The sequence below is a fragment of the Dryobates pubescens genome, chromosome 9, assembly GCF_014839835.1.
Source record: "Dryobates pubescens isolate bDryPub1 chromosome 9, bDryPub1.pri, whole genome shotgun sequence".
Taxonomy (NCBI): domain Eukaryota; kingdom Metazoa; phylum Chordata; class Aves; order Piciformes; family Picidae; genus Dryobates; species Dryobates pubescens.
The window spans coordinates 25,217,286-25,355,867 of record NC_071620.1 but is presented as its reverse complement, the minus strand read 5'-3'; the positions used below and the strand labels follow the sequence as shown (position 1 = coordinate 25,355,867).

The following is a 138,582-nucleotide window of genomic DNA, read 5'->3' as shown; positions in this document are numbered from 1 at the left end:
GGCTGGGGATACAGAATAGAAACATGACAACCAGCATCAAATTTATTCTTTTTGTTAACCATCATACAAACTGTTTACAAGCTTTCTGTCTCTCCTCACTGTCACTGAATGCTGACCTGTGTATGTCCTCTCTTCTTCCATTCAGCTCCTACACTTCCAGCCTTATATCAAGCACCCAAGTGGCAGTTTCTACAAGAAAAATATAGCAGTGGGGGTATTTTTCCATAACAAGGACACAAGCAGTACCAAGGACATACCTATAGCTCACAGTGGAGTAAGATTGCTGTTAGCCAAGCTCTTCTAGGGCTTGAGAATAACAGGCCTTCAAGAGACACCAGTGTATTCTCGCTTAATGGGTGCTAGAATACTCCAGAATATATTTAACTTTACAGTTTTTACCAGGATTTGCTATACAGACATAAAACTGGGACTGAATATCTGAGTCACCGTAGTGGCTTACGCAGTAAGTTCACCCAGTGCACTGGATTCAAAACAAACTGAGAAATGATGATGCCTTTGGTGCAGGCATCTCCCTTATTGCAGACAAACCGTACATTTGCTCCCACACATGTATACAGACAGGAAACTAAATATACAATTACCCAATTTGCAAGTGTGACACATGTGCACACATCTTTGAGAACACACCCTTCATCCTGTATTTTCCCAAATTTAACTCCTTTTCTTTCCTCCCACAGACACCTATCATGCTTGCCAAATAAAATTCTGGAAAAAAACAAGAAATGAGTAGTCTTGGTCATTCTGTTTGTTAACCAAAATGTTTTTCAGTCAGTTAGTGCTTTATGTAGGCCATGTCAGTACCACTAGAAAGTAGTAAAGATGAGTACATTGTTTCCTAAGTCTTATTAGTGGTAAATGGTAAATAACTTTTAAAAAGTACACAAGCAAGCTTCTCTTGGTTACCCTCCAATATATACATCAAGACTGAAGGAAGAGGGAAGCTACCTGTAGACTAAAACTACAATATTAAATTCAATACCAGACTATTGGACATTTTGGCTTTAAGCTACTCCAGTGCCTGCCAGCGGTAATGAGAGGCATACCAGTATCAGGCATACAGGATGGCATAACAAATGCAGAAGTAACACCAAACTGAAAGAAGTGTTTTTCAACAAAGTGGCCGAAGTGTGGGGCCTAAATGCAGAGAATGAAAAGAAAGGAAGGAAAAGGCTAGGACTAAAGATAAATGACAGAAGCATTAGTACAATACTTAAAACTACAAAAAACAACAAAAAAAAAAAGATAAAAGAGCTTAAAGTCTCTCTTTTTGTGTGTGTGTGTGTGTGTGTCCCTGGAAAAGGGATCATTACAAGGAGTAACTATTTCGTTCCTACTACCTTGGCTAATCTTGAGTGTAGCATTAAGAGAATTCCATAGGACACATTTAGGTAACCATCCCCTCTGAAGGCATGCAACAAGCCCAAGCCACAACTGCCTTCAGGCCAAGGTTACAAAAGCATGTCTGTAGCCAAAGCCTATTCCTGCCTCCCTGGGAAGTTATTGAACTACCTGCTGAAGTGGCCAGCCCTTACGAAAGATGGACGTCAGTGACACTCATATGGTGGTTCAAGTAAGTGTAAATAATGGTTGAGGTTACGTAGGAGAGGACAAACAATGCCAGGATGTTGTACCACTGCCTGGCTCCTTGCTGCATGCCACAAGCACCCCCAGTGAGCAGACAGGCTCTGATAATCCCCTTACATTTCATTTTAATTTCGGAAGGACACACTCGGCCACTTAGGCTGAACAAGAAGGCTGAAATATTTAAAGTATCTAGTAATTGATTAACCCTAACTTTACCTATAGCAGACTCATATTAAGACAAAATGCTACTAATGCTACTTATCCATCAAAAAGACCAAGTGAATCTAAGCTAGCTCACAAGCCAGTATAGACTCTGATCACTGCCACTGTCAGGGAAACCTTCTCAGTGCAACAACTGAGTAAATCTGAGTAAATCTGTAGATCTACATGCGCACATACATTTGCACCATGGGTTTATGAATACATAGCTGATGTCCCAGGGCACCAGCTTACATCTTGAAGAGATTCTGCTAACAAGCAGCCTCAAACTCTACCTTCAGTTGTCATGTGACATACTTTTTCAGATTACTACTCAGTTTTATGATACCATCTTGGGAGCAGAGACTGTGAAGTTGATGACTGCTTTCTAAATGGAGACTAGACTGCAATGCAAGAGTAGACTCTCCTCCAAAATGAAGGATCCATGCAGTGACAAACCTTAGCAATCAATGACAATACAACACTAGATTCTGGTCTGCAGGGATTATTTCTGGAGTACGAGAAAAATAAACATCAAATTTCTGAAGCCCCAAACTTCCAGGGGCCTGCCTTCTAAACAAAGTTATAGGCTCCAGGACCTATTCATAGAATCATGGAATTGTTAGGGTTGGAAAGGACCTCAAGGATCATCTAGTTCAAACCCTCTTGCCATGGGCAGGGACGCCTCACACTAGAGGTGTTAAAGGTGCTTTAACCTCCAAATAGACCTCTCATGATGAAATTCCAGAGCATGGCAGACATAACTCTCAGTCCAGCATTTACTGCAACCTGCACTCTAGATACTGTGTGATCTTTGCAGATCAATTGTCAAACTGACAGTCTAAAGAACCATGAGCCCCAAATAGCTATGATAACCTGCTGCCAAGCTTTTGTATCTTCATAGACACATATGTAACAGAGTGAATCTGAACTATGTGATCATTAGCAACCTCTCAGTTCCTGAGAATTAATACTTTTATGCTTTGTTTTGAGACTTTACCAGGGAGGTTATAGCAGCCTCACCCCCGTTTCAGCAGGCTAAACATACTTAGTAGTTCCCTTTCATCATGATACTAAACCAAATTACCGGTTCTTTTTGTCTATTGAATATATACTTAGCACTAGATTTTTTCAAGCTGTAAAAGGTTGACTAGCCTATACTTATCTTTCCAAAGAAAAACTTCCTTCAGGCAGCTCAAGATCTGGAAGTTTAGGATATGCCAGAAGAAGACAGAAATCATAGCTTCCAAGTACTATGATACATTAGCTGCAAGGAAGAGACAATCATCACATCAATTTTGTACAGAGCAGCTGGAAAAGCAGCAGTCATAGCACTCACTGTATGGCTATTTCAGGACTGTACATGGCTGGCTGTACTAGCCTCATGAACCAGCTGTATTTCTTTCTCTTTCCAGTGAGAAACTCTGCGACACAGAGACTTAGGAGCCATCAGAAATTTAATTGTGCTGTTCTGAAGAAAGATACTGGGTTTCTTAAACTTCAAAGAACTCTGGGGTTGTACTACACCAAAACCTGGATATTGCATTTACAGTATCCAGAATTTTAAACACAGAGTAGTGGGGTAGATTTTCTGTAAAAAAGGACTAAAGAGCACTAACCAAGCCTAAAGAGAGTGTACTAAAAGGCCCAGGTAACATCATGGCCAGGGCTATAAAAAGCTGCAGCCATATGTAGAAGGGTAAAGGAGAAATGTTTCAAGGTTTTGTTTTCCCTTTCCTGACTGCTAGGGAGTATTGGAAGGGAAGAAAAGAAGTTGGCCCTGGGTTATAAAAGAATACTTTGTTACTTCGTAATGCAGAAAACAAAGGCATAGAGATACTGCGAGAGAATTTACTAAAATCATATTAAAAATGAGGGATTTTGTGGATTATGGTAGTTACAATGCTCCATGTGGAGTGGGAAAATGAAAGAAATAAAAACAGAAAAAGGTGTGTGCCTAGAGTGCCTAAAAAAGTGGTGCAGTGGTGAAGAAAAGGGACCTAAACCTCTGGCCATTTCTCCAGAAGACAATTACACCTCTTTCCTTGAAGGTTGGTATCACCACCCTAGCAAGATCAGCTCCATATTTCTTTAACTTTCTCATTGCTCTGTAGTACCTTTTTACTGAGATAATGAAAAACTTGCCCTTCAAAGCTTTAGTACTATTTATGACAGATCATCACAAAAATGCAACCTCTAACTGGATTATTTCATTCACTTGATCACATGAGGGCATGACCACATTACTTACTGTATTTTAAAATGATAATCCAAGAAACAGAGTCACAGAATTGTCAGGGTTGGAAGGTACCTCAAGGATCATCTAGTTCTAACTCCCCTGCCATGGGCAGGGACATCTCACACTAGATCGGGTTGCCCAGAGCCACAACCAGCTTGGCCTTAAAAACTTCCAGGGATGGGTCTTCCACCACCTCTTTGGGCAACCTATTCCAGTGTCTCACCACCCTCATGGTGAAGAACATTTTCTCTAACATTCAATCTGAATTTACCCTCCTCTAGCTTGGATCCATCCTAGTCCTATAACTACCCAACACCCTAAAAAGTCTCTCCACTAATAATATCTAGAGTTTGGTTGGGATGTTCATCTAGACGTCAGTTCGGTTCAGGGCTGATTGCTCAGGCCACAGCACTTCAGGTCTACTCCTCATGAACTCTCTCCCTTGTAGCCTGAATAGTTGAAATCTTTGTATTATTTCTTACTCAGAAGTCATTACATACCTCTGACCGTTGTTCCTGTATTTTTATTATCCTTTTTGGAGGTAGACTTGGGGAAGCACTAAGTGGAAAAAAGAAGTACAGGAGGAGAAGCAGTATCATAAGAGTACTGGCCATTACTGACAATGATACAGGCAACTATAACAACACCTATATCCTGTCCCTCAGAAATATGGAAAGACAAACAGTATGTAAAACAGGAGTTGTTCCCTCTGCCTGCCCATTGAGCATCACTTCATACCTGTCTACACTGGTTTTTTATAGCTGTTCAGTACCATGAGGTTCTTATCATAGTATCATAGTATCAGTCAGGGTTGGAACCTTCTTTGGTTATTGCACTCTGAACACCACAATATCAGCAGCAAAACAACTAAAAGGGTGGTTCTTCTGGAATACTGGTGCTTCTCAATAGTCTGGGTGTCAAACTACTTACTACCAAATATACTCAACCCTAGACATTTACAGGAAGCCTAGTTACACAGTTGTGGTCTCCTGCTCATTTCTAAGTTTTTGACTACATTGAAGGATAAGAAATGCTGTGCCCACTTCTGCTCATGCTGGAATCTGAGTGTTCCTAAATACAGCAACAAAGACACTTTGATTCAAGGGCTTCTTTCCTCTTTTTATTTTTAAACTAAAAACCAAACCAACCAAACAAAAACCCACAAATAAACAAGAACCCACAAATAAACAAAAAACAAAGGCAGAACTTTAGCTGCTATTTTTTTTCCCAATAAAAACATCTTCTCTTGTATATATCACAGATACACGAATAGAAGCAGTGATTGTCAATACATTTAATTCTCCAAGTAGAGCTTATAAACTCACTGGTTTGTGATGATTGTATCACTGTACAGTGGCTAGTCCCGGTCCTGATATCTTAGAAAGTCGTAGAGGCAAGAAAAGGGGAATGGAAACATGTATTTTTTAACCAGTAATAAATGTTAGCTTTACAATTGCACCCTGAAAACCTAAACCTAACATAATGCACAGTGGAGTCCTGTTGGTATAAAATCAGCCCTGGAAAGCACTTGAAACACATACTGTAAAAACTCAAGAATTTTGTCTTTTCACCACAGGAAGAAATTACGTCTGTTAGATGTTCACCAGTTAATGAATTGATCTAAACTATATAATCTTCACATAGGAAACATATATTCTGGTATCTCAGTCCAACATGATTAGCCTTCACTGTTGTGTAGCAAGCTTTAAATCTGCAGGCAATTTTTTGACTGCTAGATAGTGCTACTCAATGACAAAAGCTTTAATCTTCACACACTGATTGCTTTGAAAAGGTTTTATTAAGCACCTTGATGGCAATATTCTCATGAACACCTCTTCTTCAGGAGTAAGACAAATAGTCTCATATGAGAGATATACACCAGAGAGGATGATCTTTCCTCTACCTATTCTGTTCCAGTTAAATAATGATGAATGATGCTGTCTACCCATGTATTTTCTGAAAAGCAGAGCATCATGTAGTATCAAATGATTCTTCATGCATACTCTGACTCTAATTCTGACTTTAGCAAAAGTGCAGCTGAAGTTGAGTACAATATTAGTACTTCAGTATGGTCTATATTAAAAAGTGTTTGCAAAAATGGGTATAATCAGCTGGGAAAGTCAACAATCCCACTGACATTGCGCTGCTTATTAGCTAGTGTGCTGTGGTTCCTCTATTTTTTTCCCCAGTCTGCTGTTAGTTTTGATCTTATTTCTCTGTACCATTGCAAAAACAAAGGTCCAGCAGAGTGTTATGCAGAAAATCCTGCTGAATGAATAAAACTGTTGTATGCAGGAAACAGGAGAAAATGGTGCTACCTACTTGATTTGAGACAGATGCAGCCATATGAGGCTTAGGTAACTTTATTGCCATGCGGCAAATACTGGAGATGGCTACACAAATGACTGTAAAATAAAGCAACATTGAGTCATGGGGGATTTGGACAGAAAATCTTCCAAAACCAAAACAAAACAGTATCATAACACATGTGGATACCATTAGGAAACACCAAGGAGCATGGGAGAAGTTTTAACTCTTCTTCATACCTCTTCTCTAGGAGGTTAGACATAAGGAGGTAAAGTTATTTCCTTTGTTAGACGTAAGTGAATAATCCATGATCAGAATTGAAGGCGATAGCTTTTTACCATACACCTGCATGATTTAAGTGGCATTGTGGAAGCCCCAATCTGAGATATAATGGACTGAAGAAATTTCTCAGCATCCTCAGCAGGGAAGATCCTGCGATAGAAATCTTGACCCTAGCTGGTGTATCATGGTGACCCCTGACCTTACAGGACAAACCATGTCTGGCTTTTCAAGTGAGAGCAGTAGAGACAACACTTAAAATTTGATTCCACAGTACAGATTACTTGTAATATAGAAGTCAAAGGTCAACCTTCTTAAGGAAACATGGTGAAAACATGCATTCCCCTTTATGCAGCACAACTAAGTGCACATCACTTGTCCTCCAGATCAAAATACAGATAAGCCAAGAACTGCCTTACCTACTGCAGTCACCACTGGAAAGTCCTCCTCCTCTTATGTCACAGTTATGCAAGCATTTGCCTAAAGGATCAATCACTACAGTCCATAGAAGTGAAGGGAAAAGCATTGTTTCCTTATTTCCCTCAGTCTCTGCAACAAACAGACTGCTACTGAGACTTTATCAATTATTTATGCAACTGCCATTCCTTCCACTCTTTATTTCCCAGATTCAAATACATCCCTCTCTGTACCAAACTACAGTTTAAATTATTCATTCAACTGGACAAGATTTTTCCTCTGTTCATCATTTAAGCTCTTGTTTATTTGTTTGTTTGACTTGAACCTTTGGAACAACGGTGATTTGTGGATTAGATAATACTGAGTTTGGAAGAAAGCAAAAACTATAGGTTGACCTAGCAAGGAGGATGGAGTACAGAATATTACAATGACTGTCACAGGCTTTGCATCATATCATAATTGTGCTAGCCTGATCCATGTGAATAATGGCACTCACAACAACTGGATAAGTAGCTGCACCAGCTGAAGTAGCTGTGAAGTTTGCATATTCTTAATTTACATTGACTTCTGTATATCCATTGCAGCACATAAATGCTAGGTAAGCACACAAACGAATAAAACACCCAAATAAATGTGCCAGTTAGCTCCTTGTGCTAACACTCCAAGTAACACATTTGGCTTGAGTTCAGAAGATATTTCTTAGTTTGCTAAGATATTTCTTAGTTTGCTAAGAAATATAATTAAAATAGAATCACCTTTTTAAAAACTGCCTCTACTGGCATGTCCCCATTGTCAAACACTATTATGTATGAAGGGTACCCTACCACAGAAGCTAAAGGAAAGGAGGGAGAGGGCTTTAAAGTTCATTTTAAAGCCACAAAAACTCCACAACCGCTCTAGAAATATCTCTCCTTGATTCTCTGAATTTTACACTGAACCTGTAAAGGTGTTAATCACTCCGAAACAGCATCTGTCCCTCTTTTTCAACTTTGTGCATGATGTCTTAAATATTATGAATGTTTAAATTCTCAGAAAATAACTTCTCACTCTTCCTTTCCCATTCTTTGCAGCTTGAAAAGTCTTGTTACTCATATAGAACCATTTTGTCTACTATTTCCTCTAAACAACACAGTAAGAAAATGCAGAACCTGAAAGTTCTGAAATGAGATGGGAAAGCCCCAATAAGGCTAATTACTGTCATTACACAGACAGTTACTGTGCAATGCTTAATTATGAAGATAACAGTTGTGGCACCATGCCTAAGACTGAATCAAGTATTTGGCTTCAAAAGTGTGAGGTTTTTACATAAAATTTCTAATTTATATTAATTTAATAAACAAGCAAGCCTTGCTTACATTGAAAAGAGAATGTGGAATCTGTGTTAGACGTCTCACCAACATTCTCAGACGTTCTTTGTGGGTTTTTTTAGACAGAAAACAAATTCTGTTTTTCTCTCTTCTGGTCCACTCTGCATCATGTTACTCTGCTAAGCAGTCTTCCCATCAGGCAGGCAAGAATGTCCTATGGTAAAGTACAAGAAAAGCTTAAACTCTTTCTTACGATGATGAACTGTATCTCTGCCTTCGATTAACAGCACTCTTCAAATATATATTTTCCAATGTTAAATAGTTAGATAAATCGAATGGATAATGTGTACTCACTATCAATATGAAACTGACTCACAGCTCATTGTTGACAGTGAATTGCTACTACATCCAGTGATACATGAAGGAAGGCTGGTTGAAATGAAAGCTGAATAAAAGCTGAATTAAAGGTAAAATTGTAGTCACACCACATCTCAGCAGCCTTATTTTAAAAGACCATCTGCAACTTCTGGCTGACAGCTGGAATAGGTCACTCTTCCTTTCTGACTTCATGGGTATCTCCTGGGGAGAGAAAGGATGGGGTCAAGGAGGAAGAATGCTGGCTGTGTTGGAGACAAGAAGTCTTACATTCAGTCTGTTAAATAAATATCCGTCCAACACAAACCACATCCCCACTTCTTTGCCTTGTCTCTTCTAGAGAACTGCATGTAATAATGAAAAATAAATGATTTAAAAAATGCCCACAGGGAAATCCACTGCATTTCCACCTCCACGAGTTGGGAGGAAAAAACATGACAGATGTTAGGAGGCCTTGCAGAAGGTGATATATAGACTGTAGCAATGTAGGGAGACATGCAAAGGCACAGAATACAGGAGAACAAGACAATCACTAAGTTGTCCAGATTGAAATGGAACTTTTTCAGTCATTAATTCTACAAAAAAGCATCATTATCCAGAAACTGAATGCAGAGGGACTTTTAGGTCAGTATCATTCTGTTGCAAATCCAGGTTTCACACAGGTTTGGTCGAAATGGATCTGTCTCTAGCTAGTATCCCAGACAGTTCTTCATAGATTTCAAGGTATTATTGTATTTTAGTTACTTCCGTCATTAATATCCCATTTAACAAAAACTAGGAAAAGTCTATGCTTCTACAAAAGATTCAATTGGGGCATCAGTTCTTATCAAATGCCACAAAGACTACAACTATTAGCCTTCATGCCCACATAGATTAGAGAAGTATTAAAAACATTTCAAATGAAAGCAGAATCACTTCAAACACCAGAGCACAGCAAGCCTCTGTACATCCTGTCAGGAGTGATGTATTTTGTGTAACTCTTTGACTGTAGCTTAGAGAGTAGATTAGACACTGTTACTTCGACACTTTTATTAGAGAGCTTCAAAATTCTTCCTCATGTAACTAGTACAGAGTCATAGAATTATGGAATTGTTTTGATTGGACAAGACCTCCAAGATCATTGAGTCCAACCATCAACCTAACAGCACCATGGCCATTAAACCATGTACTGAACACCTCCAGGGAAGCTGACTCCACCACCTCCCTGGGCAACCTATTCTAATGTCTGACCACTCTCCCATTAAAGAAATTTTCCTAATATCTCCCTAATATCTTCCTAATATCTCCCATTAAAGAAATTTTCCTAACACCCCTCCCACCCCACCCTCCCCAGCATAGTTTCAGGCCATATCCTCTCATTCTATCACCTGATACTAGGCAGAAGAATCCAACGCCCACCTCACTACAACCTTCTTTCAGGTTTACCCTCAGCCTCCTCTTCTCCAGAGTAAAAAATCACAATTCCTTCAGCTGCTTCTCCTGAGACTTAATCTCTAGACCCTTCACCAGCTTTGTTTCCCTTCTCTGTCCTCACTTCAGCAACTCAATGTTCTTATAGCAAGAGGGCCAAAACTGAACACCATATTCAAGGTGTGGCCTCACCGGTGCTAAGTACAGAGGCACAATCACTTTCCCACTCCTGCTGGCCATGCTATTCCTGATACAGGCCAAGATGCTGTTGACCTTGACTACCTGAGCACACTTGTGACTTGGTCAGATGACTGTCAACCAGCACCCCCAGGTCCTGTTCTGCCAGGCAACTTTACAGCCACTAATTCCCAAGCTGTAGCATTGCATGGGGATGTTGTGATCCAAGTGCAGGATCCAGTACTTCCCTTTGGTAAACCTCATAAACTCACCTCAGTCGACCAATTCAGCCTGTCCAAATCCCTTTGCAGAGCCTTCCTAACCTCAAGCAGATCAACACTCCCAACCAATTTAGTGTCATCTGCAAACTTATTGAGGGGGCATTCAGTTCCCTTGTCCAGATCATTAATAAAGATATTAAAAAGAACTGGCACCTGTACTGAGCCCTGGGGAACACCACTAGTGACCATCCACCAACTGGATTTAACTCCATTTACCACCACTCTTTGGGCCCAGCCATCCAACCAGTTCTTAACCCAGCAAAGCATCCACCCATCCAAGCCATAAGCAGTCTGTTTCTTCAGGAGTATGCTGTGGGGAATCATAGAATGGTTTGAGTTGGAAGGGACCTCTGAAGGTCATCTAGTCCAACTCCCCTGCAGTTAGCAGGGGCATCCTCCACCAGATCAAGTTGCTCAGAGCCTTGTCAAGCCTGACCTTGAATATCTCCAGGGGTGGGGCTTCAGCTACCTCCCTGGGCAACCTGTTCCAGTGTTCCAGCAATCTCATAATAAAGAACTTGTTCCTAATATCCAGTCTAAATGTACTGTTCTCTAAATGGTGTCAAAGATTTTGCTGAAGTCCAGATAAACAACATCTACAGCTTTTCCCTCATCCACTAGTGGGTCTTCTTTTCATAGAAGGAGACCAGGTTCATCAAGCAGGACCTGCCCTTCATGAACCCAGTATCCTTCAGACTTTACCCAGCTGCTCTGGGAAAACATTGGCAAAATGCAGTCTAACCTTATTTGATTATAGCTTTGATCAGCTTTCATAAATGAGAAGAGAGAAAAGGCAGAAATCATTAAACACTATGTGGGTATTTCTGAAATTGGCAGTGAAGGTGAAGTTGCTGTGCATCTATTCAGTTTCACTTGGTTTGGGATTCTGCCCTTTCTGCTTGCACAGAGGAAGTAGGAGCTCATGGACAAGCTTCTTGGAATTGCTGAGCATAAAGTAGGCAAGAATAACATCTCTGAATGCTCAGTCTCAAGGAAACCATCCACTGAATTTTGAGACTTTCTCCACAAGCAGTCTCACAGCATTTTGTACAACTGTTAGTACATCTCCCCCTCCCCAAAGAGTAAGAACCATGTCAGTCCTACTAGAACTTGGGTAGCTCCTTATTTCAAGCCTTCTACATATGACAACTTCACAAGACCATGATGATGTGAATTAGGAAGGTTCTCTCTCAGCTCCACTTTCCCAGTTATTCCCTCCTACAGAGAGAGAAGTGTGTTGGATGGAGCTAGCATGTCCATGAATCTTATACTGAAGGCAACATTTCAATTTCTGCATAGTCCTAAGATTACTGAGGGAAATTTTGCATTCCATGTTGAGGAAAGAATACTTTGTATTAACTATACTACCATCAATTAACCATTGCTATGTTTGCAGTCGATTTATGCTTAGGACCTATTTGTCTGTAAGACCTTTCAGTGCTGTGGCTTCAACTGCCCATTACAACAGCAGTCCCTTTTCATTTAATTATGTCATTATGTGCATTGAAAATAGTCCTTCTAAGCAATTTGTTCATAGAAAATGACATCATGCCCTTTGGAAAAAACAGAAGGAGGAATCTGTGAAAATAAATGTGCCATGGCAGGGGACCAGTTTGGACTAAGGCTCCTTCATACAGGGTGAGCAGCTATACAGGGAGCTCACTGAAGGATTGAGTCTTTTGCAACTGCAAACCACCAGCAGGAAGTAGCCTCTGTGTAAGGAAATGATTAGGTATTTATAGCCTTCACTGTGGCCAGTAAACAGAATTAGTGTGACTTGGACCAAGATATAATTATACAGGAGCTTAACGATCTAAGCTGTTGTGGGAGGAGAGTGTGGGGGAACAGAATGAAGGGTCAGCAAAGTGCATCTGTTTGTTTTCTCTCCTTCTGTCTTCAGAAATGGCATTCACAGAGCTATTTTTATTGGGGTTTTCAAGGAGGTTCTTCCCCCCCACCTTGTTCAGGGTGTGTTAGATTCATAACAGGCTCTTGAAGAAGTCAAGAGTAAGGAGGTGCTGGATTATATTTCTAAGTACAACTCCTCTTCAGGATGTAAGTCACTGAACTTAAACCACCATCAATCTCATTTCTCAGCAGACATCCTCAAACCTCCTAGACAGGTGCAAAAACGCTCTCTGAATGGCAACTGCCCACATGCTGTGAGCTGACAAAGTTACTCTGCTGCCCTGGCCAACAGCACAAATTGAAGGTCTTAGTGAAGAACAGCCACTGATTCTGTAACTGGCTGCTTTAATTAGAAATCTTGGGTAGAGTGGGTCAGTTCCCACCATCTTAAAGGAAATTAATCTCCAGCACACATAATTTCAGGAACTGTAATTGGATATGCATTTGATTCCTTATTTTTCCTACAGTCACCCAGATTGAAATCCACCCTGAGCAAATTGTGTTGAATGTTACTGTTTCATTCCAACTTCCAAAAATTCTGCAAGACGTGCAGGTTCAGCCTGTTGTTTTGAACACCTTGATCCTTTCTGACTGATCCTTTCTGGCCCTGGGATATGTTACTTTCATTAAAAATAAAAATTAAAAAAAAAATGCAAGCAGTTTGCAGTACCCTGGAAAAAAAGACAAAGGCAATTAATATCATTATCCCTCTAAGTGATGCTGAAAAGCCCCCTAATGTTAAAGGCGATTTGAAATGTGACTTTAAGACAAACGAGAACCCGTTTTGATTTACACATAGACTGTGTATTCAGATGACTTATAGACAGGAAAGTACAGCACAAGAAATTGTGATTTACTGCCATTCTCTTCATTCAGTGGAGCTCATTATGACTTTGACTAACAAGCCTCCCTATCAGCAGGAGTAACCCACTGCTTTGTCAACTCAATCATCTCTCACCTAACCAGAGCACAATTCCCTTAATCAATTAGCTCTGTCAGGACAGACACCAAGTTAAGAGGTGGAGAGGGATTCAAGTGGTATCCATTTGCTCCATGAATGCTCAATTAGAGAAATCTCAAATCAGAGCTAATTAAAAGCTCCTGCTTTGGTCAGCTGTGCTCTTGCTGAGCAGACACACAGTTAAGCACTTGCAAGCAATATACAAAGCACAGGTATGTAGGACAGGTGTTGCTGCATAGCTCAGGTAAAGGCTACACAGATTTGAACAGCTGCAGATTACAAAGCAGCTATTCAAGAATTTAAGTGCTCCTCGCCTTGTGCTGAGACAGCAGAACACAGCTTCATAGCTCCTGCACTGTTTTTGAAATCAGTTTATCAAAGGTTTGGTTTTCTTTACAAAATGGCAGCTGCCAGGTTTCAGCTTGACCAGTATTATCAGCCTACATAGTTAAAGCAACCTCAAAACTGAAGTTACCTTTTTTAGTGTAAAACTGTTGATAAGAAGAAAACCCATATTATCAAGCAGATAATATCAGCTGGATTCAAGTGACAAGTGAATTTAAAGAATCAGTACATCATAAAGATGAGTCAGCTACCATAGAAAACCATGCTTTGTTCAGTGTTATAAAGTTTGGCATAGCAAAAATCTGTTTCTCTGTGCCCAAAGATAAAAACTTGAAACATCCAAAATTAATCAGAGTGAGGTTTATTCCGCAAGAATCAGTCTATCATTTTGATCCAGACTTCTGCAGTTTGTCCTTCCAAACTAGGCATCTACTGCAATCACATTGGATTTTCTTTTTTCATAGGATGTATTGCCGATAAACATAACCATTTACACAAATTCCAGCATCTTTGCAGTCGCAGCAATTGAAGGCATCATCACTTATTCACCTGGAATAAACATCATGTCAAAAAGTAAGTCATCCTTTAGCTTTTCAATGAAAAGACATTCTTTAAATACCATACCACTTGCAGGATATATTTTTTTCATAACATATTTACACAGAAGACATACAACAGAAAAGTGGAGACCTTATTGCTCTCTACAACTACCTGAAGGGAGGTTGTAGCCAGGTGGGGGGGGCTGGTCTCTTCTCCCAAGCAACCAGCACCAGACCAAGAGGACACAGTCTCAAGCTGCACCAGGGGAGGTTTAGGCTGGATGTTAGGAAGAAAGAGTGACTGGCCATTGGAATGGGCTGCCCAGGGAGGTGGTGGAGTCACCATCACTGGAGGTGTTTAGGAAGAGACTGGATGGGGTGCTCGGTGTCATGGTTTAGTTGATTAGATAGTGTTGGATGATAGGTTGGAATTGATGATCTCGATGTTCTTTTCTAACCTGGTTAATTCTATTCTATTCAATCTATTCAAATGTCAATTATTCTCTAAACACTACAATAAAAAGAAAAAAAAAAATCAAACCCTGAAATTCTTTATTTCCCAACAAGCTCTGTCAATGACACTGCACGCTTCTTTGCATTGCGTGGGATTCACAGGATCAGGGAGGGTGCCCAGCGCATTGAGGGTAGGTTTGCAGGTTTTTTCCATTCCTTTTCCATTAAACTGGGGGAGTTTGGAAACTGCTAAAGTCAGGAGAACAGAAATCACCATGAGTACTACCCTTATAGTGCAGGTCTTTTGATGTCAATGGAACTGTATTTTCCAGAGAAGTTTCAGACAGTTAGTCATTGGTGACAGTGCAGGATAACAGGCTAATTACAGCACTATTTCTGGACAGCAACTTTTCGGCTCCATATAAAGTACTTTAATGAGACAGCTGCCATCATTCTTAAGGTACCCAGAGTGAGAGAAGATAGCTGTCATGTGCTGTCATTGCAAGCACTGCTAATATCGCAGGGTCCTTGGAAACCCCAGCTAAGAAATGAATAGAGTAAATTTCTGTTCAGAGAATAAATTGTAATCTTATAACATTTCACAGACAGTTTCACGATCAGTAGTCTATGTGTTCATCACAAACCCCTGCTTTGGAGAATTTCATGATATAAGGAGGAAAAACAAGAGAAGTCAGAAAAAAATTAACACAGTATGCTTCACAACCCATTGACAATTCATCCAACTGTAGTATTAACTCACTAAAAGGAATAAGAGAACAAAACTTCAGAGAGAAAAATAATCATTATATTTTATCACTTAGCAGCATGGGAAAGAGACCATTTTATTTTCATTCAGTCAAAGAATTAAAGATTCTCCATTGACCTCAAGGACATAAACTACCATACAAGGTACACACTGAAGTACTTCACTAAAGCTAACCCCTGACAAGCTAGTAAGATCTGTTTCTCTTTGCCAGGAGCTGCTCAGTACCTCTTGTAACCCCCTTTTAAATTTTCCCTGCACTCCATACTGATTTCTTACGCCAGTTCTCCACCAAGTGCTTACTCAAAGGTTTCGCTCAGGTTCATGGCTGTGCAGCATCCTGAAGGTAGAGTGTAAATCGAATTATTTGGGTATCATTCAAACATCAACATTATTTTAAACTCATTGTACAGCTATTACAACACAAGGATAAGCAGGTCAGCCATCAAAGCTGAGAAAATATCACAGGCATTTTCAAATAGAGCTTCAAATGAAAGATCCATAAAACTGCTTGGCTCACATCTACAGAAATGTGAACCTGTTTACAGAAAGCTTTGATCTTTTGATTCATGAAGAGCATTTATACAACAGTAAGTCCAGATTATTCCACTTCAACTGCTCTTCAGTCAACTAGAGAAACAGGAGTTTCTCCCATTCCCTTTGTGATGCATTTCGCCAGCAGCTCAGGTACACAGTTAATGTCATATCTTTATAGCAAAAAACACTCTCCCCTTCAGCCTTGCCAGGATATCATCAGAGTCAAGACCCTTCCTCTCCTTCCTCCCACCAAGCTCACTGTAAATTTGAGCAATTCTACTTTTTCCTCTGCACACACACACCTCCTTCATGTGTTTTAAGAGTTTTAGTCTTTGCTCTGTTACAGAATCACAGAATTCATCAGGTTGGAAAAAACCTTCAAGATCATCAAGTCCAACCTATAACCCAACACCATCTAATCAACTAAACCTGCCTCATCCAGGTTCTTTTTAAACACTTCCAGTGATGGTGACTCCAGCACCTCCCTGGGCAGCCCACTCCAATAGCCAATCTCTCTTTCTGTGAAGAATTTCATCCTAACTCCAGCCTAAACTGCAAAATTGTTTTAGAATCATAGAACCATAGAATTGTTTGGGTTGGAGGGGACCTCAAGGATCATCCAATTCCAACACCCCTGCCATGGCCAGAGACATCAGGTTGCCCAGAGCCACATCCTGGCTGGCCTTAAAAACTCACAGGGATGAGGGTTCCACCACTTCCTTGGGCAAACCTTTCCAGTGTCTCACCACCCTCATGAAGAATTTCTTCCTAACATCTAATCTGAATCTACACATTTTTTTTCCATTCCCCCTAGTCCTATCATTACCTGACACCCTAAAAGTCCTTCACCTGCCCCATTTTCCCCCTTTTTACTCTCAAATCCCAGAGCACCTGGGCTCTGTTGGAGTCTCCTCCCACCCCAGCTGTGGCCACTTGGCCCTCCCCACCCACTCCACTATTTAAACACCCCCAGGAAAGGCCGAAGTCCCAAGCTGAGCCCATCTGGGCTGAGGATCCTCCTCTCATCGCTGGTGAGTGCCCATGGTGCACACTGGGTGATGGTGGTGGTGACAACAAAGGCCGGGGGGCCTGGTGGCCCCCCGGTTAGGTAGGAAGAATGTTGATGATCACTCCATTGTCATCCATGGGTGCTGGCTGGGCTTCCTCACTGGGGCTGAGCTCCTCTGTGTGAGATCTTGGCTGGTGAGAGTCTTGCCTGTGGCTCTGGGATGTGTGCAAAAATGGTGGTGGTGGTGGAGTAGGAGCTGCTTAATCATATGATATTATGCTAATTACACTATTTTTATCTGAAGGCCCCTTGAGTCTGCTCTCATCATCCAGTAAATCTCTGCTTTTGTGCCTCATTTATAGACTATTTCTTCCCTTTCACTGCATCCTTTCAGAAATAAGGAAAGGAAGACACATTCACTTATCAATCAACTCTGAAGAGGGGCAGGTTGGAAAGTGAGAATCTCTTATGAATCACAAGACAGCATAAAGAACAGACAGGACAAGACTGCATCTTCTCCATTGCGGTTATGTTTCATGGTGGTAAATGCGGGGGGGGGGGGGGGGGGGGGGGTAGTTCAAGCTGGGTTGGAAATCTCAGTCACACTTCTCTACAGGAAGAATCACTGAGAAAGGGAGATCGTGACAAGTGAATACCCATCCTTCATACAGAAATACAGAATTAACCAGGTTGGAAAAGACCTTCAAAATTGAGTCCAACCTATCATCCAATCCCATCTAATCAACTAAACCATGGCACCAAGTGCCTCATCCAGTCTCCTCTTAAACACCTCTAGTGGTGGTGATTCCACCACCTCCCTGGGCAGCCCATTCCAATGGCCAATCACCCTTTCTGTGAAGAACTTCCTTCTAACATCCAGCCTAAACCTCCCCTGGTGCAGCTTGGGACTGTCCTCTTGGTCTGGTGCTGGTTGCCTGGGAGAAGGGACTGATTCCCACCTGGCTACAGCCTCCCTTCAGGTAGTTGATGCTCTGCAGACTGTGGAATTTGGCTTTTGTAAGTCAGCTTTAACTCATAATCAAACACCTTATCTGTATCTCATTTATCTATTTGTGATGTTTAAGGAATATGTTAGTAGCATGGCAAAAGGAGGCTTTAATGAAAATACACCACAAAAATCTCTGAAATGAAGCTTTATTAAGAATTCTGTATATTAAAAGATGATGAATGTTTTATCTGTATTACTTCCATATACTGGTAGATCCACTATAGAGGAAGGGGCACCCAGGATAACAAAAGGAATAATGCAAAGCAATTTCCTTTAAATATTCTTGAGGACATTACATAATAGCTCCAGTCTAGCAGGGCCCCAAATGCAGGGCCTCACCTGAGGCTGCTCCCACAAGATCGGGTCCATGAGCTTTATTCAAGCTCAGCCGTGAGCCTTCACTCTTTGCCTGGCCTATGGTAAAGAAGTATCTATGAATATATCTGGCCACAGGAAACCTATTGATCTAGGCACTAATTCACTGACTGGCTTTCTCACTTGACCTCAGTCAAGCCCTGTTGCTGTGAACCTACTGAGTGATCACTGCACCTAATCCTAATCTAAACGCTTATTTATAGATTGACCTTCAATCTGCCTCATGGCCAGAATACTGTCTCATGATTTAAACTCCTGTTAGGATGTGGTCACCATCTCCAGATTTGCCATGCTTAGCTTATGTGGGCAGTGAAAGATGGACTCTGGCTAGTGAAGTCTTCTTTCCTGCTAGTCCAAGGATCACCCTTGGCTTCCAGCTCTCCATCCCTCAGGGAGCACTCTGGATCTTGACACAGTCTGTATGCACAACATGGGATGATCAACAGGTTCAAAGCCTACTTCTAGAAAGGCAATCAAAAGATTACTTTATTTTTTAAGAGGAAAAAAATCAGACACTGAGAGGCTTTTGCCTGAACATTTACATTCTTTCTTTTGTCTTCTCCCCCTACCTAGAGAGAACATTTTCAAGTTTATCATTTCCTAGATTAATCATGTCTAATCTTTGTGCATATTAGACAAGTTTGGCTTACTTTTTTAAGATAGCAACCATCTGAAATGCTAAGTACAATGAACTTTAGAAGCTCATGGCACTGAAAGTCACATTTGTTCATTCTAAGTATAGTCAAAGACCATTTTAAACTGTGTAATAAAAGAAGCTTGCTATAGCTTGCCTAGCACAGCGTTGCCTGATCTATTCCTGGGATTAGATCTTTCTGCCCTGCACAAGGATTAGAATTAATTCTTTTACTAGCCACTCCACAAGAAAAGTTAGTGCATGAGGACTACCCAGAATTTAACCTAAACTAGAGAACTGAAGTAGTAGGTATGCAACTGTTTTTAGATGAAGCTATGGTAGGAGCTGGTTTTCACTTCTATTGTAGAAGTGAACAAAAGATTAGGGAAAGACATACTCCTTCACGAATAAAGAGAATGGAAATAAAACATATCCGTATGCAAATAACAGTTGTCTCATTCTAAAGGAGAAGTAGTGAACAAATTCTTCCAAAACACTGAATCAAAAGTTATGTCCATGCCACTTTAAGGATCACTTGTTATAACCAGAAAAAAAAATATTTAACTATTTCAGATCATCAGTCACTAATACAACCATCATAAGACCTTAACGTGTGCAAAATGTCAGTATGGGAGCTTCATGTGAGTTAAAGATCAGTTTAACCCTAAAATAATTAAAATGTATTTGTACATCTAGAGCTACAATGGATTCCTGAAAAAGAAAACAATAATCATCTTTGGATGTGCATTTCAGGTTGCATTCAAGAAGTAGACAGACTTGTGGGGCAGTCACGTGAAAGTAACTCAAACTTTTAAAATTGGTTTACCCTTTCTCAAGAGCAGATTGTAATGTAGAGAGTTTATAGTGGGCTTTGTTAGACAACTTAAAGTGCTTTCTAATGCTTGCATGAGAGTTAGACAAATGCAATTTATTGTTCAGTACAACTTTAAAGCAAAGGTCTTCTTTTCGAGCTAAAAAACCACCAACCAAAATCTTCTACCAAGATGAAGTATGCAAACATAAATCTGTTCACAACATACTTTGAACTATGCTGCAAGATAGTGAACATTTGTTTGCTCAACAAATGCTCTATGCAGCCAATCTACATACCAAACTATTAATTTTAAGGTAAGGACACTTCACTTCTTTAAAGAGAGACAAGTTTTGCCTGGTACTGTAAGGCAAATAGCCATGCAATGTAGCTAGTAAGTTAAGTTTCCTCATCCACCAAAACACTTATGATACATTTTCCATATTGGGATCTTTCTCAATCTGCATAGCTTTGCAGTTCAGGTTTAATCAGAATCAATTGTATCATTTCAAAGAAGCAGGAGGAGTCTTTCTTAATGTTTTAACAAGAAAAATCAAACTATTCCTGTTTTGAAAATCATACAAAGTGCTTTCCAAAGATTTGAGGTCTGCTGCGATGGGACTCGTGTCACAGGGGTAAAAGGAATGCACTGTTTACATTCACTGTGAAATCCAGGCAAAATAGAAACCTTTGTGTAAGTCATAATCGATGCATTCAGGGCAGGCCGCTCAACTGTAAAACTCCTGTCTTGCTGAAGATTTTATTTGTACTATGTACAATGAGCATTTCACAGACATATCCAATGATTATTCTTGTTCCCTGGAAATAAGAACAATGAGCAGTCAGAAGATGCAGTTGCAGGGAAAATCATGCTGAAGTTGAGTATTATGGCTTCAGGCAACTGAGTAATAGTTCTGGAAAAGGAAATTATATGTCCATCTGTGACACAGCCATCATGGGATGCAGCACATTCATCCAAGACAGATATTTTTAAAATGTTAATTCCAAGTACCCATAGGAGACCCTTCAGTCCAACATAAAAATGCTCAGCATACAGATGGTACAAATGAAGTTGCACAGGGGGAGACATATTGTTTAGTATAGACGGGTTCTTTAACATTCAAGTTTTAGGCATCTCAGACCAGGTGCTCCAAGTTACCAAAGAGTTTTGACTTTCATTTGTCTGTGTTTTGATTATTACCTTAAAAGTTAGGCCAATGCCCTTTGCAGAGCTCATTGAAGTATCTACACAAATTAATTTTTGTGGAGTAGACACTGTTCAAAGTGCACAACAGATGTGGCACTGGTCCAGCATTATGAAGGAAACAGGAATACAAGAACCTCGGGTAGATATGTAACAGCTTCCCGCAAGCCTTGAATTGCCCAAATGCACCTCAGCATCCTACCCTAGACTATCCTACCCTTATTGGACAATGGGAGGCACAGCTGTCTCCTCTCACTCCAGCATGGTAGCTTCTCACTTGGGCTCCACAAGAGCACAAGGAGAAGAGATTGCAAAGTCTGTCAATACACTTGGATACCTTACAGTCATGGCCTATAATTTGGTTAGTGAAGAATTGCCCATTTCCATGAGAGATTTTTTTTCTTTCTTTTTTTTTCCCCCTGACTTACTGGCATTTTTTTGTGTGAAAAGTGTTTTACTGTGGACATTATGTATCAATGTATATGAACAAAATATGTGATTCAGTCAATAATACAGAGTAAACATGCAGTTTTCATCAGTGCCTCACTTTAGGGTCACATCAGTCTTGAGAGGGCTGATCCTCAATCTTGCCTGAGAATGAAAAATAGGATATGTTGATCTAATTACAGAGTATGTTGATGCACACAATCAATGAATAAAACTGGAACTGCAGACTAATTGAAAAAGACTGTCTGAAGAGTCCTCACACCTCTATTCCTCCCTCAATGACTTCACTTCATATGATGTATCAAACAGTTTAATAACCATACACTTTTACATTAGAAAAATCACTGGGGCCAGAGGAGCCAAAAGTTACAAATAATACACTTTGTCATCACATAAGGTCTAGGCTATGAGGCTTCTCTTACTGATAATTTCCTCCTTTAATCATAGAATGGTTTGGGTTGGAAGGGTCCTCCAAAGGTCATCTAGTCCAACCCCCCTGCAGTGAGCAGGGGCATCCTCTATTAGATCAGGTTGCTCAGAGCCCCATTGAGCCTGACCTTGAATATCTCCAGGGATGGGGCCTCAACCAGCTCCCTGAGCAATCCATTCCAGTGTTCCATCACCCTTATGGCAAAGAATTTGTCCCTAATATCCAGTCTAAATCTGCACGTCTCCAGTTTGAAGCCATTGCCTCTTATCCTAGCACTACAGGCCTTTGTAAACAGTCCCTCTCCTGGCTTCCTGTAGGCTGGTCTTCAGGTACTGGAAGGTCTCTATTAGGTCTCCCTAGAACCATCTCAACTCCAGGCTGAACAATCCCAGTTCCTTCCACTTGTCCTCAAAGGAGAGGTGTTCAAGTTCCCTGATAGTTTTTGTGACCCTTCTTTGAACCTGCTCTACCAGGTCCATGCCCTTCCTGTGTTAAGGGCTCCAGAGTCTGATGCGGTACTCCAGGTGAGGTCTCACCAGAGCACAGTAAAGTGGCAGAATCACCTTTCTGTCTGCTGGCCATGCTTGTTTTGATGCAGCTTAGGATGAAATTTGCCCTCTGGGCTGCTAGTACGTGCTGTTGTCTCATGTCCAGTTTCTCATCCACCAGAATTCCCAAGTCCTTTTCTGAAGGGCTTCTTTCCATCACCTTATCCCTCAGCCTGTATTGATAATGAGGATTGTTCTGGCACAGCTGCAGGATCCTGTACTTGGTCTTGTTAAACCTCATGAGGTTCACCTGGGCCCACCTCTCAGTTTGACAATAAAGCAATGCATTTTTCAAACAGTTTTAAACTCATTCTAGGCTGCCTTAACTTTCTCTGTCAGTGTTTGACCCAGGAGACTCTTGAAGGAGCAGGACCCTGTCTCTTCTCCTGTTCAGAATAAGCATGCTATAAGACTAATCAGAAAACCACACTTCACTATCAGGCTTATGGCCAGGGTATGTCACAGAAAGAGCTTGTTTACTACAAGCATGCTCTTGGAGAGTATCTTCCCAAGGCAAGAAAGCCTAGCCTAGAAAAAAACAAGAGAGGGGAATTTTATTTGGTGAAGTTCCAGATTTAATCATTTCAGTCTCCCCTTCAAGTAAGGAAGCAGTTTCCTTTTGATAGATGTCTCCAGCTTTGAGGGAGGGCTCTCGGGTTGCTACACAATCATCAGGTTAAAAGCCAAGTATACACACCACTCAGGTGGAATGACAAGCAAAAACTTTTCTCAGACAGTCAACAACTTTCCCTAGCCAGTATTTTGATGCACTTTTAAATGGAGTTAATATAAATTCTTTAGTACAGTTGCAAATGCAAAACAAAAAAATTCTCAAAATAAGAAAAAAAAAGTAATAAAAGCACAAAGAGCCCAGTGTATTATGTTTCCACAGACTTGATGTGTATTACTCTCAAAATTTTCCCTTCATACAGGAGATTCCAGTCCCACAGTCTTACCACTGCTATTTGGATGGAAGCCCCAGTCTTACTCAGCATGAGCACTTTGGTTATGTTCGGAGGAATAAATCTAACAGCGCACTGTGTTCCTTGTCAATTCTTGTGATATTACTGTATATAAATACCTGTGTTTACTTTTCATTTTCAATAAAACTACACACTTTCTTTCAGATTTTTTAGACAGTAAAATACATGGAAAACAGAGCTCCAGGATCAAGCAGCTTTTGCTGTATTTTTGAATTATTATTTGAATACGAAATACCTCACTTTTCTTCCTTCCCTACCAACTACTTTGTTATACTTGTAATTTCTATGATGAACATAGGCAAAATCAAATTTTTATTTTTTTTTTGTTGTTATAAAGGAATATCAGATCTACAGGTTTTAAGCCTAAAGGCCTTTATTTTGAAGCCACGGGGAGGGCTCCACTCATTAAGGTGTATTAGTCATGTGCCCCAAGTCAGCAGTGAGGGGTCTGTAACATCTCTTTCTGATCTCTAAGTAAATACAGTTTCACTGCAGGCTAATGTAAAGAAGAGAAAGTAAGATGTTCAGAGCTTGTCACCTAGCTAGATAACAATATACAAGAAAGAGACTACAGAATTAACAATGGACCAGTTCTGGAAGCAAACGACAAATGGTGGTACAGTCTACTCAGTATTTCTGCTGTGACAGGTGAAATGGTAGATTTCTGTTTAATCTATCTATCCATCTGCAAGAAGCCCAAGAACAGCAACCTAGAAACAGGTATAGAATCAATCCTACTGCTATGTTACTTGTGAAAATGCCTATTTTGTGAAATTCTGTACCTGCACATACTCTGCTGTCCAGAAATCTCCACAGGGCCCAAGAAAACAGTTTCTGAACAATGTTTGCACACCATTCCCTATGTGTTGGGTAACATGAGTCTTTCAGTTTGATCAGGTTCATTCTTTTACAGATGGAGACGTTTATAATTTGTTATTGTTTTTGTTAAATCAACTGAGGTTTGAAGACAGGAAAAACCCTTATGGAATGAGGTTTCTGAAACATGACCAAGCCAAAACCACCAAAAATAAGTCTGGCCGGTCTGCAAAACAAAACTCTAAGTCTGTCTCAGGCCATTCCCTGTGTTGCAGCTTGCTTCTGGCAATACAAATTCACCTTGCCAGTTTATTACAAGAGGAAAAAACAACTTAACCAGCCTCAGGTCAGTGGCTGAAGCCCATGTCTTAATATCAGTTGTACAGCCAACTGAAAACCATTAGAAGAATAATGTTTTCTTCTCATTGTATTCCTCTTCAAAGTAAACATCCATAGAAAGGATACAGTTTAGAAACATAATCCGAACAGTACTACTGTACAAACATGAAGTGACTTTAGTAACTGTACTCCAGGTTTACGTCTGCAGAAAAAGACATCATGTGGCTGACACTGTCCAGATGTCCTCAGGAAACCAGAATGAGATCTTACTGAGATGGCTTCAAAAACTTTAGTGAAAGTTCAGACTGTTGTAGTTTCCTTCAAATATTTAACAGCAACCTTTCCTGGAAAACTCCTCTCTTCTTAATAACTACTGGCTAGAAATCTCATCAACAACTAATTGAATGGTTAACAAAAATCATTATCTTAGGGGACCTCAGAGTGGCACCTGAAAGTCATTTTGAATACAAAATATTGCCCACTTTTTGCTTTATGTCAAAACCACATAAAACAGCAGTTGTAGGGAAATCATGATAAAGAGAAAACTAAGACAGCTTGAGTTTTCCTGTGAAAGATTCCACAAAGGATATTTACCCAGCCAGTTGATGACTACAGAGAGAGAATTCCAGACATGTGGGTGTCAGCTAAGAAAGCCTTCCTTTCCGCTTCCACAGCCACATATATCTACTTCAGGATGGAAAAATAAGAATGATGGGTGAAATGTTTGACATGAATATATACTCCTTGTCCTATACAGGCCTCTTGATGGATTGTGTTGAGAGCAAATGTGTACCATACAATTTTACTTGGATAGAAAGAAATAACAAACATTTACACAGTGATCAAGTCACCACTAAACATTGCTGCCTCTACTGAAGACAGCTGTATAATTGAGCCCCCTAGAAGAGGTTTGGTTGTCAAAAAGGTCACAGATTTTGAGCTTCAGTACATTGTATGCTAGTAACCATTAAGATCTCAATGTTTATCTAGATCTTCTCATATGTACTGTCTTTATTTCTTATTCCAAACACTGGGAATTACTGAAGTACTATCATATATGAAGACTCCTTGATAGCCTTTTCATACTAGCGTACTGGTGTTGATTATGACTCTGTCATACTCTGCAAGGATACAAAATCTTGCTATTAGGCTTCCTCCATTTTTTTCCAAGTTAGGAATTTTGTTTGAAATTAAAAAACTAACCAGAACATAACTAAATGCATTATATCATTAAAATGTCTATATTAGTAAGCGAAAATTAAATATTGTTGTACTACTCACAGCTGATAAAATCTATCTGCATTCAAAGTATTAAGAGACCATGTGAGGCATATAGTTGTGCAAAGAGGCATAACCACAACAGTTTTTACTCTCTATTAAGCTTAACTGTCATGTGAACCTAGTGGCCTTTCACTTGAAAAGACTCAGTTTATTCTTTTCTAATGCAAGAATCCAACATTCATAGCAATTATCAAGTCATATGAGCTTCCAGAGCATAAAGAGCTGATATTTGCACTTCATCATAAGTCAAGAAGGATGACTCCACTTCCTGATTGCTGAATTTACTGTAAATCTCAAAAAGTGACTGAGCCCAGGTCTTCCCGAAAACTTATCACAACGGAAAAACAAAGTCGTTTACCCTTCTTCTTCCATGCCTACACCCCAAAGGAAAATAAGATTGTACCTACTCATTACAGAGCTCTACCAACTGCTCCAGCCACTCTATTGTTCTGGTCTGGATTGCTTTCCTTGCTGGTTTTTAGTCTCAGAGAAAATTAATCACTGAAAAAACACACCAAAAAAATCCTTCACCAATTTTCAGAGAATAGATATATTTAACACCAATGGTAAATTTAGAACCATTATCATCATTACAAAGGAAATAAACCCAACCTTCTCAGATGAAAGACTACCCTATCACATCTGGTTCCCCACTGTATACTGATATCCTTTCATTTATATTACAATTTATGGAGCACTTTGGTATAGAGCATGCATTCACAGGCACTACATAGATGAATATCTCACAGACTTGACAGGATGGATAATATTCCTAACTATTTTTAATAAAACAACAACAGCAACAACAAACCCCACACCATACCACACCAAAACCCAAAAAACCTATTGAACATACCAACAAAAAAACCCCCACACCTTACTTCCTCTGTTAAAAAACACATGCTTTGCTTTTTTTGTCTTAAATACTCCATTATTAGAGAGTCAGTGTCTTTGGGAATTCCTGTTTCTAGCCACTGTAGGACAGAAAGTGAAGCACTCATGTTTAGTGCTTGGCATGTTTAATCCACCACAAAAATTCTACAATTATGTGCAATCAGTTCAGACGCTATCAATTCAGATTCTCTCCCTACTTGAAGTTTCTTGAATTTGGTTGAAGCCACCTTTCAATTCTGACTAAATAAACAGCTAATTATGGCTGTATGTTGATGAGTGACAGATGTTTAAAGGACCATTTTTGTGAAGAAAAAAAAAACACAAAAGAAAAATTAATGAAGAAATAAATGCTTAACTTCATTGAGGAAGCATTCACTTTAACTGCAAACTGTTGACTCAGTATTTCAGTGCTAATGACATACATAAATAGCAATCATAACCAAAGAAACTGACGAGCTAGGATCTATAAATGCCTTATTTTTATTATTTTTTTTAAATACTGAAACTACAAAACAAAATTTGCAGCTTGTTTCAGACAAGCCCCATAATTTCTTACTAAATGTGAATTTTCATGACCTCACTGTCTTGGGGAAAACAGGAGGTTAGACTTGTATTGCATTTTGAAATTTGCTGCTACAGAAATCAAGCTTGTCAAGATGATAGCATCAGTCACCTAGATTTTAACCCTTGCCTGTTTCCATCCTAAAGAATGTAGTTAGCCAACAATGTAAGGACTTCCTGTGTTTTAAAATTAGCATTTGCACAATCTGAAGAAAACATAATGATGGGTCTGCTTCTGGTAATTGTGGGTTACACTGTCACAGCAGTTTGCAAGAGAGGAAGGTGGTGAAGGGTAAATGGGGAGGATGTGGCCACCCCATTATAAAACATAGTACTGTGAAGCCATCTGCTTGACTAAGGATAGTCCTCAGAGGAAAGGACATACCGCCGAGATTCACCATAGAGCCCAGTTTATTTCCCTCAACAAACTGGCAGTTATGCAGTGCCTTCATGACCCTCTCCCCAGTGAATTTGTCTCCTATGGTAAAGCAGGACTTTGATGATTAAGAATAGAAGTAAAAAGAAAGTCCAAATTTTTAATGCAGGTGTAATGCCCCACTACAAACAAAGGTGTGAATACATCCTTATGATTAACATGGCTAGACTCCCTTATCTCTAGATAATCATCAGGGTGAAGCATGAACATCAAAAAGGTGATTCAGCCATATCTTGGAAATGCTCATCACTTTCCACTGTCTGAAGAGAAAAGTGAAATAATTTTCATTAGATCATAGTCCTCTCAGGAGGATGGAAGCTGATCTACCATACTGACACCAGAGCTTTTAAATGTGAGTGCCAGTGATACACAAGATATTTTGGCACAGATGTCTTCTGGAACAGTGCTGTTTCAAAAAACACCTCAATAATGCTGACATTTTCTGACCAGAATATGTGAAGGATCCTGAGACAGCTACGGACTCAGGTTTCAATGAATTCCCATTATGCTAACAAGTCATTTATTCGCCCAGCTGTTTCCCGCCACCAGAGTAAAGGGAGAGAAGCTAAAACATACAAGAGATCCTAAAATGTATTATCATGTGATATTACTTCAACCAACATGATGCTGTTTTGTCAGGGAATAACCTCTTGTTTTTATAATTACTGTCATGTATTTGCCATCTTTTGCATTGTTCTTGAGTACTTCAATGAATGGTGTGTTAAGTCAGTACCTGAGGTAGAAAGTGCATTGATAATTATTTTCCTATAGACCTCTCTCCATCTCATTCATTGAGTGATAGGGTCCCCATCTCTAGAAAAATGGCCCAAAGTGTTATGCAGGTGTTTCTCTTGAGCCCCTTGCCAAGCAGTGCTGAAGCATGTACAAAGAAAAACAACTAAGCCAGTGAAGGGCTTTGAACACAAGTTCTGTGAGAGAACTGGGATTGTTTAGGCTTCAGAAAAGGCTGAGGAGAGTCTTCATCACCCTCTACAACTACCTCAGAGGAGGCTGGATTGAGGTGGAGGTCACTTTTCTCACATGCAAGAAGTGACAGGACAAGAGGAAATGGCCTCATGTTGTGCCAAGGGAGATTCCCTTCACAGAAAGGGTTATCAAGTATTGTAATGGGCTGCTCAGTGTCACCATTCCTGGAGGTGTTTGAAAGATATGTGGATGTAGTGCTTAGGATCAGGGTTTAGTGATAGCATCTTAACAGTAGTGGTGGGATTGAGAACTCTACGTAAGTGGTTGAACTTGATGATCTCAAAGGTCTCTTCCATCCTCAACAGTTCAATGATTCTATGAAATAAATGATTAACATGCTCTTTTTGTTAGAAATGGTATCTGAGAGATAGAAGAGCACCTTAACTTCATTCAGTGACATTGCTTCAGGTAAAATTTTTTATATAATTTCACAGAATAATAGATAAGAACTTTGGCATGCTTCACCAATTGTTTGAAGAACAAGTGGGAGACATTATTAAGTATAGACAGCTGACCGCCTCCTGAAACTTGCCAACTTGGTCAAAATCTCTAAAAGCTTTAAACAGCATTTATATTGTCATCACCAACCAATAAAGCAAAATCAAACATAAAGCCTTCATGCATCTTTTCTAAAAGTTCATTTTCATGTTTTCATAAAATCCATCCAAGAGAACACATTTATTAAGTTTGTTTTTTCTCCTGGGCACTTTTTATTACTGCAGGTGAGCTGCAAAGCAAAATGTGACTAATTAACTTTGACAGCATGTTTATTCGATGAAGTATCAGCTTGCAAAGCACAGAGTCAGTTACAGACACCTACTGCCAGACTGTAGAAAAGAAGTCACTGTTAATCTGCTTAACTGCAAGGATTCTCGAGCTCCCAGAAGCCTTCTGACGCAGGCCTGTGGGACCCCAGCAGTGATACCCCTACGCATAAACTATGCAGGCAGCAAATCCTTGCTTCTTTCCTAGGTAAACCAGCAAACGAGTGTATTGATTATTAAGAACTATTTCTGCTTAGAGTGTGGAAGTGTAAACAGGATGGATTAATAATAACATGCTAAAGATTAAAAATTACTATCACATTTAAATCACTATTCAGTTAATTGATATTCACAAAGCATGTGCAGTGAATTGGAGATTATTTACCTTTGATAACAGCGTGAAGGGGAGAGCTCTGTGCTAGGATGTCTCTTGTGGGGCTGGCTCCCCACATGCAGGGCCAGTGCAGCCATAGGCTGTTCATCAGTAAAGAATACATTACACTTCAAATTGCACCCAGAAGAATTAATATTTTCACTTATTCTGAAATGTGAAATAAAGAAATTACTCTCGGAAGACACCGTGTTGTGGGGGACATGCCAAACTACAACCAAGTGCCCCTGTGCCTGACAGGCTACTGGGGGTGAGCTGCCCAGCCACCTGCCCCCACAGGGGTGCCCCTCTGAAAAATGTCTCAGGCAGCCTAATATCCTTGCAGGTCAAATAAGAAGCCTAAAATGCTGCTGTTGGAACTGCAGCCAGCAGAGAAACATTATGCCTGATCAGCTGAAGCCCCCTGGGTTCAGGATGGATATCAGGCTGCAATAAAACTGTCAGCAATGTATGTGGCTGCAGTCATCCACTTATGACCTGAATTTATTTGCTTCAGTCCCTTCTCCATATACCTGAAGTTGCCTTGCATATATCTGCACTAAACCTGAGACGGGTATTGCATATTCTTCCCCAAATCCCATCCCTCTTTGCTCTGGAAGCATGACAGGCTTGTCCAGAGTAAGGGTGAGCAACTGAACTGATGGCTCTCTTTGTACAGTAGAAAATGGTTACAGACCTCATTCAGACCATGTTTCCACTTCTGTGACCATGAAGAAGGACACTTTCTCAGAAACTAGAGAGGGCCTTTCCTTAAGGGAGCACCTCTTCATCATATCCACTGGACTCCACTACCTTTAAACAAAAAGCATTGCCTGCTTTTCTGCAAAAGTGGATGGAAAAATACAGTCCTTTCTGACACTTTTCCAGCAACAATTAGAAAGACTGCTCCAGGTCTAATGAAGTTCTTCTCAAAGTACTTATTTATTGCTAAAAGATTCTTGTCTAGAAAAGAAAGGAAATGTGGTAACTGCTCAATACATTGGTGGGTCTGGCACTTGCCGAGATCAAGTTGTTTGAGGTTCATCACCAACTGAGACAACGTGCTTTTTAGAAAGTTTTAGTAAGGAATCTGTTCAGCACACAACTTTTACTTTTAACAGTAGCTGAGCAGCTCAATTCTGTTTTATTCCATTGTATGTGACATATCTTTCTTTCACTTTGAGATAAAAAAATATTAACCTGAAGTCATAAAGAGCCATAGTGCTTTTTAAGATACATGTCTTAGCACAATGTGTTTTAGCTATTAAAAATCTCATTCCACCTGTATGCACGAAACAATTATCTGATTATATCAAGATATGAATGCACCTGTTTCAGAGAATAGGCATAAGTGTGGAGTCTGAGTAGATTAGCAAACTGATTGCACTGCACACAAAAATAAGCAAGCTGTTGAAAATTTGAAAACCTAGCTCAAAAGAGTTTCCATGTCCTAGGAAGAATGTGAATCTTTTTAACAAAATCTCTACTGATTTGCAAATCCACATGAAAACAGTGTCTTCTGTCCCTTCAGAATACTCTTTTGAAACTAGAGAAAAAATTCCAGTGGTTAAGTTTTTCAGCATCCTTCAGGAAATAAAAGCAGGTTTCTACACTCCTTTAATAGGTTTACAAGTACGCTCCTGTCAGATTTGAATGTAAGTACAAGAAAGTACATGAGGGGTTTTTTTAATTATTTCAAGCTCGTCTTTATAGCTGGGAATGCATTTGATCAAAATAATAAAGTGTATCACTGAGAGACCTTCTGCTGGAATTTATCAGTCACTAGACAATTCCATTAATAAAGAGTTATGCAAATTGAATTATCTTTCATCTTTCCATCACTAATTTCTTTTCTTCAGAGCATCTAAACATCCTGCTTTTAGATTTTTATCATTTGTTTTTCATCATTCCACAAACTGCTTTTTTTTTTGATAGGACAATACTGACACTGTCTCTTTAACCTGGGAACTTTTTTTAAGCATCAAAAATATCCAATCCTTGAAGGAAATATATTCAACTTTGAGATGAAGTTGGTTTCTTTTTTCCTTCCTTTAGAACCATAGATTCAGTAAGTTTGGAAAAGACTTCTAAGACCATCAAATCCAACTCTCAACCCAACACTACCATGACCATTAAACTATATCCCAAAGAACCATGTCCACATCTTTCTTTAACATCTCCAGGGATAGTGACTACCACTGGGCAGCCTGTTCCAATGCCTGACCAGTCTTTCAGTAAATAATTTATTCTTTTTTCTCTTTGTTGCTCAACAGCAGTTCTTTGTAAGAGAATACAATGATTATAAATGAACAATAAATGTCTAAGACCTTGGATAAGGACAGTAGCCACACACAAATAACAGACTAGGCTTTAAAGTTCTGCTCATTCTCTAAACACTTACAAACTAACTAGACAGATTAGATTCCCTGTCTGTGAACCACTTCTTTTTCTTATTTTACTTTGCTTAATTCTAGCAGAAAACCTTGAATAAATCAGAAGATGCAAAAGTGTCAGTTACAGGCCTGGGACACAAGCTCTACTGCTTAACCTGCACAAACCATTTGTTACCCTCTGTTTTGCCCATCTGTAAAATAGGGGCATTTTCCACCTTTGATACTTCTGATATTGCAGCATTTCTCATGAGGACAACTCAGATTTCTAAAGCACTTTGGGTGTGGCAGGCAGCAAGGGCAACGAAAGTTCTAAAAAGTGGTTTTGCATAGTTTCATAAATTGGCTGTCCTGGCATCTTAAAGTTTCCCTGGATCCTCTTGAATAAAATCCTTAGCATAAAAGTACAGGATGCTCATTCCAAAAAGCAAATATTTCTCACAATCTCCCAGTGGGTACAAAGAAGTTAGGAACAAAATCACTCTTCTCTAAAATAAGCAAATTTTATCAAATATTATCATTTAAATGGCCAGATAATATGTCTTAAGACATCAAAAAACAATACTGTCCATTTTAAATAGAAAACTTTCTGCTTCTTTTAAGTTCTAGAGTCCTCTGGGAACAGTGGCATTAGGCATACGTACACTTTACCACTTCCAGTCAAACAAGTGCTAATAAGTAACGTGTATGCATCTGCACATTACTCTCTTTTCACAAATAAGCTACTCATTACTTTACTAGAAGCACTATAAGGAATCTATTTTTATGATTGTTGCAATTACACACAAGCCATATTTGGCTCACATTTAAGATCGACTGACCCCCTTTAGCAAACCAAAGAAGGTGAAGTATTACAGGCTCATACACACATATTTCTAAAACATTTAAACATACTTTCAACAATTGACATAATGATGGAGCTCAAGATCAAAAAAAGGACATTGAAGAGGTTGGAACACAAATTCACTACCTCCTACAAGTTTTAGTTAAATGGTGTTTGACTATACCAGTAATCTCCACAGGATTAGCCAAAGTTCAATACTGACTATTGTTTTAATGCTACACAAAGCCATAAAAGTACTGTGTCCAGTTCTGGGCCCCTCAGTTTAGGAAGGAGGTTGACTTGCTGGAGCGTGTCCAGAGAAGGGCAATGAAGTTGGTGAGGGGTTTGGAACACAAGCCCTATGAGGAGAGGCTGAGGGAGCTGGGATTGCTTAGCCTGGAGAAGAGGAGATTAAGGGGTGACCTTATTGCTCTCTGCAACTACCTGAAGGGAGGTTGTAGACAGGCGGATGTTGGTCTCTTCTCCCAGGCAACCAGCACCAGAACAAGAGCACACAGTCTCAAGCTGTGCCAGGGGAAGTTTAGACTGGATGTTAGGAAGAAATTCTAGACAGAGAGAGTGATTGCCCATTGGAATGGGCTGCCCAGGGAAGTGGTGGAGTCACCGGCATTGGCAGTGTTCAGGAGGAGACTTGACAGGGTGCTTGGTTGCATGGTTTAGTTGATTAGGTGGGTTGGATTAGTTGATAGGTTGGACATGATGATCTTTAAGGTCTCTTCCAACCTGGTCTATTCTATTCTATTCTATTCTAAAATTGATGTTTGCAATTTCACATCATTGGCAAGCTTGTGTACTTGTTATATTTCATATATAGCACAGCAGGTGATATTACATGTCAGTGTTCTAGTGAGAAGCATACAGGCTGCGGAAAGTCCTATTATGTCCTAACACCTGGAACAAATATCCCAAATGTATATAAAAATAATTGATTCTGGATTCCAGGCAAATTGAAGCTATTAAGAATGCAAATACATTTTAACTGAGTAACTAGAAATAAATTCTGGAAAATATTTGAAATTATGACTTGAATGACTTGAAATTATGGCTTACAAGATGTTTGAATTAATTTGTTATCATCAATAAATAAACTGTAATTTTAGAATTTCTAATTTAGAAATTAGAAATTTAAACACAAACCTCCCATGTTGTGTTTAAAGACTTCATTTCTCCCATGTTGAGGAAAAGCAACAGTTGTATATGTTTGCTTTGATGATGAGAAAGCTTCTCTTCTTCTGATGGTGAAACTGACAGAGTCTGAAACTGACAATGCAAATCCCTCTGCAGCACACAAGGTTCATAAACACTCAAGTCCCTCAGGATTGCAGATGCCACACTACAATCACTTGAAAGAGAGAAATCTTAATTCAGGCAATGCAACATTGGCACTTCTGCAGCTGCAACATTGAGAAAGGAACTCTTGGGATTAATCTAACAAATGACATGGCAACACTTAGTGAGTAGAGCTGCAGTTGGCATCACTACAGCACTCTGCAGTTTGAGATTAACACCTCTCACCTGCTCCTTTATTTTGGCGCTGCTGCAGAGTCACACACCCCAGGTTACCTCAGAAGAAAATACACTTTTGGACTTAGAACATAATCTCAGAAAACAAATAAGGCTAGGTCCAGTCATCAGTGAAGCAAACACTGCTGTGAAGAAGGGTTAAAATGCCAACTCTCCTGGATGACTTGTCAGGGAAGGCATGGTCTCAACTGGTCCCCTGCTGCAAATGACCAGAGATGGCACTTTGATTCTCATCTGAAAAACGTGTCACGCACTTCCTTGTGCCACTGAAAGCCAGCATTATTTTTATCTTGGTCTATTAAGCATTAATAAGGTGCTTTTTCTGATTCATCATCTGGGAAACAGTTTTTCTGTGTTACTGGTGCACTTGAGCCAGCCAAAAAAAGATGGATATGAGCTTCCTGCAGGGGCATTGTCCTTATCATTTAACTTGACACACCAGCTGTGGCTGAACCAGACTGTCCTCAGGGAGGGGACATAGGTTGATTGCAAAGAATGTTTTTATTCTTCACAGAGAGATGAAGCTAAATTGGAATTGGATTAGTTGGCTACTTGTCTAACTGACAACCCTTTGGCTGTTTTTGGATCCTTAGATGTACAGATTCACAGATTGCATCAGGTTGGATGGGACCTTCAAAGGTCATCTCGTCCAACCCCCATGTACTAAGCATGGACACCTCCAACTAGATCAGGCTGCCCAGGGCCACATTGAGTTGGATCTTAAATGTCTCCAGGGATAGGGCCTCAACCACACCCCTGGCCAATATGTTCTAGTATTGTATCACTCTCACTGTAAAGAAAATCCTCCTTATCATCAGCTGAAATCTACCCCACTCCAGCTTCAAACCATTGTCCCTCATCACGAAAAGCCCTTCTAAACATTCCTTCCCCTGCCTTCCTGTAGGTCCCCTTCAGGTATTGAAATGTAGCTATAAGGTCTCCCCAGAGCCTTCTCTTTGCCAGGCGGAACAACCCCAATTCTTCCAGCCTGTCTTAATAGGAGAGATACTCCAGCCATCTTTGTGGCCCTCCTCTGGGCCAAATTCAGCAGGTCCATGCCTCTCTTGTGTTGGGGGCCTCAGAGCTGAACACAGTACTCCAGTTGAGGTCTTACCAGAGGAGAGTGACAGAATCACCCCTCTTGACCTGTTGGCCACGCTTCTTTTGATGCAGCCCAGGATGCTATTTGCCTTTGTCCACCAGTACCCCCATGTCCTTTTCTGCAGGGCTGCTCTTCATTTCATCATCCCTCAGCCTGTATTGATATTGAGGACTGCCTCAACCTAGGTGCAGGACCTTGCACATTGCCTTACTGCTCATGAAATTCTCCTCAGACCACCTCTTGCTGCTTGTTCACAAGCCCTGGTCCTCACGGGTGACTTCAATCACCCCAACATCATCTGGAGAGACAGTGCTGCAGGGCATAAGCAATCCAGCAGATTGCTGGAATGCATTGATGATAAATTCCTCCTCCAAGCAACCACAGAGGAACCAATGAGGAGAGGTGATGTGCTGGACCTTGTCCTCACCAACACGGAGGGGCTGGTGGGGAATGTGAAGCTTGTGGACAGCCTTGGCTGCAGTGACCATGAGACAGGGTTGTGAAGAAGAGGGTGCTCAGCAAGCTTGAAACCCATGACTTCAGAAGAGCTGACTTTGATTTCCTCAGGAGCTTCCTTGGTAGAGCACCATGTGACTAAGCCCTGGAGGGATTTGGAGCCCAGGAAAGCTGGTCAATTTTCAAGGATCATTTCTTCCAAGCTCAAAGACAAGGCATCCCTAAATGGAAGAAACCAGGCAAAAATGCTAGGAGGCTTATGAAGACAGACCTCCTGGTCAAAATCAAATATAAGTGGGGAGCCCACAAAGGGTGGAAGCAAGGACAGGTAACCTGGGTCAAATACAGGGAAATTGTTTGGGAAACCAGAAACCGGGTTAGGAAAGCTGAAGCCCTGACAGAATTAAATCTGGCCAGGGACATTAAAGATAAGAGAAAAGGATTTTACAGGTATGTCAGGGAGAAAAGGAGGGCAAGAGAGAATGTAGAGCCCCCCTGCAGGGAATCAGATGACCTGGTTACTGACAATATAGAAAAAGCTGAAGTACTCAATGATTTCTTTGCTGGAGTGTTCACTGGTAACCACTGGTAACCACTTAAGCCACATCACTCAAGTCAGGGAGGGCAATGGCTGGGTCCAGAAAAATGAAGAACCACTCACAGTGAGTGCAGATCCAGGAACACCTGAAGAACCCGGAGGTGCACAAGTCCATGGAGTCTGACAAGATCTATCCACAGATCCTGAAAGAACTAGCAGCCAAGTTCACTAGATCACTAGCTATCATATCTGAGAAGTTGTGGCGGCTGGTGAAGTCCCCACAGATTGGAAAAGGGGAAGCATAATCTCCATTTTAAAAAAGGTGAGGAAAAAAACCCAAGGGAACTACAGACCAGTGAGTCTCACCTCTGTGCCAGGTAAGATCATGGAGCAGATCTTTACGGTAACTGTGCTGAGGCTCATGGAATATAACAAGGTGATCTGTGACAGCCAACATGGCTTCACAAAGGGCCTTCTACAACAGTTACAGGTCTGGTAGATATGGGAAGAGCAACTGAGGTCGCCAACATGAACTTGTGCAAGACATTCAACACCATCTTGTATGACATCCTTGTCTCTAAGATGGAGAGTCATGGACTTGATGAATGGACCACCTGATGGATAAGGAACTGGTTAGACAAACAGACTCAAAGGGTTGTGATGATTGACTCAATATCCAGGTGGAGAACACCCACAAGTGGGGTTCCTCAGGGATCTGTACTGGGTCCAGTGCTGTTTGACATCTTTGTCAGCAATATGGACAGTGGAATCAAGAGCACCCTCAGCAAGCTTGCTGACAACACCAACCCATGTGGTGTGGTGAACTCACTTGAGGGAAGGGATGCCATCCAGAAGGATCTTCACTGGCTTGAGAAGTGGGCCGTGACAACTGCATGAGGTTCGACAAGTCAAAGTGCAAGGTCCTGCATCTGGGTCAGGCCAATCCCAGGCACAAATACAGACTGGGTGTAGAGTGGGTTGAGAGTAGCTCTGAAGAAAGAGACTTGGGTGTATTGATTGATGAGAAACTCAACAACATGAGCCAGCAGTGCACTCATACATCCCAGAAGGCAGATCATATCCTATGCTGCATCAAGAGGTGTCAAGAGAGGTGATTCTGCCCCTTTACTCTGCTCTTGTGAGACCCCACCTTGAATGCTGTGTCTAGTTCTGGTGTCCCCATTAGAAGAGGGACACAGAGCTGTTGGAGCAAGTCCAGACGAGGGCCACAAAGATGATCCAAGGGCTGGAACACCTCTGCTGTGAGGATAGGCTGAGGGAGGTGGGGTTGTTCAGCCTAGAAAAGAGAAGACTTTGGGGGGACCTTATAGCTGCCTTCCAATACCTGAAGGGACCCTACAGGCAGGCCCTTCCAACCTAGGCCATTATATGGTTCTATGAAGTGTGACCACCACAATGAGGGAAATGATTCTCCCCCTCTACTTTGCTCTCGTGAGACCCACCTGGAGTACTGCATCCAGTTCTGGTTCCCTCCACATAAGAAGGGCATCTGACTGATTGAGTGAGTCCAGAGGAGTGCAACAAAGATGACCAGAGGGCTGGAGAATCTCCATTATGGGGACAGGCTAAGAGAGTTGGGACTTTTTTTCTACAGCTTTGTTGTGATAGGATGAGGAGGAAATGGATTGAAGCTTGAGGAGGGTAGATTTAGATTGGATATTAGAAAGAATTCTTTACAGTAAGGGTTGCCCAGGGAGGTTGTGGATGTCCCCTCCCTCCACATATCCAAGGGCAGGTTGGATGAGACCTTGAGCAACCTGGTCTAGTGGAAGGTGTCCCTGCCCATGCCTGAGGGGGGTTGAAACTAGATGATCTTCAAGGTCCCTTCCAACCCAAACCATTCTATGATTCCATCACCCTTAAAGAAGTTGTTCATGTTGAGGTGGAACTTCCTACATTCTAGCTTGTATCCATTACCCCTGGTCCTATCACAATGCACCACTAAAAAGTGACTAGAACCTTCTTCTTGACATCCTTTAGATATTTAAAAACATTAATAAGATCTCCTTTCAGTCTTCTCATTTCTAGGCTAAGATGACAGTCTTATTGTGTTCATCATTGTGTAAAGAACTAGAACTGCATCAGACTCAGTTCCAACTTAAAAGTTATGTCTGCAAGAGGCAGTTGCATGGAGAGGAATAATTCAAGATAGGAGGATAATACGGCTGTGGAGATATCCTTTCACTTTGTCAGACAACAAGAGTCTTAATTTGCTCTCTCTCAGCCCAAGGCCATTCAAGGGCCAGAATCACTGGCCATTCTGTAGGCTGGGAAATCCAGTTCATCTGTCCTCTTAAGAAATGACTGGGTCACAAATTTTGGTAGCCACTAGTTTGAATTCCTTGTACTTTTCGATCGCTACAACATTAAAACAAAACAAAACAAATAAACAAACAAACAAAACCTAGGTAGAAGATAAGGTTTGAAAGACAGACAGTAGGTCCAAAAAGCAGGGGTGACAGTTAAATAGCCAACTGGGAATGAAAAGACCACATGCATTATTAAAAAAAATTAAAAAAAAAAAATTAAAAAAAAAAAAAAAAAAAAAAAAAAAACCCAAACAACCCCCCAACATGTTTCCTCTAGTAAGTAATTCGCAATAGCCTCAATAAGGAAATACAGACGTCTTTCAGAAGCAAGGCAACAACACAGCAGGGTCTTCTCAAGATTCCCATCATGTAGTTGTGGTGAGGAGCCACCTTTAAGTTCATGAATGGACTGGAACTCTAACTCACATTAAAGCATATGCACTGATCTGCCTATTGGATTTCTGACTGCAGGAGTAAAGCTAATGTGTACTGCCCTGATACAATCTGCCACTGGGAACACCTTCAGACTTTGACCCTGTTACTTAAGCAGTAACTACAGACTCATTTTGTTACCAGGCATAGGGAAACTTTCTGATATGTTTCATCATTTACACTGTTACACATTACAGCACTGTACTTTATTCCTATGGAACTCTCTGGTGAGATACCTCCATTTGGGATACTCTTGGACTAGACAATTTTACCATCAAAAGTAGAGCTTTCTGGCTAATTATTTCCTGCTGTCCTCTCTGTGTCTCTTTTATTCCATTAAACAGACAGTGTTTGGTATATGACTAAGAAATGTAGTGTAACAGAAAATATGCTAGAAAGGAAATGATTACTAATCACTGACTTTTGCCCGACACAGCTAAAATGACCTATTTCCTCAGCTCATCAGCTGAGCAAACTTCAAGATGTGAGAAATCATCTTTGTGCTTTGGCTCCAAACACCATTTCATTTCTGTAATGAATTCAAGAAGCAAACAGGACCTGGGCTGAAAGAGAAGCATGAAAGAACTACATTCATTCCAAAAGCAGAAAACGTGAATGGGAATCAGACAAATATAAAACATAATCAAGAGTTTATTAAATAAGTTTAATATTTTTAATATACAGGACTCAAGAAAGGATCAGTTAGGTTAGCATTTGCCCAGGACATTCCAGATAGGAAGTAAATACATGTTAGGAAGTAAAAGGTAAACTGCTCTTAAAACAAAACTGCACTGTAGCTTTGGACAGCAAGAAGAAAAAAAGTTAATCAGAGCTCTCAAGTGACCATTCAGACTGGAAATTAATTACAGATGTAAGAGGACCGATTCATTATCTCCTGGAGTTTAAAAGTATCCAAATACCTTATGAACAGGTAGCAAACCCCCAAATGGATATGCTCTTCTTATACTCAAACTGCTCGAATGTCTCAGTATTGCCAGGGCTGGATATAGTTTTCTGACAAAGTAATTAATCATCACGCATGCTTTATAGTTAGCACCATGAGCCACATGCTTGGTGTTCAAATGTTTTGATTCAAGAAGCTATAATTTTGTGGTGGCCTGTTTTTGCCAGGAATTCTCAGAGGAGGTAGTCCTCAAATATCAGCTCATCCGAAAATTTCAAATAGCAAGTCAAAATCATACATTTACAAGGGCCTTTGGGACTTCCATTTCTCTGACTCAAGAATGGCACTAAAGGTTTCTTATCCTTGGAAAGTACATAAAAGTACTGAACTGTAAGAAATATTCCTCTGTAATTTCAGCTATAAGGTTTTCTCAGACCTCTGGCAAGGAGGTGTGACCTCACTCCCAATAAAAATTTGTCTTGTAAGGATGAAATTAGTTACTGGCAATACAGTTATCTAAAACCAAATAAAATCTCTGGAAGACAGAATTTAATATTGAATTAACACTTTGAAATATAACCAGCTTTGCCACAAGACTTGCTTCAAAGAAAGGGACCTACTATGCAGATCTACAACTTGCACATAAGCATACACACAGGCTATGTCTAAATTGGCAGGTAATTCAGCTCAGTGCAAGCAAGCAAGTAAAACAAGGCAGCCGCCATAAGGGCCCTGCATCTACATGAGAGTTTATACTCTGGTCCAACTTTAGTACGGTTAGTTGGAGACCAAATGTTCCCCATTACAGATACAGTTTGAAGCTCTCTGATGGACCAGCCACTGGTCCATCTGGAGATGATTAGATTCTTCCTTAGGATGATTGTTTAATGCTGCTAATTCAAACACATGACTCACTTAGGCAATCACAAACAACTCCTGCTTGTCTCTTCTCAGTTTATTGTCCTCTCCTGCTTTGCACTGCTCTGATCCATCATCCCCAGGACATTCCCAGGACACCATGCCCATGGCATTTTAACAGTTCTAAGGACAAAATCAGGCTTGCACTCTCTTGAGAGTTTGAGTTTGCTCCTGTGTGCCCACAAGGAACGATGTATCAGCTTAATGGCTGTTAGGTGAGACAAACTCCAACTGTAGGCCAGAAAAACCCTTCATCAACAGGTGGGGCTGACTTTGCTGAGACACTTCAGGAGCCAGGGGCTCTCCCATTCCAACCCCACCCAACAGCCTGCCACCTTCCTGTCAGGTTTTCACAGCTTACATCCCATTGATTCAAAAATATGTGGAATGCCTCATGGTCCCAGGAATTATTTTAATTCAGAAATCTTTGGGTGAGGAAGGCTGTCCACCACTCCTTTGCTGCCCACTGTTCCTCTGAGGATCAGATACAGGTGTGTGATTGCCTACAGGGTTTCCACCTTCCTGAAATATTTGCCAACCCTCCCTGAAGATGGCATGGTGAAGGTGACACCACAAACCTCAATGTCCCAGAGAAATGCAATTACAGAAAAACCGATGAAACTCTGCTCCGAGTTGGGAAACACCAAGAAACTTCCACAGCACATTCAGAAGGGGGTTGCTTTTTCTTCTTTCCCTCATCCTTCAGTGTGACAGAATCTTGCTGTTTGTGAAGGCCATGGGATAGAAAAAACAACAAACCTTCCTCTGGGGTTTAGAAAGCAAAGCTAGCGAGGACCATCGTGCGAGCTGCCTTGGGGCCACAAACGCATTCCTTTGTTCAGGCCTCGGGCAACGGCTTTAGAATATAGAGACGCTGTAATGGCAAATGTTCACCGTTTGTGATTTAATTTCAGGTGTTGGACCAGAAGACAAGCCGCGGGCGGGGGGCGCAGCGCGGCCGCTCCGGCGTCAGCAGGAGCCGCTCGGTGCCGCTCTTTCCCCTGCCGCCGCCCTGTCTTCCGAGCTTGTGTCAAACCCACGTGCTCCGACAGCTTGCACTGGGGAGCGGCGCCCAGCGGCTGGGCCCTTCAGCACCGCCGCCGGCCCCGCACTGCGCTTCGCCCACCCGCACAGGGACAGCCAGCAGCGGGATCCGCACAGCGGCCCCCGCGGCCTGTGCCGGCCCCGGAGCGGCGACGGGCAGGAGGGCGGCGTTTTCTGCGCAGCGCCGTGGCCGTCGCCCCGCCACCGGCGAGCGTCAGGCAGGGAGGAGGCCCCGACCCAGCCCTTCCCTTGGCCCCCGCGCCCCGAGGATGGCAGCGCTGCCCGCACGAGTAGCTAGCGGCGGTGTCCCTCCTCTTTTTTTTTCCGGCAACGGCGGCGGCGGCGGATCACTGTTGTGTGGGAGGAGGGCGGCGGGGATGGACTTGATCTCTCAGGTCTCCTGTTAAGGCGGCAGCAGAGCGCGCCCCATCGACCAGCCAGCACCCGCCAGGGCCGAGCCGCGCTGCGCCGGGCAGGGAAGGACCGGCCTCCCGCCCGCTCCCCGGCTGCTTTATTTTTAAGGGGGATCTGCTGTTCCTCGCCCTTTTACCCCCTCCCCTCCTGCTCGCACACACGCACGGGGACACGCACGCACCCTCCTCCGTTGCCCTTTCATTCTTTCCTCCCCCCCCCACCCCGCCGTCCTCCCGCGCCGTCTCTTGCCGTGGCAGATGCGCTGGGGGTCACCGCGCAGCTGGGACTATGGTGAAATTTCCAGCGCTCACTAACTACTGGCCCCTGATCCGGTTCCTGGTCCCTCTCGGCATCACTAACATCGCCATCGACTTTGGGGAGCAGGTAAGGCAGCGCCTCCCCCGAGGCGACCCCCGCCCTCCTGCAGGACGAGGAAGGAGAAGCGGGCCGGGCTCTGCCGAGCCGAGCTGGGCCTGGCCCGGCCCGGCCCGGCCCGGCCCCGCCGTTCTTTCGCTGCGGTCGGGCACGGTGGCCCCTGCGCCCTTGGAGGCGGCCGCCGGCCGGTGCGACGTGCATGCCCAAACCCACGGGCTGCTGCGCACCCCTGCCTGATGCATGGGGAAGGACGGGGGTTTCAGGTGGTTGGTTTGTTGGGGTTTTTTTGTTTGTTTGTTTTACTTCGGTTCACCCCCTTGTATCTCAGGATTATATAAGATGAAATTACATAATGCGTTCTTCGGGGGGTGGTTTTGGTTTATCTGCCCGCTGACAAGGCTACTCAGGTGCAGCAGCCTTAGCGCAGTGCAGCGCGGCTCGGCGGCCGAGACAGCAAGCCCGGTGGAGGTAGCAGCTGGCTCGGCCCGGGGACCTGGCATACTGGAGCGGGGCGCGGGAGGTAGGGTCGGCAGCCGCCGCCTCCCCGCCCCCGCTCGCCCAGCGGCGCTGCCCCTGCTGCATCGGCTTGGCCCTCGCCGCCCCGCAGCCGGCAGCCTCCGCCGCGGCATCTCGGCAAGGAGGCGGCTTCCCGGCGGGGCCCCCGATGAGTGAGTCTCAGGCTCCGTCCGTTCCCCCCCTGGTGTTTTGTGAGCCAGGTGTCCGCGGTGATGGGTACAGGACAGAAGCCTAATGTGACGGGCACAACGAGAGGAGCTGTTGCCACCAGATTTCTTCAGCCGTGAACATCAATGCACTTCAGCCTTGCTGAAATTCTGTAGTGATATTCGTGACCTAAGGCACCAGGAAAATACCCCGATGTCCCCTGATAGGTTGTCATTCTCTGTTATGTGCAGCTCTCCTGCTTCATCCTCCTGATCCTCATTTGCTGCGTTTTCTCTGAAAATGTGTTTTGTGCTTGACGTACCCACTTCTTTGACCAAGCTTTCTATGCAGGTTGCTGCTTTGCCATAGCACTGTGGTGTGAGGAAATCTCTGGTTTCAGTACTTGTGACCGGTAAGGCCCTGGTCATGTGTCAGGCTGCACTATATAGGGTCTGTCATTACATTTTGGTAGGATAGTGTGCACTAATAGTTATTCATGGATGTTTAAGCTGGGCAGGCACAGTAAATACTGCATCTCAAATAGCTTTTATCCTTGCCCGAAGTCAGTTTTGCTGAGAAGCTTTTGTTTTCTTAAATGTGTTCTGTGCTCCTTGAGCAAAGATACCAGAAACTTAGTGGGTGCCTTCATCAGTTTGTAAAGAAAGTGAAAGGAAAAATATTACAGTGGGAAAATGTAGCTAACATTAATCATAAGTTTGTCATGGCTGTGTTCATTGCATTTTGATTCCTGAAATAAGTCATGACACTAAAGAGTATAATTCCATCTTTGTCTAACAACTGCATACTTTCCTACTAAGTCAAACTTCTATAAATCGTACCCTCGGGAAGAAAAAAAGGGAAAACTAAAGATAGAAGTGACAAGGGGAAAAGTGTTTTAAATGCTACTATCTGTGCCACATTATTAACATATAGCAGACATTAAATTGGAAGTTCACTCAGCAAACTGAGTATGACAGGTGCATGTACAGTTTGCTTCATACAAGGTCAGCTTGATTCAAAATCCATGTGAGCCCATAAAAAACATCCCCTTGGCTTCAGTGTACTCCTGACCAGGATTTCAAAGATCAGCAAGCGAGACATTACATTTTATAAGTGAGGGGCCTTCTGTCTGGTTGAGTACCAGTGACACAGGAGAGATGTTCACATATGCTTGAAGTAGTGTTACCCACTCTGAACATTACCATAAAAAGACAGGAGGACAATAGATCAGAAATAAGAGATGACTGTAAAAATTAGAGACAGAGTGGACCTTGCCTGACCAGGGAAGAGGAGGTGTTTAAGAAATTGTGTAGGTCATAAATCTTTTTGGTGCCTCTTACTCATAGATTGCTCTCTCAAGTAGGGAGAGTATATGGAAGCAGTGTTCAAAGGAGAGGCCTTTTTAACAAAACCTAGTATTTCTATGTATGCGAGTTTGAAAAGTGAGAAACAATGAGGATCTCACCTTGTTTTTTACCTTGAGAGACTCTTAGGTGTGCTGAGTAGTTTTATTCAATAGGAAACATCACTGGGAAACTGGCAGATCTTTTGTATGTGGCTGTCTCTAGATTTCTTGCTACTTCAAGGGAAATTTACAGTAAGACTAGATAATATTTGTAGAACATAGAATAGAATAAACCAGGACTCTCACCATTGCCATTGCTCGTATGAGATGTTTTCTGTTGCAAGTCTGTTTAGTATGTAGGAACTAAAAAATGGTGGATCAGTGCTCATGACAACTAGAAAGCTCAGCTCCTGCAGTCATTCCAGAACTACTATAACCAGTTGAAGGGCCCCATGTTGACCCTTGGACCCAACCTCAGTAACCTGTTAGGTAAAAGCTGCATTACAGAGTTACTCAGATCTAATGAGCTAACCTCGTCTGTTCACCTCATAAAATCTTCTTGAACTGACATCTGACTTCCCCCCACCCCCTCCCACAAAAAGATTGTCCTGTTTCATGACCAGGAAAATTATCAGAAGGTTAGAGAAACTGATAATTCCTAACCTTTTTCCATGATTTCCTTCAGCAACTTATTTTCCTTACAAATGATTTATAGTACTGTGTAACTTGCATGGAATAAAATGCAATATAATTTTCTTCCTAGAGTAATACCTTCAGGAAAACAGACCTCACTATTTGGGCTCCACACAAATCTGTGTGAATGTGAATGTGTATGTGTGTGCCCATGAATTTACTTTTTTCTGTAGGTATGCACGCACACAGAGAAATACACACAATAGAGTGCTTTCATACCAAGAGCTTAATACTTAACACCAGAGAGAGATTCTCCTTTTCAGTCTTGCTGGTGACAGCATTTAGCTCTCAACATCTTATTCCAAGATTCACGGTAGTTAGTGTTTTATTTAGAGCTCAGCTTTTGGAGAGCAGAGTTTGCATTAAAAATCCCAACTTTGGTGAAAAATGTTGGATGGGCTTGCTTGGAAATAAATAAATAAACTGTATCCATGTGATGAATTACAACACCTCTAACAGCTCACCTAGCAAATAGTACTACCGTTACCCCATGCACTCAAAAATCCATCACCACTTATAGCAGTTTTCTTTTAGTACAGATTCAGAGCTGCCTGCATATATTATAGTGGTGTGATTTGCAATATATGGGAATATTTGCATTACCATTATTATAAAGGAGGAAAACTGAGGTGTGCATTAGGTCACTAACTTTCTCAGAAGTACAGAATCAGTCCTTAAATACAATTTGCTGATGTGGCTGATAGCTCTCTGATGCTTGCAGGATGGCAAAGACTAGGTGGAGAGCAACATTTTGCTTGAGCTCAGGACCTGTCTGCAGTAGTCCCTTAATTATCAGTGGAAACAGTTGAACTTTTCCTTTCATGCTATCATATAGACAAGCCCTGAATCATTAGTTTCAGTTGCTTGAAATTGCTTGGTTGGGCAGTTTTATTTGCTAACACAACTGGTAGGTATGCAGACACAACTTTGTTCAGTGGCTTGTGAGTCCTTGGAAACTGAAAACAAGCAAGCTTTCTCCTGAGGTCACTCAGGCGCTCTGGTCCTGCAGATAAATTGAACAGTGTAGTGGCTGAGATCAAACAGGTGAGCTGTAAAATAAATGCTAAATGTTTTTGATTCCAAATTATTTTACAGTAATTGCTGGAAAAACATTCCTGTTTTTCCTTGTATTTCAGTAGATTTTTTTTTATGTTGGTTTTTTTCCCTAAGCAAAAACACGTTGCCAGAAAAGGAGAACAAGTCATGAATAATGTATCAAAAAGAATTAGCGAGCTTATCTCCTGCCCATGCCGTTTGCAAACTTAGTAGGGGGTTAAACATTTTGATTAATGCTTTATGAAACTATTTTTTGGGGTAAGTGTTATTGTCTGGACGTTCAAAACAGGCAATGGGAGAGTTCACATTTCCAGCTGTTCCACAGGGATTTGGGCCAAGTTGTGTAACCTTTCTGTGGCACAGTTCCCCTGCCTTTGATGTGTGCCTGGACCTGTGTGTGTCACAGGGACGCAATGAAAATTCATGTGTCAGAAGTGCTCCAAGATGAAAGGTGCTGTATGAGTGCAAAGGACTCCTGTTATTGCTGCTGTAAGAGGTTAGAGATTCATTTAAGCTGCACAGGACTTTAGTGCCATATAAACAAGAAAGCTAACAAGGTCTTATAATTGGTGTAGAGCATGACTGTGTGTTATTATCACAGCCACATTATTAGTGGGTATGCTGATGGAAATACCTTGTTTATTTTTTAAAATAATGTGAAATGCACATCATTTAAAATTAAATTTAGATGAAATTGTGTTGAAGAAGCAAAGCTCTACAGAGTATATTATCAACAGATTATTTATTTATATTTTTTAATTTCCATGCTAATGTCTTGGATGACTTAATTTGTCCTGCAGGAATCACAAGCCAAGTAGGGAAGTGTCTAGTAAAGGTAGGTGAAATACATCTAACTTCCCTGGTGGGAGTGAGAAAATCCAAGTGAGACATTACATGAAGGAGCAGACACCAAACCACACACACTTGAAGTAGTAGTTTTCAGAATTTGTGCCTCAGTACTGACTCCACAGACTTTATTCTAAGCAGAGCAGCTTTACTTCCTTTTCATGCCAACATGTGCCATGCAGCCTGAACTCCTATGCCGTCCACTGAAGGTTTTCAAGCCAGTCCTAGGTGGGCTGTAGAACACACAGGCAACACTTGAGACTACACAAATAATTAATTAGCCTTCTATGTCTATTTTAGTTTTGTTGGGCATTAGATACTAGACATTGCATTCACCAATTGTGCAGAGCCTTAGCTGGAGTTTCACAGCAAGCAGTGCATGCTGAGACCTGTGAAGAAGTCAAAAGTCTCCTAAAACGTTTGCAAATCTCAAAAAACCTGCTGATATTCTTAAAGGTAACAAAGAAGCATATTCCCAGCAGCTAAACTAATATATACGTGTATTTTATAGCCCATAGGCATAAAATAAACAGGTTAAGAAGAGCAATGGAGCCATCATTGCTGAAGATTTCCTATTATACTAGAAATTATGAGAATGAGCCTACAAATGAGGAGTCCTATCTCCTGCAGTGTTCCACGTAGTGTAAAATACGTAATCTAGAGCTACAGTCTGTGCTATGCCTCATTTTTCACTACCATGTCTTTCTTTTCTTATTCTATCCTTCCTTCATAAAACCATCCAGTTCCTCATTTCCTGCTTCTGTTGCCTCCCACTCCCTATGGCTGTGTCAGCTGAGCTGTAAGGATTTCTCTGGACTTACACTTCACTGTTGAGAACTAAATTTAAAACGTGGATCCAGAACTGAAATTTTGAAGGGGGTTTGGACCATTGTATTCTGCATCGTGGAGAGAAATTGCCACAGGGAATTTTGAGTTGAACTGACCATTGGGATGGTTTCAGGGGTTTCCTTGTTTGTTACTTTTGGTTCAATTTTCATGAAACCAAGAAAGCTGATTTTAATTCCCATTTGATTTGGTCTGAACTGATTTTTATTTTTCACTCATTTTGCTTCTACATGAAGAACTTGGTTGTATACAAAGACTTATACAGCATGACCAATCTTACCACAGAAGTAGCTTTTAGTATGCATATAACACAAGGCTTCAGCTCAGAAAGTGCAGATTCTAGCTATTCCTATCTTGGTCTGAGATAAGGCATTTGTGTCTGTGTGACTATTGTTAGTTCTAAAATAGTAATGTTTCACAGGGCATGAAGTTCATTCCTTCATGTTGCTAAATGGATGCAAGTTGCTGTATAAATAGAGCATTTAAATATATCTGCCAGCTCATCCAGAAACCTCCGTGCATAAAACTGAGCAGTTCCAAACAGATTTTGCTTTGTAGCTACTTTCAGAAATCTGTGATGTCTTTAAATAACTTATATTACTGCTGAGCTCTATTCCAGTTTAAATGGCATATCAGAACATGTGTTTCTTAATTTACTTATTTTTTTAGTTTGTATTGACCTCAGATTTTATCAAGCTAATCTAACCTAGTTATCGGTACCTCATGCTGTTTTTCACAGAAACCTGTGGATTTGGGGGAGAAAGAAATAGGAGTGTTAATATGCAATTAGATCATCAGATCACGCTTTCTTCTGCTTGCTTGATTTTGTACCCACATGGTGTTGCGGTATCTATGGTCTTAAACACCACTGCTGCCTTTTGAGGTAACAATTAGCCAGAGAATTAAAAGAACATCACAGTCTGAAACAGCACAACGCTGCAGTTCCCTCATCTTTTATAACCTCTGTGGTACCATGTCCCTTTCAGATTTTCCAAAGAACATTACTTGCCTTGCTTCAGAGTTTTGTCTCCACATTCAGTTTTTCTTCATAGTTCTGTTCTGAGCTAGTGCAGAATAAAAGTGTCTGCATGAAACATTAACTAAGAATAATTCCAGGTGTAAACATGCATTTGGTTCCAAAGAGGGCTGAAATACAGCACTGTTATTTGCAAAACCATGATTTATTTCTGTAGCATTTTCAAGGGCATTCTGAACAAGGATAAAAGAAAAATACCGGAGAATTAGGAGAAGTTTGTTAAAAATAAGTGTGCTTCAATGGCATGAATTCTGAAGTGCCAGATGATGTAAGAAAACTCACCCAAGATGATGCAAAAAATTGATTTAGCAGAAGTGTTACTGCTGGAGAAAGGGTGGTACCTGTTGCCCAGTCTGCTTCACTGTTGTAAGATGGTTCAGTGAGAGGTCATCTTTTAGCATAGGAAGCAAATAAACTGCAGGATGCAACTTAAACTGCAGTTACTTGCTTTGTGTAGCCTTTTTGCATTGCTATAGGATTGCTAAGGCAATTGTTTCCAACTTTTTCCAATTTTCAGAGTCCAGAAATTTTTCCAGTGGAGATGCAGAAAAATTTTGCTTCCATGCAAGCTTGTAGAGCATCTTTGTGTTTACTCTTTTTTTTTTTTTTTTTCTCGACAAGGGGTGGGTGTCACCTGTCTCTGATTCCTTTTAAATATTCCCAGTGGTACAGGTTTCTGTGTGGCTGAAAGTTTACCACAGCAGAGCACATACTAGTATGTTTGCTGACAAATAACTTTGAAAGCCTTTTGGCTTGGAGGTGGTCTGTCTTCTGGCCTTCTTATCTATGTTCTGTACTTAAATTTTGGAATGAAGTTATATGTAGCCTGTACCTGAGCTTTTATGTGCTGACCTTTGATCTGTATAGCTGCATGGTTTTCACCTACCCTGGCCAAAGAAATCATTGACACATGCTAGCCAGGACTGATTTGTTACCCCTCATCAAGTCAGGTAGACAGCGTGTGTAGGTATAAGGGCTACAACCACATGGCACCAGCTGTTCCTCCTCCATTTTTTTTTAATAATGGGTGTTTGACTTCTACTTCCCTGAAAATACATGTTTATGTTTAGATTTTACTGGGCTCTTTTTCCTGCTCACTTCCTACACAGACCATGTTACCCTTTCTTCATTCTGCTGCATATCAGCAACCAGTATCTTATTTTTAAAACCTCAGTGAGGAGCAGCAGCTGTTTCTGCAGTGACAGCTAGCTAGGCTGGGGTACCTCTGATCCACCTCCATCAGCTCCCTCATTGCAAAGGCTTTTCCTGCCACAGCATACCAACATGCTCCAAGAACTTGGCAGGCTTTGATCTCAAATCTGCTGTCCTGCAGAGGAAAGACAGACTCTTGCACAAGTCCATCGTTACCATTTCCTCTGTCAGCATCTTACCAATTAAAAATAATTTAACTTGTTTGAAAAGAAAATGAATAGTTAGCGGCATTACAGGGCAGGAAGACACTTCACATTTTTTATTCTGGTGAGGGGAGGCAGAAGGTCAATTACCTAAGAGGAAGCATTATAGAAATGGAGCATTTGTAGTTGGATAAGTAAGAGATTTGATAACCATCTGCAGTTGTATGAACTGCAGTGTGGTCATGAAGGAAAGAAAACAGGATTAGTTAGGTCTCTGCCCTGGAGAACATGGCCAGGAGCAATGAGAGAGATTGGGGCAGTTAAAGACAGTTTAGACCAAAAAGGTTTCCAGATGATTTTCTGAGTAGAAGGCTGGAGTCGTTCCCTCTCACACATGCTTCCTTACAATATGTGGCATGGAGAGTGCCGTGCTTTAGATGGCATTGGGTGGTGATGGTGGCGTTTTATGTAGGCTCAAATTAATTGAGTCACCAAAGACAAAGTGCTGTGATCTCTGTAAACAGTCACCAAAATCAGAGTGTTGTGCTCACTTTAAAAAGTGTTGGGCGTAGTAGGTCAAACCTGAAGACTATGTCTTCTTGTTGAAGGAAACAAGCAGCTTGGGAGCCACATACTCCTCAAATGCACTCAGTGCAATCTAGAAGGATGATGTATGGGCTATTAGCATGACATTTTCCTATTAAATTGTACACACTAAGATAAAGTCTCCAAAACTTGCAACTCAGAGGTGCAGAGTTTCTGTTACTAATGACTAGTGGTTGTGATACAGTCTTCGTAACAGTGCTCTGTTTTTCACGAGAGCACTTGCTGAGGAGAGAACCTGGAGTTCCCTAGCTAATAGAAGTATTGACTATGAAACCCCTGTCTTGTTCCTTTTAGAAGAATGTTATGAAAGTGGCATGCCCTTTGCTGCGTGAGTGAACAATAGACAGCACTGCAGTCTCCCCAGCAGAGCTCCGGGGAAAAAAGTCCAAATAAAATGATCTTATTAAAATAAGGGGACCTTTCATTATGAGCGAAGTGGAGTGGTGAGACGTCCTCAGTGTGGAAGTCAAGATCTTAACTACTTTTAAACTGGGGTCTTGATTAATTTGTTTAAAGGGCTTTAAGGCATAGTTGCCATTAGACAAGACTTGGCAAGCACAGGGGACATTTCAAGTTCTGCTGTAACATAGAGTGAGCCCTGCACCCTTGCTGTCTTTCCATTTTGGTGAGAGTCCTTTTCTTTCCTTGGTTGTCCCATGGGTGCTGGAGCAGTTTAGCTACGCAGACGTCTGTGTGGCTTTGTCACCTGGCTGGAGCCTCCAGTGCATCTCCTCACCCTAACTGCTATGAAGGAGTCCATCCACTTCAAAGCAAATAGAATGAAAGTGGTAATATATTCCATCAGCTCATGCCCTTCCTCCCCCACCATGGCATTCTGGAGATAACTTTAAACCTTAGGATTATTTGCAACCCACTGAAGCTAAGAGTCCTGGCAGAAGTGAAAGTATCAAGTAATGTACTTGGAGGAGTAGATGGCTTTTGCCATTTGCATGGCCTATGGTGGTGGGAAATAAATCTTCTTCTGATCTGAGTATTTGGATCATCCTCTTCATTAAATTTTAACTTTTGCCCTCTCTTGCTCATAGCTTTTTGAAGCTCGTGAAAATAACCCCAGATGTCCACAGTTTTGTGCAGTCACAAAGGGCGTCTCTGGTCATTCTTCTCTGTACTTCAGTAGTACAAAGCAATTGGTGGTGTGAGACTGAATGTAATCTGGCAGCAACTTCTCTCGTGTTTATGTTAGGCATGGTTTTGCAATCTTAAGCATTTGCTTTAAAAGAGAGAGGAAGTCCAAACCACAAAACATTTTTCTGAAGGTAGCCATCCTCAAAACACTTTCTGTTTGCTATAGGTAAATACGTTTTTCAAGTGATGCACCCATACACATCCTCATGTATGTAGTGTGCCACGAGCAGGGGACTGCCTTTTTAGAAGAATTGTACGCTGAGTGGTGCTAAAGTACTGTCTTGATTAGTTACTAGCAAAATGGTTAAGAAAATAAGGACAAGAGTTGTACATGGAGCACATAGAACTTGTGTCCCTTACAGTTTCAGCCGCCTCTGTTTACATGATGTTATGGTGTTTGTATGTGCAAATGCTGGTTTATTTTTTAATCAGTCAGTGGCTTTGTACATGAATTTAATCCTCTCCAAATGTGACCTTGAGAGTACTCCTGATCACTGTGTGACTGTTCTTTATACACTTGTGGGTATTCATTTTGTTTCAGAGTGTTTTATTTCAAAGCATGAAAGCATGACGACCTTTCAGCATTCACCGTCTTGTTCTTATATGAGATTTCTGCGATGCAGTCAACGGTCTACTGGTTAGGACATGCTCCAGCACTGTAATAGTCTTGGGAAGAGCTTTTGTCAGCAGTGCCTTCTTGATCTAAGTAGTGTGCGTGGGGGTTTCTGTTAGTGCTGTGCAGAGGCTGTGAGAAATCAAAGCATTTTCTTCTTGTAGGTGTGACATGGTGAGCTTTGAATCGCTGTCCAAAAGAAGGCCAGTACAGTTGTGGGCTAGCTTTTCCAAATCATGACATGCCTTTTTTGTGATCTGCAAACTCCTACCACATTGTGGGTGGTTGCATCACTAAGGAGAAAATACCTAACAAAGGCACAATCATAGCCTCAGTACTTCATCAAGCAATTTGTGACTTGATTTCCAAGGGTTTGGTTGTGTTCACAGCCATCTGCAGAGGTGGAGTCTGTTGTATTCTGTGTGCATCCACTGATTTGAAATGGAAAATGAGAGGGGTTTAGATCAAGAGGGAAGCTGCCTAAAAAGGGCAAAGCCTGGCAACTTTGGCTTTGGAAGTACTGGCACGTCCCAGAAGTCCCAGTGTCCAGCAAATGCCTGTCTTGAGTTCCGAAAGCGTTACTGATATCTCGCTGAATAACAAACTAGATGTTTTCTCTTCCCTCTTCCTGCTGGAAGTGTAAAGTAGACAAAGGAGGCATGCTGTTGTAAATTTAGCTCAATGAAAAGGCAATCAGGCTTTCTACCACCAGCATGAAGAAGAACATTAAAGCAGTACTCATCCAGCTGACAAAGGATGACCTGTGCTGAACTGTAGAAATAATTGGAGGAAAAGCCATGACTCACAAATATCCTTGACCTTTTTTCAAGAGTACATAAGAATAGTATCAGCGCCTGGAACCACTGGATGTGAATACAGTGATTTCTAGATGACTTTGAGTTATATTTTGAATACTATGGAATACTATGGCAAGGAATAAGCAAATTGGTTGGACAAGGTACTGGTTTTGTCTGCAGCTCGAGGAACAAAGGCTATTTTGAATATTTTTTTTCACTCTTAAGCACACTTGCAGCATTAGGGACCCTAAGCACCGTTTTGCTTAGTTGTTGACATGGTGTAGGAGTAAGGGATGCACGGACAGCTTGCAACAGTTACAGAAAAGGAGTAGTAGCCATTTTGTAAGAAGTTATTGGTGCAGTTTCTAGGAGTTGGTTTCAAAGACAACTAAAAGCATGAGTGTCTCTGTGAAGAATATTGCTTCTGTAGTCTAATGACATTGAGCATCAAATTCCTCTACACTTTCCGTTTTGGACAGACAAATTCCTATAAGCTCAAATTTTCTGTGTATATCCCTTTGTTTGGTGAAAGAAAGAAAACAACCCTTTGAGAAAGAGAGAATCAGGATATAGAAATAGGGAGTAGTGCAGAATTTGATCCCTTTTTTCCCTTCCACTAAATGTCTATATAGCATCACACTGAAGCAGCACCATAAACAAGAGTTTGGTATCTGCAGCCTACTAAGCTGAATCAAGAAGAGTTGAGAGTCATCACTCTCACCTTTTGTTGTTGTTTTTTGGCTCTTTGTTTACATGTATTTATTTAAAATTTGGGATTTTTTTCTTTCAGCCCTGGGTTAGGGCCTCCCCTGTGCTCTGGTAGTTTACGGTCCTAGACAGCTCCTGACCCCTCCTCTTCTGACTCCTCCTTCTCACACTGCTACCCATTTACTGCCCTCTTTTAGAGTAGTCTATAATCTTCAATTATGTGCTTCCCTTCTGTCCTCTCTGCTTTTCCTTTTCTGTTCCTGTCCAAAGACTGCCTCCATAGTATGTCACTTTGCTGTTTGCAGGCAAATGGTTCATTGTAATTATGTCAGCAAGGTGCACACTGCCTGCCCCCCAAGAAATTCCTTCCTTGTCTACTAGAGGCCTGGTTCAGCAAGACAAGTACTTAACTTGAAATCTTTTTGATGTTCATGAGCTTTAAATTTAGGTCTAAGTTAAGCACATACACAGGTATTTATCTCATATGAGGCATCTAAGCTTTAAGTGAAGAATGCGACCTTTGTAAAGCTACAAGACTTTATCTAGCAAAGAATTCTTGTTTGCCTCTTCTTCTTCCTACAGACATGCAGTTGCAGTACCAGGGAACATGCTACTGAACTACCAGTATTCCTTCTTTCACATCCCACTGTGTCAGGCCCAGGTTTTGGTCAGTCTGGCCCAGATGCTTTTGCTCTAGGAGCAGGCACGTTGCAGTGCTGGTGGGATGTGGCTGTGACTGCTCTACCACTGACAGTCACCTGTGGGTTCTCTGATCCTCACCGCAGTTCCTTGTTTTGAATTCCTGCTCAGCGTAGTGCTGTGTAGCAGAAGCAATGAAAATTTTCTCCCTGCATTCTGGTGTCTGATCGCACATGGTAAAGGTCTGCTGTCCTCACTGGTGGGTTTTTTAAGACATTGCAAACAAAGGTCAGAGTGATTATTCTCTCACTGTATTAAACCCAGTTTCTGGTCCACAGGTATGAATGACACTGCCTGCATTCCTCACGTGCCTGTTCACCCCACCAGATAGGTCTCCTTGCTGTAGCTGACCAGGGATGTTTTCTTACCTGCCAGGTCATAGAGATAAAGGTTTTGAGGTGCTGAGAGAATCCAATCTCAGCAAAACCTCTTTTGGGTCAGGGAGTACTTCTGCTCTTTCATCCATTTTTTCAAAGGCAATCTTTTGAGGAAACTTGGGAGAAGCAAGTCAAGCTCAGTCATTTGTACGTGGGCACAAAAGCATTGCGTGGAGATGTCCAGATACTGTCAAGCACGTCTTCAGAGTGGACACAATGTGTCCACTGTGAACCCGTGCATCACTTGAAGGACTTTGGAGATGTTTATAACCATTCTTTACATTAAAAGTGCTTTTTTGAATGCTATATATAATTTGGCTTCAGACATTTCCAGGTCATAATTAAACTACTAGGCTTGTTCCAAATCAAGGATGGATAGCACAAATAGCACTGCATGAGTCAGATCCACCATGTGTTCTAAATTAAATTATGCTGAACCAACATTGATCTTAAGGATTTAAATAGATCTAAGACTTTTATCAGATATCAAGATCTTTAGGCAGAAAATGCATTTTTACAGAGCTTGATAGTGAAGGAAAATATTAGCAGAAGTGTTGAGGAGAGTAACAAAGCAGCAAGCTGACTGTATAATGGAAAGAAACAAAGCACGCAACCAGAAGAAAGTATTTTGAATAAACAAGTTAGTGAAATAACATCTTCAGTAGCAGATAGCTTTTGGCTTGCCTAGCAGTCTCTAGTGTTTAGATTGCAAATCTCTTCTAACTTTACTGAAACAAGGTCCTCTCCTAGTGAATACAGAGGGATGTTTCCCTACCTAGATACTGCAAGCTGGCTGAAGTATTACCACAAAAGCCTTGTGTTTTCTGGGGAAGGAAAGAGGAATAAGAAATACATGAGGATAACATAAAGATGAGAAGATAGGAGATCCTGGAGCATTTTTCTGATGACCTGTCTCCCAATAGAGTTAATATGTGCTTCAGGTGAGATTTCACCTGGGATACTTGGTACATTTCTGGCTGGACATGCTTAAGACACATCAGTTTAAGCTTGTTCAAAAGATCAGGCAAAAGAAACTCCAGCTATTAGCTTTGTGGTTTTGTCCCTCATCATATCTGAGAAGGAGAAACTGGAATGTTTTGTGGACTGAAACATTCTGTGATTCTACAATTTCTGTACCCTAGCAGAGATAGGTGGAGCATGAGTAAGGTTGTTCTCTGTAAGTAGATAAGGGAAGATGTTAGCCTACCTGCAAACAAAAGCAAATTGGGTAGTGACATCTGACTGTAAATAGGGAGTGTTTCTAAGCTATAAGTGAGGATGGCTTCAGGCTACCAGAAGAATGAGGTTCTGGAAAGAGTAGGGGTAGGTAAGCCAAACTACTTGTTTTTAAGATTGAGTCACATGCTTTGAGCACAGGAAAGGACCAAAGCCTACACCCTGAGAAGTTCTTTCCATTCCCTGTGTGATGGGAAGAAAAAGAGAAAACAGAACTTGGTACTTTGTTGTTTTGTATACCTAGAGATATGATATATGATCCATATATACACAAAAAGAAATGAGGGGCCCTGAGTAGAGATGCAGGAAAGCAAATGCTCAGGCTTCAGCTTATGCTGTCCAGTGAAAAACTAAGAGAACTTGTTGGTAAAACCCTAATTTTGAATGCCTTTCTCTTCTCAAAGTTATTTTTTAAATCTCTCTGAATATGTTGTTATGAAATACTTGGGTTTGAACCTCTCTTCCTTTTAAGTAAAGTACCATGGCTTACTTGAGGCCTTTCAAATCACTGTTCTCTTAGAGGGTTCATTGGGGTGCACAATCCCCCAAAACGCAAAGTGTGCCCTTACCCAGGGCATGTAGGCAGGGCAGTTGCTTATGCAGGGTTGACATTGCTGCTGCTGACAAACAAACAAAGCTCTGTTCATTCTGCTCTGCTCATGAGCAGGGGGTGGGGAACGGGACAGAAGAAGGATGAGCTTGTGGATGGAAACTGCTCAGTTAAATGAGAAAAAATATAAGAAGAAAATATTAAGGTTCATAAAGAAATGCTTTCAGTGTTGACATGTTAAACAAAACTTTGAAGGGTTTGGCAATGACATCTTTGTGCTGTTCACAGCATAGTTTATCTGTCATTTTTTCTGTTTCACATGTTAATGATAAATTGAAGCCAAGTGTCAGGGTTTGCTTTGTCATTGCCATTGAGCCTGATTTAGGACAATCTCAAAACATGAAATAGTTTCCCTTTTTTTTGCTGCTTGTGTCTATTTGTAGCATTTCAAGTAGCAGGCTCTCATTGTAATGCGAAAATCCTTTTAAACATTGCTTCTGTACTGTAGTCTTAGTAAAAAGACAAGTGCCAAAAGTACACCAGAGAGGGAAGCACCCAGACTGCACCAAGAGCAATAGGAGAGAAATGCTTAACTCTTGTTGGCCACTTTGAAAATACCAGTCTGTGTATTTCCATCCATTTGAATTAGGCTGTTCTGGTCCTTCAGGAAGCAAAGTGACCATTATTACAGTAATGAGATATTAAAACATCTCTCACCAGTTTTATAAGACATGGTACCTTCAGAAATGTGGCATTGTAGAAGTGTGGGCATTAAATTTGTTAGCCTCTGCATAAATGCAGCAACTAAGAAGCCATATTTGTGTTCCTCTAGTTCATTAAAAACATGTTTTTAAAATGTTTTCATTATATGGCTAGAGCTGTAAGGAGTGTTAACGCTGAAACATGAGAGGCTTGCTTCTGTTTCTGGGAGATTAAGTGTTTTCACCGGTCTGAGCTGAGATTGAGGGAGAAATTGTCTTGGAGGTTTCTGTATTCTTTCTGGTTACATGATGTACATGCCAGTGTCCAAACACTGACTGAGTATGGTCTTGACAGAGGATGGAAGCAAATGGCCAGACCATGAGGTGTGTCATACCTGCTTTGACATGTGACCATCATCTGGCCCTACAGGTTTGTCTCACTCTGCCACTGCCATACGTGCAGATAGGTGAATCCACTGGCCTTTATAAAAGTCTGTTGACCTTTACATGTTTTATTAGCCAGGGCAGAGGTCAGTCTTTGACAAATAAAGTAGCAGACCTATTTACTTTATATTTACATGCTAGACTCCTAAAGGTTGAACTCTTTCTGTGGCGAGGCTATTTCCTTTTCATCTCTAATGATCACTTTTCATTGCTGACTAGTGCAAAGGCAGATGAGTTATGATCTGGCATTTCCCTGAATGTGTTCAGTCTTTGAATATTCATTATGCTTCCCATTGCCATAGATAGATAGCAATGTCCTTAGAAAGTGGAAAACTGATTTTTTTTCTTCCCTAGTCTTTTTGAAAGGCTGATCTTTTTCATTCACTGTTGGTAGTGAATTAGCAAATTTGCACTATCATTGTTAACTAAGCAGAATAAAGACAGTCTGGAAATAGAAATTGCTGCAGCCTGTGCAGGGAAATGTCAGCTGTTGCTCAAAGTTATTATGAAACTGTGAAGTCATCAGAAATCATCCTCATGTGAATGTCAGACACAATGGTGGGTTAGCGGACTGAAAATAAAGAGACAGAAGTCTGGGAAAAAGAAAGAAAAGGAATATCACATGACATAAAAGCGGCTTCAGTTCTTTTTGGCTCACTGGAAGTTTTTGGCTGTCTTTAATAGCTGATATCCACAGAAAAAGATACATGAATATCCATGACCAGTAAGTGCATTCCTAATCCAAGATGGTCTGTAGAGTTTCCATACGCTCAGTGGGAACTGTCTGCACGTTAACATTGAAGCCATGCAAAAACATGACCCTTGAAAGTGAAGAGGAGGAGGAGAAGATTTAGGAAAGGATAACTTATCTTGTTAATGACACTGAGAAATAAGACACTCAAGAGAAACTCAATAGCATCAGTGGTAAAGGTCCCATTGCCCGTGCCAAGGATGAAAAGGAAAGCCTTTAAGAAAAGAGGCAATAAATTTACTTTCAAAGTCCTTTATCACCCATTACATAAAAAGCCTGAGGGAATGAGATCTTACAATTGGAAAGATTCTTAATGGTCCAAAATTCAGTCCAGGCCTTGGAACAAAACCTATAGTCATCACATTTCTTTGCTTCCTGGACAAAGAACTTATTATGTAAACAGCAAAATAAAATTCAAGATCCATGGGATATGCCAACAAGCAAATCTCCCTTTACTCGAACAATTAAAGAAGAGATCAGGAGAGAGAAACAAATGCAGGGCTTCAAACAACAGTCTGTTAATGCTTCAGACCAGTGTGGATTTAAGATGAAGTTCCTCAAGTTTTTCACTTCCAGGGAGTAACGCTGCCTGTGCCCTTGCAGTTACTTTTGTAACATCAAAGGTGGTGGTTCAAACAGTTCCACAGTTTGTCAAAAGTTAGTGCTGCTGTAATAGTGAGTGATATCTGTTTGTTTATATAACATGATTCAGCTTCTTTTTCTTCCACTAATGAGTGCTTTTTGTGTACTAGTGGTGTTCGAGAAGACAGAGGGAAGAATAGAAATGTTAGTTGAAACGCTTTATTGTATTATTGCATTGAACATACCTTTGTTTTGTATTGATTGTATAACCAGAACTCAGATGGAGCTCAAAGTCACAGACTAAATCAACTCAGTGGACATCTGCACGCATGATGGGACATTTTATGGACATGTTAAAGGGGTAGTCCATAGACTAAAGGAATTATTTCTGTGATATCACAGGATGGGAAGTGAGGTGCTGGTTATATTGAATAACGTGGTACCTGAGCATGACATAAATGGTATGATAAAAAGAGAATGTGCTTGTTCTGACTGGGATAGAGTTAATTTTCTTCATAGTGTCTAATATGGCATTATAGTTTGGATTTGTGCTGAAGACAGTGTTGATAACACAGATGTTTTCATTATTGCTGATAGGTGTTGCTATCTCTTTTTCTGTAAATGATGAATGACAACTACTTTCATTGCTGACTTTTTAGTCTATGGTAATGAGTTCTGTTTATACAGTTGATCACTGCTGCAGTGTAGACTTAATCTACAGCCACAGTCACTTTGAGATGCACCTCTTCCAGCCTGGCCTTATCAATGGGCCACAATGCCTTCAGAGATACACCTGCCCTAGTGTGGCCTTACAGTCACACTACAGTCTCTCCAGGGGAATACCTGCTCTGTTGTGGGCTTATTCATATCCACATGTTCTGCAGTGCTCCAGCATGACCTCATACACGGGTGTTTGAAGGCGCATCTGCTGCATCATGGACTTACACACAGCCACAGTTGCTTTGAGGTATACCTTCTTCAGCAGGGACTTACCCTTAAGCCAAAGTTCCTTCCGAGATACACTTTCTGTGGCATAGACATAACTACCACCACAGATGCTTTAAGATGTACCTGCTGTGGTGAGGACGTACTCACAGCCACAGATGCTCTGGGGTGTCTTGATTCCACATGGATTCATCCACAGGTCACAGTCCCTTTGACTCAAGTTCACACTGGAGTTTTCCAGCATGTTCAGTACAGCAGTACAGAAATGGCAGCTATGCCTTGGCCATCTGCCAGCCCAAGCACTTCACCACTGCTGTTACCAGAATGTTCTCAGGCACAACAGAGTAAGATGATAAGCAGTGCAGCAGCACAGCACACAGCGAAAGGAAAAAGCTAATGATCACTGGAATCTAATATATGGTAAGGCAAGCAAGCCCCATGGCAAGCACAGAAGCCTGACAGTTAATTGCTGAACAGCAATAACAGCTTTAAATTCAATACTGCACATTCCAATCAAATCTTTTGTTATCTTGAGCCCTCAATTGGGTGCCTAAAAGGACTGCTGTGGTTTAAGGCCAGCCAGAAAGCAAGCCCCATGTAGTCACTTTCTTTTGCCCCCCTGATGGAATGGAGGAGAGAACTGGAAGGGTAAAAGTGAGAAGACATACAGGTTGAGATAAATACAGTTTAATAGGTAGAACAAAAGCTGCATGCACAAGTAAAACAAGGAATTCATTCACCACTTCCCATTGGCAGGTGGGTGTTCAGCTATCTCTAGGGCTCCATTACTTGTAATGGTTATTTAGGAGGACAAATGTCATCACTTGGAAGTCCCCTCCTTCATTCTTCTTCCCCCAGCTTTTTATCTTGCTGAACATGATGTCATATCATATGGAATATTGCTTTAGTCAGTTGGGGTCAGCTATCCCAGATGTGTCCCCCTTCTTGTGTACCCCCAGCCTACCTGCTGGTGGGGAAGGAAGCAGAAAAGGCCTTGACTTTGTGTAAACACTGCTCAGCAATAGTGGTGATATCCCTGTGTCAACTCTTGTTTCCAACACGAATCCAAAGCATAGCCCTGTGCTAGCTACGGTAAAGAATGTTAACTCTACCCCAGTCAAACCCAGCACAATTGAGTACCTAAAAAGTGTTTTCTGCAATGTCTCCATTGGAAGTAATTTTTGCCTAATACCTGGTGATATTGTTGAGGGGCTTATTCAGACTCTAGAGAAAACTCACGAAGTACTGTGTGAAGTTAAAATACCTTCCCCATTTCCTCACCACAACCAGAAGGAAGATTGGCATTTGTGTTATTGAGGCTGACTGCAGCAGATAAAGATGATGTTGCACCATTGCTTTTTCTGTGATTTCCTCATGGGGAGTGTGAGTGCTGGCTGGTGTGGACAGGAGAAAGGGTTTCTCACTTGTAACTATTTGGGGACAGTGCAGCTTGTGAGCTGTATTTCAGAGACTGAGCTCTCTGTAAGCACCTTTATTGTACAGCAAGCTTCCATTGTGTTTATAAGCCCAGTCTCTCCTTCTGCAATCTTAATTACCTCCATAATCCACATGTGGCTGCAGTTGCAAGTCATGATGTTGCAAGGGTGTCCATAGAAAGTCATTAACCTCAATGACCTTTCCTTAGTTATCAGGAAGAACTTGCCATGCCAGCTTTTTTTGAGACAAGAAGAGGTGCAGAAAGTAAAGCTATGTCAGCCAAGGTCCCTGAATACTTTGAAGGCCCCCAAATTCCTTAGCAAAACAGTGATCAAAGGGAAAAATTTCCAAAGCTGGGAAATACAAACAGCAGGGTTTTGTTTTGTCTAATTGTGTTTATTTCTTGTGCAGCAAAATCTCTGTGCTATATCTTAGTCATACCCACTTCTGCATTTACAAACCTCCAACTGGCAAATGCAGAGAAAGTGGAAATCTAGTGCTTCAGCAAATGAGGATGGTTGTGCATGTGTGATTGTACAGGGACAGGAGTAGCTCTGACTGGGTACTTGGACCATGAAGTTCTACTTTCTTAGATGTTAACAGACTGTGTGAAGGAAGTATGTCTCAGGGTTACTGGGGAGAGGGAAAAGGTTCATCATAAGAGCTACCCCATTGCAAGGCAAAATACATACCAGGTCCAAATCCAAACTGAGTTTTCTGTGAGCGTAAAACTTGGAGAATTTTGTAAGTCTATGCCATCACTGCCACTGCCTGTGCCAGTAAGCAATTTTGATATGCTAAAGTTGACTGGACACACAGGAGCTCCAGAGTAACAGCAGTCAGATCTAGACTTAAAAGCTTATTCATTCATTTGTTCTCTCTTTCACATGCTGATGTTATCAGTGATGGTTGCTACTTCAGAGTCAGGTTTCAGGTTAGTATTTGTTGGCTTGTATGTTCAAATAACAAGTCATTTTCAAGAGTTAGCAAACTGCTTATTAGCATGACATGATCTGTGCATAAGGATGATCTTCTTTAGTCCCTCTTGGGAAATTTCATTTCAGGAGGTAGAGTTGTTATCTACAGCATTTCACCTTAATTCCTCTTCTATCTTGGCTTAAAGACCCTGGTTTCTCTTTGTCTCTTCGGACAGTCTGCAGCTGAATGTAAAATTGCATAACCTTGTTTGTAAGGCAAGGTTATGCAATTTTACATATTTTCTTAGGACTCTGAAAACTTGTAAGAGTTTCAGCTTCAAGAGTCTGGAAGCTTCCTCATTTGGGAGATGTTTGGATTCCTGGCTTAAAGCCAGCAGTAGATTTAATACCATTAGGCATCTCCATTCCAGTTAGTGAAACGACCTGCAATCAATAGGAATACAATAATATTCAGATAAAACCTTCTAATATTGCCAAGAAAGTATAATCCAATAAATTATATTATATTTCTCCCTTTAATTCCCAAGTATCAAGTCCATCCTGCTTCATGCTTCCTTCTGGAGTGTTTTTTGCTGCCTTCCTTATGGACAGTTTCCTGTGGTCTCACCTGTTTTTTGACCATTCTGTCCCTCCCTTCAGAAGGACTTGTAGATTTTACATTTACAAGCAGAAGAAAGCTCCTTTACTTCCTAACTCATAGTAGCTAAATTTGTAGACCTTGTCATATACCACATGGCCAGCTAAAGCTCTGAGAAAAACAGGAAAAGTGGTAAAGAAAGAATATGGTCTGCACCTCACTGCAGTTCTGGAGTGAGGCAGACACGGTTATTCTTTTTAGAGGACACCAAGTTCCTATTATTGGTGCTGTAAGGGAATGTGTGTAGAAATTATTGTATGACCAGCACACTTGGAAGTGTGCACCAGGATAAAAATGGATTTCTAGTCCTACCAAACATTTTGTACCTCTTCAGTTATTTAAATGAACAGTAGGTTAGGCAGACATGTGGAGTTACCTAACATAACAAGGGAAACACAAAGATCTTTTGCTTGTATGATTGCCAAACTGATTGTGAGTGACAGCACAAGTTGGGTTAAACTTTGGACTTTGTCGTTTATAGGCATTGATGTTTTGCAGTTAACTTTTTCACTTCCACAGTAGTTTGGAAAGGCATGGACATCACTTCACTTGGTGTTACTGCTTCTCAAATGGAGGAAAAGAGAAAAGCAAAATGTATAATTTCACAATGCAGGAATAAGCATTCTCTGCAATCTTAATTGTATTGTTATTTGTAAAAAAACACCTACAGAGCCCATTTTCTCTTTTACACTGTTGATTTCAGCAGCAGCCATGAAAGACAATAAAAGACACTCGATGATCCTCGAGGTCTCTTCCAACCTTGGTGATACTGTGATACTGTGAAATGAAAATGATAACATAAGTACTTTTTAAAAGAGAATCAAGTCCATCATGTTCACAACTTTCTCCACACAATGCAATAACCATAAACTTCATCAATTATTTAGATTTGCCAGTCTGCAAACTAAAACTGTCATGGCCAGTGTCAGTCTGGTCCTGGCACATGATGCATATGAGCAGATGCTCATAGTGTTCCACTGGCTTAGAAGCATCTTTCTGCATGCCTCAAGGGATTATTTTGTGGTTAGTCTCGAAGACACGTGGTACCAATCAAGTGTGATTGAATGTGGCTCAGATGTGGAATAGCAAAAGGCGTTTAGCATGGTTTACAGATCTAGCTTTAGATGACCGTGTTCTTATGTCACAGCCAGGGATGCCAAAATACATATTTTGCCCATTGTGGAATGAGTTTTACTACAGTAATCGTGCAGCCTTTCCCATAGTATTTCTATTCATCTATGATTCTGTTCACCTGTCTTTAGCACCTTCACCTACCTCGCTCCCATTTTTCTGAAGGCCCTTGGGTGCCAGCTGTTTGAGAAGCTGCTAGCATGCCAGTGCTCTGCACTACTCCTTTACAAGACCAGATTTGTCTAATGTCTTCAATTCACGAATAATCTCTTGAATTAACTATTTACATCCATTTCGGTTCAGTGAAATTAATTTCCTCTACAGTGACTACTCACTGGCAAAGTTTAAAGCCTTTTCCTGTCCTTTAATGTATATCACAGTTCACTGCATACCCTGTCCCTCGTTAGTTTCTTTCTCAGCTTTTATTTATTCATTTACTGTCTATTGTCTCAGACTCCAATTTTTGTGCTTTCCTTTGTAACTGTATCTGGTTTCACATGCTTTCTTATTGGTACTGACTGCAACTGACCTCTCAGCCTGCTATGCAAGAAACTTAAAATCTGCTTGTTTGAAGCTATGCCCATGATGTATTTATTATCTTCAAACCACAAATTCTTTCGTTGAAACAAGTACTGTCAAAGAAGTGGGACTGAGTGGGACAGTGTGTAGGAAAAACACATGCAAATGAACATATTTAATTTTTCATCACGCCCTGTATATCATTCAAATACTTTTTGGCATTTGCAAAACCTGCCCAAGACAGATGGCTCTGCCACCCTGTCTTCTGTCCAGCTGACTGCCTGCCTCTCTAGCCCTGATGGCTGTTCTCCTTCCCTTAGTGACAGTATTTGTGTTGACATTGCAGTGGCAGTGCCTGGTAACAGGATCCTGTACTTCCATGTGCAGTGGCCCATGGCTCTTTCCCTGGCCCTGTTCTAGGAGTAGGGTCTCTTGCTCCATATGCTGAGCCTCTGCATTTGTATATGATCACAGAAACACAGAAATATTCAGGTTGCAAAAGACCCTCAGAGTCACCAAGTCCAACCAATAACCCTACTTTACAAGGTTCACCCCTGAACTATATCCTCAAACACCACATCCAAATGACCTTTAAATACATCCAGGGTTGGCAACTCAATGACCTTCCTGGGCAGCACATTCCAATGCTTGAACACTTTCTGTGAAAAAGTTTTTCCTAATGTCCAGTCTAAACCTACCCAATCGCAGCTTGAGGCCATTCCTTCTTGTTCCATCACCTGTGAGAAGAGACCAGCATCAGCATCTCCACAACATCCTTTCAGGTAGTTGTAGAGAGCAATGAGGTCTCCCCTCAGCCTCCTCTTTCAAACTGAGCAGCCCCAGCTCCTTCAGTTGCTCTTCATAAGATTTGTTCTCCAGGCTCTTCACCAGCTTTGTTGCCCTCCTCTGCACTTGCTCCAGCACCTCAGAATCTCTCTTGTATTGAGGTGCCCAAAACTGAACACAATACTGGAGATGTACTGCGAGCTCATGAGGCTTTGTGTCCAGGGAGCTGCTAGTTCCCGTGCTAAAGACTGAGGCAAAGTAGGCATTGTGTACCTCAGCCTTCTCCTCATCCTTAGTCACTCTGTTTCCCTCTGCATCCAACAAAGGATGGAAATTTTCCCTATTCCTCCTTTTGTTGCTAATGAATTTATAGAAACATTTTTTATTATCCTTAATGGCTGTAGCTAGGTTGAGCTCTAGCTGTGCTTTGGCTCTCTTAATTTTCTCCCTGCATAGTTTCACTACTTCTTTCTAATCCTCATGAGAGACCTGTCTACTCTTCCAAAGGCCATAGACTCTCCTTTTGTTCTTGAGGTCCAGCCAAAGGTCCCTATTCAGCCAGGCCAGATGCCTTCCCTGCCGACTAATTTTTGGCACACAGGGACAGTCAAAACCTTGTTGGAAACTGTTGATTTTAATTTTTTAATCCTATGTTCAACTTTCTTTTCATTGGTAAAAAAACATTCACTCTACTAGTGTGGGTAAAATTCATGGCAATAATCTGCAATTACAAGCACATCATGATTATTAATTCACTGCAACATTCCTGGAACGTACTGTTTCCATTCCTGGATTGTTTCATTGGCATTGAAGGTATAAAAGCTGCATAATAACAAGTCATAAATTCCCCCTGGAGAACATTATGACATTCCTGTTAATGAAAATACTTCCAAAAGACTTAAAACAAGTTTTAATGATGTACCAGAGGAGCACACAACCATGCTGATAGGTTAACTGCATGTCCACTTAGCTCAGGAAAAGATGAGAAAATTTAAAGTAAAGAGAGGTTGTTGGGATGTCTTTGAGAGCATTTTTCATTCTTTCATTCAAATATGTATTATGTAGGCTTCTCAGATTTAGTCCTCCTGAATTACTGTTTTTAGGGAGTGTGTTAGGATCAATTTAGTACAAATTCTTTACAGCATAGCTCTGTAACGTCTTCCCAGTCTTGCTCTTCTACCGCCATACACATGACTCACTTGGGCCAAAATCAGTGGCAGCATCGGTGTTACAGGATTTCATCTCAGACCACTTCCATCCCTCCTCTGCCCTGGCTGTGTTGTTGTGCTTGACTGCCTTTTGCATGGACCAGGAGGTGCATCTGCCCTCCTTTTTTGTGCTGGTGCTGCCAGAGGTGGCAGCTTCCTGCAGCCCCATGACCTGATAGGGTTTGAGCACCATGCATGATTCGTATTATTTTTTCCACTCGAATTCAAGTTTATTGTAATCACTTTTTCAGCAAATGCAAAAGCCACTCAAAGGAAAACAAACATGATCTCTCAGTGATAGAGTACTTGGTCCAGTATCGACTGAAGCCAAAGAAATGTTTCTATTGACTTAAGTGGAGTGTGGGTGGGAGGAGGAATGCCAGGGAGGCTGACATGGTGGAGGCTGTGTCAGGTAGCTGCCTTGTCTTTGACCATGTGGCCCATTAGCCAGCCTGCTCAAAGGCAGCCTCTAGCATCTCTGCAGACAGCACTGGGAAGCTTAATCTGCATTTTAAAGAAAATAACATGGGTGCTTTATATATGATATTGCCAAAAATGCTTTTGAACAAAACATGACATTAATGCACTGTGAGATTTCTTGTCACACACTATCCCAACAGAGTACACATAATCCGCTGGTAAAGACCTCACTCCTGGGACACAGAGACTGTGGATTGCCTCTGATGAAGGAGAGTATAGTCCACTATGTTTGGGTTTAACAGCACAGCAATAAGGGGAAGGTACTAAATATCCTGACCTGACATCAGCTGAGGGATTTAGGCTGCCTCCTACTGCTGCTGAGAGCCCATAGCAGCTGGGTGCCTCATTCTCTGGGGGATTTTGGGGAGAAAATCTCTCCCCTAATTACAGTGAGGCAAAACACCAACCAAAGTGTCAGCTTAAATGTACATTAAAAAAATAGATTAATTAGTGTGATTTACTTGATGTCAGTTCATTAGTTTTTATATGTATATCTTACAAACTATTTGGTTGACCACCTCAGAAAGTATTTGAAGGTTTACAGGTGTAAGACCATGACTTACTGTCATTTTTACACTCCCCCCAAAAAATACTAACCTTCCAAGTGCTGAGTGATCTGGGCTTATTGGTTTTATTGTCACAATTGTTTTTAAGCAGATCACCAATGTGTATATTGTTTTTTGTCATTTAAATGCCTTCATAGAAGGCAGATTATGTTCTATAAACATAGGTGCATGTTTTGTGCACAGGACTTTTATCTCAGAGCACACTTCAAGTATCAATTAAGAATACTGCCTGAGGTATGTTACTAGTATTTCAAATGGTATGAATAAGGAGTAAATGTGTGTTACTAACAGTGGAGCAGCTACTGTGCCTCTCTTTGTCCATCCATGCCCACTCTGTTGTCCATCTAGTCCAGTGATTGCTTCTGACAGTTGCTAACATCTGGTGCAAGCTGGAGGGACATTTGTGAAATAACTTGTCCATTGGTGAAGTTTTGTCTGTCCTAAGCAGTGACATGTAGTGCAGTTGATATGAGGCCTCACACACACCCTGTATTGATACGGAGGATGAACCTCTTTGTGTAAAAGCTCTCATAACGCTTAGCATCAGTTTCCTTTTCTTCTGTGATGTATATGATGATTTTTAGGATTCAGATTTGGTGAACTCCAGTTAAAATTTTATTATGCAGAGGCTTGTACAGGAAAGACTTTGCTCAGTTGTCTTTTGTCATGAAGGTCACTTATGCCTCCTGCCAGAGTGCAAAGCCTCCTGCCATTCTCTGAATATCACAGCTTTTGCATATAGAAATCAGATATCCAAATCCACACAGTAAAGGTCGGCATGGAGTGTTCGTTATTACACTACTATTTATACTACTATTGCATTTTCCACTCAGTGGTTTCTACATATGTAAATTCTCAAAGCACTTTGCAAAGACACTATTAGAATGAAGGTCAGTAAGTCCGTGGCTGGACAGGAAACCTTTTTCACTTTGAAACACAGCCTTACAAATTCCAGGACATGTTTTCTTTCTGTTAAACTGTTTATTCTTCAGCACGGTATTGTGACTTGTTGATCTTTCTTTATAATATTCTTTGCTTCTTCCTGCTGCCATAGGGATGTGTGCATCCCTACAAATAGGCATGTCTTTGTCTACTGCTCCTCTGTTATCTGTGAGCCTCTGTTTGAGATATTTTTTTTCAGCAGTGAAAGAGGACTACAGAGTTCTTCACCTATCAAAATAGTATTTAACTTAAGAGAAGCAGATGTCACTTTCTGGTGGAGAACAGTCCTTAGATACAGAGCTCTTCTATTGCATGTGGGGCTCAATTCGGTTGATATGATGGTTTCCCTTGTCATATTCAGGATTCAGATCAGTAATTTGGGCACACATCATGCTAAAGCTTTTAGTTGTGACAAACACCATTAGCATCTTAGTCTGTGCATTTCATACAACATTATGCTTCTACGCCATTGTGGTGTATGCAGAAGTGATTTAAGATACTTGGCTGAAAGGTGCTTAAGAGGAGACTGGATGAGGCACTTTGTGCCATGGTTTAGTTGATTAGATGGTGTTGGGTGATAGATTGGACTTGATGATCTTGAAGCTCTTTTCCAACCTGGTTAATTTTGTATTCTGTATTCTCTTTCCTCCAGGAGAGCTATCACAGTTGTTATATTTTATTTTCTCTCTTTCTTTGCCATGTACCCACTTACAAGGCGTAGTTATTCCACAACCACAATCTGACTGCACAGAAATGCCAGACTGGGAAAAACTGATTCTTACCTCCACTGTTGTCAAAGGATATTCATGTTAAGCTAAATGTGACATAGTAACTTAGAGCAGTAGCTGTTTCTAGGTGAAGCTGTCTTTTGGTATAAACTCCAGAGTCTGAGCAGCTTTCATGGAAGATGCTGTTGTTTTTTACTATGGTAAGTTGTATTTCAGGTGCTGATGCAGGCAGATTGATTTTGGCTTTTTGGCTGATTTTCCTTTTTTTCCCCTTTTGCTGTGTCACTGCGCTGTTCTCTCTTTTTCAGACATCATTCCAGTGTCAGAGGAGAGCAGAATTACCCAGAAGGGAGGCCAGTGCAAGATACAGTCTCTGAATATTGGCAGAAGGAAGGAAATTCACTTTTTCTCCCACATGAATATAGAAAGTCTCCTGAGTGAATTATTCATGCTGTTTCCTACCCCAGGCTGTATTAGAAAAAATGTAGCAACAGCAGAGCCTTGCCTGAGAGTTGCTTTCTTCTCATAGCCTTTCACATGTGCTTCAAGGGATGGCTTCTTAAGACTGACCCTTTTTCAATACTGTGACCTCCTTCTATGCAGCTTAGTCCCTACAACTGCAACATAAATTGGACAGAATAACAACCATAATGATCATAGCTCAATTTCTGCTGTTACTGGTATATACAGTATTCCTTCCTTTTGTTCTCCCCCACCCCCCCTCAAAGGGAAAGCAGATGTTACAGACTAGCTGACTCTCATCATTTAATGTAATTTTTCTAATTAGCCCTCAGTATCCTTCCAGGAGTCTCCACAGGGCTGAGCCTTTCAAAAGCTGGAGATGCCATAGGGAAGCAGTGTGTTAATTCAGAGAGCCATGTTCCTTCTGACACTGCTGGTACTTCCTTTCAAGTCCTTCTAAATATCCTTTAAAGCCCCTTTCAAGTAATATTGCTGTCTTAACCACCCTGTTTTCTTGCTACTATCAAGCAGCAAAAGAAGTCTCAGCAGTTTCTTCAGAAATTGTCATATTAAGAGGGAAAGACTGAGAAATAACAGGACTTACAAAGAATCCTCCTTCAGCCCAAGGACGAAACATCTGCCCATTCAGCTTTAGAAACAGTCTCCAAAATGACAAGCCATTGTTCTATATATTTAGATTCAAGCTGTATCTTTTGAAGCATACATGTTCATTTTAATGCCAGTGGTACGTTACAGTAAAATAATTTTGCACAATTTTAACAACATATTTTTGGAGCATCACTGGTATGGAACAGCAGTAAAGCGAGGAAAGTTTCCTATTTTTCCTAGTATCCAATCTAAACCTCCCATTGTACAATTTTAGGCCATTTCATCTCACTAGGGAGAAGAGTCTGACCCCCATCTCACTATAACCTCCTTTAGGTAGTTGTTGAGAGCAGTGATGTATCTATGAGGAGAGACTGAGGAAGCTGGGGTTGCTTAGCCTGGAGAGGAGGAGACTAAGGGGTGACCTTATTGCTCTCTGCAACTACCTGAAGGGAGGTTGTAGACACGCGGATGTTGGTCTCTTCTCCCAGGCAGCCAGTACCAGAACGAGAGGACGTAGTCTCAGGCTGCACCAGGGGAGGTTTAGGTTGGATGCTAGGAAGAAGTTCTATACAGAGAAAGTGATTGCCCATTGGAATGGGCTGCCTGGGGAGGTGGTGGAGTCACCATCTTTGGAGGTGTTCAGGAGGAGACTTGATGGGGTGCTTGGTGCCATGGTTTAGTTGTTTAGGTGGGTTGGATTGGTTGATGGGTTGGACACGACGATCTTTAAGGTCTCTTCCAACCTGGTTTATTCTATTCTATTCTATGTATGCTATTAATTTTTTTAAAAAAATTACTAAAATGAAGGCTTATCCTCCTACAGAACCAGTCTGGGTCACTTCCTAGCATGCACTGCAAGTGAAATATGATTGAGCTGTCAGTCAATGAGCACAGTGTCTTTAAAAGTAGACACCACTTGCCAAACATCATCAGGAAAGAGTAATGCTCCTAAGCATCTAAGCAAGACAGTACTAGGTTTGGTGAAGAACCACCTAGAGGTGATTCTCATGCCAATTTAGTCATGAATTCAGAAAGAGATCTGTCCTTTCTTTAAAAAATAAATTTAAAAGTTTAGGTTTTCTAACTTAAAAAAAAAAAAAACCACTTCAGCTAAAAATCACTTCAGTTTCTTTTAGTAATAGAGGCTCAGTGACCATTCCTTGATCTAGTCTGTTCTCTACAAGCAATTTTCCTACTTTGGTTTCCATCCTGCTTGCCTTTTTTGCACTTTGTGACTTCATAGTGGCAATGTATAGGAGCAGAAGACCTTTTAATACTAGTCTTCTCTGACTTTGCACTTTTGTAGTACTGTTTTCTGAATTTAAGATGACTAATAAGAGCTTTGAAAGAAAGGAGGCAGCAGCGTGCACTGTAACTCTTTGCAGAAAATCGAGGTGATTTTGCACAGGAGAGACCTGTGCTTAGGGAATCTTTCCCTAGAGGCTATCATAGAATGGTTTGGGTTGGAAGGGTTCTTAAAGATCATCTAGTTCCAACCCCCCTGGGTAGGTATACCTCCCACTAGATCAGGTTGTATTTTCATCATTATGATCCTTATGACATGACTCGCTGGCATTCTTTAACTATTAATTTTGTCATTTCACTTCCTCTGAAAGTCTGCAGCCTGTGGGAACAATGTGACATAAGTCTTTCCTCTTCCAGAGCTTACCTTTTCCTAGGACAGTTGCAGGCTCTTCTGCAATAGGAGCCAAGTTTCTTTTAGCAAAAGTAACAATTCAGTTCTGCATTTTCCCCAAAGTTTGCTGCATCACAAATTTGTGTGCCAGTACTTAATTTATTTCTTCCTGCCTGTAACCTCAGTCCTGTCTCTGCTAGCCATTTCTGTTAGTAAGATGCTCCAATGTGCAGTTAGTGCCAGATCCCTTTTACTGCTGTCAGTTTGTTGTCTGAAAAACAGTGATTATTTCACCTGGTGTGTACCAGCCAAGATATACTGATTTACTAACAAAGTTGAGCAAATTTGAATACTCAGCAGTGTAAGGCTGCCACACCTCCCAAAAATTCCATGCACATTCCATGCAATGTCTTATCACCAGACTACCCAATTGTTTTACAGCTTCTTCACCTTCAATTAAAGCAAGAGCATCCAAAAAATTAATAGCACATGCTCTGTGACAGATGGTCTTGTAGGCAAGGGGCTTCTCAGCTCAAGGGGCTATGTGTTTTAGTATTGTAGCAATATGTTAAATGAGTAAAGTTCACTCATCATGAACACAGGTTGCAGCAGTTTTACGTCTTCACAGTTGCTGATAAAGTTTCCTTTGTTGGCAAGTTCTTGTTTCTTTATATCTTGACGTGTTTGGTGTTTTACAGTTTTTTACTTTGATGGGACATTCCAGTACAGGCTAGGCAGCATCGATCTGTTAGCTACTCTTGAAGGACATAGCTGGTAGCAGGGCATGCATTGTTTATTCAAAGTGAATGTCTTTATACTATAAAGCTCCCTGATCAGTGGTGCTCCTTCGAGGACCAATACAGTGTATTTAAACCTAACTTAAACAGTGTCTCTGTAATTTAAGCATTTACTCAGTTTCAGCTGGACAACCGACTTGCTGCAGGAGCCCTATTTAAGGTGTCTGCTTGCCTGAGGTGCAGCTTTTGTGCTGCTGAAAGACAGATTTGGTGTTATTACAGTTACTGGTTCAAATGCAATAATTTCCAAAAGAAATGATGACTTTATTTTTATATAACTCTGCTGTGCTTTGTCACAAAGAATATACACTGCATGCTTTCATACTTTTTCTAAATAAGTATGAATCAGCAAAGCCACATGTGCTTTCAATGTGACAGAAAGTTGTTGACAGTACTTTTCCCTTTTTTTACCAAAAAAAATAATAAAATAATAATGCCCAAACCCAGGTTTTGGCAAGAGGGATTTTTTTAAATTAGTGTTTTGGGGCATCCTGCCATTTTTCTCAGTGTACACCGTCTTCCTGTTTATACCCTTCACTCCCTCAGAACCCACAGGGGATAAAAAAAGTCTACAACTAATTTCAAGCCATCCTGTAGAGAAAGTTGGGAAATTGAAAGTAGTTTCATGGTAAATACTGTTCATCCTGTTTCAAAATAAATAATTTCTCTCAGCAATGCCTTTTTGGCTTGTTCAGTTTCCAGAGTGTTAAGGGCTATGACAAGTTGGCATTGCTGCTACAGTATCATAGCAACTCCAGCAAATCAAGACAACACTCTCCAACAATGAGTCATTCATTTAGAAACCGTATCGCCTCTTTCCCTTACTTGTGAAAGATATATTCCTTTCAGAAGGAAAATTTATATCCACCGTACAGATAGGGGCTGCACAATACCTTGTGGAGCACATACAATGACTTTGGAGGGATTGCTCAGGGCATGCCTTCTGCCTGAACTGTAGTTGTAATGAAGTCTGAGAAAGGCAGCCATGGTAGCTGTTTGGGCAGCTGCCGCTTCCCAAAGCTACTTCCCTTCAACCTCTTAATTTTACCTGTCTCGCATCATTACGTCGTTGGGTTTGTCATTGTCTGGTAAGGATTTGTCTTCTGGTAAGGTAGGTGAATCAACTAGTGAGCCAGCAGCAGAAATAAATGATACTGCCAAGTAGTTATTAATGATCTGCTTCAAGCAAGCATCTAAGCTACAAGCAGGAAAAAAAGAAGTCATTATTTTCTAACTAGGAAATCCCAGCTGAGCACATGCTAAGAAACACGTCAAAAGAGTCAGCTTTAAACACTAAGTAAGATTTCATGAACACTGCTGGACATCTTTGGAATCAGTTGGATGGCTGAGAACCTCTGTAATAGGTCATTCTAATGAGAAGCCTATGAAGATGAAAAGTGCTTTTCCAAACCTGTATGTTTGGTTGATGAAGTAGCAGCACCAGAGCACACTCTTTATCATTTTAGCAAAATATGGCTTAAACATTCACCATAATCAATTTATGACATTGTTTTTTATTTACAACGAATCAGTTTGTTACATTGGGTATTTCCTAAAATGGTAATTCATTAATTTTGTGATTTTAGCAATAGTCAAGCTTTTCAAAGTTGACAGCACCTAGATTAGGCATTTAAAACATGCTTTTCAAAGGGTTAAAAAGATATCAACTCTAATTTTTTAACCTAATCAAGAGATATTTTTATATCAGATATTGAATTTTTTTCTCAGTGCTTCTAGAGGGCTAGGGCTGGTATGTTTTGGTTTTTTACTTTTAACTCATGTATGACAATTTTTTAGGTGGTGCTAGCTGAAATAATTTACTGCTCTTGTGAGAAAACACACACAAAAAAAAGTTGGCAAAAGCATTTCTTCCAAGTGTGTCTGAGCTCAGCAATAAAAATACCCTCATTTCCCCTTTTTCTGTGTCCAGCTTCTTACCAGAGCTGGACAGGACAGCAGCGATGAGTGAATCACAGGGTCATTTCATTGGCAAGTACCCTCTCATTTTCATTGGGCAAAGAACACTTGGTAATTCAGTAAAGGCACTTTACATGGGAGGGCTTGATGTCTACTTCATCACAGTGTGCTACGCTTTAAACATTCCACCTATTTGTGCCGTTTTAACCACGCAGTAGGAGAGAAATTAAATTAGCTCAATCGGTCATTGCTTGCTTAAGGAAGCAACAGGTTATCTATTGCACTAGAACAGGATACTAGACAAGTGACTTTTTTTTTTCCCTTGAAAAAACACATGGAGATACCTTCCAAAGCTAGAGTGGCCTCCTTTTTTTAACTGAGGCCTTTTTGTTCCTGTTTCAAGGTGAGAGAAATATAAGTGCTGAAAAAGCCATGAATGGGGTTGAGACTACAAGTACTTCAAATACAGCAGTTAAAAAAGACTTCTGATGCACACAAAACTATTCAGATGCAACTCCAGGTATGGGATCATCAACGTCACAAATTGAAATTTTGGTCAGTGCACTTCAGCGTTTAGTTTATATTCTCTTCTTTCCATTATCAGAGAAGACTGGTAACAGTACTTTCAATTATCATGTCTTCATTAGAAATAAATACATTCAGTGGTGCTAAGTGGTGTTCAAATCTGGAGGAGGCACTCCCCATCCTAATAGGTCTTGATCCTTGAAGAGCAAGGAGATTAGAGGAAAACTGCAGCATTTGTAAATAGGGCTGTGGTCTGGTGGCTAGTTCCTTAGAGTTACATGGTGTATGTGCAGTATTTTCTGTTCACCATCCTGGAAAAAAGTACTAGCTTTCCAGAGAATTCCTTGTATCCTCACTCTTCTTTGGCAAATAAGGCAGATGGGTTTGAGAGGTTAACCTCTAACAGAAAGGTCTGTAAAGGTATGACTGTTCACTAGGGAGTGAGGAAAACCACCTCATTTTGCATTTCAGATCACAAGTTGTTCAGTTGAATTTTAGCCTCAGTTAAACAAAACTTCAGAAGTGGTTTAAGCCCCACTGTTTGTTTTTGTTTCCAGGTTAGGACCTTGAAAGTATTGTTAGAATCCATAATATACTTCTATTTGTGAGTTTTAATTTAAATGTGAATTTTTCTTTCTAATTAATGTCATCCTTTGTCTTAGCTGTTAATACATTACAGTGCTACCTCTGATGAGAAGACAATCAACACTGAACTTCTCTAGCCAAAGGGGGAACCAATTTCTTTCTGTAGAAGCTGTGTGACTGCTTTGATCATTATATTGTCTTCACTTAAAAGTGAATACTCTCTTTTCTATATCAGATATCTTGTAAATCTATTTAGGCTTTACATCTCTGAGAAGTAAAAGTGGTAAGTTTTTCATTCATCCTTTGCCAAATGGGCTGTATCAAAATTTTAGGTTTGGCATTTGAAGTCATGCCTGCCCTCATGCCCACGAAAAACTGAAGACACTTTCATAAGCTAAATGAAAGTTTAGTCCTGATGACCTTTTCCTTCATACAGGAGATTGTTTTTTTGGACTATGGCCTCTGGCCTTCAAGTGTAGTATCAAATTTTTCCACTCTGTGTTGAGTACTTAGTCATCAGGAAATATGCTGCCAGACAAATAATAGCTCTGCCTTTCCTGTTGTCACTCTTAAGTACCATTCTTTGAACTATTCATGAGCTGATGAGTTTTTCAGCAGTGAATGCAGGGGAATGAAGTTCATGATGCCCCAGTGAGCTGCTCACCACTCATCATATTTTTTCAAAGCACTGAAATAATGGAGAAGATAGATACAGTCAGTTTTTAGTTACTCAAAAGATGTCCAAGTTCATTTCTCCTTCCTCCAGACCATCTACAGAATATTTATCCGTCCTTTAGCAGTTACTCTTTCTCTCAGACATGCAGATGAACGCCACTCCTACAGGGAGAAAGTGAATAAACTTTGTTTCATTGACTGGCCTGTGGTAGGAAGAAAACTGTAACAAACCTTTCCATGTAGGTCTGTTTGGCAGGAAAGAAAAAGGAAAAAAAAACTACAGAAGTTGCTATCTTCAGGAATTGAAGCCTTCTGCCCTGAAGTATATTAAATTTAGAAAACACATTAACGCACCGCAAAACCCACAGGACAGATTTCAGTTGACTCCACCTAGATTTTGGTGGCAAAACATCCTGGCCGCACAAACCAATGGAGCATTTTGTGTGGAAAGGTTTGCTTCAGCATTTATTACTCACAAGTCAAAACAGAAAGATTTATTTCATCTTCCATGTAGATTCTCCTCCATCTTATAACCTCAGGAGGAAAGATTCCTTCTTTTCAGTTAATCCAGATACAAATACCTATAGAAAGTAGAAGGCAATGAAGATTCCTCTCTGAAACTTCCTCCTGCTTCATCCTCCTGCAGAAGCTTGCTAGAAGTCAGGGAGGATGCTCAGGATTCACTTGTGAAGCCTCTGCAGGTACCCTGGAAAACAAATGCAGCCACTTTTATGATCATGCATTTTGGCCAAGTTCCTCCTAGTACATGTTTTCCAAAAGTAATAATTCAGAGCACATAAAGGTATTGGAAGGGACTGATGTTTAAGGTGGGCAGGCTCTGTAGTCCTTGAAGATCAAAAAGTAGCAAACAAAAGTATCAAACAAAAGTAGCAAACAAAAAAAAAAGTCAAGAAAAAAATGAATAGTGAAGGGAAAAAAAAGGTTGGTGGGATCATGTTAAGGAAAAGGAGGTGTTTTTCTCCCAGCAAATTGAGGAACCAAACTAACAAAGGTGGGTTTAATTCCTAGCCTAAAGAGTGATTTTGAGCAAGCCTCAAACTATTTTGAGGCATAGGAGCTGGCTCCTAGACCTAGCTGGTGTAGGTGATCTTGCTTCTTTCTCTGTCTTGTGTGTGCTTGAAGTCTTTCTGAGGTTTTAAGCAGGAGAAGAAGAACCCATACCGTGTTATACTATTACTAAAATAAAGTCCAGAGCCTGCACCTTTCCAGGCCTGAGCTCCTTACTGAGTGCAGAGTCCTCATGATAGATATTGCACTTCAAAAAAATACAATAAAAAGTCCATAATGGACTTTCTTATTATCTTGGCTTGCAGTGCACATAGTTATCTCCATTGGATCTTTTAATATATATTCATCTGTTCTGTTTGTACATGTTGTCAAGTTAAAAATGTGATGCTGATAAAATACTGGGTTAGCTGATGCTGAAGGAGATAACTTGGGGCAAGGCTAATAAAAGTTGAAGACAGCATGATAAAAGAAAGGTGATAGCTATAAGTATTTTAACAGTATTGAATGGTACTGGCAGGCTGGTGCAATGTGAATTCAATTTACAGAGAAGAGCTGGGTGCTATGGTGATTAAGAGCATAGGAAATTAGGAGTGATGTGGTTGTGACCCATCCCTCTCTTACAGGCTCATTTTGAAAGACTATAAATTTGCCCCGTTACTTGTTGAAGAGAAAAAGAAAAGGGGGAGGCAAAGAGGAAGCTGTAGCAATAATGTGGGGTAGCAGGGGAAAAAAAAATATTTAAAGAACCCAAAGCAGTGATCTTGTGCTACCTAACAGAGCTGTTGCATGCGTACCAGGCTCTCAGCAGCCTTGAAACTTGTTGCCTGAGAAGCTGGTTCAGCTGTTGTCTGCTAGAAAACAGATGGAAAAGGAGAGGAAAACACCTCTGAGGTGGGATCTGGAGCACCTAATCCAGAGCCCTCTGCTGAAGTTGTCTTTGAGAACATTCTCCACAAAAGGAGGCAGTGCCCCCTTAGTCAAAAGCTGGCTGTTAGAGGTGTTTTCTTGTCCTCACACTGCATGTTGTACTGAAAGAAGGAGTGAAATAGGACAAGAGATCTGAGTGACATTAGTACCTGTGGAAATAATTAAAAAATAAGATACAGACACTACTTTAGTTTTCCAGGTCATTTTTACCTACCTTCAAGTGCACAAGTTGCATATGGCTGAGTGGGAATATGCCTTTGTTACCTCTGGAGGAAAAATTGTTTTCTGTTTCCATGTCTAGAGAGCCACTTTTCAAACTACAGCAAAAATGTATGCAAGTCTTGTTTATATCCATTTGTTCAAATGCCAGTATTGCCTTCTGAATTAAACAGCTCTTCTTACCTGTTTTTTTTCCATTCAGGTTCTGTTGAAACAGAGCAGCCTCTCAGCCTTCCCTTTGCTATGGAAAACAGGCTCTTCTGGTTTCCTCTCACTTGATCAATTTTCCCTGTACCCTGAATCAGTGTAGTCATCTTCTACTAAATTGGGGATGCTCTGAAAACTTTGTTGATCCAGTGCAAGCTTACTCTTACTGTCACCTTAACAAGGCCTTAAAACAGCAAAAGTATTTCTCAGTCTCTACCAGAAATGCCTCACCAGATCCATTCTCCAGTTACGTTTACCTTTTTCCATGGCTGCATCACTCTCCTCATCAGTCATTTGGCAGTGTCAAATTCACAGTCTAACTGGTGAGTTGCTGGCTCATGCCAGAAATTGTTGTTGTTAGTCCCCAGTATTTGGCTTGGCATTTTGTACTTTCTCATCCCATTTTTGTTACCTAAGTCTCAAAGTCATCTGTGCCAGAGGTGCTTACTAGATTTGCATCCTTAGCGTATGCAATCTGCATATTCTTAGTCTTTGGGATGTGGCAAATGGAAATTAATGAAAAATGATAGGGAATATCAGCTTGATCTTCAGGAGCCCCACCAGTAAATTCTTAGTCTCCTTTAAGCATTGCTGATTGCGTTTCTCTCTGAGCCAGCCCTCTAAGTATTTCAGAAGTCTTCTAATATATGTAACTATTCAGTCTGATGAATCCTCTCCTATGTGATACCATATCAGATGCTGTTATGTAATCAGATTGTACAAACAGCAGCATGAAATTAATTAAACCCTCTGCAATTTCCTGCACTGTTTCTTTCAGAGGTCTACAGCATAGACTGTCTAGCTTTTTTTGTCTGGACCCTGCATTAAGCTTATTGAGTACAGCTTCAATCCTCACCTTTGCCTGTGTTCAACATCACTGTATTTGCCAAAAGTACAGTGTTGGGATTTTATTTTGATTTTGGAATTATGTTTATTTTAGTTTGAAATGAAGCATTTAAATGCTTCATTGGCCTTTTTCTGAAGCATTTATCATAGCTTTTCTCACATTTTTCTTTGTTTTGTTTTCAATGCTGCCATATGCAAGGTTAGTTGTTTAATTGATGTGGGTAAAGTATGTAATATGGTCAGAATGCACTGGAGTACCAGTGCCAGTGGTACTCCTACAGACCTGTGCAAAGGAATCTACAGCAGACTGGGGTTCTTTGTGAGTTGAAAACAGCGATCCTGCTTCCCATGGACTTGGTAGTAGTGTTCCACTATGAGATCTGCCATTGGCTCAAAAATAAAATGTGCATGTACAACTAAATGGGCTTGTCAAAAGAGCATTCACCATAGGGGTGCAGTTTTGTTTCTCCAAGTTGACTTAATGGTCTCCTCCATTGTTACTGCTGTTGCTAGAGGTGTAGAGATAGAGATGTCTGCCACAGTGGAGAAGGGACATGTTATTAATGGCAAAGCAAATTAAAGTCGATTAAATACTATTTTAATTTGAAAAGAGCAATTTTAAGGCAATAAGAGACAAGCAAACAGCGCTGGGTGCACGGGGAGTCTGCGCTCCACCAACAGCACACACTAAACACAATCTAGTTCCTCTTTAAATATTCTATTCCTAATACATATGCATATAAAGGTGGGTTTATTTAAATTAGTTCATCCTTCTGGTGATCTGTCTATGATGTAATCCTCTGGTCAGCACCTGCTAGTGGGCTGCATGCAGAATCCTTGTGGTTGTAACTATTTCAGCTCTGTTGTTACACTCAGTACCTTTCCCAAGGGTGGGTTACATGCAGAGTCCTTGAGGTTGCTTTGCCAGTTCTTACAACCCTTTCTTGTGTATTCACTTTCACATCTTCTGCAGCAAACTCTTCTCCTTTCTCATCCTTAAGCAACTTATTATTGTTACATAGGCTATTTTTCACACAAGCTGTTAGCTTCCCTAGTATTTCACTCTACTATTCAGGCTTCTACATAAATATAATAAAGCAAACAAAATAGAAACAACAATAACAAAGGCAAAGAACATTTTATAATAAAAGAAAATATCCCTGTCTCACTTTTTAGTTCCATGTTCTTATTTAGCCCATCCATACTTCTGTTTGAGTTTCTTCTTTAATCAAAATCATCTAATTGACATGAATTATCACTCCATTCATCACAGACACGTAGTTACTCTCTGCCAAAGCTATACCTTGCAAGTATTTTTTGTTCTGAAATCTTCAAGTCTCTTCCTCTGCAAGCGTGATAAGCCTTTTCTGATGGCATCTTGCAAACCTGCCCTCTTCCTGTCTTCCACATCTATCAATGCAGGCACCAGTGCCTGTATGTTTCTGGATGGTTTGCTGTATGGCTGCTAGTACCCACTTGCTTTCCTATCACAGTCTTCCAGGTGAGCAGGCTAGCTTGGTCAGTATGCCAAACATCCCAAAGAATTTGCTGACTTGTTACCAAATCAATAAACTTTAAGATCCAAAAATTATTTTAATACCATGAAGCATAAGGTCTGAGACTGTGTGTACAGCGTCAAACCACATTATCTGTTCTTTCACTGACCTGGATTTTACTTTTATTTTATTCTTGTTTTATTTTTTTTCCTCCTTTGTCTTCTAATTTGTAGACCTTGTTTCTTACCCAGAGATGCTTCTGACAACATGGCTTGATATTTAATGCAGTGCCACTGACTCCTCCAGAATCTTTTCTGTCCATCAGCTGGCACCTGCTCCTCTGCTGTCTACAAGGGCAAGAGCTTTCCCACTGCAGGCAGCAAAGATGGTCCTGGCTGAGTGCCCACCCTATTGCTTCCCATTCCTGAGGAATGAATGCTGACTGCAGTAAGTCAGTAGACTGAGGGAGCTGGAGGTGTCCAGCCTGGAGAAGAGGAGGCTGAGGGGAGACATTATTGCTGTCTACAACTATCCTGAAGGGAGACTGTAGCCAGATAGGGGTTGGTCTTCCAGGCAACCACCAATGAAACAAGAGGACACAGTCTCACGCTGCACCAGGGGAGGTTTAGACTGGATGTTAGGAAGAAGTTCTTCACAGGAAGAGTGATTGGCCATTGGAATGGGCTGCCCAGGGAGGTGGTGGAGTCACCATCACCGGAAGTGCTTAAGAAGAGATTGGATGGGGTGCTTGGTGCCATGGTTTAGTTGATTAGATAGTGTTGGATGATAGGTTGGACTTGATGATCTCAAAGGTCTTTTCCAACCTGGTTAATTCTAGTCTAGTCTATTCCATTCTCTTCTATTCTAATATGTAATTGAGTGGACGTGTAGCTAAAAAAAGGAATTAAATTCTTCACACAGATTTTAACTGCATTTGTTTCAGATACTGTTAAGTTAAAGAATTACTGCAGCTCAGTTCCTACTGTAAAATAAGATATTGGCACTCTTGCCTGGAGTTAACAAATTTGTCACACTGGTAGCTTAAATTTGCAGTAATGGCAGTAACAGTTTTCCTCCACTATAACCTCAACAAAGGATTTTCTCTATTATCAAACACTAAAATGAAGTTGAAACAAAGTCAGGTCTTCCAAAAAGAAAACAGAAGTAGTAAGGGCATTACATCATAGATAATAAAACATGCACGAAGAAACTTATTTCCTCTACTTCTAAGTTTGTGAAAATATCATTGCTATCTTATGTTTAAGACAGTTTTCATTTTATCCCATGGCAGGGAAGGAGGAGATCTGCAGTACTTTAAAAACTCATTCAGCTATCTGTGATGAGACCCAAGGTGGAAAAATGGCCAGAGCCTTGGAATGTGTATGTACCTACTCCATGCCTGAGCCAGAGCTGCCAGCAATGCAGTCATGGACAGAGGGTGAGAGGAGCAAAGACTGAGGAAGACCTAATGTGTGTTGAGAGTGGACAGTGGTGAGAATCTGTTTCCTGTGACACCATCTCTCATTCTGAGTACATGATGAGTTAAAGAAAGCTGAAACTCTTTCTGTCAGATTAACCTTCAAGGGACAAAGCCATTGGTGTTTATATGATACCCACTAGCAACAGGCATAGAGGCATATTTTCCTGAGCATAAGGATCCAGGGCTCACTAGGAGTTAAGGGTCTAGCCCTATGCTATTATCATGGTAGAGTAACCAGTTTGGCAAGATTCACTGCCTACAGTACATTTGGAGTGACCTGAGGGAAAGGCTCTTTTTGGATCATCTAAACTTCAGGTTAGACTATTGAAGAAAGGTGTCATGACACCTGTTCTAGCTTTTATCACAGACATGTTTTTGACTCTTTTGGGACAGAGTTTCAGCTAGAGAGTTTAGAAAAGATATGTGGTGTGTAACGTTGCTAAAGTCTTTAAAAACCTGCAGTAGACAACTATGCTTTTACAGTTCTAGTGAGCTGGTTTGAATGTCTGTCTCTTTGGGATCACCACTTCCAAATGACAGTGCTTTGGAGGACTGCCCTGTGATACTACAGCTCTTTAACTGCCGTACCTAAGGTAGAGCAGTTCTTCCACTCCAGCAAAATATAACCTAGCTTTAGTTCCAATTACAAATTTACCTCTGAAACCTGTGACTAGCATGAACAAGTTTCTTGTTTTAGCCTGCTGAGAACAAACATACTAGATTATCAGCAGGAACACAGGCAGAGGAGTAGTGATTAAAACCATCACTCGGCATTGTCTCAAAGAAATTTCCATTTTCTTTGCAAGCATACCTTCCAGCTTTTGTTGTAAGACATCAGCCAGTGCTAGCTGCCTCAAAGTATTTCAGTTTTTTACTCTTGGTACCACTTCACAAGGTCTGTTCCAGGACTTCATTTCTCTGATGTCTGAAGGAATGTATTTGTCAAGACTAGCATAGATTAATTTGTACCTGACCAGCATCTGGAGACTACTTCAGTAGTCTTTGTGCCTTCTTGGCACTTAATTCCCTGAAGTGTTCCACAGTGACTGTGGATATCCTCGTTTCAGGTTTTTTACCGTGAAGTACAAAAGCAGAGTTCAGTCACTGTGTGCTGTTGGCTTCGTGCACGCATCTGCAATGCCTGTATTCTAGTACTACACACCACCTCTACAAAAGCTTCAGCATTATGGTTTTAAACAAAAAGATCATAGATTTAGACTAGATATAAGGAAGAAATACTTTACAGTGAGGGTGGTGAAACACTGACCAAGTTACCCGGTGTGGTGATAGAGCCCCATTCCTGGAAACATTCAAGGCCAAGTTGAATGGGTCTCTAAACAGTGGGGCTCACGGAGGAGTTTAAACTAGATGAACTTTAAAGGCCCTTTCTAACCAAATAATTCTGTGATTGTATTTACCAAAGATATGCCTGTGGCAGACTAATCTACATGATGTTTCAGAGGCTGGTCTGAGAGCACTAAATGCTTTTGCTGGACTGCCCTTCAAGCCTGAATTTTTAAAGAAAGCCCAGCAGCCTCTAAGGACTAGAGTTTTGCCAGTGCAGAAACTGGAGTCTGTGGAAGTATAATGATGAGTAAAGTATCTACTGCTTTCTATCAGTCCATTTCATCATGCTTAAAAAGGAAGTATCCACTGTGGATGTTATTTTCAGTAGAAAAACACTGCTTCTAGATAAGCAGATGAATGAGTACAGAATATGTGTGCAAGAAGTGTTTTAAAACCTGTTGTTAAGCCCCAAGGATGGAGTCAGTGATGTCCTTTACTGAGGACCTACAAATAAAACATATTTGCACCCACAGCTTCAGAAACTGACTTTGAACTGAAATGTGTCCTTTGTTTCCTGCTTTATTGATAGGTCCTATTAGAGTTGTCAGTACAGTTAGGAAGTCTGGGTGGATTGTCTTAGAAAAATACTGTGTTTGGGTTTGTGCCATTCCCCCCCCACCCCAGTTTTCATGTTTTGTTAAAGACAAAATACACCTAGATACAGAGACCATCAAATTGTCTATAGTAATGTCAGTCCTTTGCTTTGCAAGGGCTTTGCAATTTTTTCTTCTGTTCTTTTTTCAGCCTTGTACCTTATATTGTATTGTGTTAATCCTCAGCAGAGGGTAAATCATTATGTATTGTTCTTGTAGACAGAGAAGTGGAGACAGAGAAGTGTAGCAAAGAATTACATACATAGCCACACCACACTGTCAAAGTGAACTGGCTCAGTTTTTCAAACCCCACAATGTCAGTAGTGCAACACTGGACTCTCTCCCCCTGGATAAGAATCTTGGCAGGAGGCCCAATTTTGTATTTGACATTAAAGTGGCTCAGGGATAAATTTTAGCTGAATTAATGTTTTACATCCTGTGTACTTGCAAAAGAACAAAAAGCCCAGGTATGGAGAAGAATGAAAAGAGATTGCACCTCTTTTGACTTGTAGAAATAGAGTAACAAATGACTCAATGCAGAACAAAGACTGGTCTAGGGGTGGGGGAACTATGATGGGAAGATGTTCTTACAGCAAACCCTCTGCACAATGCAGAGGATTACTGTGAAGGAGTGGTAGATAGTCTTATCTTCATCACACTTCTTATCACTTGAAATCCAGGAGTAAGGAGATCCATTATTAAAAACCAGTGACTCAGTCAAAATTACCTATCTCACTGTGATGTTTCTGTGTCAGTTTAAGCTTCTGGGAATCCCTCTGTGGTTTTACTGAACTTAACAAGTCTTGTGGTTGCTTAAAACAAATGAAAATGAGTTAGTAAATTTTAACTATGTAATTCAAATTGAGGAATTAGATGGAGTGGGTTAGCAGAAAAAAATGTTCTTTGCTACTGAAAGAATCACTCAATATATCAAGTATCTTGTGATGATGGGCTCTCTGTTACTAAAGGTGTCTGTAGAGATGCTGTTAGACAGCAGAACCCATTTAAGAATTACTGAAGTGTCTGAAGCATCCTTTAGAGTTCCTCAATTAGTGGAGGAGCCCATCTACTGATCATTTCTTCAGCTGGATTTTGTGAATCCAGGGGATAGACATCTCTGAAATTAGATGAAGCATCAAATTATGCCACATATTGACATAATCAGGAATACTCACAAAGTGACTTGTGATTGCACTTTTGGTTAAGACACCCCTGCCAGACACATAGAAATAAAAGTTAACAAGGCTTGCTACAACTCCACAGGTGCTTGCAAGTCTCCCCTTCCCTGAGAAGGCTGCCAAGGTACTGCTTAAGGAATTCCGAGTGAAGCGTTAGCCAGGGATTTCATGAAGATGTAACAGGATTAATCGTTGCCAGGCATTTAGAGGTTACTCCAGTGAACCCCTGGCTCTAGGGTTTGTATGTCCTAGTATATTAGAAAACAATGCTTTTTTGTCTCCCTCCATAACTTATGTGTTATCAAGAGGTGCAGAGGAAAGGTTTAAAGCATTGATAGGATTAAAGGAATGTAACGCTGTCAAGTTCTCCCCTTTATTATTGAATCCAGTGAGCACAGAGTATATCTAGCCTGATTGCATTTCATATTACTTGGCATTTCACCTGTATTTCCATTATCACGGAAAGCTGTTTGTTACAAAAGCAGGGCTCCAGCTGCCACGAGATCACATAACCTCAGGTTCCCCTGGGGCATCTTGCTCTTCTGGGTCAGAGAGGGTATTTTCAGCCTTGCTTGTGTAGGAAAGTTATTGTGTTTCCCCTCATGAAAGATCAGGAGTTTCAAAAAGAGTGTATGATTCAAGAGAAACATCTTAGTTATCTGTGCCCCATACACCCACTGCCTGGTAAAAACCATGTGCAATGGTTTCACCAAGTTGACTTGTTGGCTGCATGTCATTTGATACCAAGACAACCAGTTGAGCTATTTTTAAAAGGAAATGTTAGCTGATCCCGTCAACACCACCTGCAAGAACCAGGAGAGAAGTTCAAGGTTCTCTGACTTAAGCTATGGGTATAGAAGATTGGATTTTCGGAAGGAAAAAAATTTACTTTGGAGAAAGTGTATCTATTCTCCTTTCTGTCTTCTTCCACTCTACAGTTTGTTTCCAATAACTTTAGTCTCTTCCTGATAAAGGTGGTACAAAGAATAAGAATAGAAGGAAAAGAAAAACAGTTACAAATTAAAGGTTTTCTTACTGATGTTATGGACATTATTTATGATGGGTGTCTCCAGCAGTGGAAACACCAAGTTTGTATTTAGGCTGGTGATCTAGGTGCCCTCTATTTGTCACTTCTAAGCAATTAAGATGTGAGTAATCTGGCAGCTCTATGTTTGCAGTTGCAAGCACTCATGCCTAACAAAGTCTGCTTTGTGTAGCCTGAACTGTGCTTTGCTCAGCAGCATGCTGGAGGGAACAGCTGCTTAATGATGGACCTTAACCAGCCATGCTCCTTGCTCCTGATACAACAGCTGTTGAAAATCACAAAGCTCAAATATGTTCTGCTCCACTGAAGTTAGGCAAAGCCCTGGAACATACATAAGTTTGTGCTGGGTCACATGGGGAGGCAAGTACTTTAAAGAGTGAGCTAATGGACAGCAGATAATGGCATGGTGCCCTAAGTATACATAAAGGTAGGCCTGTACTACACATTCAGAGACAGCTGGGCAAACTCCCACTGCTGAAGTCAGGCACTGAGGCCTTATTTGATGGCTGCGTTGGGTTTTTTGGTTTGGTTTTTTTGTGTTTGGGTTTTTTTCCTTTTCAATTGTAGTAGCTTTGGCATGTACTTTATAGATACTGCTTTTTTTTTTTTTTAACATAGAGCAGTACTGAGGTGAATGAAAGACCAAACTGCAATTATTTGCCTTTCTTCCTCCTAAGCCCAGCCACATGACAAGTCAAAAATTTTGTGTGTTTGCTCAGCAGGCTCTTTACCTCTCCTGTCTGCAGTGAGAGGGAGAACATTTACCCAACCCAGATTCACAAAATCTGCAGACATTTGCTTTAGTTTGTTTTAGCCTTTCATCATGTACAAGAAATGCTCATTAAATGGCAGGGGCTCAGTCATTTTACATATTTTTGCCTAGCAGACCTATGTGGTGGCACTTTCAGGGAGTTATGAATGACTGGGGAAGGTCCAGTGATAACAGAGGGGTTGCAGTTTGCAAGCTACATTTACTTTGGTCTGCTGTTGGCTGCTGACAAATTTGAACTACAGTGAGAGAGGAAGGGAGCAAGGGGCAGGCAACAACATATAGTCCCCTCTAATTCTGACATTTTCAACTTTTCAGTAACTAGCACTTTAGGCATGTCTGAAAGTGACTTAAGGAACAAAAAAAACCACACCCAACTGTTTCTACATAGTCAATCTTGCCTTACAGTCCCATTATCTGAACCAGTTTTGGCCCCATCCTATATGTTGTCACTGGTGCCAAACTTCCCCATATTCGGCAATCAAAATAGCCTGAACATTTACCATTGAACTAAGAGCCTGAAGGATTTATTCCCCAAAAGGATTACCTGCTGATTTAACAGAAAGTTCACCTTGCAGAACATCTATCTTGGGAGGCTTCAGCTGTTTTGTTGCACCAAATACCTGAATCCCCACGGCCATTCTCCAATGAAGCAACCTCTCCTACCCGGCTACCGGTTCTGGATGTGGCAAAAATTAGTAACTCTGAATGGTTGCAACTCACAGAATCATGGAATTTTAGGGTGCTAGAGTTTGGGAGGCACTTCTAAAGATCATCAAGTCCCAACCGCTGTGAACAGGACCACTTAGAGCAAGTGACACAGGACTGTGTCCAGGCAGGTTTTGAAGACCTGTAGAGAAGGAGACTACACACCCTCTCTGGGCAGCTTGTTGCAGTGCTCTGTCACCCTCACAGTAAGAAAGTTTTTCTCATTTTTAGATGGAATTTCCTTTGACTGAGTTTTCTTTAGTTGCCCCTTGTTCTATCACTGGGTATCACAGAAGAAACTGGCTTCATCCTCTTGACAGCCGCCCTTCAGATATTTGTGGACACTGATAAGGTCCCCTCTCAGCCTTCTCCAGACTAGACAGCCCTAGGTCTCTCAGTCATTCCTCAAAAGAGTGATGTTCCAATTCCTTAATCATCTTTGTAGCCCTTTGTTGAACTCTCTTGGGCAATTCCCTGTCCCTCTTGAACTGGGAGCCCAGAACTGTGCATAATATTTCAGATGTAGTCTAATTAAGGCTGAGTAGAGGGGAAGGAGAACCTGCTGGACACAATGCTCCTGAGTATACTATTGGCTTTTGTGGTCACCAAGGCACATTGCTGTCCCATGGGTAACTTATTGTCAACCAGGACTCCAAGGCACTTCTCCGTGGAACTACTCTCTAGCTGGTCAACTGTAGGGTAATCTGTAAAGCATCCATGAAGTGGTAGGATAGTACGTGTGATGATATGAAAATATGTTACTGCAGTATTGACAACCTTGAATTTGATAGTTGTCTCTTTCAGGATTTCTTGGGTGTGATTATTACATCACTTAAATTCCACATGGAAAAGGGGAATTGAGAGGAAATGCCAGTGTCTCCCAAATAGGAGGACTTGGGATCTTAATCCCAGAAATAAGAGAGATGAAGCACTAAATTTCACAGATCTGGCCTCCAGGGTCTTTTCCACAAGAGCCAAGATAGGAGAATACATAGAATACATAGAATAAACCAGGTTGGAAGAGACCTTCAAGATCATCGCGTCCAACCCATCACCAATCCAACACCGCCCAAGCAACTAACCCACAGCACCAAGCACCCTGTCAAGTCTTCTCCTAAAAACCTCCAGTGATGGCGACTCCACCACCTCCCCAGGCAGCCCATTCCAATGTGCAATCACTCTTTCTGTATAGAACTTTTTTCTAACATCCAGCCTGAACCTCCCCTGGCGCAGCCTGAGACTGTGTCCTCTAATAATAATAAATAATAATAATAAATAATAATAATAAATCACCTCACTACTCCAAGAGGAGTCTTAGCAGGGTACTGCAACTTCAGTCCATGGAAAAAGAACTATGTGCCCTTTTGCTCTGAGCAAATGATACAGGTAGTGTTTGCTTGTCTCCTGGTACCTTAAGGACTTGAACCTCTATGGTCTCTATTGTGTGGTGCTTGTCCTTCACTCTCTAAGCTTAATGGCCATAGGAGCATGCTCAGCGCAGATGAAAAATAGAAGAGATTTCTGTGCAGTTGAAATAGTTCAAGTTCTACTGAACTTATGCAACTCCTACTTTGCAGATGCTTGGCCAAGTTTGGGTCTGTTTTAATGGCACTTTCAGTAGCGTCTGCCAAATTTCACTTTTTGCCAAATGCTGCATTATGATTTTTTTTAACATGAAAGGTCTAAAGGAGATGGTTAAGAAATCTACAAAGCAAGGGAAAAACCTCATTAATTTCCCCCATTCTTGCAATTGGAGGAAGTATTTTTGCAGACAGGTTAAAGTATTTGCTTGGATTGTTTTTAGCTATTTTATCAAAATATGAGTCTTTGCCTGGGCTGAATTTTTTAAGGGGAAGAAATAGACTTATACTGGGTAATAGGATCTTGTAATTTGGAGTGTCAGGTGACCTTATGTGAAAAAATACTACTTAAGAGAACTACTTACAGTGTGTGGAAAAAAGAGAAAGCGAAAGCCTAGCTTCATGTGCAACAAATGAACTTAGAAATACAAATGAATCAAATACAACATCTAAATTAGTGAAAAATTCTGTTCTCTGGTAAGTTAAATCTATGAAAAAGCCAGTAACAACAAAAGGAAAGGTTAAAATTGGAATGCAAGTGGAGCTAAGTAATTTCTTGCTATGAGATGAAAATAAAGGTGAGTTATTGGCAACGTGAAAGGGTAAGTGGTGTAGAGCAGGTCTTTGGAACAGCAAGGAAATGTGGTACAGAGCAGTGAAGCAAACTGTTGTTCAGGAAAGGAAGGGGAAATGTTGATGCTGGAAGCATAGCCTTTGCTGGTAGGAGAGTGTTTTAATGTGCAAGGGGCATAGATCTTCAGATTCCAGTTCTGGTTACGTCAGTTCAGAATGAGGGTGGCCTCTCAGGGTGGTTGCCCAGAGGACACGCAGGATGTCCTCCACAACAATTCCCAGATGTTCAAAGTGGGGCAGCCCTCTAAGATACCCCCCAAGGGCCCCTTCCAACCCCAACCTATGTACTTTGGAGTCTAGTAAGAAAGTGTAGTCAAGGAGAAAAAGCAATCTCCATTTCAGCTGAGAGCCACATAGGATATTTCAGCAGTGACTGAGTTAATACAAGTAAAAAGGCAATATGCCAGAGTTGTGAGAGACTGACAGGTGTGGGACCTTTGTAGATTAAATTTGCTGTGTGCGTACAAACAAGTCTTAGAGCAGTCCTTGCAGAGATTTAATTTATAAACATGAGAAAATACGGGTTTATGAAATACACAGCTGATAGTAAATCAGCTTACTTTTTGCTTTGGGAGTATAATGTGAGGAAGAGAGAAGAGCCTGGTTTTGTGAGAAATTAAAAACAAAAGAAGGAGCACTGCTGCAGATACTGTATCACTTGTATCTGATATTCTCTCTATGTAGAGACATTTGATATGCACTTGTAGCCCCCTCAATGTTTTCTAGCACTTAGAAATAATCAAAATGCAATTTGGTGAAGAAATGTTAGCTATTCCACAGGGCATTTTGAAGAGGCAGGGAGCTGACCTCCTAGTTTTATGTATCTCAGTTTATGTCTCAGTTTTATTTGTAATCATAGACATAGAAACAGAAATACCTTCATCCTAGAGTTTGCTATACTTCTGTAATGTAATCACAAGTTCTTCTTATTTTTGTGGGTGAGTTCAAGGGAAACCTAAATGAGAAGCTCTCATACAGCATGCTTTGAGAGCAAGGCATTCCCTTGCAATTTTTACCTTGAATACATTTTGGACAATAGATTAGCATCAGCCAGAGGGTACCAAGGTAATCGTAGTGCAGGGCAGTATCTCTGACATGTTGATTTTGCTTCTGCCATGTGCCCCTACAAGCACTGCTTGCCTTAAAAGCCAGGAAAAGTTAATAGTCTCACCTAAGGGTTTCTTCACAGCTGTCAATGGAAGTGGTAGTGTTTTAGGTTGCCATCCCCATTCAATAGATATTGTCCCATCAGAAGTCAATCATCTGAGGCAACTAACTCACCTCTCCAAGATCGCTCTTTGTCATAAATATTCTGCCATTTTGTCAAATATGATTTTGAATTAAGCATGTATTGGCTTCACTGAGTCGGGTTTCTTTCATGTGATACCGTGCCATTATCTTCTGCAGTCTCCAGTGCTTTTTGTATTACTCTCTGCCTTTTGCTGGTTCCTGAATCTACACGCAGTAGATTCACACTGCTCTAGGGTAGTGTGCTGTAGCTACTCTTCCAGCTCACCAATGCTTCCTCCTCTACCTTGGTTCTTGAGGTGGGAAGGATTTCCCATTTTTGATGACTTCATTGTTGCCAGCTGCTGCCCTGGTTATTCCTATGCCTCCTGGCCCTGCCTGTTAAAAACTGCTGTTCCCTGATGTATCTCAGGTGACATGAAAGCCATATTCTCGTAATTTAAGCAGGCAAAGTTGATTAAAATTTTTGCATGCAAACATTTTTTTAAAAACAAACCTGACACCTTGCATTTGCAGTTTGTTTTGAATTACAAAGCAGCAGGAGATGGAAGAATTTCATCTGCCATTTTCAGGGCAGTCCTAATGTTCTTTCAAAGGTGGCCTCACCAGAGATAGGCCACACACTACAGAATTGTCTAGATGTTCCTCTCTCAGGATGGGCATGACTAGCTGTTCTCCTACACCCAGTTTTAATAAGGGAGCAGGAGGGAAGTCAAGTATTTTAATAGTGGTCTAATAGGAATTGACTTCAAATGGCATTTCAGTCATCTGACACATGATCTGTAATAGATCCTGACCCAAAATTAGACATTGGAGTAGAAGTATTGCAAACCAAACCTCAGAAAACTAAATTAAAAGGAAAAAAAAAGGCCCAAAACAACAAACACTCCTCAGTCATCATTTTCAAGCTAAATGGCTTTTACCCCATTTTCTCCCACTTATCTGTGTCCGTGGTCTTACACAGATATCCACAGGTCTTACACAGACCTATGTCAGAGGGCTAGCTATTTCCCTCAAATTACCTACCAGTGGCTTCTGCCTTTACAAGACAGTTAGAAAGAGAGATGCAGATATGATAATGCTCAGGTAGCAATGATATAATGGTCCAGTTATGCCATGCATGCAGAGCATTTTATCTGTCAGGTGTCCTTCTGGCAGTTCAGTTCCTACAGTGGTGACAGGAGGAGGCAGAAAAGCCTGAGCTGGCTGGTACATTTGATACAGGATTTAGTAAATGAAAACTCTGGCAGCAATCATCAGGAGAAAGATTATGTGACACAGGAGAAAGGTTGACCCCTGTGTCAGCTTGCTCTTTAACTACATATTTTGGCATTCTTCTGTTTTCTTAGGGGAGGACAGGTAGGAAAAAATATGCTGGGGGAGGGGGAAAATGTTACAAATTGTTACTTGGAATTTTTGGCCACAGAGTTGGGTAGCTGTAGATTGGAACCAAACCTTCTCTACCAAGCTTTCTCTACCAATATTAGGGAGTAGTGCAGAAAGCTCGTGACAAATAGGGCAAGCTAGACCCTTGATATTTCTCTCAGAATTGCTGATTTTTAAAACATTGCCTTTGCATGTAATTTTTTTGTTGGATCCATCATTATGTATGTGTTAGAAATTTGATAGAGTTCTCATACATTCATTCTAAGAGGATGAAGCCAGCTGCAGTACCCAATTGTAAAGATGTGGTTAGTGGCTTGAAAGGTCATTAAATTTGTTGTTTGGCATTCTTCTGACTTGAACCTTTTGAACTGGAATTTTAAAAGGCTAGTCCTCTCTGATTTCAACATTAGAGGTAGCATGCATTTATTTTTAAAAGGCTCAAGAGTTTTTTACTGGGTCATCTAGTAAAGATTTCATTTTCCTAGTGAGAACATAATGTGCTATAGAAGACAGTGCATAGCTGTAGACCTTGGTGCCTGCCATTCTGAGAAGTGTTTTAGGATTATGACTTACCTTAGCTAACCTGTTCATGAACCTACCAGATTGTGCTCAGCCTGGAAGTATTTTTTGTTTTTTTCTTTTATTTCTAAAACAAATGTCACTAATGCTGGTGACATTGATTTAATCATGTTTTAAGAACAGCAATTTTCTGTGACATTTTCATCTACTACTGTATTAGGTTATATGTGCATATAAAACTCAGGAGAAGGTGCCATCAGCAATGATTTTCTTCCAGCATCTGTATTTCCTAGTTGTCCCTATGATTAAGTCAGGTAAAAGTATGATGACACCCAACATACATATGATCAAGCTTACTTCTGTATTAAATATCATCATTATTCTTATTACTATTACATAGTTCTGTGTGATTTTTTATTGACAAGCTACACAGATCTTTGTAGAGGTATGTATGCTCTGTAGTGTGTGATACAAATATGGAATGCAGATGCTGCTGCTGAAATTTTCCTGCTGACTTCTGTTTGCACAAAAAATGCACAACATCGTCATGTAAAAAAATGAGACCTTGTCCTGGTTTATATTTTTCTTCCTTTATGAGAGATTTAATTGGAAATGTAACAGGAAATTAGACTGGAAGATTATCAACTGCATGGCTGGCATGCCAAAGATCAAGTGTCTGTGTCTTTCATATTGCACCACAAAGCAGCTTTATCAAGTATCTGGGATTTAAGGGTGTCAAATATGACATGAAGAGCTTCAGTAGCAAAAATATTCTGAGATACATGGAACAGAAATGCTACACAAATTCTCATGCAGTGTTTGGAATTTGAGGATGAAGAACCTTATTGACCATACCATCATCTTAAAGTAAAAAAAAAAAAAAACCAGAAAAAGAAAGCCACAGAAGCTGAACCATCTGTACACAGCCCTGTTGACTGTTTATTTTCTAAATGTCTTTCTAAAGAAGCATTTAAGAGGTTTGCTTTTTCATGGTTAGCCTCTGGAGTATTTTGTCATGTCAGCCAACCATTCCACAGGAGTATAAATCAATGGCAATGTACCCCTTACAAAAGCCCTGTTAGGGTTCTGACAATTTACCTTACCTGGTACACAGTGTAACTCTGGGAAAAATTACCCAGAAGTATGTACTTAGTTGTCATTTGTTCACACAAAAGAGATCTTTGTTCAGCCTGTAAAATCAAAAAATGAGAGACAGAGGAGTGTTCAAGACTTTATGTCTGCCCTACTTATGTGAAAAAATTAGTTATCAGAACTAGTTTCACTGGCTTGAGGACTGTGCACAGCACAGATTTGTCTGTCTGCAAAGGGGTCATAGCACCATAGCTCTTGGCAGAATGTGATTTCTTAAAGCCACATTTATCCCAGATACCTTGTCAGGACTGCATTACCATCCTCCACAGGCCCATAGTTGTCCAAACCAGGAAATATGTACTTGTGCTGGAAATAATTCAGTTGTTTACATGTGATGAGAAGCTTTTAAAGCAGACTACCTGAAATTAGTTAGCAGTTTCTCTTTAAATTGAAGCTGCCAGAAATATTTCACTGTTGACAAAAAGCAAGAGGGGAAAGCCGTGTTTAAGGAACCCACTGTGTGACATAATCTAAGGCTATTTGCCTATTACTGGCAGCAGCAACAGGGATATTCAACATCTATAGGAAGTTTAAATAAAAAGATAATGCTGTATACACCTTGATATCAATTACATCATCACAAGTATCACCACAAAAGACAGCTAAACTTGACTATTAATTTCAGAGGGCACAGTCTTTTCCACAAATTGAGTACTGTTTTATGCACCCACTAGTGGTGTTAGCATCTGAAGATTGAGTTTCTTTTGAACTCTTACTGATGCAGTAGACAGAATTATCTGTACCCCAGAAACAGTTACATATAGCGGCTGCAGATATTCCATATCTAGCACATGGTATTTTCAGGAAGGGACAAGCTGGAGCACCGCAAGTGAAAACATCTGGACCCTCAAGTGTTCAGATCAGAGCACGTTTCAGGAAAGAGATTTAGCAGATGCCAATGATGGAGAAGTTGTTATTTTCTAGTCTTTTTGTGATGTTGACAGTGCTGCTGTAGTTTCAAACATTAATCATATCTCACAGAAATAGTGGAAAAGAACAGTGGGAAAAATGCTCATTTCTGCTGTGGGGATGCAGTTTCTTTTGAAGTCAGTAGGAGCTGCTTGCTTACATGTTCTTTAGAAAGGGGAAAAAAAAAGTCAAAAGACTTCAGCAAAATGTTCCTTTGAAACTGAAGGACTCCACTGTGATTATCTGATGATGTTCTGCCTGGTTTGTTCATTCAGAAAAAGCAATTTTAGAACTGCTGTGTAAGTGGAGTGGGTTGGTGAGATGTTCCTGGTTAGCCTCATTGCATTGGCCTTGTCAGAACACATCAGCTGTAACCTATAGGAACTAAATACATCTGAAAACAAGTCATATTTCATCCTTCATGTTTTTTGAATCTAATCTTGTTTTAACAGTTCACTGGGTGTAACATGATTGATGCTGTCACACTGCAGATAAAATTTATTATTCTTGTCATCTTTGTGCAATATTTTAGAATCATTTTGGTGCAAGCTAGAAACTGAAGCAATTTACACTTTTTTTCCCCCCTATGGTTCATCTTAATTCTAGAAATAATCTATTTACTTCTCAGTGATTCATTGGCAAACTTTTCCTAAACATGGACCTAGGATGAACTAGTAGGTTAGTTGAACCTGAATATGTCTTGAAATACATATGATCTATTTATTTTTAAATAGGCTACAGGGAGATAGAAATGAATATAGGATCAGAACCCCCTGAAATACATGGAAGGAAAATATTTGTATTTAGCCGCATGCATATTTAACCTAGTTTAATAATAAATGTCATAGCATAACATTTGATGTTCACAACAATTACATGGGTTGTAGTGAAGGCCACATTACACTGAAAAACATCTGAGCTCCTAAAATTTCAGCACATAATAATGTCAGAGTTTTTACCTGTAAAGGTGGCCTGTAAGCATTATGCTTTGCTCAGTTCAGGGTTGAGGCCTCAAAGTAGAATTTATATGGTCTTGTATCATCCATAATTATTAGCAGGTTATGAAATGCCTCTAAAAGGAAAAGAGACTGACTTCTGGTATAGCAGGAGCTGCATTATATACTTCAGTAATAGATATTTACCATATTTTCAAGTATACTTGTCTTAAATTTACCATCCATATGTTAGCCATTGGACTAGGCTACCCAGGGAGGTGGTGGAGTCACTATCCCTGGAGGTGTTCGAAAAGGGATGGGACGTGAAACTTGAAGCCATGGTTTAGTAGTCATGAGGCCTTGGGTGACAGGTTGGACTTGATGGTCTTTGAGGTCTTTTCCAACCTTACTGATTCTATGAAATTATGAAGTTGCCTGTTCTACGAGTCACAAGTTACTGCCACTGAACTGAGCCAGACCCAGAGAAATAAAGTCCAACTCAGGGTGAAAACAATGACAGCAGAACTTGCTTATTGCTTCAGAAACTGGCTGTCAGAAGATTGGGTTTTGTACACTTCCAAATGTACTACATTATTTGCTTTTTCTGTGTTTCAACAGGCCTTGAATAGGGGTATCGCCGCTGTCAAGGAAGATGCTGTGGAAATGCTGGCCAGCTATGGACTGGCATACTCCCTAATGAAGTTCTTCACAGGTCCCATGAGTGACTTCAAAAACGTAGGTCTGGTGTTTGTGAACAGCAAGCGAGACAGGACCAAAGCAGTTTCATGCATGGTTGTAGCTGGCGCTGTAGCTGCTGTATTTCATACCTTAATAGGTAAGGTCACTTCACATCTAATTAGTATGTCTTCTAATTTTCTTCCCTCTCATCTTCTTCAGACTGATTAATCTGTAGTCTTAAGATTTCATTTATAAGTGAAACAGATGATGCAAAAGAGATTAAAATCTCTTGGGCTGGCATCATGCCCATCCATGCAATTTTTACTGCTTTTTAAATAGGTTGTAAAGTGGCAGATCCCACCCCCATGGCTCTCCTGCCTGGCATGAACACATGCTGTTGATCTCTTTCAGTCAGATGTGTGAGCAAAACTTTGTCAAGTTTGACAGGTTTTGTGAAACTGATAGCTCAGTCTTACTCTTGGGCAGTGGTCAACTATCAGTGTCTGCCCAAATGGGTGTAGCAGTATTTGAAGTTGTGCTTAGTAGGGCCATTTGTCATTGTACTCCTTCTGTAGCTATCACTTCACTACTTACCTCGCAGTACAACACTCAAAGTAGGTGCCAGCTTCCTGATTAAAATACCAGGTATTACTCTCTGATAGTGCTAGTCATCATCCAGTACTGTTGGATAACTTGTCTGTAAGAGAAGAAGGAATTACTAAGAACAGTTCATGCCAAAGTGAGACCATCTCTCTCAGTGTACTCTGAAACAAAGAAAATACACAAGCAGATACAAACTGAATACAAAAAGTAATGCAGACACAGGATTTGCCAATTTCTGAGAGCCCGGAGAAATGGGATGTCGACCCCAGCATCAGCCACAACAGTAAAAAGCCGTGTGTGACGTGGAAGACATTTAACTTCATCATTTTCAAGAAATGCACCAGATTCTCTGCACCTTCTGGCTTGAAACTTCTGGACCTCAGCAACAATGAGCAAGAGACACTGGGAGAAGAAGCAGAGAGGCCATTACATTCAACAGGTAAAATCCTAAAAGCTGGGAGCTCTAAATGGGTGGGAGGAGGGTGGTAATGCAACAACCCTTGGAAGCACATGATAGTTGACAGGCAGCAGAGTGGAGTTGGATCACCAGCAGTAGGGTCATTCCATCACAGAAAGATGAGAAATGGGTGTGATGGCAATAGCCAGAGTTGCTGTGAAATTACAGAGTGGCCTAGAAGTAAGGCACCATTATCAAGCTGTTAGTATCTGGAGAGCAGCACGTGCTGCTGATCAGCATATAGAATGGAGTACACTATTTCAGTACCTGCCCAAGTAGGTACAAGAGCTTCCTGGTAAATATGGATGCCACCTGCTTTTATTGTTTAGCAGACTGGCAGCTATATTCACCAGCTTTGTGTGCTTCCCAAGCACTCCAGTTTGTTTGATCATTGTGTCTCTTATTCCATCACTGATACTGCAGCGCTGTGTTACCTTTATTCCATGTTACAGTCATAATAAATGCTTGCAGGAATGGTGCACTAGCCATGGCAACTCTGTGGCAAGGATGAGCTGTTGCTAATTTCATAAGCTGGATACAGGCATTCAAATAAATTTAATTGGCTGGTATCAGTTGGTCACTTCCTCAATATGTTTACAGCTGAGGCTGCTTTACTGAGTCACTGTTACAAACTGGGCCATTTGTACATTTGGGTCTCACATTTCTTTGATTGGGATGTTTCTTTAGCCCTCAGAGCTGCTATTCCAGTTGCTCACTTGTTTTCCTGCCAGTGCTGGTCAGAGTGGTTTTTTTCTTTGCCAGCTGGATAAAGCAATATCTTCTAGTTGTCCAGCATTTTTTTAAAGCTGTGATAGATTTAAAGAAAATGTAAAGTATAACTGTCAAATTTTCAGGTGAAAGACATAGTTGGATTTTCTATGTGGGACTTGTTGACACAAGGTGTTTGGGGCAACTGCTGGAAAGTATGCCTGATTAGTTTCTTGCTTTTGTCTGGAAGTAGTACCTTGCTGAGTCCAGAAACTCTGAAATGCCCTCTCCAGCTATTGATTAAAAAAAAAAGAAGGCTGTAGTTAACATGCATTAAAGTCCTGAATTAAAGGGCTTCACATAAACCTTTCATCTGCCTTTAGTGGCATACTGCAAAGTATTTTTTGGTATTTAACTTGCTTGTGCCTGAAAATATGGAAAGGCCACATGAGGGACTGGCAGATTGCCCAAGAGAATGGATTTAGTCAGATTCTAGCACCAATTGCCTGGGTGATGTTGCCAAGTTTTATGTTCCAAGTTCCTTTTGAACCTGTTTCAAATACTGATGATTCTTCTCTAACCCACAGATACACAGCCTGCCTAGCAGGAGGAAGAGGAGGTATCCAGTGACACACAAGCAGCCTCCTAGGACCTGTGACTGCTCCTGCAGCAGCTGCAAGCCTGTCATAGGCTATCTACAGGAAACACAAATACAGGTTACTGACGCTCGGCAGATGAAAAGGAGAAACAAATAGAACTCAGGGGACTGAATTTCTTCCACTTTCTATTTGTATGGGGCTAAGGAAGATGACATGACTGTCAAAGCCCTGGAAGGAACAGGGAACAAAAAGTCCAATGAAATAAGGAGTACCAGAAAGAAAGTCAGAAAGAAAAACAAGTGGTGGTAGAAACACAGTGACCACAAATGAATCACCGTATTTCCAGCTGTGATAGAGATTATTTGCAGTCTGCACTCATCTCCTCAGAAACAGCATCCTCTACATATTTAAAATGCCAAAGCAGACTGTTTTATCCACCTGACTCATGCGTCATTGCTTCAGCACCAGCTCCCCACTATTGCTTCCCCACTGGGGCTAATGCAGTCCTCTGTGGGAATGACTGGCTGAGCCAAACCACATAAATTCAAAGTTGCAAGCTTTGGGTCCCTAAGTCACTACCCCACCACATTCCCATTAACATCTTCAAGGTCCTTGTCAGCAGTTCCTGTCACTCCCCTGTACAAGAACCAAGAATCAGGTTTACCCTGACCAAAAGGATTTGAAACCACATGCTCATCTGTCTTATAATCCTGCTGCAAACCTTGGTCAGTACAGTAGTCCTGGATTCAGGTGTGATACGGAAATAGAAGATAATGTACTGCCTTTCTTCCCTCCTACTGTTTACAGCTATTGATGCCGTTTGGGGTTTCCCGGTAGGAAGTTCACTCTGTAACCAGGGTCAAAAGCATCTTGTTATTTCAGAAATTGTCTTGTGGTGGAAATACTGGGCTGTAAGAGCAAAGATTCAAGATGCCCGACTGCATGTATTTTTGACATTATACTAAGCTGCCAGCCTGACAGAGGAGAGAAATCATTTATATGACAGTATGCTAACATAATGCGTTTCATGGTGTTGCTGGTAAGCCCTCCAGTAAAACAGCGTTGTTTAACCTTTCACTAGTTTACTAAGAATGCAGAGACAGTACCTGTGTGACCACATGAATGATCTGCTCAGCTAGGTGGCAGAGTTGGATTAGAAATTGGAAAGGTTAAGGAGTTTCAGGGAATGTGAGAGGGAGATAGATTGATGGAGCCACACCCTGAGGCATCACAAGAAGCAGAGGTTGCCCTACCCTCTGGCCACAGGCAGAAGGAGGGGACTTAAGAGACGAGGTGGAAAGGAAACAGGACCTTAGTTGTGGAGGCAAGCAAATCCGCTCCCAGCCTCCCTCACCTTCCCAGTTGCCCTTATGTAATAGGTATGAGGCTCTGGAACTTGAAGGCCTGGCAAATGAGAATATAGATGAAGGTCCATTCAGGGGTTTGTCTGGGGTGAATCAACAAGGCCCACACATTAGAAATGCTTGTATTAAGAAAAAAGGGATGGTAATAGTAGCAGGCAATTCCCTTCTGAGGGGCACAGGGGGCCCCATATACTGACTAGATCCATCCTGCAGGGAAGTCTGCTGCCTCCCTGGGGCCTGGGTTAGAGACATCACCAGGAAACTCCCTGGTCTGGTACAGCCTTCCAATTATTGCCTGCTACTGGTAATGCAGGTTGGCTGTGATGAGGTCTGGACAGAAGTCCTAAAGCAATTAAAAGAGACTTTAGGACACTAGCACAATTGGTTAAGGATCTGGAGCACAGGTGGTGTTTTCCTCAATCCCTTCAATGGTAGGGAAGAATACTAAAAGGAAGAGGAAAGCATATGTGATTAACACATGACTCAGGGGCTGGTGCCACCAGTGGAATTTTGGGGGTTTTGACCACAGGCTACTTTATGAGACACCAAGCCTGCTGGCAACAGAAGGGGAACACCTACTCAAAGTGGGAAAAGGATCCTGGGGCAAGAGCTAGCAGGGCTCATTGAAAAGTCTTTAAACAAACTCAAAGGGAGGATGGGGAACTGGGTTGTTACAGAGGTGCCTGGGAGCATCATGCCAGTATCCATGGGACAAGGTGGTAGTAGTCTTGCAGTTATCTGTGTCAGTGGGAGTGGGGGGTCATGATCTGTTGGGCAGTAAAGACACAAAAGTTGATAGGCTGGTAACTACTGAAGTATGTGAGAATTGTCTGGAGGGAATGGGGGCTTCTCTTGCCATGAAGGTGGCCTGACCATTAGACGAGTTGAAGTATATCTATACTGGTGCCTGCAGCATGGGCAACAATCAGGAGTAATTGGAGGCCATTGTGCAGTAAGAAAACTGGTATAGCTGCCATCATGGAAACGTGGTGGAATGACTCACATGACTGGAGTGCTACAGACTTTTCAGGACAGGCAAGGAACGTGAGGTGATGGGGTGACCCTTTATGTCACAGAGGGGTGTAAATGTCTACTGCTTAATGATGGAGATGACAGGGTTGAGTGTTTATAGGTAAGAATCAAGGGGAAGGCCAAGGAGACAGGTATCGTGATGGGATTTTGTTACAGACCACCCAATCAGGATGGTAAGACTGATGAAATACTATGTAAGCAGTTGGGAGAGATTTTGCATTTGTTGCCTCCTGTTCTCGTTGGGGACTTCAACTTTCCAGATGTGTGCTGGGAATACAATGCAGCAGAGTTGGGGATAGCCCCAGATGTTCTTGTAGTGGATGGAAGGTAACATCCTGATGCAGCTGCTGAAGGAACCAATTACAGAAGGTGCCCGCCTGGACCTGCTGTTTGTTAACAGAGAAGAATTTGTGGGAGATACAACAGTCAGAGTCCTTCTTGGGCTTAGTGATCATGAAATGATCAAGTTTTTGATTCTCTGAGAAGTGAGGAGGGTGGTTAGCAGAACTGCTACCTTGGATGGACTTCTGTAGGGCAGACTTTGGCCTGTTCAGGAGACTGATTGGTAGTGTGCCTTGGGAGGCAGTCCTGAAGGACAAAGGAGTCAAGGAAAGCTAGGCATTCTTCAAATAAGAAGGAAATCTTAAAAGAGCAGGAGCAGGCCATGCTCATGTCACAAAAGACTGGCCAACAGGGAAGAAGGCCAGCGTGGATGAATGAAGAGCTTTGTCTGGAACTCAGGAAAAAAAGGAGAGTTTATGGCCTTTAGAAAAGGGCATGAGCCACTCAGGAGGACTACAAAGATGCAGTGAAGCTATGCAGGGAGCAACTTAGAAGGGCCAAAACCCAACTAGAACTGAGTCTAGCTATTGCTGTGAAAAATCCTTTATTGCATGCAGGGGGAAGCATAGTGACTAAGGTTGAGGAAAAGACTGAGGTAGTTGTGGCTTCTTTGACTCAGTCTCTAATATCAGGGCTAGTTATTTGCTGGGTACCCATCCTCTCAAGCTGGAAGATAGGAATGGGGAACAGACCTCCATAATCCAAGGGGAAGTGGTGAGTGACCTGCTGAACCACCAAGATGTACACAAGTCTGTGGGGCCAGGTGAGTTACACCCAAGAGAGGCGGATGTGCTTACCAAGCCACTTCTTGTGATTTATCAGCAGCCTTGGCTAAATGGGGAGGTCCCAACAGAATGGAAATTAGCAAATGTGATGCCTGTCTACAAGAAGGGCCAGAAGGAGGATCTGGGGAACTACAGACCCAGCAGTCTGACCTCAGTGCCAGGGAAGGTCATGGAAAATCATCTTGATGGTATAACATACCATTTACAGGACAATCAAGCAATCAGGCCCACTCAGCACAGGTTCACAAAGGGCAGATGCTGCTTAATGAACCTTATCTCATTCTATGACAAGGTGACCTGCCTGGTGGATGAGGCACCCTCAGCAGGTTTGCTGACAACACCAACCTGTGTGGTGTGGCAGACATGCTGGAGGGAAGGGATCCATCCAGAAGGAGCTTGACAGGGTGGAGAGGTGGGGCCATGACAACCTCATGAGGTTCAACAAGACCAAATGTAAGGTTCTGCATCTAGGTTGGGGCAATCCCAAGCACCAATATAGGCTGGGCAGTGACTGTCTTGAGAGCAGCTCTGAAGAAAAGGAGTTGGAGGTGCTGGTGGATGAGAAGCTCAACATGAGCCATCAGTGTGCACTTGCAACCCAGAAAGCCAATCGCATCCTGGGCTGCATCAAGAGAAGCATCGCCAACAGGTCAAGGGAGGTGATTCTCCCTGTCTACCACTCTGGTGAGACCCCACTTGGAGTACTGCATCCAGTTCTGAAGGCCCTGTTACAGGAAGGATCTGGACATGCTGGAACTTGTCCAGAGAAGGGACATGAGGATGATTAGAGTGCTGGAGCACCTCTCCTATGGAGACAGGCTGAGAGAGGGTTGGGACTATTCAGTCTGGAGAAGAGAAGATTCTGAGGAGACTTTATTGTGGCCTTCCAGTATCTTAAGGGGGCCTACAAGAAAGCTGGTGAGAGACTTTTTAGAGTGTCAGGTAATGATAGGACTAGGGGGAACGGAATAAAAATAGAAATGGATCTTCTTGGAGCCTTTTCTTCTCCATACTGAACAGCCCAAACTCTCTCAGTTGGGCCCACCAGTAACCAGCACAGCAAGAGCACAGCTCTAAGCCATTCCCCTAAGGTAACATTCATATAGAGGACACCAACATATTAGCCCCAGCTGCCCCAGAAAGCTAATGCATCAACATAGTGAGCACACCACAGGAAAAAAAAAAGTTACCTAAAACTGTCCTAACAAGCCTCAAGCCTTAATTGAATCCTCTCGTTACCTTGCTTCTCATTATCTCAATCCTTCTGTCTTCTGCCAAGATTAGCTGTTTTAATTAAGACAGAGGCTTTTGAGCCCCACATTGGGCACCAGATATGTAGACTGTGCAAGTTCAACACAGCCCACTTCCCCTCCAACACAGAAGTGAGGGAAAGTAACACACAAAAAAATCTCAGAGTTGAGATAAAAAGAGTTTAATATAAATGAGGTAATAAAATGCACAGTTAGCTTAGCCTATTTGCAGAAAAACACAGCAAAATGCAGAAGCAGCAGCAGAAGCCAGTGACCTGTCCCCCACCCTCCCAAACCCTTGCCAGCCCAGCAGGAAAGACCAGCACCCCAAACCTGGAGATTGAAAGCAGCAACCACAACAGGAAGTCTCTCATGTTACAATCTGAACTTCGTGCTTCATAGTACTTTGCTCTGCCAGCACTTTCGTTTTGAAGCTGGCATGACAGCAGCATGGGATTGAGTAGCAGCAGCAGATTCAACTCAACCCATGACTAGTTCTTCCCCTGTCCCCTTCAGAAGGAAACAAGTCTGGGATTTTCTCAGGAGAATGACTACACAATTTAGGGATAACTGGGAGACTTTGGGTTTGGGTCTCAATAGTTGTACATCAGGCAAAAGACATACAGATAGGGACTAGCACAGGGAAAGGGGGAGTTTTTAATGTAGCATCTGGAGTCACCATCATTGGAGGTGTTCAGCAGGAGACTTGACAGGGTGCTTGATTGCATGGTTTAGTTATTAGGTGGGTTGGATGCGATGATCATGAAGGTCTTTTCCAACCTGGTCTATTCTATTCTATTCTATTCTATTCTATTCTATTCTATTCTATTCTATTCTAATTCTATCTTTTGGTTAGTCCTGGTTGTCTGGAATGACATTCATGCCTGTTCCTAGTGCTGTCATGCCATGCCACGCCTTATTTTACTACCTTGTTTACACTGTCTTCTTGGGTCTGAAAAAGTCTTTTCAGTCCTGTTAATCATTTAATTGTTGTATTTCTAACCAATCAGAAGACAGTGACGACTTTAACTCTCTAATTGCTTTCACTGTTTCTGAGTTATGAGAGGTTTAGGCTACAAAGACTGAATTGGTATGTGAGTTCTTATAGTGCAGAGACACCAGTGATAGCTTGCTCTTGGTTATTCCTGGTCATGGGGAAGATTCTAGGATTATTATTAGAACAGCTGGATAACATGGATGCTGACAGAGGTATAAGCAGTTCTCTAAAGAGCTCTGTGGTGTGTCCATGCATCTGTGCTGTCTTTCAAGCCAGTGCCTTGGGAGGAGAGACTTGGCAAGAGGTGTCTTGCCTAACATGCTCATTTTGGGTGGAAACAGGATGGCAAAATAATATACTGGTGATAGAAGGGGCAATATTACAGTGGCTTGTGAGATGCTGGCTCTAGATAAAGGAAGAAAACTAAGACTGGTTGAGGCTAACCAGAGACTGTGTAGTGAAGGGAACAGTACCCTGACAGGTCCCAGTACAGGTAATCATTAGGCAGAGTAAGGGAGAAGCATAATGAGTGATTTGTTGCATGCCTTTGTAATTCATAGTATCTTTTTACAGTTTTGGGCAGGTGGTACCATGAGAAGGAAGTGACAATAGATGGTTTCAACATTTGTAAGGGTCTATATCCTGTGAAATACACAATATCTGGTGAAAACAGCTTTTCTAACAAAGAGCCTTGAGTTAATGAAAGAGCAGTATATTTTCTTGAGTACCAGTGTATTATTTTAGCAAATAGATGTGGCACTTAAACTGCCTATCTCCCAACCCAGCTGTTTGTTATCACTCAAGTCAAAGGTTACATGAAAAAGAGCCATGAGAGCACTCTTTAGTAATAAACAGCAGCTGGTGAGGCTGTAATACCCTGAAGCCCCTGCAGCTGTTTGCTAAGTGGATGCATGTCTTGGCTCCTAGGCATCACAGTCTTTCAGGTACTTCTGAGTATCTTAACCAAAGTCCTTGTGTAACCTTTATTATCCATTCCTATTGTATCTCTACAGCATATAGCGATTTGGGGTATTACATTATCAATAAGCTGCACCATGTGGATGAATCAGTGGGAAGTAAAACTCGGAGGGCCTTTCTTTATCTTGCTGCCTTCCCTTTCATGGATGCCATGGTGAGTGTCTGATTCAAAACTGAATTTGAATATTAATGTGTGGTTTTTCCTTTGGTGACTTCAGTTCACAAAATCTGTTACCTGATGGGAAACTGCAGATGTACAGAAGGAAGGTGTGGCTTTTGCAAGCAGTAGCTGTGAATATACCTGGACTTACCATCTCCTGCTACCTGGAGAAAAACACCTGGGTGGACTTTGAACATCCAGAGATCATGATAAATGTAAAAAATCTCAGCTGCCTTGCTAGAGTTACTGTATGTTGTGTGGTCATCTTGTGATGAGTCACACCCGTTGTCTCTTTGTGTCTTCTCATTCCAGTTTGTAGTAGAAGAGTTGGATTTGCTATACATTCCCAGATCACTTGCAGAGCTCACAAGGAAGAAGCTCAATATTTTTTCAAAGCAAATCTGTTGAAAAGATATTTCTTGCCATCAGTTTTTGTAAGCAGTGTATCTCAAATGCTTGGACTAAAGAACTACATGTGGGGTGGGCTACTGCTTCCCATATCACCAGGCTTGCTGCTTGTGGCATGCACAACACAAGAAGATGGCAGCTCTCTTTTTAATGCCTCTACTTCTGTGTAAAGGGTGACCTTCTCATGGCATGCTTCCACCACTTTATCTACTGCTTTGCTTGAAACAGTAGTTGACAATAAAAAAAAGTTGGATCCTTAAGTTCTCTTTTCCAGACAAACTCATTGTAACTTGGTGAGTCTGTGAAGAATACACTTCAGAGGTGCATCCAGCTGGTGATGAGAATAAACATTTTAACCCATCCTGTACAGCAGCTGTTTTGTGAAGAAGGGGTGGTTTCTTACTAGATCTGCTCAGAAATTTCTATGCAGTCTATAAAATTATTCCTATTTTGCTTGTAAGCCTCGGTAGTGAGGAACTAAATGCATCAGTGCTTTCTCTGCTTTACTGGCTTAACATTTTCCCAGGTTCACAGCAGGTACTGCTGATGGAAAAGAGCTTTATAAGTTGTTTTTATATAATGTGAAAACCAGAACACGGTATTCTGGGATCTAAAATCATTCACAAATATCATAATCACTTCTTAAACTCTTCTCTGACTTTTTTTAGGCATGGACCCATGCTGGGATTTTGCTAAAACACAAGTACAGTTTCCTTGTGGGATGTGCCTCCATCTCAGACGTCATAGCTCAGGTAATGGTCCCTTTTTCTATTATGTTACAGACTAGATGCACAGAGACTTGTCTTCTCTCTCTACCATGAGCAATACCCCAGAGGAAGTTATTGTGTGTTATCTGATGGCTTCCCCACCGTGTGGAGGCTGTTTGCTGGCAGTTGTACTATAGGCTGGTCTCAATTGACTGCATTAAGTCATTCACAAACCAAGAGAAGGGAACCAGAATTGTTGAGGCTGGGGCCATGTCTTCCAGCATCTCCATGAATTTGTTTCAGAATGGTTGTGAGACATTATATATATATACACATGGGTACTTCTGGGAAAAATAAAGGTCAAGCAAAGAGACTCATGCCTGCTACCTATCCTAAGGCTGACAGAATACTTTGAAAGAAACCTTTCTTTTCCCTGTGCATTCTCCCCCACACTTCACATGATTGCACTAAGAAATCCCAAGTGGGCCTTGTAGGTGGAGAAGTGAATGTTTGATTCTCCCATTCACCTGTTAATTTTGCACATGCTGTCTAATCCAGTGAAATGCAGTAGTGTCAGTCATTTTCTGAGTGCTAGTATGGCACTGTTAGTGGATCAAAAGATGAAGGCTCAGAAGTGTAACAGAAGGGATCTGTGTTGATAACCCCCGGGTGATGCAGAGAAGACCAAATACTGTTTGAACTTCTATTTGTGAGAGTGTTGTTAACTGTCCTGTGCTTTATACAAGACACACTTAAAAATCAAGATTCATATACAGTGCTGATGGCCAGTATTGTAGCAAATGAGAAACAATATACAGCCTTCTTTTTAAAACATGTAAAAATATTATGAAATGGAGAGTCTTAGCACCTGTAAAACAGTTGCTATATTGCCCCATGATGTAATGACTGGGTAAGGAAGGGGATAATAACAGTACAGCATCAAAGGAAATGCAAAGTCAACAGCACTTAGTTCAAATTTTTACAGCATTTTCCTCCCACTAAATATGAGGGAGGAAGCCATAAGCAAGACTGAACCATTCAGCCAGCTGCTATTCTATGTTTGGCAGATCTGCCCCTCTACAGTACTGGACTAAATCCCTGAAGATAATACTAATTACAGTAAATGATCTTAACACTCAGGATCTGCTCTTGGTGTGATGTGACCTACAAAGTTTGATGACTCTAGATGTATGTCAGGTTATATACAGCTAAATACAGAAACAAATCTTCATTTTGGCTGTGATGCACATGCCCTTTCCACAGTGGCTGGTGAGTGGGGTGCCAGGGTTGTGAAAAATATGACACCTGTCATCTTGTTTCAACAAAATAATGCACAGAGCAAGTGCAGCTCTGGAAGACAGACATTTGTGGCTCTCCATACCCCAGAACTCTCCACATAACTGACTTTGTAACTGACTTTGCTGCTGTTTACAGGAAATCAATTATTCCATGGGGTTCAAAAGAGCGGTTTTACAAAATCCCATAAACAGTTTGGCCTGCCTAATAAACATTTTCACAGCATACTGGTTTTAGCTGGTTGGCCCCACTAGAATGGATGGGGGGACAGGGGATGGGTGAACCTGCCCCTCACCATTTCCTCCCACTGGTCCCACAGTGGCACAGTGAAAGATAGGAGGGCTGACTGTTATTCAGCACCATGCTGGCTTCATACTCACTGCAAAAGGAAAGGGCTGCAGGGGCCAAAAGGGATTTTGGGGATTTGGAGTGTATTCTATAGCTTGTAAAGTTTCCTGTTCTGTTTTTCCTGTTTTGTCTGTTCCCCTGCTGCTAAATACACTGGTATTTTGCATTGTGTTATTTGATATCCCTACAGCAGTAAATCTTCCTTCTCTTGACTGCTTCTCTGGTCCTTTTTGTCCTTGCCCACTTGGGTTGGGGGGAAGTATTGCAGTAGGGGCTGGGAAGGTGTGAGCAACCTGCTAGAGTTCAGCTGCCAGCTGAGTTGAAACCAGGACACACAGTGTGGCATTTCTTAAGTATTTCTTGAGCTAGCAAGAAATTGATAGCACTGAAGGATAAAACCAGCCCCTGAACAATGTGTTTTGTATTTCTTGTAACTGACTTGAATGGCAACATGTCCCAGCCACGTTGTCCTTGATTTTGCTGTTCACTGCACCAAACACAGTTGGCTTTTCAGTTGTGCCCCCCACCCACAGACATTTGGAATTTAGTAGGCATGCCACCAGCTCTGTACTTAATGGAAGATAATACCATATTAATTAATTCATTTGCATTTTCTGAATTGAGTATTTAATTATACAAAACTAAAATATGAGCTGTTCGTTAGGCCAGAATTTTTCCATTTCATTTACATCACTGCAGCACTCAGCTGAAGAGGGAATGATGAAATACTGACATTTCACTCAAAAAAGTAGAAAATGAGAATGACGTAAGACTTCCTGCTTAAATGCATAAGTGAATACTTTAAAATATCTGGCTTTTTCATGGCTGCTTTTCCCTCTGCCCTACCCCCACCCCACAAAAAGCAGGGCTTAGAAGCTGACCCTAGAAGCTCAGTGATTACCAGAACAGCACATTCTCCTGGGAAGGGTGACAGCCACATGCTAGTTGGCAGACCGTGCCAGACTTTAATGATAAGTCTCCTATTTATGTCTGCTAGTTTGGCATCTGCCCATACCTTAATTACTGTTTAAATAGAGCTTCTGTATGATGTTAACTCTTGTTCTCATTTCTGTGACTGAATGCAAGGGGGTTCCAAATGCCACAGGCTCAAAGACAAGTAGATACTGCAGTCACACGTAGTTGTTGGTTCCAGATGTACTAGCTTAGAGTCAGACAGAAGATACATTGACCCTAAAGAATCATAGCATGATGTGCGTTGGAAGGGACCTTAAAGATCATTTAGTTCCAGACCCCTGACATGAGCAGGGACTACTTCCACTAGATCAGGTTGCTCAAAGCCCCTTTCAGCCTAGTCTTGAACTCTTCCAGGAAGAGGCATCTACAATTTGCCTGGGCAACCATTCCAATGCCTCACCATCCTCACAGTGAAGAATTTCTTCCTTATATCTGATCTAAATCTGCTGTCTTTCAGTTTAAAGCCATTACCCCTTGTCATGTCACTGCATGCCCTTGTAAAAAGTTCCTTTCTACTTTTTCTGTAGGACCCATCTAAGTACTGAAAGGCTGCTATAACATCTCTCTTGGAGATTTCTCTTCTCTAGGCTGAACAACCCCTCCTCTGGACTTGCTCTAACAGGTCCATGACGTTTTTATGTACAGGGTCCCAGAGCTGAATATAGACAAATTACTAATTATTTATTTGTTTGCCCTGCAGGTTGTTTTTGTAGCCATTTTGCTTCACAGTCACTTGGAGTGCAGGGAGCCACTCCTGATCCCAATCCTGTCCTTATACATGGGAGCACTTGTCCGATGTACCACACTATGCCTCGGATACTACAGGAACATACATGATGTCATTCCTGATAGAAGTGGGCCTGAAATGGGGGTATGTCTTAATGCTTTGCACTTTTGAAAATTCAGTAATTTTGAACTTGTTTTTTTCTGTTATAATACTGTATTAAACCACTGTGCATGAAGGGTCTTCTCTCCCCATTCTGCAGGAAAAAAACATTTTCATTTAAAGAGGCATGGTAGAAACTATTCCACCAAGAGTGCACAAGAGACAGTGCTTCCCATGGTATGGATGTGCTGTCTACTAAACTCTTCTGTGCTGAGCTCTGTACTAAGTTGTAAGCACAACATGAACTAAGTGGACACCTTATTTAACAAGGAAGAAGCTCTCAAAATTCCTCCTTTTCTTCCTATGTCATACTGGTTTTCACATGTTTTCATCTGGTAACCAGAGCAAATTAGGCAGATGGATACCTTATGCATTGTTTGTTGAGAACCATGACATAGCATCTTCTGAATCAGTATTACTGACATGAGTGAAAATATTTTGGGCTCTGAAAACTATTTAAATGAATTACTGAAAACAATTTAAATGCATGTACCAAACTGACTATGGGTGGAAAGAGAAAAAATTCTCTGTTCTTTTGGTTCAGTTCTGAAGCTTTTTTTTCCCCAAATAACACTTTAAAAAAATATTTTTTCCTATGTGTTACAGGGAGAGGCTACGATAAGGAAGATGCTGAGTTTCTGGTGGCCTTTGGCATTAATTTTGGCAACTCAGCGAATAAGTAGGCCCATTGTCAACCTTTTTGTCTCCCGGGACCTAGGTGGCAGTTCTGCAGCCACAGAGGTAGGAAAGTCAGTGCTTCCATTACTGCACATTCTCATTCACATGGAGTTACTTCTTTGTTTCTCTTAGCTGTGCTGACACGAAAACTGTTGTCTTAAGTACATTTCTGTTTAGTGCTCTCTTTATCCATCCAAAAGAAGGCTACTTCGACTCATATTCTGCCAAACCTACTGAAACCTCACTCACAACAAGATCAGTAAAATTTTTTTCCCTAAACAGTTCGTATGTTCAGGTTTTCATGCTCTACATGTAGACACATAGGCTTTGGAGCATTCAGATCCCAGAGATTTTAGGACAGTTGTCAGTAGTCCCATGCTCCACTCTTTCCTGTTGTGTGTATCTATGGCCATAGAAACTCACATGAAATTACTATTAGCAGTCAGTGCATCACACAGAATAGGGTGAAAACATCAGGAAGAATATTAAAAAAATCTGCTTTGGGCTATGAAATGAACTCTGTTTCTCTTGAAAATTTCAGATCACGCCAGTAGTCTGGAGTGGCTGATGGGACCGCTGCACCAGGGGAGGTTTAGACTCGAAGTGAGGAGAAAGTTCTTCACTGAGCGAGTCGTTCGTCATTGGAATGGGCTGCCCAGGGAGGTGGTGGAGTCACCGTCCCTGGAGGTGTTTAAGAGGAGATTAGACGTGGCACTTGGTGCCATGGTCTAGTCATGTGGTCTGTGGAGACAGGTTGGACTTGATGATCCTTGGGGTCTCTTCCAACCTTAGTTATACTGTGATACTGTGACCTGGACTTCTGACTGTAATGCAGTCTTCACCAATGCTCACCATGAGCTGACCTATTCTCTCAAGAAGTCTAGGGGACTTCTGCTGCCAGCGGGAGGTTGTCTTAATCCACGTAGTCATTAGAAAATCTCATGTGTTTTTTCTATAGGAAAGCCAAAGCTGATAATACTCTAAATACATAGGAAAATTCAAACAGCTGATGCCCGGTGAACGTTTTCTCATCACGACTAATTTGACATAAGTGACACTGCGTATTTCACTCCCTCGGGAGTTGCCAGTGACTGCAAATAAACAGCTGTGGAGAGAGAATTTAGGAAACATAAAGCCCTTACATGTGTATCTCAGGGATCTGTCTATGCATCGATAGCAGTCGCAGTCTGGGGAGCCAGACCAGCTTAGCAGAGATCATTTTGCATTTCTTGGTGACTTGATTTTAGATACATCACATTTCATGCCTAGCCAGTTATGTTTTGTTGCTATTAGGATGATTCCCAATACATATCATGGCTGGTGGTTTACTGGCCTTTTTACACTAATGGTAATGGGCATGTTTCAGCTTTCTCTGTTTTCAAAAAAAAGTGCCTCTGAAAATGGAGGTGCCAGAGACAGGGATAACTTCAGTGTCTCGAGGATCATTCTACACAGGAGTTTTATAGGCCTCCTGTTCAATAATGCCAGAAACTGTCACTGTGAGCAGGATGTCCCTCTGAAGGGTTAGACTGTAGCACATTCATGAGCACAGCAAGTCCATTTGGTACACACTAATGTGTACACACACTCAAAAATGGGAAACCTCCCATTGAGGAGTACCCAGAGGGAATCACTCACCCAAAAAAGGGCAAGGCTTACTCAAGGAGATGTATATATTCAGATATATGTATATCCACTCACCAAGGGAAGGGAGTGAAAGGTCATTCAGTCCCAGGAAGTTTTCCTTGCGACTTTCACACATTAGGGAGAGTTTATACCTTTGAGGTACCTTTTGGACTGTACTTGTGAAAGTGTAAAAGGGCCTAGTCTTAAATTGCAGACAGTGAGATATTTGTCATGGTAAAAATAGTCATCTGGAATTGTTTTTGTTTGATTTTCATTGATGAGCACCAAAGAGGGGAAAGGGGCTCATAAATACCTCCTGCCTCAGAGCTGCCGCTCTGATATCCGAAGTCAGTCAGCCACTGAAGCCTACTGTTTTGTAGTCTGTCTTACTTAATACTGTTTTACTTGCAAACAACCAAAGTAAAATGTATATAAATTAAAATCATTAAATACAAGCCAAAGCTACTGTAAGCTGTAAAGCATTCTGCTACTCAGGTATCTAGGTAAAACATCTCCAGAGTAATGTGGGAGGGAGGTATTTGGCTGACTGAGAGGCACACACCAGGTCAAGTAATTATTATCCCAAGGTATCAGAGTGATGGTGAAACAATAAAGCTTAGTAGTGTAGCTTCATGGCACAAAAGACTTTGTAAGCTTAAAACACTGAGCCAGATGATAGTCACTCAGAAGGTCTTCCTGAAAGAAAGAGTCACCAGCCTGGTTTTTCACTGCATCAAAGCCAATGTTGTGATATTGGTGGGAAGTGGCACCCTGTGAAAGTTTAATCGTTCTGCTCAGAGGTTTGAAGTTCATGCTTCCCTATCTCTTTTCATAGGCAGTGGCAATTCTGACAGCTACATATCCTGTGGGACACATGCCATATGGCTGGCTGACAGAAATAAGAGCAGTATACCCTGCTTTTGACAAGGTGAGTGCTCTGGTTAAGGGTGAAATAAATACCATGTGCTTTCACATATCATCCTCCTCTTTCTCTCTATTATAGCATTTTAATTTAGGCATGACTTTCAATGATGTCAGAGGAATTTCTATCAAGCAAGTAGGAAGATAGTTCATGGTTCCATAAGCATGTGTAAGAGATTCTTTAAAAAGTAAACCAACTGAAGATTAAATAGGGCTGTATTAATGACAATCCATTGTCTTGCCTCTCTTTACTTTTGCTTTAGATGCTTATTGTTCCTTGTCCCATTGATAAGGCTTTCTTTAAATCCTAGTTAAAATGAATTTATTCTGGTAGCTTCAAGCTGTTATCTGATTTATTATTTTAACCTTGGCTTTGTGTTATAAGGCATTAAGCTACCTTTTGACTAGATACGTGCTGCATTTTTAAGGATTAAGGAAAGACCTCAAATTCTCACTATGATGTAGTGATTTCTCATGAAGTGTCCAGCAGTCAGTGAGCAAGCTCACATCTCTGTTCCAGATTCTGCATTATCTCTCAAGTGGGTTTAGGTTCATTTGCTTATCTTAATACCTTTTATAGACTGCCAGTTTATAACATGCATTATTTTAGTGGTACTGACTTAGCTGGCCAAGATGATGAAGATTTTTGCTGGAAAATCATATAATTAGATAAGAATACAAGGACTGCTCCTGGAACTGAGCACAGAGTGTTTAAACTTTTTTTGATCAGTTTTAGAACTGGGACTCACTAGCTCCTGTGTTGTATGAAGAACGGTCATGTCCCTTGGCACTCAAATTCAAATGCCAAATCCTCTCTTGCCTTTTATTTACCAATTAGTAACTCAGCTTTCTGGTTCCAAATACTGATGTTTGCTTGATCCGGATGTACTTAACTGAAGCAAGCCCTGTTTGCTATAATCCACTATATTTTCAAAGAGAATGTAAAGACAAAACAAAGAAAAATATAATTGGTCATAACTTCTTAACATGCCTGTGTACAGTTAAACTGACTTGTCAGATAAAATACAGCATCTGGGGTTTCTCAGAGGTCACGCTGCTGAGAAAGAACTGGAGATGCAAAACCAGTAAACTGCAAAATCAAAATGGTTTGGGACAGGAAACACAGATGCTGCTAACCTCATTTGTTATGAGCTACAATAAAATGCAGTATTGCCAAGCAAAATTAATAGCAATTAAGACTCCTAAATTCAAGTCTCATTTAGCTGGTGGAAAATGTGCTGACAATTTTAGTGGTGTCGTGATTAGACCATGATTTGTCTGTTTATTTCAGTTTAAAAGCTTCTCATAGAGCTCTTGTGGAACAAATGTGAGGAACAAAAAGCTAGCATAAAGCACAGATAGGTACAGTTTATCTATTTGCTGGAAAAGTATATAATGGGGATTTTAGACAATGTTTTAGACAATGAATACCAAACCAGAAACACACACTGGGTTTTTTTAGATTGCTGTGAAAATTGTTTTACCCTGGGTCACCCACCTTTTGCATGTCACTGTGTCTTTCCTTAAGCTAAGGATTTCTCAGAAGAATTTGGATAGAAGCATTTCTTATTTACAGACTCTGTAAAGCCTCCATTGTGATTTTCAGATGCTGAAACAGCTTCCATTTCCATTTTTCTTTGTCAGTTACTCAGAAAGCTGGGAGTGCTGGTGGCTATCAGAAGCACACTGCATTGCCTTAACTGACTGATGGAATTTGGCATCCAGATAGTATGCCCCTATTCAGTGGCTCTGCTGGAGAAGTCAGATGCTTTTTTTCACAGAGAAATCATTGCTTTTGTTCATGTTTGTAAGAGACATGCAGGGTTCTGCTTCAGTCTTTTATCAGACTTTGTGTATAGAGCAACTTCATGGACTAGCAATTACCCTAACTCAGGTTAAGGGTTACTGCTGATTTTCTTGCAAGAAAACAGGCATATCACAGAATGCTGGGCTGGAAGGGACCTCCAGAGATCATCAAGTCCAACCCCCCTGCCAAAGCAGGATCACCTAGGGCAGGCTGTGCCGGAATGCATCCAGGTGGATTTTGAAAGTCTCAAGAGAAGGAGACTCCACAACCTCTCTGGACAGCCTGTTACAGTGCTCTATCACCTTCACTGTAAAGAAGTGTCTCATTGTGTTGAAATGGAGCCTCCTGTGTTCCAGCTTGTACCCATTGTTCCTTGTCTTATCACTGGGCACCATGGAAAAGGGACTATCACCTTCATCTTGACACCCACCCCTCAGATATTTAGTGACATTAATATGATCCCCTCTCAGCCTTTTCTTCTCCAGATGAACAGTCCCAGTTCTCTCAGTCTCTCTTCACAGATGTTCAAGTCCCACAATCATCCTCGTAGCTCTCCACTGGTCTGTCTCCAGCAGGTCCCTGTCTTTCTTGAATTGGGGAGCCCAAAACGGGATACAGTATTGCAGATGTGGTCTCACCAGGGCAGAGCTGGGAGAACCTCTGCAGACCTGCTGGACACAGTCTTCTTAATGCACCCCAAGATACCATTGGCTTTCTTGGCCACAAGGCTACATTGCTGTCCCACAGATAACCTGCTATCCACTAGGACTCCAATGTCTTTCTCCTCGGAGCTGCTTTCCAGCAGAATGACCAGTATGGACTAGGGGTCATCTACTGAAAAGCAGCTCCATGCAGAAAGGCCTTGGAGTCCTAGTGGACATATCCAAGTTCTATGCTCTGCTGATGATAATGCTGTTATTCTTAATGGACTATGCCATCTTATTCCAGGCAACACTGTCTGTGAGCATCTAATTGATGGATGGGAATGGATATACTTTTTGCCCCATAATCTGCATAGTGTTTTGATCCAAGAACTAAACAGTGTGGAAGAGATAGGAATAAAGAGTATGTTGTCAAGAGCCAGAGCAGAGGGTAGAATAGAGCAAAGGTAGAGTTAACAGCAGTGAGGCAGGAATAAATAAGAGACCCTTTTCTTCACAGCCCCTTTGAGTGGCTGGATTTGGGTGTGCCTTCCTTCCTCCTTGGTTTTTAGCCTTGTTAGTTGAGCCATGGAGCAGTTTGTTTAAACACTGGTGAGTGATATAAGCAAGGCCTAGCCTAACATATATAAAAACTAGCAGTAACACAGTATTTCTTCAGAAACACAAAAAGTAGGAATAGATGTGTGCAAAAAATGTTTACAGAGTTTTTAAAACCTGTTCCCAAAATGGGTGGGCATGGAAGTAGCTTCTTGCTTTAGGCTCTGGGTTGCCTACATGCATCTTCATGCACCCAAACTTCCAAGCAGATATTTAGGCAGGAGCTTGGGGCTGTCCAAGTGACATCATTGCACCAACCACCACAAAAGCTTAAAACTGTGAAATTCCATCAGCTTCTTGAATGTGTGTGAAATAGTGTGCCCTTCACAGAATTCACATTCAGTTTGTCATCTCCCAAAATGTGTTTGCATAATTTCCCTTACAAGTAACTTCGGTAAAGGATGCTGACCATGTGACAGATACCTAGGTGAGTTACATTGCAGATGAATAAATGTCATTCAACGTCCTATGGTACAGGTTTTATCAGTGTGGGCACATACTTGTGTATCTCAAATAGCCACAAGGTAAATACAGTAGATGACCCGACAACCTATTGCTATAGGGCTCCTAATGGTGCTCTGCTTTTGATACCCCATCCTCTCACAGACCATTTAATTTGTTTTATGTGTTCCCTGAGGGCAATTTCCAGTCTTCTGCTTCATTTGGAAGAGGGGTTTTATTGTTGTTTTAAGTAAAACTTTGCCGCTGTGTGAGTACAGAGCCCACGTTAAAGGTACAACATCTAATAGTCCTAATTATGTTCTGTTCATTAAACTGCATTAATGGAGCCAGCTGTTCCAGGAGCTTTGTTTATATTACCTGTTTATCTAATTGGATCAGTAAGGGTTCTTGCATTGGTGCTTGCCAAGTGGTAAAAGGCAATTAAATCCTTTTTTTCCTTCCCTGTGAAAATGTGTTAAATAACTTAAACTGAGATTTAAAAAATGTGGAGTTTCCTTAGAAAGAGACAGAGCACTTTTTCAAAGCTGAATTTGTCAAATAGGACTTACTCCTTAGAAAAGCAGAGAGATTATTCAGCCCTCAGTGACCACAGAAACAGTTGCTGTCAGTTTAAGCAGAAAATATTCTGTGGTGGTACAAAATACTCAAAACACTCTAGATTAAAAAGCAAAAAAGCAAACACAGATATGCACAGACACAGTCAGTCAGTCCCAACGCGTGACCCTGATGTCATCAGCCTCCCGGTAGTCTGGAGCCAAGCTAATGTTCATTATCTCTTTCTCTTACCCTAGAATAACCCCAGCAATAAATTGGTGAACACCAACAGCACCGTCACAGCAACACATATCAAGAAGTTCACTTTTGTTTGCATGGCCTTGTCTTTAACGGTAAGAAGCCTTTGTCCAACTCTCTGGCTTTCATTTCAACCAGAAAATTATCTCCTCTACCTAATGCTAAAAGCACTAGCAGTTCAAGAAAGGTGAGTTGCCTTTTCTTATGAAGCTCTGTTGCTTTTATCTGGAGTAGGGAGTGTGGTCATAGTACTGGAGTACTAAGAAGATCAGTTCTTATTAACTCATGCTAGATACCTTAAGGGCTAGACTTATTTAATTCTCACTGTGTTTCAAGTCAGTCTCCACGTGCAAGGAGCTATCAGAGATCTGCTTGCCTTTTATTTATTTATTTTTTAATTGAATAAAACTTCTGGTAACCAGCATGTCAGGAGAATGAAAAATGGCCTATGCATGAAGGAAAACTAATTTACATCAAAGGAAGCCTTACAGTACATGAGCTTGCAGTGTTTGTAACCACCCCCACTCCCTTGTCCTAATCTTAGAAAGTGTGATATGTCTGTTTCATTTCATAGTTGAAAATGTAGCAACTCAATCTGTCAGTAGCTGAATCAGGAGACTTCTTCTGCTCTTTTTTTCCTATACTTTTTCCAGCTACAACTGGCCACTATCAAAGACAGGATTGCATGAGCCAAGGTCACATCTCTTCTACCTATTCATTTACTAGATTTAAGATTTACATTTTCTTCACATGGCTTAGGGACTGTTAGCTTTTGCTCTAACTTGTATCTCCTACAGCACATAGGAGATTGGCCACTGAGTTGGTCATTGTCTGGAGACTTTCTATGACTCTCATGTTACCTACCATCACACACCTTGAGATTTTTCCTGTGTGCTGTGCCTCACTTGAAGTCTGCCAGTGTTGTTAGCGACCCACAAAGGGGAAAGCTTTCTGTTATAAATTGTTCTGAGAATAATTTCAGACTCAAAGTTTTCTCTGAACTGACAATTTTCTTAACCCTTCTGGGCATTTGTCAACTTACTTGAGTTCTGATAGATCATGAAATCCTCACTACCATCACCATCCTCTGTGGAGTAGTTTTTAATTACTGCAAAGCTTTTGTTTGGTAACTTCACAGGCTTTTTTTTCCAAACTGTCTCCATAGTACTTTCAAGGACGCTTCTTTCATAAGCTCATCATGAGAGACATGTCTGCACTGAAGTACCTGAAACAGTGTTGAGGTTCATTGCTTTTCCTGTTGCTATTTTTGCCTACTGGTCACAGATTCTTAGTATTGCTTTGTCAACAGACAGAGCAAAAATTATAGATACTTAAGTTCTAAAGACTCGGTTTGGTTTGGGGGCTTGAGAATACATAGAATACATAGAATACATAGAATAAACCAGGTTGGAAGAGACCTTCAAGATCACCGCGTCCAACCCATCAACCAATCAAACACCACCCAAACAACTAACCCACGGCACCAAGCACCCCATCAAGTCTACAAATCCTTCAGCACACAAGTTCAGTAGACATTGTTGTGGCTCAAGCTATTCTAGAATTATAGAATTGTGAGTACAACCATCAACCTAACACCACTATGGCCATTAAACCATGTCCTGAAGTGACATGTCCACATGTTTCTTGAATACCTCCAGGGAGGGTCACTCCACCACTTCCCTGGATGCCCTAGTCCAATGCCTGACCACTTTTTCCTACCCCTTCATTCAATGACCAGACACTCTCCTTTTCTCCCTGAGGTGCAACCAAATCACAGAATCACTCAGGTTGGAAGAGACCTCAAAGATCATCAAGTCCAACCTGTCACCACAGACCTCATGACTAAACCATGGCACCAAGTGCCACATCCAATCCCCTCTTGAACACCTCCAGGGATGGTGATTCCACCACCTCCCTGGGCAGCCCATTCCAATGGCGAACGACTTGCTCAGTGAAGAACTTTCTCCTCACCTCGAGCCTAAACTTCCCCTGGTGCAGCTTGAGACTGTGTCCTCTTGTTCTGGTGCTGGTTGCCTGGGAGAAGAGACCAACCCCCTCCTGACTCCAACCACCCCTCAGGTAGTTGTAGACAGCCATAAGGTCTCCCCTGAGCCTCATCTTCACCAGGCTAAACAATCCCAGCTTCCTCAGCCTCTCCTTGTAGGGCTTGTGCTCAAGGCCTCTCCCCAGCCTCGTTGCCCTTCTCTGGACACATTCAAGTGTCTCAATGTCCTTCTTAAACTGAGGGGCCCAGAACTGGACACAGTACTCAAGGTGAGATGTCTCCATTCAGCCAGGCCAGCCATCTTCCCCACCAAGTAGTCTTTTGGTACATGGGGAGAGCCTGTCTCTGAACCTTTCCCCTTTGTTCTCTCTTTTGTTTTTTCTTTTTTCTTTCATTCTGTCTCCATTTCCCAGTTGAGCTCCTCCTCAAGTCTTCTGTAATGACACACAAGTTGCAGTCATGTCAGATTATTTTCCCTGGCTAATGTTAGCTGCTAGTAGTCACATGATTAACATTTAGTCATGTGCCTCTTAGCTGCAAGACTGGTGTCTAGAGTGCCACACAGGCTGACATGTAACCACCACAGGTGCACATAATGAGTGGCAATACCTACAGAACTACAGTGTACTTCATTTTGTTTCCATCATTGGAGATTAAAAACCCAAAGGATTTTATTTCAAGGCTGAGACACAGTGAATTGCAGTCAGGACATGAAATTAATATTGAGCTGCCTTAGGCACCTTCACTGTAGCCAGAGGGCATGTGCAGAAGTAGTTTAGAGAAGAATGTGCCACAAACAGTATGTGAACATACTTCCATTAAAAAGTAGTTCTTTTTTTAACCCCTTTCCTGAAGAAAATAAGGTAAATTACTGCTACTAGTGAGAAATCAGTATTGGACTGTCAGGTACCAAGAAAATTATAGAATTTATGCCCTTCATGCATTTGAGCAGAGTGAGAAGATTTCTGTGTATACACTGGATGAAGTTTGGTAAAGAACAGCCTAGAGCAGAGCAAACTGATTCACAAATTCCATCCAATGCAAGAGACCATCAGATGTTTTACTGCATTATTTTTCCATCACTCTCACTTAAAAGACCTTTAGCAAAGTATCAAGTGATGGAGATGCTGGAAAGGGGAACAAGAAAATAACTGTTTCTATTTCCTTATGACTGATGCTACAGTGTTCTGCTGTGTATTGAGTGAGGGCTGCTACCAGAGAAAATCAAAGCTATCCAAGTTGTAATAATGGGGTGCCAGTGCTGGGGTTTAGGTCATGAGCTCCGAAAGAAGCATTTTCAGAACAAAGTGGTGGTTTCTGAGGTCCTTAATTTAAGTGTTCTTCCCTGTGTTTTATAACTAACCTTCATGCAGTGCTGAAACCATACCACTCGCCCATCTCAGTGCTCATGACTAGTAGCAGACATTCCAAAGATGGCCCACCAGGGCCATTCTGGGAATTGGTAAAGGGGAAAAGACTGTCGGGGGGTGTGGTGAAATATGAGAGATTTAATGTCAAAGAGAGAGCCCATTGTTTTTTTTTATCTTCAGACTGCTGACACAAAAATAACAACTGGAAAATGACATATTGGTGGACAGTTGCTCAAGAAGCTTTTTACCTTTTCAAGGTCAAGTTTAGTTCCTGCTTCAGTAAAACATTATTTCAAACATGAATGGAAGCATTCTTACCTGCTCAGAAAGATGCTGGACCACCAAAGACTGACTTTATAAAATGCTCATGATGTCCTTGTCTCATCCATAGTACTGCACTGAGCCTTTGTCCTGGAAAAAGGATTTCTATTTGCCCCAGTGAGGTGGAGGCTAACATCTCCTTTGTGATTGTTCAGGTTTTGCACAAAGAGTCTATTCTGCATAAGTGACTGGAGCAAGGAGAAAAGGAAAGGTCAAAAATTGTTACTGCAGCATGTTTCTGCTCAAACTCTGTAATCACAATAGGAAGCAGTGAGTGCTGCAGAAAACTCAGAAGAAAATTACTAAGTTGTGAACAGTTTCCAGAGAGAGCCTAGAAATCTGCCAGCCTTGATTTAGCCAAGCTTTTAGAAAGTGAATCTGTACCCAGTACAATATCCTGTTTTCTGTGAGAAATAAAGCAGCTTAATTCAATGGTGAGATACAAGGACTGTCTTTAACAATTTAGTGACCCAACCCTACCTGAAAAATACCACTGAAGTATTGTCAACAGCACCTGAGGGGAAAGCAGATACGGCATCATGTTAATGCTATCAGAGAGTGAATATATTGTGCAGCTGCTGGACCTAGCTTCATTTCTGAACAATGTTGCACTGTGTTACTCTAAACGATAAGCAAAGCTGGGGGAGGTGGGAGGAGACTTAGATGTATGGAAACAAATTATATGAGGAAAGGATGTGAACTTAGGGAGTTTTCTGGTTTCATGTGCTCCCCCTGCCGCTTCACGGATTTTATGATGACTATTCTCAGCTTTGCACCACCCTCTGCAAAACACAGAGTTCACAGAAATCTGTAGTGATTTGCACATGCCTGAGGGATAACAGCTATGAGAGAATGTCCTTGTGATTCAAGTCTTCAGCATTATGATAAACTGCTTTCAAATGCGACTGACATTTTTATGGCACACAGATCCAGGGTCATTTGGACAACTAAATTTTCAAGTGAAGTGGAGTAGCCATAAGAACAGTACTAACAAATCCAACTTTCTTCCCCAGTATCTTGCCAAATAGGGTGTTGAACAGTGTCAAATTCATTTTTTCACACTGATGCAAGTTAAAATGAGATATTATTTCGACTTGCAATCATATCTGCAAGATCAGATCATCTTGTAAGTGTGATACAGGCTGTGAAAGGAGCCATAATTATGTTTATGTGAGAAAGAGGAGGCCATGGAGATGTTTGGCAAATGAGATCAGACTATGTAAGACAGGCTGCTTTTTGATTTATTACATCTTCAAAAGACAAAATCATATGACTTACATTCTTCAGTATTAATAGAAGTGATAACTGATAATATTCCAGAAGACCTGAGGTACAATTCAAAGCTGAGATGTTTATTAAGGTGTAAAGTAGATTTCCTCTGCCTTTGCTGGGTACCACATATCACAAATGGGAATAGAGAGGTCATGAAAAAGGCATGTGTTAAATCAGTTAAGATGAAATCCTCAATATATAGAATGATATTCTGAGGGTGAAACACCTCTCTTGGACAGCCATATTTCTGCAAGTATAGCAAATGGTAGGACATATCTGCTGATATGAGTTGCTTCGCAGGAGAAAAATATGAATATTTCATCAGAGGAACCTTTAAGAGGTTAACAGTATTCTTCCCCCTGGTAAAATCTGTCATCCCAGTCTTACTTCAGGCTAGTATATGTCTAAGCTGGTTTTTAAAATCACCCATTTTGGATTTCATAGCTTCTTTCTGAGGAGCATAGAGCCATGTTGTCTTTGTCATCAGGCAGTGTTCCTTCTACCTGGAGATTGTACTGAAGTCTAAAAATGCTGTTCATAGGTCACTGAAATACACTTTTGTGCCTTGTATTTGTCAATTAATGTCACAAAAGACAGGCATCTTTCTGCAAATGCCAAAAAGCAAATGGGTCTGGCACCTTGCAGATTACTATCTGCATGACAATAGCCTCTGTTAACATAATTTATTATAATGCATTATGTAGCAGGTCTCTGTAAGCCCTTGTCAGCAACCAGAATAAATGGAAATAGTTTCCAGGAGTTGCAAGACCTATTAAATGATTGTTAGTTTTCAAGAAGTACTTCAAGAATCACTAGCATCCAAACTCACACATTGAATCCTGCTCTGGCAGGGGGATTGGACTAGATGATATTTTGAGATCCCTTCCAGGCCTTAACATTCTGTGATTCTGTGAATCGTGCAGCATCCCAAATGATCTCCTGAACAGTCTTTTGGGTTTTGATGTGTAACCATTTAAAATGCCTAAATAGGGAATTTGCTGGCTGAGAATAGCAAGGTTCTGCATGAAAGAACACCTACTTATGGAGAGTGCCAGAGCCACAAGTGAGAGGGGGTTTGACTTTCTTTAACGCACAATTGGATTGGAAAAAAATAAGATAAAATCACTAATATTAAATATGTTGTAAGCACAATATAATACTGCATGGGCTGAAGGTGCATCACAGTTCTTGAACTCCTGAAGCCGTAACTGCCATCAGCTCTTAACCACGCAGCCAGGGAAGGGCATCTTTTACTCTGCACTTGTCCTGCTCTTTGTGCCTTTCTCTTAGGCAACCCCCAGTGACCTTTAAGCAAGGAGATGGTACTAATCTAACTGATCTGCTCTAGTATAGCTGTACTGATTTTCATATGGTGCTGTACATTGTGGACATATTTAGTAACGTCTTTCAGATTATTCTACTGCAGATCAGTTAAAGGCACATTACCAAATAGCACAACTTTTCATATCAGTTCAAATGATTAAAACACTTTCAGAAATGCTTAGGCTACTGTTGATTATACAGAGATAATATCACCATAATAAATACTACAGTTTCTGTAGTAGTAGTAGCTATTTATATCCTCCTTTTTTTCTCTTGTATTTTTAAAGCACTCACCACTGTTCAGTTGTAGATCCAGTTAAATGATCAAAGTCTTCAACAAAAATATCCTTTAATATTATTCTGCACTCATACCATAAGATAACAGAAAAACAAATCAGTTCTGTTGCTAGAATTCCACAAGCAAAATCCTTAGTCCCAAATTCCAGGTGTAATATTTGCTACTGTATAAAGCCATTGCAGCCAACTGCATCTTCAGCCTGAAGCTGCAATGCTATTATGCACGCATATTGCTAGCCTGTGTGGAGGATTTTACTATTTTGAATGTACTTCTTGATTAGACTGAATGAAGATACAACTGTAACACTGCCCAAGCCTATTTCTTATATTTTTAACCTTGCAGACATGTAGAAAGACTTAAGAAGGAGGGGGAAAGAGTGCTTATCTAAAAGAATGATAGATTTACCTGTGGTATGTCTCCTGTTTCCTAAAATCTTCCTTGGTGGAAGTTAGCGCCACTTACTTCATCTCTAATTGCACGTGCCATGCTTGCTGTTTCTCTGGACTACTTGCATCATTCTATGTTAATATTTTCTGCAGTTTCCTTTTTGATCAGCCTTCACCATTTACCAGAAGCTAAGACATTCTATTTTCAATATTCCTTGTTTGTAATAAAACCAGTAGCCACAACACCTTCCCTCCTTTGCATGTTTAATGTTACTGTTTTCCTGAAGTAGAGTGAGTTTTGAGTTTGTCTTACAATAAAGGGAAATTTCTTAAGTTGCAAGTGCTCTAGAAGTTAAATAGCAGAGGGCTCGCGTGATGCAAAAGGTTAATTCTTCTTCCTGTGGCTTTGTTCCCTCTGGGCAGGAAGGAGGTCATCTGCTTATAAGATGACTGAGAGGAATCTCTTCACAAAATGAAACTAGTTATAAACATTGCAGCCAAAGAGATGGAAACACACTGAGACATAAATACTATGTTGACATGCCTCACTTTCTCAATTTTTTACTCTTAACAGCCACTGCTATCTTTACCCGCCCACTGAGAAGCATTCTTTAAATGTATTTATGAGGGCGCTCTGCTGATCAGGGGCTGGAGAGTGGAAGGACTTCAGTTTGCAAGGGCTGAGGAGGAGTGACTGCATGCCACCTGGGTGTAAATAATTATGTTTGATTTGCAAACTGAAACAAACTTTACCTTCAAAGAGAAGAGGATTGAGAACAGTGCCTTTGGTCACTTACTTGCTTGCCTGTCTAACCAGAAAGAACACTCTTTCAGACTGTTGTTGAAGAAGGAAAGGCTGCTCTGTTTGCCTTTTGCTAGCAGTGGGCAGACTCTGCTGTTAGCATAAATTTATGGAATCTGGTAGCAGCAGTAACTGTCCTGCACTGTAGGATGCTAATGGCATTGTACAATACAAGCAGCACAAAGGTCTTTGCTTTCATGAAAACAACAAATTATAACTGAGGAGAGGACATTTATGCATCTCTTTTTGTTTACTGGACTTAAAAGACAGATTTAGTAAAGTGTGCCCTGTATGGCTACTTTACTACAGGTCTTTTGCAATGAGTACAAATCACTGCAGTCTGCCTAATGGTGTCTGCAACAATGAAATAACTTGCTCTGCCATTGTAGACTTACTCTTTAATAACTGGATCCTCAACCGCACCCCCTCCTCTAGTCTAGATTGTCCCCTCTGCTTGAGTTGTACACTGTACAAGTAGTTTGGCAGGAAGAGAGAAGTGCTGGCTGAAGCAGAAAAAATCCATGCTCAATTTCTTTTTCTTTGGCTCTTACCTTCTTCTGTGTACTATTCTTTGTATAGGTAATAGAGATACGCTGCAGGACAATGTCAAATTAATAAATGAAATAATCAGTTGTGAAAATTAAATAGTGGCTCCTGCCCTAAGAAGTGGGGAGGAAAACTGAAGAGCCTTTTTGCAGGAAGGTGAAATATTTTGTTCACCACTCAGGTGATCAGAGTATGAGACCTCTCACAGGCCACTCAGTCACAGGACTTAGGAAACTTCTGCAATCTGGATACTTGTAGGCTAAACAGAAAGGACAATCTCTGGCACCCAACCAAAGAATGGGAATGAAATCTGAGCTGTCCCAAAGGTGGTAGGGCTTCAAAAACTAGCTTTAAAAGCCATCTAAACATGTAGGGATATGACAACTGGATAAAAAGAGAAGAGCTGGATTCTATGATACTAGCTTGTAGGTTATACTGTAAGAGAGTGGTTGTAGAGAGTCTTACAGTGATCTCACAGAGCCATCAGATTGTACAGCCATTGCATATGATTTACCCAGTACACTGGTTTATTAACAGCTAAGAGAAGTGCCAAAGGATTTAAGGTCCCAAGTCAGCTCTCTTCCTAAACATCTGCTTCACTGTTAAATAACAACATACTTGAAAGGATGTCAGATACCCCTTATTACAGGAAAAGTCCTGTAAGGACTGTCAGCACTGCTCCTTGTCAGCACTGTGCCTTGAAACAAAGCTGGACCTGCCAGCTGCCAACGATCCTCTCATTTCAAACTGAAACGTTGCCTCAGTATTGATCAAAAAATTATGCAGCATGTACTACTGCTGTCCCATTTATTGCAGGGCTTCTGTGTAAGTTTTCCTATCATGCATGGACTAAAGAGCATATTTTTTAATAAAAAGATCAAGACTTAATGGATTTGTGGCCTGAGGGTGCCATGTCTGCAGGACTATGCTGAACAACTTTGCCAGCCATTTGTTTGCACCATAAAAACTCTTTCCGTATGCATCCTCATACCAAGGTATGAGGACCATAAAGATATGTACACCTGTGTACTCTGTATTTGAATGCCAGATAAATACATTGTATGTATATTTAACATCAGCAATCTACCCCATCATTAAACAAATGTTTTAGACCAAGAGGGTGTACCTTTTGTTGTGCTTCCCTTCTGAAATATAAACGCTTCTTAATTTTGTTCTTTCTAGCTCTGTTTTGTGATGTTTTGGACGCCAAATGTGTCAGAGAAGATTTTAGTTGACATAATTGGAGTAGACTTTGCTTTTGCAGAGCTGTGTGTTGTTCCGTTGCGCATCTTCTCCTTCTTTCCAGTTCCAGGTAAAAAACAAGAAAATTAAGTATCTGTAATCTCAAAACCAAACCCACTGTGAGTCATGGTCATAGAGTCTGGCATGGCTGCATATGCAAAAGTGGCTATATGCACACCTAGCAGAAGCAACAATTTACTGAAGGTGGTGTAGAGCAAGACTATTTAGATCAGTAGTCAAGTTACGAATGTTACAGTAAGAGCAGTTTGTCATTAAGCAGATTTCTTACTGTCAAAAATAAAGCCTGTATTCTGTCTGCTGTAGTTAACCCAGAACACACACATATGGATGGCAGTAGCAATAATTGTGTGCCAAGACTGAAATTCTGAAATTACCTATTTAGAGTAGCATCTAGAACCACCTCCATGGTGTCATCACCTCCATTAGTCTCTGTTGCTGCCAGACTCAGTAACTTTTTATAGAATAGAACTTCAATGCCACTATTCAAAAGAGAGACAAGTTTGTCAGCAGTAATCAAAATGTTTTCACTCAAAACATTTATAACTTCCATAATGAAATGCTACATCATATAGTGTTTTCTGCTTATATGACAAGACAGTTTTGTGATAAAGGTGAACTACAAATGCAAGAATAGGTACGTGCAGATACCTTGGGTTTTTGCACTGAGCAGTTACAGTGTATACCAGACAGGAGCAAGGTGGAAAATTTTCCTTGATATGATTACGCATTACAGAAGGGGATTGTTTGGGTGGGTTTTTTTACTGAAGGAAATGGAATCCAATAAACTGGTAGCTTGCAGGAAGGCTTACTGTCCATAAATGTCTTCTTTTTTTCCCCCCTTTTTTTGGTGTTTGATCAGTATATTAAAGGAATTTGAAGTCAAGATCTTTGTTTATAGTAGGGTTTCCCAGTGTGCAAAATTACCAGAAACAAGCTTCGCCATGGTGATTTTTGAACAGTGCTCTGCATGAAAAAGCTTCCTATGAGATGACTGACCTTTTATTAATACTCTTGCCTCCCTTTCTCCCCATCATCTTCCCCTGTTTGTGAACAGTGACTGTCAGAGCACACTTGACTGGCTGGCTGATGACTCTGAAGAAGACGTTTGTGTTGGCACCCAGCTCCGTGCTGCGAATTATCGTCCTCATCACTAGTCTCGTTGTGCTGCCTTACTTGGGGTAAATTATTATTCTCCACAGAACTGATAGGTTTGCTGTCCTCTGCATTTCTGTTTCTTGCCACTTTGTGGTTGAATTTGCATAGCTCAGAACAATTTCCCCAAATATTCTAACCCTAATAAAAAGCCTGAATAATGTGTCTGGAAAAGAAACATTGACGAGTGTACAAGTGTGGTTGCTCCAGAGGCAGGCACGATTTGCAAAAAATACACAAATGCTAAAGAGACAAAAATGTGTCCTAAGGGGAATTAGTTTCCTTTCTGTTTCATTAAATGTACTGTCACAAAAGCTAGTGGAAGAATATCTTGTTTGTAAATTCAATTTTCTGTTCTGCAACATTCCGTACAGGGCTTTAAATTCCTAGCCCATAATTTGATGCAGAATATGTTTCTTTCACTGGGCATGAAGCCATTAAGAAACAAACAAAAAAAGGTCCTTTAAAATACCAGTTAGTGTCTTTGCCAATATGTTATGTCTTTGAAGGAAATGTTTCTAACAACAGATTGGTTCTAGATGCCAATTAAAATTTAATCACAAATCATGCATTCTTGCACAGCCATGACTATTTTCTTTTTATGCCACCCACAGAGTTCATGGAGCCACTCTTGGAGTAGGATCCCTTCTAGCTGGTTTTCTAGGAGAATCTACCATGGTTGCAATAGCAGCCTGTTATGTCTATCAGAAACAGGTAAGAATTAGGCTCTGTAGAACCTGGTGAAAGCCGTTGACGAATACAATGGATTTTTGTTCAAATCAAAGAGTACACTTTTGAAATATAACTCCCCAGCATTCCCACTTAGTGAATTTTCTTCTCTGTGCAGTCTCAGGAGTGTGCAACTTTGGAATTCTTTGGGTTGAAACAAAATCAGAAGGTGCCCTCCACCTGCTAGTAGGCATTCAGGCCATGGGACACACTGGTCTGAATTAAGCCTCTTGCTCCTCAAAACATGGATGTTGTGTCGTTACCACCATCTGTTTTGCACTGTAGACCTGGTACATAGCTTCTTTATGTAGACATAAGCTCTATTCACCCATGTTTATTTATATGTACATGTACATGTGTATATATAGATCTACATGTAGATTTCTATTTCTTTATGAAACCAGCCCTGCTAAAAATGGACAAAAAGTACAGTGAGTTACTGATTTTGCCCTCTGCAGAAGTGACTTAAACCAAAATATACTCCTGCAGCAGCAGAGGATAAGAATTTACAAATACTTAAACAACCAATGGTTTCTCATAGGCATACTTTTACATATTTGACACACTACAATTCTGCTGGTATGAGAGACATGTATTTCAAAGAATATTCCACTAAATTAAGTCAAACACGGGATAAATATTGACTAGGTGACTGGGTACATCACAGTACCTGCATGCTGAGTCCTTCAGTTATGTGTCCAAGGCACTGTGTAGGACGCCAGGTCCAACTCCAAGCAGGAAAGATGTGGTTAGATAGTACAGATAGACTTTATGAATGGGAGCAAAAAATATAATCTGTGTGTTCTTTTTGAAAGAGACTAGTTACTAAGTGCCACTTCTATTTTTAACAAAAAGAGATGGAAGATGGAATGCCTAAGAGCCATATATTGGAACACACTGAACTGAGTTTTGATATGTGTTAACAGTGCAGGCCACAGCAATAGAACAAAGTGTGCAAGGTTCATAAGAAAACAGAAATCTTGATCTCTGACATGATTAGTCTGTCATATTTTTCTTGAGAAGCACAAGCTGTTCTTGGCCTGTGGTTTCACAACACATATCTGTTTGGACTAACCTCCTTATCGCTTGTTTGTTACAGTAGTAGCTCTTACAGTATTTCTGGCCAGGGCTGTGGTGCTTAATTTTTTGCAGGTAGGAGTAATAATAACTCTGCCCATCTGATTTATTGCCTTACCAGAATTATAGGTAGATGGCAACATTGTCTCAACAACCATTGTGACAGTGGCAGAGCCAACCAGTACCTGTATACTTCAACTTGTTTTCACCCATAGTGGTAATAAGTGGGTGACTTTTGAGAGCTGCAAATCAAGTATGTAGATGTCTCTGAAATTTCAAAACTCTGATATGCCCAACTCAGCTGAATCATTAATACCTGTGGGGGACTTTTTGTCAGCTGGACAAGTGCTTTCTGTAAAACTAGTCAGCCTGCTGAGAAATGGATAATAAGGAACAGATGCTTCAACTTGTTTTGTAGTGGGGCTGAATGCTTCTTAGCTTTACTAATCCAGGACATCCTGGATGAATCATAGGACTCTTGAATGTCCTCCTGCTCCTGCTAGCCAAAAATACTTTTATTATGTGACCTTGGTGCCTTGATGTGGTTGGGGGATCATGGTGGATCAGCAATACCAAGAAAAAACAGAATGCTCACATTTTGTAAAATTCCTGAAGTTTGACATTTGAGAAATTAGGTAGGTTGCCACCTCTGTCTCTCCTGCTTATCTTCTCTCATATTATGTTTGCTTTTCTCTCTCTTTTTTTTTTTTTCTCCTTTTTTTTGGTAAATAATAGTCTGTGATGTAAAAGATTCCAGATGCTCTCTTCCCTCCAGTCATGCTGAAGCTAGTTTTGGATATTGCTTAGCCTAAGAAATTCCTCTGTTATTGCATTTGTATTACAGAGGAGAAAGCTGAGCCCCAGGAAGGTTACAGAAACCTTCTAAGTTAAACCAACTTATTAGTGCCACACTACAAATATACTACAAATACTCTAGATTTTAATAACATTCTCTAAAAGAAGCATGATTCCCACCTCACTTCTCCAAGTGCCCAAATTTTGCAAGACTGTGTTCATGCACAGCTTACTGATAGATTTCCGAATGCTTGTTCCAATCCAGAAAAAGAAGCGGAACGAGAATGAAACAGCTACAGAAGGTGAAGACTCTGCAATGACCGACATGCCTCACACAGAAGAAATGACAGACATCGTAGAAATGAGAGAAGAGAATGAATAAGAAAGGAGATGCAATTGTTCTCTGCAGGGATGATTGGAGTGACACTTCAGCATCTTGTCTTCTCTCATACCTTTTTGTTTGTTTGTTTTTATTTTTGTAATAAAGAGGCCTTGATTTAAGAGGTTTCAGATAAATTCTCTAGCATACTGAGTATGCTCTCACTGATGAGGGACCTAAAAAGAGGTCTTTGCTTTTTTTTTTTTTTCTTTTCAATTGAATTTGTTTTCTCACTCCATGCAAACATAAAAGATACAATTGCATCACTGTAGAGTCTTCCTTCCTTACGCATCCACTTTCTCTGGACAATCTGCATTTGTCAGCCAAAGCCCTGCTCTTTGTGCACGTGTGTGTGTGTGCACCTGCATGCACGTGCACACTTACACACACTCACATGCCACTGGCTCAGTGCTACTGCCATAATTCTATTCCCTCCCCTCTTTCCTTTTCCTTTCTTTTCTTTATGAGAAATGTAAAGGAAAAGAAGTTTGGAATACGAAGCTTTATTTTACTTGCTTGAAAATGACTTTGCTACATAAACTAATACAAGTTTTTGTTTGGCCTCATTACAAGAGCTTATACTGCACAGGGTACAAGACAGGGAGGAACATATAAGTCTTCACATACAAAGTGGAGAAAAATGGGTTCCCCTCTAGATTAATAGTGTGTGAATGTGTATATACACACACAGGTACATAAAAAGAGACATATATATTTATATATATATATGCATACAATAAATAAAATACAGGACAAGAACTCTGTATGGCTTTCCTTCCACCAGAAAGAAGTAATCTTTTAAAAAATGTAAACATTTAATTCAGAATTTTCTTGAATCTTTAAGCCCCACCTTCCTTATGCATAATTTTCTTTGGGAGGAAAAAAACCCATGCACTTTGCCCTTGTGAAAAGGGGGATGGCAACTGAGAGACTTGGACTTGATTTGAATTGAAAAATAGGTACATCAACAAGCTTTACCAAAGTTCTTGTCCGCTGATTTACCTTTAGTTTTTCATGGTTGATTTGCACTCTCTCCATATTTCTGGTGCCTCTATTTTTTTAAAGAAAGGATCAGCTGATGCATGCAGGATACCAGGATACCACGGTGTATCGCATTACTACGCATAGCGCCAGGAAATCTTTTATATAGAAACCTACGCATACTCACACGCACGCACGTGTGTATATGTATATATGTACTTTTTTATACATATATATACAGATACACAACACAGATACACACATCTATGTTTTGCTATAATAGATTTACCTATGCAGTAGATCCAGAATCTGTATGGTGAAGTACTGATGGTCCTCCAAGTTGTAAAGCAGAGACCTTGATCATATGTTAGCTCTCCAGGCAAAAGCTGCGTGGAAGTGGGGAGCTGCTCACGTCAGCCAGCAAGTGATGTACTTGAAGAAGGCAGCAGGCACTGTATGGTCATAGTTGAAATGGGCCTTAAATAACAGGACAAGAGGTCAAGTGGGTGACATGTATTGGGTGGAATTGAAGCTTATATAAAATGGGTGATCAAACCAGAGAGAGTGTGGGTGCCACCCAATAGTGGCTGCAGCAGCAGCAAATATTTTTGTGGTCTTCAGTATATGGCTGTGGGGCAGCATGCATTACTGGTTTGTAGTAGCTTGTGTTCTTTCAGATTTAATTATGCCAGAGTCTGGAAACTATTATCCTCCATGCTTTTTCCATAAATCAATTAATTTAAACCTTATTTAGTAAAAGTATATTTTTCTAAGTTGTGGAAATTCTTATTTAACTGTGGACAAATTCTATTTCTAGATTTATTTGCCAGGTAGTCCCAACACCCAGAGAACTGATCAAAACTAAACATTGCTTTAAATGTCATATCAATATATGTGTATGTAGGCATACACATGTGTATAAATATATATATTGTATATTATGTACATTTATTTTAAACTACAATACATTTCCTATTTTTCCAAGTTCAGCTAAAAATGTCTCTAAAATACTACAGAGTCGGCTAGTAACCAGTTATGGCCATCACAGGCATTGTATCAAGGAACTTCACATTTTGTTGTAAACATTTGTACCAATTTGTTACATGTACAAATGCAATAAGAAAATAATGTAGAAATTATTGTGTTGAATGACAGATTTGCAAAATCAGTTCATGGTTAATGAGCAGTGGCATTAGGAGTGTAAGACTAAATCCAGTAAGCATATGTTTTGTGTACTGCCACAAGGTTCTCCTTGTTTTAAAAAGTATTTAAACAAACAAACAAACAGAACTCTTGGACAAATTAACTTTGTGCCATGTGTAGACTACACATTAATACAGGCTCTCAGTCAGTCCTGTATATAATGTGTATGTAGGCTGTCACAGATCATAGTGGCCGTTGGAGGTCTTCTCTGTTCATGCAGTTTTGGTTTCTCCAATACATTTGAATCCAAGTCTACAAGACGCAGTTTTTCCGGCACTGTAGATAAAAAGCAAGAAAATGTTTTTTTGTGTAATACTTCTTTTGGTACATGACTAAACTTCAAATAGCAGTATTTTTGAAGAATTTTGAGCATAACCAGTGTAGGTTTCAAGGTAGTAATTGAATCAAAAAGTAAAAATTTGAAGACAAATGAAACTCTAAAGGGTCTTCCTTTAGATAGAAGATAAACAGATATATAAAAAAAAATGATTGGTCCTACAGAGCTAAACTGATGGTGTTGTAAAAGATGGTAAATTTTTAATTGTGTAATACTTTATAGCTCTTTACTTTGGAAGATACCAAATGAACACAGAAGTAGTGGGTTTGTGGAAAAAATTGAAGCAGTGCCGTAAGGAAGGATGCATTGTATTTCTTTATGCTTCCTGCAAGCCATGTATTTCTGTACGTTGCCCTGCACTGACATCTCTGCAACAAGTGAATCCAAGCCAGGCCCCGGTGCTGACGCGGGTACTCATTGCATGGGCAGGCAGAGTGCTGGGTAATGTTGTTGGGAGCTTCAGTGACCACTTGAAACCCCACTCCACCAACTCCTCAAATGGACTGGTGAAGCATCCACTCTGGTGGGTTGTGGCCTTGGAGCAGGTAACGGAGCTTGGCTTAAGCCCTGGCCATAGCATTGTTGGTTCCAGTGTCACTCACCAGGCAGGTGATGGTGCACATCCCACCCTGCACCTCTTTTTTCCTGAGGTATGGTGAAATAGGTTAGCTGTCTCTCTTATGTTACTGCTTCAGAAATTTCTCTTTCCAAATGCAGTCATCTCGATGAATTCATATGGAGACTTGGCATTTCCAGACTGTCTTGAGAATTGCTGTGTTATACAATCAAAGTTACAATAAAAAGGAACAAGGTTGATCTGCATCCTATATCTTAAATGTCAGGAAATAAGAGCAGAACACCACCAAGTTGTGGATTAACGTGCCTCAGCTTATAATTTGTATGTAAAATTGTGTCAACTTGTCTTGAGTTTTCCTTTTGCAGAATTAACAGGAGGCATTGGCTTTTTTCTTCCCCTATCACTGTGTTAAGCAAGCCTCTCATGCTTAACAAGCAGTGGACTTGATGGAAAAATCTCTCCATTTCCCAGCTGGTGCTTGAGGCCAGGGAGCAGCAGTGGGTTCCCAGGCATGGGGCAGCCCCCACTCCCCATGTTCCTGGCACAGACGTCCCAGGCAGGACATTCAGTTGCTTCTTGTTAGATAGAGCGATCCTGAGTGAGAGGATTGGGTGAGTAACAGAGAAACCTTTTTTTTTACTCATTTTGCTGCTAAATAATTCCCTTTGAGGAGGAGAGATTTATATCTCGCTCCTCCTCAGTGTTTTGCCTAATCTGTAGCCAGAGAGGGAGCAGCCCAAGGAGGAGGGTGAGTTATGAATGCAGCTGATTCAGAGCAGGCCATGACGCATGAACGGAAACCTTTTGAAGGCGAGAGTGGCTTCTTTTGTGGGAATGGCGCCTCATGCTTAAAAAGAAAGGAGAAAGGATGCTTTCAGACCCAGGAGTCCAGGGTCACTGGGCATAATTTTGCATTGGTGCATTGCATTGCAAGGTGGCAATGAGAATGGGGCATTTTGCAGTTCCACATCCCAGCCTCACTGCCAGCACAATCAACACAGATTTTAGTACAGCTGGGTGTTACCTGAGCATAGGTGCAGCAGCCATTAGTGTGCTGGAAAGCCATACATACATATATATATATATATATATATGGGTACATACATGAGAGTACTGCACAGGTATTTTTATTACAGCCTTTATAGAATTCATTGGAATGGAGAGTCAGGTCTAAACATGATGTTAATGTGGAACTAGGAGATTTTTTTATAAATGCAATTTAAAGCATTTAAATTTCAAATAAAATAGCCCTTCAGACCTTATACCTGTAAGCTAAAGCAAGAGTTAGGTCACTAAACTGGAATAAGAGAGACTAGACGTGTTGAAAAGCTTGGGGCTGTTGTATATCCATCCTAAAGACAAAAATTGGTCTGGAGATTAATGATTCAGAGGGCAGAAAATAACAGAGCTATGTATGGCTGCTGCCATTTGCCTGAGGAGAAGGACTGAAGGGTGAGGAGCAGCACATCCATAAATCACTGCTTCTAAGTATTTTGTTTTCTGAGTGCAGGAGCCATCAGAGAGAGGAGTATGAAACATCTTAGAAGATGATTCAGGCAGAAATGAACCAATATGCAAGTTTTAAAACAAGCAGGGGTG

The 138,582-nt window shown here is 41.0% G+C and overlaps 1 protein-coding gene across 1 annotated transcript; it reads left to right on the top strand.

Annotated features, from left to right (window-relative positions):
- The first annotated feature begins 42,809 nt into the window (after positions 1–42,809).
- Positions 42,810–136,538, top strand: ANKH (ANKH inorganic pyrophosphate transport regulator). Its single transcript, XM_054164313.1, has 12 exons — positions 42,810–43,279; positions 98,668–98,884; positions 107,878–107,996; positions 109,079–109,162; positions 112,437–112,607; positions 113,229–113,363; positions 115,762–115,854; positions 120,167–120,262; positions 129,673–129,802; positions 130,808–130,931; positions 131,520–131,619; positions 133,772–136,538. The coding sequence occupies exons 1-12, from the start codon at positions 43,184–43,186 to the stop codon at positions 133,886–133,888; spliced, it is 1,482 nt and encodes a 493-aa protein (XP_054020288.1). The 5' UTR covers positions 42,810–43,183; the 3' UTR covers positions 133,889–136,538.
- The last annotated feature ends 2,044 nt before the right edge of the window (positions 136,539–138,582 follow it).

Coding starts and splice junctions, on each gene's coding strand:
- ANKH (XM_054164313.1), top strand. CDS start 43,184: ATGGTGAAATTTCCAGCGCTCACTAACTACTGGCCCCTGATCCGGTTC. Junction 43,280..98,667: donor CCATCGACTTTGGGGAGCAG/GTAAGGCAGCGC, acceptor GTGTTTCAACAG/GCCTTGAATAGGGGTATCGC. Junction 113,364..115,761: donor GCAGTTCTGCAGCCACAGAG/GTAGGAAAGTCA, acceptor CTCTTTTCATAG/GCAGTGGCAATTCTGACAGC.